The sequence below is a fragment of the Balaenoptera acutorostrata genome, chromosome 2 (assembly GCF_949987535.1).
Source record: "Balaenoptera acutorostrata chromosome 2, mBalAcu1.1, whole genome shotgun sequence".
In the NCBI taxonomy this organism is placed as follows: domain Eukaryota; kingdom Metazoa; phylum Chordata; class Mammalia; order Artiodactyla; family Balaenopteridae; genus Balaenoptera; species Balaenoptera acutorostrata.
The window spans coordinates 108,809,628-108,953,806 of record NC_080065.1 but is presented as its reverse complement, the minus strand read 5'-3'; the positions used below and the strand labels follow the sequence as shown (position 1 = coordinate 108,953,806).

Here is a 144,179-nt window from a genome sequence, read left to right as displayed (position 1 = left end):
TCAGTTTTGCAAGATGAATGGGTGCTGGAGCTATAATATAGAGCATGGTAACAAGAATGAACAATACTGTATTGTATTACTGAAATTTGCTAAGAGGATGGATCTTAAAACTTCTCAACACAGGAACACACACACAAACCCACACTGGTAATTATGTAAAAGTGAAGGATATGTTATTTAGCTTGATTATGGTGATCTTTTTACTATGTATACATATATCAAAACATCACATTTTAGCCTTTAAACATACACGATTTTTATATGTCAAAGATATCTCAATAAACTTGTTTCACATTTTAATTTATGGCTTTAAAATATTTAGACATATGGTATGTGGGCTTTCATTTGCACTGTTGACAGGACCTGGGTAATATGAAGTGGGTCTCTTCTTGAAATCAAAGACATGTCTTATTCCTCCCTTGAATCATACATAAATGCCAAACACAAGACTCTGCCCATGATAGATGCCCTGTCTCCCCAAAATGTTTAATTAACAAATGTATCCTTGTTGAGTGAATTTATGGTGGGACCATCAGGTATTTTAGAGCTGGTAAGCCTTTTGACACCTCTAAATGACACTTGATATTTAGGCACCATCTACTCCAGCCCTGAGTAATGTCACTGCATTCTCCGACACCCTGACCAGAAATGTACTTCTTTCTTCTTAACCACTTCCTTCCCCAATAGCTCAGGCACTCCTTCAGAACCCATCTCTTGGGGCTATCAGATTAAACTGAACAGGAAAACTGGTAGAAAGGTTAATGTGATTCATTCCACAACTTGGAATGGTTTAAATTCAGGGTCTAGTTGCTAATTTTAGTCCCAGGGTAGGATATTCAAAAAGTAGACTGTGTCTCTGTTTAAATAATCTTCCTTAATAATGATGTAAAGTCAAATAAATTAGTTTTAAAACGTCCTGGAGACAGGCAACATTTTTTTAAACGTTTTGGTTTGTGTGTATGCCCACTCAGACTGGGTATAGACGAACATATAGCCACATAAAGTTGCCAGTTTAGGAAAAAAAGACCCATACAATTTTGGGCTTATTACAAAATATAAAAAATATGACATAGACCTCCCACTGAGTAGCTCTGAATTAACTTAACCAATTTTTACTTAGCCATTGTGGCACCTCTCTTTCTGTAACTCTTTTCCTGCATCTCCTCACCACCTCACTCCCACCATCCCTCATTCAGAAAAAAAGTTTTAAAATAAAATAATAATAACAATAAATTTGATTTAAAATATCTTAATCTGTTCTAATGCTTTAGCCTACATTCTTTATTTAGGTTCAACATACTATTGCCATCCTGGCACATGGTACAGCATTCATTTTGCAATTATAATCCTTATTCAGTGAAACTCCTTCGTACACATAGTTCTACATATGACATCTTACCTTCTGAAGTAAATAAAAATATTCTCTGCAGGACTTCAACTCTCAGAATGGCTCTACTTTGGGGTTTCAACGGCCTTTCTGATTTCCAGCCCAGCACCTTGTATTAAGCAAGATGTGCTTTATAAGCCAATAAATAAGAATAATAATTGCCTCCATGTTTATCAACTCAGACTCTTTCGGTCTTGTCTTCATCATGCATTTTGCCACTTAAGGCAAAGTCAAGGGCTTGCAGTTTGCTTATATTTATCTATTGCCTGCCAAGTGATCCTCTGCTCTCAAACTCCCCAACCCCCCACAAAAGGAGTTTAAGTTATTCTTATTTGAGGCCTTTATTTGGTTCTTTCATATTTCTGAGGCTTACTTTTCATCCATAAAGTTAAAAATAGAAGTGAAAGTCATCTTTGTTTTTATGATTAAACCCTCATTTCATTAAATTGGATTTCACTAGCAGGACTTAAAGGCATAACCTCTGCTTAGTATCACCATCCTTTACCATTCCTACAATCATTACTTCTGTGGCAGATGACTGTGGTTGGGCTTTTTTGTTGTTGTTGTTTTTAGTATATGTCCCTTATTGTTCTTTGGAAAGTGGCCATTGCTAACATGGAGGTTCTTCCATATTTCCAAGTTTATGTTTGCCAGATGCTCTAGAATAAATGATTATTCAAAACATATTTGAATCCTTTTTGTTTTCTTCCATAGCTGAAGTTTTGTACCCAAAGACTAATAAACTGAAAACATCATTTTCTTCTTATACATTTAAAAACTAGTCACATGCATATGTAAGACTTTTTTTCTGTCTATATACAGTGCTAGAGGCATTAACTCCACATCTCTTGTAAAGCCCCCTGAGACTCAGAGAAGCAACTGTGAGGGGAATGGCCAAGCCACATGAGTGCACCATGGGGTCCCTGTTCCTACCACCAGACTGGCAAGGCTAAAGGGCAAACTTGCACCAATGGTCAACCCAACATCCATTATCCAACAAGTGTCATGATTTTACAGTAAAAAGAAGTTGTTTACTATGTAGATGCCTTGAAAAGGGAGACATCTTTGGTTACTAAAGGTCTCTGTCTCTGGAAAAAAGTAAATGTAGGTTGTGGTGATATTTTTCTTCATCAACAAGCTTTATTGTTATTATAAATGCTGTTACTATTACCACTCTCTACTTAGCAAGTGCCGGTAACTTTCACAAAATCATAGCCAGAGAAGTACGAATGAGAAAAACTCCTAGCCAGTGGGCCTCAACAGGAGTCAGAGAAGATCATAGGTAGTTGTAGGCCCTGAGTACAGTCTGAAAGTCCAGATAAGCTCCCAAAAGGTAAGGTAACCTGTGTCTGCAGTCAAGATAGCAACAAGGGGCTAAGGGAGATAGAATCATGGCTCACCCATCAGGGAAGCCATATTCAAAAACAGGGCCAGGAACTCAAAGACAAGTGAGATGCTTACACAGAAGTAAAAATTACAGCAGAGTTACCATTTGGAATTGCTTATTAGAGTCCCCAAAGCAAGTATGGCTCCTGGGGCAAGCTAAAGAAAGGCACACAAACCAGTGGAGGCAATGGAGAGTGGTGTTTCTGTTTTACACGCACACACATCCCTCTTGAGTAAAGCAGACTCCCTCCCTTGATCTTGATTCCCAGATTCCATGCATCTTAGCAGAGCCAAGAGGAACTGGCAAAGGGCCTGGAGTTGGAGAGGGTATGTGAAGTTTAAAAACATATACATCGTTAAAAATCATTAAAAATGTTGATAACCCAAAGTGAATTCATACACACCCACAAAATTTGGCCTCTGACAGGTTAAACCGCTTGGGCCTTCAGTCCTTATTGGTGTTGAAACTAGGGCCGGGCTCTGTCTGCTGCCCAAGTTCACATGGACCCGCAGTGAGGAGAAGCAACCAGCATTCTGCACAAGCGGGAACCTAACTTTAAGACGATTTTTCTCCAGGAGAAGTTCTTTGCACCTTGCTCCTTCTGCCTTACAAATCACGCTAGTTGGCAGCAGTAAAGTAGAACCCCACAGCTCTTGAGTTTGCCCTTGACAGAGCACATTGTAGAATGCTCAAACAGTAATCCATAATCACAATGTAATTCAAAGTTGAATTGAGTAATCTTTGGTTTCAGAACAAGAAAAATAGCATTTAAGATGGCAAGAAAATATATTTTTCTTATGGAGTTAATGTAAAAACAGATATGGGATTTTATATTAGAAAGTGGGAGCAAGAATGAAAGTATTTACCATCTTTTAACATGAGGTAACATATTGGGTTGTCCAAAAATTCGTTTGGATTTTTCTGTAAAATCCTTTGGGAAAACCCGAACGAACTTTTTGGCCAAAACAATAAAATCAAATTCTGTTGATTTTTTTAAATGTAGCCTTAAATAGAAATATAGTAACATGTACAAATAAACCTGGAATAGATAAAAGTATATTTTAACATATTTCTAATCTTAAGAAAAAGCATGCAGAATATAGCTGGCTTAAGTTTTTACTTAATAGGTAGAAAATATTATCCAAATCTTTCCTTTTCAAAGAACGGCCCATAGGCTTGTAGCATTAACATCACCTGGGAGCTTGTGAGAAATGAAGAACTGTGGGCCCCAGCATGGTCATACTGGATTGGAATCTCTATTTTAACGGATCCCTAGGTGACTCACATGTACACAAAGTTTTTGAAGCACTGATCTGAATTAACCATTCACCAAAGGCATATCAAGTAGGCTTATAGAAAGCCACCCTTTCCTCCAGCACCACATATAAACTTCCAAGCAAAGTAAAAATCATGTTTGCTCTTCAAATACAACTTCAAAATGAGTTCCCTAATACCCTCTTCAAACATTCAGGAACTACCACCTATTTCTTTACTTTTCCACTTTTTTCTCTGAGATACTTCCTAGGATAAATACCTTCCCTTTTGGCATGGATTGTTTTACCTGTGACTTTGGAAGACTGAATAACAGCTATGAAAGATAATAGAAAGAAGTAATACTGATAGATTTATAGGAAAGAAAAATAAGTGAAAGACAAGGCAGAAATACAAAAAAGCAAAAATAGCATGAACAAGAAAAACAAATATCTGTGTATTTTATTTATATTGAAAATAGATTTATTGTTTATCTAAATATAAAAAGAATGCATGCTAATAGTTTCTCATAGTTTTGCTAACTAAAAATTGTAAATTCTCAAATAATACAAAAAATAGTAGTGTTCAGAAGCATCATCATGAAGGGAGAAACTTCTTTTGTTCTTTCAGTGGCCCAGCATCCACTTACCCATCTCCAGATAATTATCCCACCAGTTTTCTTTAACTGAGATTCCTCCTCTCTCCCCCTGCCCCATCTGACTCTTAGGCCCCATGCTATAGGTATTATCCTATATCACCTATGGATATGGTGGAGATATGGTGGAACGTGTGACAGAGCACACAGGCCTAAGCCAATCAGAATCTCACGTTCTCTAGATCACAGTGTTGGTTTGGGTATAAGCACACATCCTAAGTTAAACAGCCAGACCCAATGAACCTAGAGCTTTCAACTGAGTAATTAGAAGACTTTCTTTCATGCCAGTGCTGATATGGAGAGGAGGAGAGGCAAAAACTGTGGCAGCCTCCTTGTCACCATGAGGGGAGATATTGTTCTGAAGATAAAACCACCACAGAGGAGGAAGGGCAGAAACTTGGAAACAGAGGGAAAAACTGGCTCTTGCTGATGACCCTGTCTGAAGCCCTGAAAAAGATGTGCCTAGAAGCAAACCAGGACTCTATACTTTTCAGCTATCTGAGCCAAAGATAGATTGGATTGCTTAAATTAAATTTGACTGAGATTCTGTCACTTGTATTCAAGGGAAATATAACTAATACATGTTTGTATACTTCTATGCATACATCTGCATAGATGGATCTTATTGTTTATAATTTCATTTTCAGTTTATTCTTTACCTATTATTTTTAACCTGCTATTCTCAACCAAAAAAAATGTCATTAACATCTTTCTGAATAATTAAATTCAGATCTATATTGTTATTTTATTGGATATATGATGTTCTATAATTTGTACTATAATTTATTGAATCAGTTTCATACTGAGAGACATTTACAGATTGTTTATACACATTAAAGAAAAACCTCATATATACTAATTTAACCTACACAATGATCTCCTTGGGATAAATTTCTAGAAGTAGAGTTGTTAGGCCAAAGGTATCTAATTTAATATACTCACTCCTACACTGCTTTAGAGAAATCTGTAGAATTACATTTACACCAATAAAACCTGGACAACTCAGTGTTCCCTACAGTCACGTAAACATCTGTTAATTTCATGAGCAAAAAATAATATATGTAATTTCTTTTCCATTTCTCTACTAGTGAGAGTGACTATTTTCCACATGTTTGTCAGCCCTTGCATTTCTCCTTTTGTGAACCACCTATTACTTTTTTACCCATATTTCTGTTACAGTGTTTGACTGCCTCATTGATATGGTAGAGCTCTTTATATATTAAGTGTATTAACTCTTTCTCATATATTTCCCAGGTTGTATTTTATTTTTGATTTAACTTAAAGATATTTCATGGTGGAGAAATTTTACATAATTATGTAACCAAATTTATCAAAATTTAATTATGGATCTTTTATTACTTATATTGCTTAGAAAGATTGTTGCATTCTAAGACTATAAAATTACTCACCCATATTTTCTTCTAGTAGTTTCTGGTTTCTTTCCATTCTTTATCTTTTTTTATACACATTTAAATCTTGGATCCATCTAGAAGTTATTTTACCATAAGAGATTCAGCTTTCTTTTCCCCAAATGTCTAGCCAGTAATCCCAATGTTATATACCAGAAATTCTATTCATCATCTCACCAATATGAAATGCCATCTCTATCATATACTTAATTACCACATATCCTTGGGTCTATTTCTGGCTGCTTTATTATGTTTCATTTCAGACTGTTTCTGCCTCCTGTAGCAGTTTTGTGTTAGATATTGTAATTCATAAATTTTAAGATCTAGTAGGATAAGTATTCTTACAATTCTTTTTTTGATCCTTCCAAATTGTCTTAGCTTTTTCATTTATCTATTTTAAAAATTAATTTTAGAATAGTTCAAAAGCTTCTAAAGAAATAGTACTTCATAAGTCAGAAAGAGAAAAACAAATACCATATGCTAACACGTATATATGGAATCAAAAAAAAAAAAAAAAAAAGGTTCTGAAGAACCTAGGGGCAGGATAGGAATAAATACGCAGATGTAGATAATGGACTTGAGGACACGGGGAGGGGGAAGGGTAAGCTGGGACGAAGTGAGAGTGGCATGGACATATATACACTACCAAATGTAAAATAGATAGCTAGTGGGAAGCAGCTGCATAGCACAGGGAGATCAGCTCGGTGCTTTGTGACCACCTAGAGAGGTGGGATAGGGAGGGTGGGAGGGAATTGCAAGAGGAAGGGGATATGGGGATATATGTATACATATAGCTGATTCCCTTTGTTGTACAGCAGAAACTAACACAATAAAGATATTTTTAAAAAAAACAAAACAGAAATAGTACTTCAATATTGAATAAAAATACATGAATATTATTATTTTGAGGAAAGTGAATAAAATAATAGTAAAATATTAAGTATTGGTAACCAAAAACATGGCACCTATTTTCATTTATTAAATTATATTTAGTGTCCTTTAGAATATTTTATTTTTCTTTTATATACCTGCAAAATATTTCTTGATCAGTTTATTCAAATATATTTTTTATTTTATGTTTTTATTACTATTTTCAATACTTTACTTATCTTTTTTGTCAAATTTGGATTATTATTATGTAAAGAGTATCTTCTTATTTATAGTTTTTGGGAGACTTAAAACAATATTTTAAAGTCAGGAAAAGTCCTGAATTTAATCAAATATTTTTAGCATCTATTGTGATTTGACTGATTGAAAGAAATCAATGTATTTGCCAATACTGAATTGGATACATTCTTGGAGTTAATCTCACTCAGTTATATTGTATTACTCTTTGGATGTACTGCTAAATTCTCTCTGTTAATATATCATTCACAGTTTCTGTGAGGAAAGAGAGAGGGGAAGAGACAGAGGGAAGAGAGAGAGATACAGAAGAGAATCTGTTCAATGTTACTGTCACACATATGCTAGTGTCATAAAAGAATATGAAGAGAATTCCTTATTTTGTGTTGCTCTGGAACAAATTCAAATCACGTTGGAGTAATCTGGCTCTTGCAAGAATGAAAATAATTTCCAAAGATACCTTCTGTGTCAGAAGCATTTTGGAAAACTTTAACAACATTCACAATTTCTTGCACAATTTGTAGTCTATTTCTTCTTGAGAAAAAAATGCAGTTTTAGAAGTTATTAGTATAAAATTGTGCAAAATATTTTCTTACGATGATTTTCTCATTATTTGTAGTCATTTCTCCTTTTCTTTGCATATTTTATGAATTCATGTTTTTTCTCTCTCTTTTGGTCTCGCTCATATTTAGTATTGGTAGATTATTTATTTATTTAATTGTATTTGATACCCCCTCCCTCCAGAACCAAGTCTTGAATTAATTTATAATTTCTATCACTTTTCTCATTATGGATTTTTGCTTGTCATTTAAAAAAATTTCTTCCTTATGTTTTTCTAAAGTTTATTTTAGATTCATTTTTCTAGCTAAACTGGCACCTTATTCACTTATTTCCATTCTTTTTCTTTTTTGAGTAATATAAATGTATATGGTTTAAAAATCTTTCCCTCACTGTTATTTTTCAGATATTCTGTAACTGTGATGTTATTGTTTACTTAACCTGAGAACTATTTTACAAAAAACATTTTTGTTTTGTTTCTGATTTTCTTATTTGTTTCTAGCACTGAATGCATTTTTTGTCAGAGAATGTTGCTTATAGTATTTCTACTTTGGGGTTTATTTTTTTTGTTTCAAACGGTGAATATCTATGGGCCCTTGAAAAAATGATGCATTACATTTTTTTTAAAATTAATTATTTATTTATTTATTTATTTTTGGCTGTGTTAGGTCTTCGTTTCTGTGCGAGGGCTTTCTCTAGTTGCAGCAAGCGGGGTCCAGTCTTCATCGCGGTGCGCAGGCCTCTCACTGTCGTGGCCTCTCTTGTTGCGGAGCACAGGCTCCAGACGCGCAGGCTCAGTAGTTGTGGCTCATGGGCCTAGTTGCTCCACGGCATGTGGGATCTTCCCAGACCAGGGCTCGAACTTGTGTCCCCTGCATTAGCAGGCAGATTCTCAACCACTGCGCCACCAGGGAAGACCTTGATGCATTTCTTTGTTTCTAGGGTTTGATATTTGACATCTACGTATCTATTAAATACTATTACACATATTGCTATTCAAATCTTCTGTATTTAAATTTTGTCTTTTTTATCCATAAAGTATAGAAACCGATGCATTGCTTTTCACTATTATTGTGTTTTTGTAAATATATCATTTATCTTCAGTAATTTTATATTTTATTCATATTTTTACTTATAAGGAATAATTATAACTTCTCTGTAAATTTTAATCTACATCATTAAGTAACATAAGACTTTCAGCTTGCATTCACCTCTGCTTGATAATAGTAACATTTTCTCCCATCATTTTATTTATTTAGTAGATCATTATGCCGTTTACTTTTATCATCAAGCTAATATATTAGATTTTTTTGTCATACCAATGATCTTTTCTGCTTTTAATGTCTTGCATCTTCTTCCTTTGCCATCTTCTTCTTTGATGTTTGAAAAAAATACAGACTATTTTAAATTCAAAAAGCAATTGCAGTTACAGTTTTAAATAATACGCTTAATCCTACAGTTCTCAATATATCAACTTTCACTTCAGGTATAGTTATTTATCCTCACTTTGAGAAATTAGGAAACAAAAGTTAATTTTGACAATCATTTTCATTTCTAAGTGCTTACTCTCATCTCCCTTGTTCCAAACCTAGAAGGACTGATGCACAAATTGTTTTATTATTAATTTGTGCCATAACTGTACCCCTAAGTTGGTGTCTGAAGAAATACTATTACATTGCTAAAAACAAAGACAAGAGACTAGCAACCTGCAATAATTGTTCAAGGACACAAATTTTATAACTTAAATATCTAGTAGGCCACTTTATCTCATTACCTTGACTGACAAGAGGGACTGTTTCAAAACTGAAAATTGTTAGTATGAACAACCCACTATTATTTTGTGCCACCTCATACCCCTCAGTGGCTGCAGCCAAAATTTTTAGTTTTCAGTTCCCCTTCTCATTAACATGCAAAAAATGGAAATGTATTCAGCCTTATTCTTGTACAAACAACAAAAACAAATCCACTGGAGGATAACGCTCCACTCTTCACTCGACTTTGACAGTGGAAACCTATTCTATGTTGATTAAGCAACTATGTAGCTGGATTCCTTTCTTATTTTTTGAATTATAATATTCCTTATGGCATTATATTAAAAATTAACCCATGGCAGGGGATAAGGGAGGAGAATAGGAATGAAGTATATTTTCCCACCCACCCAAATTGTGGCCAACTGGCAGAAAATACTGAACATGTCAGCATGTCACCCTGCTTTGGCTCAGAAGGAAAGTAATAGCCTTTGGTCCCGTCTAGTTCCCAAGCACCAGAATGAATTCTGACAATCATACCTTTTTCTCTGCAGGTTTGCCTTTCTGGCTGTGTGTGTGTGTGTGTGTGTGTGTGTGTGTGTATGAATCCTCATGTGTACATAGACGCCTGCTGGAAATTGTTTCAATCCCTCTGTTCACATGTAATCAACATTCCCGCTCTCTTCTTACATTGAATTTTGGAAAGTGAGCCCTTGCAGTGCCCCATGCCTGCTTTAAATAGCCAAAGAATCAGAATCAGGAGACTCTAACTCTTCTAAGAGATGTCTTAGTGTGGTATGGCTAAGAAGTTTGCATGGCAACAGAGTGATTTAGGAGCAGTGCCCTGTTTTTTCTCTCTGCTTTGGAAACTGAAAGGGTTGTTTCCTTTTATCTTTTTTTCCTGTTACTGTTAAATTTAATTAACTATATATAAAGTATTAGAAATCCTTTGGATCTGATTATGAGTTTGGTCCAGAAAATGTGTAATCCCCAATGAAGCATGTATTAAAAGAGTCAACTCCTTTCCAAAACTGTAGTAATCAGATGTTAGTATATGAATAATTTTGGGCTTGGCTAGAAAACTTATCTCTTTACCCCATCTTTCTGTACTTAAACTATAAACTTTAAGAGTAATTTGTTTCCTATATCAGTCAGGGTCCTTGCAAGAAACAGCTGGCACATTTAAATCAGATAATTTGTGGATCATTTAAAAAAGACACCTTTACAAAGGTGTGAGTAGGGTATAGAGAAACCAGAGGGATGGTGTGGTACTTGGGGTAAGGAACACCAAGGAACCACACTCACCCTAGGCCTGAGAAGGCAAGGGGAGGACATTGCTACTGGAATAGGGGAGAAAAGAAGGGGGTGAAGAAGACCCTTTGCAAGAGCTAAGATCTTAAGTTACATGGCCAGCCCAAATCAACCTGCAGGGAGAAAATGGATATAAATGCCCAAACCTCATTCTCCTCTTCCCTCAGGTCTCCTGCCGGCTCTCCCACTGGTCAACCCTACCAGATCTCAGAGGGCAAGTGAACCCGTGATGCTAAGGCTTAAGTCAGTCCCCTGGTATGCAGAGTGTGGCAGAAAGGGTGAAGGGAAACTGGAAGACATCTGGCACATTTCTGTTAAAATCAACCGATATCTATTCAACAACTACAGGTGAGGAATTCCTCATTTCCAAAATTTCATCATCTACGTGAATTGGAATCCAAGAACTTTCCGATGGAAATTGAGTCTTTAGGTTGTAGGAGATTGCTATGATAAAGTGGAAGTAAATAAATGTGTGTTGTCCTAAGATGTGTATTCCAATACTGATGTTACCATGTGCTAGTTGTATAACTTTGGATGAGTCACTTCGGATCCTTTGTATTCAATGGTATTATCAATATGGTGATGATAGTCATGTTTTTTAAATTTTTGTCACAGGATGGTTGCTAGTATAAAGTTATCTAGTGTATAAGAGAATACTCTATGAAATATAATAAACTTTAATTTTAATTTACTTTGGAAATATTTCTCTGAAGCCATGACATTTTCAGTCTCTTTACAAGTCAGACTTTCCTCCTCTGAAATGGAGGTACTCTTGTCAAAATTAGTTGGTTGTTTAACAGTTCAGATATTTGTATCTTATGGAAGTGAATGAGTGCTCAGAGTGTATACACTGACTTTCCCCAGGGAATTCCCAATTTCCTTCATCACATCAAGGAAATCTTATAAATAATGTCATATACAGAGAGACTGCTTTGCTCATCAATTACATACAGTTACCTCCAGAGAAAGGGTCTGCCTTGCCAAGAATACTGCTGATTTGGCTCTCGCTAGGGAAGCAAAGAGCTGATGCAACAGGCATTGCATTAAGGACCTTTGCGTATTGTCTTCCTAGCTCTCTCCCTCTGGAACTCTGAGCTGGTTCCAGAGGCTATGGGAAGCTATGGAAAGTGCAGTCCACAGGTATTTTGGGATGTATGCTCTGGGACTAGTTCAGCAACAAAAAAGTATCTTAATTTGGGAGACTTTAACAAACTTCAGAAATAAAAGTAGACAAGAAATATGTATAAAGTAGACAAAAAATGCAATAAAACAAAACAAACAAAAGAAACTCCTAAAGGATAGAAAAAGGAGAGAAGCCAAGACAGGAAAATCTACCCACTTTGAAACTTAAAAACACACACAAAATGATAATAATAATAATAAACCTAGGCTGAAAAGTATTTAATAAAGTAAAAATTAAATATAAATGAACCATATATTCCACATAAACTAGAAAAAGAATGAAAAAACACACCCAAAGAAACTATAAGAGGAGTTAAAAGACAGAAATAGAAATTAATTAATTAAAAGCACAATAGAACATATATTTATAGTCAAAAGTTGCCTCTTTGAAAATACCAATAAACAGCCCTTTTGTAACCTGATCAAGAATAAAAAAAACATTAGAATGATAAAGAGATCAAAACTATAAATTCCAGACTTTTTTAAAACATAAGAGAACATTTTTATACAAAGCAATTTTCTAAATTGGAATGATTGGCTCTTCCAGAAAAAATATACATTAATAAGATTTCTTCAAGAAGTTAAAAACAGAATAGACCAGCAGCATAGACAAAACCTAAAATATAGACAAAAGCCAGGATCAGAACATTTTATGGGTGGATTCTACAAAATCAGAACCAGAATACTGAAAGAAGAGAATGCAATAGATATTCTCTAATAAAGCTAGATGCAAACCCCCTAAATTTAATATTAACATTTTTTTTGTTGAGGTATAATTCACATACAACATTATTTAGTTTCAGATATACAATATAATGATTCAATATTTGTATATATTCCAAAATGATCACCACAATAAGGCTAGTTAACATCTGTCACCATACACAGTTGTAGGAGATATTAGCACTTTTAGTGAAGAACTTCATTAAAACAATAATATACATCATGATCAAAAAGGGTTTAACACAGTATTGCTAAATATTAGAAAAGTGATAGATAAATAGGTCAATGGAACAGTATAGGGAATCTAGAATTCAGAAATGCATTTATTTGTGTGTGTATATGATGGAGTATGCAAAAAGTGGTGTTGGGACAATTGACTGTCCTTTAAAAAAGGATTAGATTCCTACTTCAGACAATTTTTGAAAATTCAACTTGAATTACAAGTTAAGTATAAAACAAGAATAATATACATTATGACCAAAAAAGGATTAAAGTAATAATGCTAGATATTGGAAAATTAATAATCAAAATGATCAACAGAATAGAATGGACAATCCAGAAACAAATTCTTGTGGGAAAATGATGTACTATACAATAAATGGTGCTTGAACAATTGATCATCTATTCAAAGTGAAAAAAATTAAATTTAGATCTCTGTTTCATCCCATGCTAAAACATTAAAAAATGAATTTTAGTTGGCTTAATAAGTAAGCTTAAAACAAAACAAATGAACAAACAAAAGAACTTTGAAAGTGCTAACAGAAACAAGACAGACTAGGTAATTCCCTGGGGGTCCAGTGGTTAGGACTCCACACTTCCATTGCAGGGAGCACAGGTTCGATCTCTGGTCGGAGAACTAAGATCCCACATGCTACATGGCACAGCCAAAAAAAAAAAAAAAAAAAAAAATCAGAAACAAGATAGAATATATATATTTATTTATATTCTTGGGATAAAGAAGACCTTATTGAAAAAAACACAAAAATTCAGAATTCCTGGTGAAAAGGCTAAAGTTTTTCTACATAAAACTTCTGAAACTTTTTGGATGTTTTGATATTGGCATACCACAAGAGCTCCATCCACCTACGTCCCATTTCTCTCACTGATTATGACTAAAAACTCTGGGCAAAATCCAAAAAAACGTGAAGACTCTGAAAAGTAGACAAAATTAAGTTTCTCATTTTGTTCTCTTTTCTTTTGTGGCTTTGCCCCCATGGCAGGCTCTGGTCTTGGAGTGCTACAGCAGCAGCAATACTGTAAGTGGCTAAAACTCCAAGAAATATCCCATATTTCTGGCCAGAGGAAAATGAGTGTCCAGAGGCTGGAGAGTGAGAGGAGAATCCTAGAGGGGAGAGCTGGAGAGGAACGTGCTCAGATACTCAGTGTGAACCTGCACAATCTCAGGTTCAACCCTGATGTATGGGAGATTTTAACACCCATTTCTCACCAAATGATAGAACAATGAGATGAAACCCTTGTACAGATACAGACGATCTGAACAACACTATCAACCATCTTGATCTAATTTATAGAACACTACATTAAAAAACTAGAGAATACTACACATTTTTTCCCTAAGTGCGCATAGAACGCTGACAAAGATAGACCATAAGTGGGACCATATAACATGGTTTAATTTTTATAAAATTAAAAGGATCAAAATTATACAAAGTGATTCTCTGACCACAAAGGAATTAAATTAGAAATCAATAACATATCTTAGGAAAATCCTATATATCTGGAAATTAAGTAACAGTCACAGGTTAAAGATGAAATCAGAGGCATAGTTAGAAAATATTTTGAATTGAATGACAATGAAAATACAAAACTGTGAAATTTGTGGGATGCTGCTAAAACAGTGGTGAGAGGGAAAAGTCGCTTTATATAAGAAAGAAGAAAGATCTAAAAGCAAAGACCTAAGTTTCACTTCAAGAAACAAGAAAAAGAAGAGCAAAGTAAACCCCAAGTAAGTAGAAGGAAAGAAATAATAAAGATAAAAACAGAAATCAATGAGATGGAAATTGGACAATAGAGAAACTGCTTAGCAAACCCAAAAACTGTCTCTTTGAAAAGATCAACAAAATTGACAAAACTCTAGCTAGATTGATCAAGAAAAAAAGAGAGATAATATAAATCACCAATATTAGTAATGAAAAAGGGGTTATCAACACTACAGATATTAAAGAACAATAAGACCATGCTATGAATAACTTTATGCTAAAAAATAGGAATATTGAAATGAATAAATACATTTCCAAAAAATATGACATGTCAAAACTGACTTAAGAAAAAAATAAATGATATAAATAACTCTATATGTATTAAAGCAATTTACTTTGTTATCAAAACCTTCCCAAGAAGAAAAAGTCCAGGCCTAGATAAATTCACTGGTGAATTCTATAAAATATTGAAGAAAGAAAAAGCACACCAATCTTATTCAAATATAGTAAAAAAGAGAGGACTAGTGATCACTGCCCAAAAATTTAGTAAAGCAAGTTTGTATGTTCAATTGAGTTTTGGCAATGTTGCCAATGCAATTCAATGGGAAAAAAAAATTTTTTTTAACTAACATTGCTGAATCAAATGGCTATCCACAGGGAAAAAATGAATATCAACCCTCACATCACATGATGCCCAACATGTAACTAAAAAAGGGTAACAGACACAAATATAATACACAAAATGAGAAAACTTCTAGAAGAAAGCATAAGAGAAAATCTTTGCAATATTGGGGTAGGGAGATATTTCCTAGATAGAATATTGAAAGCATGAAGCATGAGGGAAAAATAGATAAGTTGGAACTCTTCAAAAATTGAAAACTTTTTCTCACTGAAAGACACTAATGAGAACACACAAAGGCAAGTCATGGAGCATGAAAGAAACTATTGGCAAGCCAGATACCAGACAAAGACTTGTATCCAGAATACATAAAGCACTCTTACTACTCAATTATAAAGACTAAAAACCCAACAAGAAAATGGAAAATTGGAAGAGCTACTTTACAAAAGAAGCTATACAAACGTCTAATAAGCACATGAAATGATGATCAATAATATCATCAGTCATCAGGGAAGTACCACAATGAGATATAACTATATACTCATTAGAATGGCTAAAATTAACAAAAGCTGGCCATACCAAGTGTTGGTAAAAATGTGGAAAAACTGGAACTCTTAAAGTACTGCTGGCAAACATGTAAAATGGTACAATTACAGTGGAAAAAAATAACTACGAAGCAGTGAACCCTAGCCAACTGTTCCCACTCACAGTAAAACCTCTTAAGAGTCTGTAATTGCTCTCCAAATTCTCAGCCTCCATTATTGCTCAAGTCAAGTTTTTAATCCTTATATCACGTCACTTAAACCTCTTTTGCCAAAATGACTAATGACCTTGCTATAGACTGACTGAATGTTTGTGTCCCTCCAAAATTCATATGTTGAAATCCTAAACCCCATTGTGATGGAATTAGGAGGTAGGGCCTTTGGGAGATAAATAGGTCATGCATTGGATTATTGCCCTTATAAAAGAGACCTCAGAGAGTTTCCTCACCCCTTCTAGCCTGTGAGGATACAGCAAGAAGTCAGCTGCCTGTGAACCAGGAAGTGGGCCCTCATCAGAAAATCTGTCTGTGCCTTGATCTTGAACTTTCTAGTCTCCAGAATTGTGAAAAATAAATTTCTTATTTATGTTGCTTATAAACCACTCAGTGTATGGTATTCTTTCTTAGCTTGAATGGCCTAAGAGAGAAATTGGTGCTGAGAGTGAGGTGTTGCTATTACAAACACCTAAAAGTGTGGAAGCAGTTTGGGAACTGGGTAAGGAGTGAAGGCTGGAAGAGTTTTGACGTGCATGCTAGAAAAATCTTACATTGTTATGAACAGACAATTGAGGGTGATTCTGGTAAGAGCTCAGGAGAGGAAAGCTCTAGAGAGAGCCTCACATCTTCTCGAGAATACCTGAGTAATCCTGACCAGAATGTTGGTAGAAATATGGCCTATACAGGCCATTCTGATGAGGTCTCAGACAGAAATGAAGAACATGTTATTGAAAACTGGAAAAAAGGTGATCCTTGTAATAAAGTGTCTAATAACTTGACTGAATTGTGCTCCTGTTCTGGTGTTTTGTGGAAGGTAGAACTTGCAGGCAATGAAATGGAATATTTAGCTAAATCAATTTCTAAGCAAAGTGTTGGTGAGGTCTGGCTCCTTCTGAATGCTTATAGGAAAATGTGAGAAGAGAGAAATGACTTAAAGATGGAATTGTTACGCAAAAAGGAAGCAGAACTTAGAGATTTGACAAATTCTCATCCTACCCATATTGCAAAATTGAGAAAGTGTGTTCGGGAGAGAACACTAAGGATGTGGCCAAGCATCTCTCTGATAAAGAGATTGGTTTGTGTGTGCACCGTAGATTTCATCAGCAACCCCAGCAGGAAAACTGCCAGTCTGAATTGAGGAGGAAGGAGATGGGAAGGATGAAGGGAGACCAGACTGTTGGACTTCTGGAATTTCTCAAGATGGAACCCTAGAACTATTTGATTATGAATGTGCACCGTTCTTCGAGACAAGGAAAGAATAACCCTGAAGGCAATTCAGAGATCATCAGGGCCACCCCCTTGGTTTCAAAAGGGGAGCCTACCACTTCACTTTCAACAGGCCAGACGGCCTCTGCTCAAAGCCATGGGGGGTGGGGTTGCCCAGCGTCTTGGGGTTCCCACCCAGCCCTGCCAAAGCTTCAGGGGAAAGACTGCTTTCCTAGTGGGCCTACAAGATGGAACTTCTGCCCCAGTGTCTGGAAGGTGGGACCTTTGCCCCCCCTGGATCTGGAGGGCAGAGCATCAAGTCAAAGAGGACTGTACTTAAGCCTTAAATCTCATGGAACTTGCCTTGTAGTTTGGACTTATTTGGGACCTCTTACCCCTTTTTTCTTTCCTATTTCTCCCTTTTGAAATGGAAGCATCTATTCACTCTGACCTTCTCGTAGTGCCTGTCAGGCCACACATGTTCCTGCTGTAGGCCCTTTGCAATTGCTGCTCTCATTGTCTCAAAGTCTCCTCCCCCAGGTCTTGGAATGGAGTCCATTCTCTTCTCTCAATTTTATGCTCAAATATCTCACAAGACACTCCCCTGATGACTTTGTCTAAATAGAATTCCCAACACTCTCATTGCTCTTAGTCTCCTATTCTGCTTTGTTTTTCTTCAAAGAAAAATATTTGTTTTATTCCTCCTCCCACCCCTTCAATGAAAGCCCCAAGAGTTCAGGGATTTTGTGTTTCCCATTTACTGTTATATCCCAGTATCTGGAACATGGTAGGTACTCAATAAATACTTATTTTCTGTTGGTTTAAGATCAGCACTGTTCATTTTCTAAAGAGAATTATGTTGTGCACTCTGATTCTCAAATGTTTGCTATCCCCTCCTACAGGGGGATTGATTCTACACTCTTCCCCATGGAATTCAGGCATGGCTGTGGGACCTTCCCTGGGCAGAAGCTTTAAGAGCCTGCATGTGGCTCACCATGCCTTCTTTGCTACTCCTCCACAATCACCAGCCATGTCCTAGACAGAGGCTGCTCTGTCAGCCTGAGCCCCAGAGAAAATGCTGTGGAGCAAAGCTGCCATTGATCATATGGATCTGTGCCATGTGTAGTAAATAAACTGCTATATTAAGCCACTGAGATTTGGGGTCTGTTCATTTCTACAGTATAACCTAATTTATCCTGACTGATACAGACACCTATGCAACCATAGGGCCCAAGAGTACCTAAAACACATTTGACAAATTACATAAGTTTGCCTGAGTTGTTTCTTCCTAAACAACCTACTGTTTTCCTACCACAACATTTTCTTTGAAAAGATAAAATCAAACAGACAGAAGCACTGGGACATTTATTTTGGCATCATCACAAGTTATTATTTTATTTCTTCATGTCTTCATGAAAGAGCATTATAGGAAAAAGTAAAGTAGCTTATGGATTTAAAAACTGTTTCCCAAACATGGCATAACTTAAAATTGAGTAAGATGCTTATAAATAACACTAATTCTAAAGCTTTGCTTCAGGCCAATTGAAAAGAATCCCTGGGACTTGTGTCTTCAAATCTGTATTATTTTTAAATTTACCCAACTGATTACGATGTAGCTAGTCCAAAACCCAGTACTTAAGGTAAATATCTCTGTACTTATAACCCTAGGACACATAGGGAGATATACAGACCAGCAAGAGTCCCTATTCTACCCCACTTAAAAACACATCTCAAGGTATGGCTTCTATAATCCCTCATTGAATTGCTATGCTTCAAATTGTCAGTGGAATTTTTGAAAGATAATGTCCTAAAGAAGAAAATATTTGCCTTAGTTTCGATGGTCATTAAATGCAAATGGCTTACACTATACAAAATTCTCCAGGCAGCATCACTGAGATCGACTCTCATAGAAGTAGATTGAACTAAGAATTCCATTATAAACCCAATACAATTGTCTTCTGTTTAGACTTGTAATACTGACTTGGATCTAGCAGGAGAATTTCCTTTATTAATATGAGTTAGTTGCTTACATTATTTTATAAGCTATAATTCAGTTAAAATAGAACCAGTTACCAAGAATCTTTTAGGAAACACTGGAATTTTACTATTATGTGCCAGAAACTGTCAGTGTCAGATGTGAAGAAATAAATTGAGCTCCACATGGATATTTCCAAACACAGGCAATATAATGAAGTCTTGCTTCTTACACAAAAAGTCATTTTACCCCCATCCGTACCTCATCCCAAGAGTCCCTCCCTCAAAGGGATGAAGAAATGAAAGAAAAGTTTTCAGGCTTTGAACTTTTATTTGACTTTGATGGCAGGGTTGAAGGTCTCATAAAATTGAAACGTTGAATGAGAGGGCATTTGTGCTACCAATAGAATTGGAGCAAACACACTCACCTACCAATTCTCTGAAAGGAAACCAGAAATCTTACACCAGTTTGTAATGTAATTGCTTTTAGGTGCAAGGGACAATCATATTGAACAATCCCTTCTAAAATGAGCCGGGTAGTGTAATGAGGGTTACCAAGCCAGAAGCAATAGCTGGAGCAATGTGGTTTGCTAGATGCAAGGATCAGCTCTGCCTGCTTAGGCAGAAACTCAGCCTCATCCAGATATTCATGCAGCATTCAGGGAAAAACAGAGATAAACATCTGCCATTGCTGACAGATGAAGAGAACTGGTCTACCACATCTTGGCTTCTTTGCCTTCATGTTTAGTAATGCAAACACAAATGAGTTTTTTCTTTCCCATGAAGTAACTAATTAGTAGATAAGTTATTTCAAGTCCTAGTATTACTACAAAGAAAAATAAATTCCTTTCTGGCACCACCTTAAAAGAAGAATTTCAATGGGATTACCTTCCTTTAATCTATATGAACATAATAATACCTTCTTTTTTTAACCATTCCTCAGTCAAATCCCTATCACATGCTTTCTTCATTCCCATTTAAAAATAGCTTTTATATCTTGGATTTTATGATTAAACCTTGCCAACGTTAGTCAAAAGTACAGATTTTAATCAATTATCTGCATTATTTGGAATAATTCACAAATTAAAACACAATGTTTGAATTATTCAGAAAACTGGGGAGATAAATATAAATTACATGCATGCAGAAAGAAAGAGAGAGACAGATATGAATACAGCTCCAGAATACTGGGTGATCCTGCCATTTTGCAGTTTTTCTGCTCAAATCAGCCTGTGAATTGAATGAAGGTGAGAGCTGCCTAGAAAATTTTACAAGTTTCTGCTTTTCTGAAATTTTAATTGGAAACGTTTATAAATAACAACTGTTTTATGTGTGTCTCCCTTCTCATAATTTCAAAAGACTTATTTTAAAATAGAATAGATTAGGTGCTTATCATCAGAGGCTATAGTCACCTAACATAGTTATAAAACGTTGCTGGGAAAGGTGAAAAATTTTTTTCGGGTCTTAGGTCTACCTCATTCGTTTGAGAAGTGAAATGTTCCTCTTTTTGTCTCATGCTCCCTTCAGCTTCTAACTTCTACATAATGGCCAGCAAATTTCAACTTATTCTTAAAGATTGTCAATAGAGCAACATCTTCTTTCTTAAAAGAAATCATGGAACCTCCCGCAAATCTGCTTTATCCAGGGGGAAATGTTACTTTATTTGGGTAAAATTTTAAAGAACATACAAATTTTAGTTCTTACTTCTTGTTTATCTGCAAGATCCAATGCAAAAAAAAAAGGAAGGAAAAAAGATCTCAACGGTTCAAAAAGTTTTGTACTTTTGTAGCAGAGTTATTTGCTAATCTATGCTACATTTGAAATTTGAGAGAATAAAAAAATTCCCTATTAAATCCTTTATCATGCTTCATAGTACTTCACAGTAGTTATTTCATTTCTAGTATTTATGATTTATTAAATAATTTTATGTAAATATTTTTAATATTTTATTTCACATTAACCTACAAGTTCCAAGAAGGCAGGAATGTGCCTGTCTTACTTGACTCTGTGAAATATATTTTTAAGTTAATGCATAAATTTATTTGAATAAATGAATGGGTCTGAATGACTGAGCCAATCTATACAGTGGGAACAGAGACAGCCTTTGTGTTTTTGCCAGTCACAACTTGTCCAAGCCATTTACAGGAACTCAATCCTCAGTGCATAGATCAAAGATCTGATAATATTTAGAAAGTGGTCTGAGAGTTAAATGCTTTTTTTGCCAATTTTTAAGAAGTTTCCAAAATAATGATCCAAGAGGAACGGTGATTGAGTGAAGCTATTGTTACACACACAAAGCATGAGTTTCTGAGAATTTGAGGAAGCAGTGGGACATGCTGAACAGTTTGGTGTAGTGTCACAGTGGTCAACGCGCTAAGAATCCTTGTCAGAATACTGTATGACATCACTTGCATGTGGAATCTAAAAAATACAACAAACTAGCAAATATAACAAAAAGAAGCAGACTCACAGATATAGAGAACAAACCAGTCGTTACCAGTGGGGAGGGGGAAAGGGGCACCATGGGGATTCGGAAGTGGGAGGTACAAACTATTGGGTGTAAGATAAGCCCAAGGATGTATTATACAACACAGGGAGTATAGCCAATATTTTGTAATAACTGTAAATGGAAAGTAACCTTTAAAACTGTATAAAAAATAGAAATTAATTAAATAATTAATTTTTAAAAAAAGAATCCTCATCAGGGGTTTTGTACATCAATAAATCTCTCAGTATCGTTTTAAATTTGGAACTATGTGTCAAGAACTGAGATGGGTCTGAGATTTTAACGTACATACCAACAAGTTAGCTTGCCACAGTTTCATGGAGGCCGGCAGATGACACAGGACCCCTGGATCAGAGACACAGAACAGTTCATTATACACAGCAAGAGCAGTAACATTTCTACGCTAGTCACTGAACCCCAGGGCCCTGGGAGGAAAGCCATACTAAACCCGTACATGCAGTGGGTTATGCCACAGGAGGGGAACCTTGAGCTCAGGGAACCTGAATCTTTTATAATGGGGAGGGAACATGCCTGTACTTTGCTCTAGAGAGAGATGCTCTATTTCCCAAGGCTGTCCACTCTATACACATCCTTAGAAAGATAGCCCAGAAGAAAGGACAGTTGGTATCTCTGTTGCAAGATGTGCAGAAACGTGAGAGCCTCATGGAGAACAGTCACCTGACACCATGTCTCTGAAAAGTTTTTCCCTAGGGCCTTTAATAAATTAATTGATACACAGGGATGGGCACAAAGATATCCTCCAGCCCTCTACATGGCTTACACACGCTAACGTCAGAAGATGGAATAAGATGGGTGAAGAGCTAGAAAGCAAAGTGTCCAGCTAAGAAGAGAGAGCAGGAGGCAAGCACCCCTTCTATCAACTGGCTTTGGTGTGTCAGATGGGAGTTAAGACAGGGATGAGGAAAAACTCCAAATAAGCTATTCTGCTCTCCTGTCAGAATATATTGTCATTTGGGGCACGTTAAATCACTTCTCTTTATCTTATTCTTATGTGGAACCTATGAAAACCAGAATAACCCTTTAAAGGCTGTTTTACCTTCGCTTAACACACAGCTGCATTGTTATCCTCAAAGGCCAGAAAAGACACAAGAACAAGAGTTCAGATATGCCAGAGGTTTCAAGGGTGAAAGAAAAAGAAGAAAAGCCATTTGCCACCGGTCATGCAAGGATCCGGCACTGCTGACATGGAAATCCTCTGAATCTGGCTTATTCCTATCCTTGCTAGAGCACTTATATTAAAAACGAACAGGATTTTCAAGGTTTGGAGTCAGAGGGAGCCTTAGGCAAGCAGGACAATATGCCTGTTTTTTAAGAAAACATCTCCTGCCTTTGTTCTTTAGAGTGAGAGATCTTTCCATACAACAGGCCCTCAGGGTACACAGTAAGTGTAAAGGTTTTTTCAAGGATAATAAAAAAAACTCTTGAGGATTTATAAACTGTTTCATCTGTCAGAAACTATTTATGCAGACTTAGCACATAGAGTGAATTATTCTTATTAAGCAAAAATTGAGAAAATTGCTTAAGTCTCACCAGAAGGTACCTGCAGTCCATCAGAAGCTAAGACACTCCATAAGCTATAAACTTAAGAGAAAAGAAATTGCATGTCTCTATGGATGTCTGTGGTCAGATGAATGACTCCAAAGAGAATGTATCCCGTCTTTGTTCCCCATGCTGCTATGCTGGGTGATTTTTCTATTTTTATCCCCTAGGGAACTCAGGGAGGGAAGACATTTGAAAGGACTACATCCCAGGGACTGGTGCCCTTTCCATTTCTCCAGTGATCTCTCTGCCCATACACAGTGTGTCCACTGTCATACAGCGCATGCAAACCTATTTGAGCACCGTGACAGAGTGTAAGGCACTCTGCAGAGCACTCCAGATGAATTACTTTATTAACTTCTGGCAACAATCCCCTGAGGGCCTGTTATTAATTTCATTGTACAGATGAGGAACCGGGGGATGGAGAGATTAAGGAACTAGCCAAAGTCCCATGTGCCACAGACGCCTCTGCTCCCAGAAGTTGCAGGATCGTCCGATCCAGCTGGTGACTCCACGGACTCACAGGGGAATCTGACAGAGCAATTGCTTCTCACAGTGACCACTCCGTCCAGACTCAGCTCTCCTCATTTGCCTAATTCCAACTTTCCATCCTTTCTCAAACCCTTTGTCTCTTCTACCTTTTCCCTCATCTTTCTGACTTCAGAAGGCCTTACTAGTTCTGATTTTTCATCAGTTTGCCAAATACACTCCCACGAAGTGCTTGGCACAGGTAAAGGATTAAGAAATGTTTGTTGAATAAGGTTAGAAAGCAGGTAATGCCCATTTTACTGGGCTCATTAGTGTCAAAACCACTCATTGCACACGTCCTGCCTCAGGATGTCCCATCTTTGTTCTTTTGTTTGAATCCATAAATCCCCACATTTACACCCTTACAACATCTGCTCCATCCACCTACGGTCAGTAGGACAGCACGCCAAGCTCACTTGAGCTAATGGCCCCATTATAAAAACATTAGGATGGCTAAATTTTCCCCCAAGTTCTTATTTAAATATTCAATCAACACTTCTAAAACTGCCCCAATCAAAATAATAGTTTTCCAAGACTCCATTGATACCACTTATTAGATCTGCACATAGTTTCTGTGAAATGAGCATCATTCTAGTAACGATCACTCTCGAAGGCCTGATACTCTGGTACTCCCACTGCCATTACAAACATCTTTAAAACAACAGGTAAGAGATGAAAATAAAGTTGGGAAGAGAGAAAATGTCTTTTAATTAATGTAGAGAAAGGATCCTAAATGTTACGTAAATCGTACCTGAAAACGTTATCACATCAAACAATCAACAATATTCATTGATCTCTATTTTCCACAGCTTCTTAGGTTGACTTAGCTCATCTTGGCTGTCTGCCCCTGGCTTCTCTCTCTCTCCTGGCAGAATATTCCTATCAGCTGGTTTTTTATTCTATGACCAGTGCTACTGTGGAACACTAAGATCTGAGTGGTAAGAATGAGCAGCTGTAGTCAGCTCTCCATATAAGGATGCTGTCTTCCCTTCAATTGCTCACTTCCTCACAATCCCAATTCTATGTTGAGAAAGGTCACAAAATGCTGACATTTTCTTCAAGAAATGGAGCATTCACCTTTAACTCTGGCTACTCCTCACACTTATCTCTAGTCAGGTGATCCTACTTGAAGTGGAGCCAAGGAAGGAATTTCACTCCCTTTTTTTCATCAGACATGTAGCTCAGAGTTCTGAGTGAACTTTGAAATTCTAGACACGTTCTGGGAAAATATTCTGGGGTCTAGACAACGGAATTTCACTGAAGGGCTTCATAGACTGTGGAGCAGACTTTGTCAAAGTGATTTTTGCCCTTGCAAACGAAGGATCTTCGCCTCCACCTACCCTCCATCCCATCACCAGCCGAATCCTTCCTAGACTCTCATTCCCCTCCTCAGAAGCCATTAGTGAGTGTTTTCTCAACTCCAACAAGTCTAAGCTCTTCCTGGCTTGTGTGATGCTCCATAACTTACGGCCTGTCCCTGAGAAGATTTTTGAGGTGGAGATCTGCACGCAGGAAGTATGGAGCCTACTTTCGTAAGTGATACCTGTAGGGAAGTAAGGAAAGCAGGACTAGGCAAGAGACAAACGTCAGGCTGTGATAAGGTCACAACAGAGGTCTCTATAACCCCACAGGATGCTTGGAGCTGGAACCCTTCATTGAGGCAAGAGGCCCAGCCTTTGTATCTTAACATCAATTAATCACTGGATATGGGTTGTCCCTGGAAAGAGGGTGAGACCTTGACCCAGACGGCTGTCTTCAGCTGAGGGCTGTTTCTGGAGGGGTCTTCAGCAGTCAACCATCCCAGGGGCTGGAGGAAGGAGTGAGTGCTTAAGTCCCGAAGTGGGGGGTGTCTGGGTGGCCTATCATGACATCCACCATCCAATTTTTTTCTTTCTCCTCTCCACTCATATTTTTCTTCTAGCCTGGCTCTGTCTCATCAACATTTGTAGTCTCATATCCAGAATCCTGGGTCTTTCCTCTAGCTATGCCACTAACCTCTCACTTTCACTCACGGGGTCTCTCTTTCTCTATTGAGATACTATCTCTTCTTTAGGTCCCTGTTGTTTGCTGCTCTTGCTGAGCATTCTGTTATCTGAACACCTTCCATCTATGGCATAAAGTAGCATTTAAATATAGCGTCTTTAGTTGAAGCAGCAATGTCATTGGTTTGTGTACCTGGGGGTGAGGGGGGAAGGAGGCAAGGGAAGAAAAGGTATATTTGTCTCCTCATTTGGATTATATACTCCTTGAGGGTAAAGACCATGGTTTTAATTTCTTGAGCCCTATACAACGTATGAAGAGTGCTATGCATATTGAAAAGGCACAGTACCTGCACAAAAAAGACATATTTAGCACTTAATTATGTGCCAAGCAAGCACTACTCTATGCACTGGGGTTTCAATGGTAAATAAGATAGATAAAGGCCCTACCCTCAAGGGGATTAAATTCTGCTTATGAAGAACTAGAAGTCAGTTACTCATTTTAACACTTTATTAGTCATTATCTAGAATTAATACTTGCAAAGAAACTCTAATAGTAAAATCCTATGTCTTCCTTACCTAGTGAAGACATCTTAAGGTAATGAATTAACCTTGAAATCTCAGTAATGTAACACAACAATTTGTCACCCTCATTGCACCCTGATGTGGAAATGGAAATGGCTTACACCCCTGATGTGGCAGGGGTGGTGCTCTACTAATGAGAACTCATGGTCTCCAAGTTCTCTTCATCAGGGAAGGAGAGATCTCAAAGGCACATTGGCTCTTACCTGCCTCAGTCCTTCTGCTACAGTTCATTGACTATAATTAGGCACCTGGCCTTAAACTAACTGCAAGGGAGTCTGGGAAATGCAATGGAAAAAACAAATAAGCTCTGAGCACTAATTATCTCTGCCATAATAGCCAGGGTCTGTTGAGAACTTCTTTGTGACAATACTGTTCTAAGTGCTTAAAGATTCTTATCCAATTCCACTGTGGTGGAGGTTCCATGTCAAGAATAATTCTCAGACACCAGCTGGATGTCCTACAATTCAACACAATTCTGACACTATCTGCCTGGAGATAGCATCAGATTCCACACGCTTAGTCCTACAAAACTGCCCCTCCCCCCTCAACTGCAGATGCCAATTGCAAATCCAGATTATCACCTGTGCTCCTGACCAACTAGCTATAGATTAGAGCTTCCAACAACCCCTTCCTTGGGTCAGTTATTTTGCTAGAGCAGCTTACAGAACTCAGAGAAACATTTTACTTACTAGATTACTGGTTTTTTATGAAAGAATGTATACAAAACTTAGAAACAGCCAGATGGGAGAGATGAATAGGGCAAGGTATGGGGAAAGAGCATGGAGCTGTTGCCAGAGTTGCTCCAGGTCTTTCCTCAAACCTGCCAACACCTCCCCACCCCCAGGCCCCTTAGTAGGAGTTAACATAAATCTTTAAGTTAAAGGGTCCAGAGATAAGAAAAGAAGCTACAAACAAACAAACAAAAAAAAACAGATGGAACCAGCTGGGACCAAGGTGGCCACAAACCTGACCTCCAACTGACCTTGAGTCTCATTGTATGCTGCTTTTACCACATTAGTGTATTATATGACACACCTACCAGTGGCCACGACCAGACATTCAGGAACAAAAAAAGGATAAAAAGGGGGTGGCACCCCACTCCCTAGGAAAAAGCCCTGCCCCTTCCTTGGTCGACTAATACATATGCCTCCCCATCAATGGCCTCACTCCTCCTCCCTTTGTCTTTACTCTTTAAAATTAAATCCCTTTCGCCACATGGGTGAGAAGTAGATCTGTGAACTTAGTTCCTGCTTCTCCATTCTTTGGCCACTGAATAAAGCTTGTGCTCTGTCAATGTCAGATTCAGTTTCATTATTAGGCTGCCCGAACCCCACCAAGACAGAGGGGCTAGGGCCCAAGCAGGGTCCATATGACTTAATGACTTAATTCAGAAACAGAGCTACCATGCTCTCACCGGGCAAACTATTCCTTCCGTTCCTCCATGCATTCACCAACCTGGAAGCTCTCCTTTGGGTTTTTCTGGAGGCTTTATTATACAGGCATGATTGATTAAATCACTGACCACTGCCAATTGATTCAGTTTCCAGGGCCCTCTCCCCTCCTCTGAGGTAAGGGGGTGGAGTTGAAACTTCCAACCCTATAATCACCTGTTTGGTTCTTCTGGCTACCATCCAGCATCCTGGGGCACTTTCCAAAGGTCACCTCATTAACATAACAAAAGGCACCTTTAGTCTTCCAGCTCCTTCTTGTAACATCTCAGCTCTCTATGTGCTCTGCTCGAAAACACTTTTTAAATTTTTGCTGTTTATGACAGTCATCAGTAGTTTAAGCCTTTCAATAAGCTCCCTTTGAACTAATTAGCCGTACCAAAATCTGCCAAGAACCTTACTATTAAGCTGAAACTATTGATAATTAAAATTTTAGGGGCTTCCCTGGTGGCGCAGTGGTTAAGAATCCGCCTGCCAATGCAGGGGACACGGGTTTGATCCCTGGTCGGGGAAGATCCCATATGCCGTGGAGCAGCTAAGCCCGTGTGCCACAATTGCTGAGTCTGCACTCTAGAGCCTGTGAGCCACAACTACTGAAGCCCAGTGCCTAGAGCTCGTGCTCCGCAACAAGAGAAGCCACCGCAATGGGAAGCCCACGCACCATAACAAAGAATAGCCCCTACTCGCCGCAACTAGAGAAAGCCCGTGCACAGCAACGAAGACCTAATGCAGCCAAAAATAAAAATAAAATTAATTAATTAAAAAAATATTTTATCGTCCACCACCCCAAAAAAATCCTAACAATCCTTACAGAGGCTATAGAAACATACATGTTCTTTATGAATAGGAGTCTTCAGTGACTTGGGAAAGCAAAGTCCTTCCCAAGGGCTCAGATTTATATACAAGTTTTCATTCCTCCTATGCTACCCTGTCTCCTCCTATTCTTGTTTCCATGAGAACAAGGAGACCATAGATAATTGAAATTAGGTTTACCCTAACGTTGGGTTAAGAAACTGGACAACTTGAGATGCCCGCACGAGGGGAGAGAAGAGCCTCTATCGCCACCTTCTGGGCTCCACCGTCTTCATCAGACTATCAGGTCCCACCACCTCTGATTCCAAATCTCTAGCTTCTGGCTCCTTTTGCAGGCTAAATGCCCTCTGACATTTGTCAATCTCTCTGTTTCAGTTTGGGTGGAATATTGTTATGAAAAAGAAATAAAAACTTTAGCCTTCAGCATCAACTACTCTTTAAAATCATGCTAATTCTTAAACAAGGATAATAACTAACCACGTCTCCACAGCATTCAATTGCTTCCAAGTGTTTTTCATTAAACCTAAGTGAAAACACTTCCCAGGATGCAATTTTAAGTGAATATTATTAATCACATGACTTGATTAGCCTTGGTCGGTGGAATAAATAATTTGGCTGAATAAAAATTATTTTCTTTATGAACATCCTCGTTTTACGAGATGGATATTGCTGAAGATTTTGGTTTCCTGAAAAATATATTGAGCTATGTAGAGTCCTTTTCCAGCTGTATGTTGGTTTGCAATGATGTTTGGCATTTAATTTCATATGGCTTTGTATTTTAACTATTTGATTATAGAGAAACTATTGATGTGGACATCTTCAGGGTCTAAAGCAAAACTTTCCAAATATTTTCTAGAGCACTTAAGAGAATAAACATTTCAATTTAACAAGATAGATTTAAGAAAAGAACAAAAACTCCCAGTAGTTAGAAAATTTCTGAGTGTGACGTTTTACTATCCTCAAACTCTCCATTCCCTGTGTATTCACTGCCCCTTAGAGTTATCTGAAAACACATGGCTGTGAAAAGGGAGATGCCAAGGGGTCCACAAAAAAGTAGAAAAGATGCAAAACTATTGTTACTGGTAAAACAAATTAGTATGGGTGGGTGAATGGAATTCAGGATTGAAGATTTATGATTTTGAACACAAATTGTATAGTGTTCCTGAATGGAAAGAGTACATATTGTAAAAATGCTAATTCTTCCTTAGAAAAATTTATCAATTTGATTCAATACAGATCAATATCCTAGCAGAATTATTTATGTTATTTGACATGTTTGATTCTAGAATTCATCTAGAAGAAGAGATAAGTAAGAAGAGCCAATTATTTTTTTGTGAAAAAGAAGCAGGCCTTTGCCATAAAATATCAAAATGTCCTCTAAAGATACAGCATGTAAACCATGCGATAATGTTGCAGAGATAGGAAAACAGGTCGACATCCATTCATATATAGGATAAAGTAACTAATAAATGATATGGAAAAACTGCAATGAAGAAAAATAGTTAGATCCCTACTATGCAACATATAGCAATAAAATTTCAGAGGAATTAAAGGCTAAATATAAAAACTGAAAAGTGTTAGAAGAAATGTAAGAATCTATAGAGTCTTGGGGAGGGAGAAGGCTCTTTAAGCTAGACATCATACTCAGAAAGTGTAAACACCGAGCAGGACCCTATGGGGCCTTCCCAGAACAAAACTCCACCACCTGCCATGTCCTCTGCCTGTCTTTTGTCTATAGAAAAATTTTAGTCAAAGAATAAATTTAATCATAGAAGTGAGAAAATGCAGCCGCACAGCACAGCCAAAAAAATAAAATAGAATAAAATTTTAAAAAATATTTTAAAAAAGAAGGGAGAAAATGCAGAAAGAAAGGAAAACAGTCAAACAAGACCAAATAATAATAGTTTAGGCATTAAAAAAAGTCAAGGACCTTTAGTTCCCCCTTAAGGGCTATAGATAATATTCTGAGCCATGTCCTTTGAGCTGTTTTGCAGATACTGAAACCCCTGCCAGGTGAAGAAGTTAACTGCATGCTGCCCACAAACACGTAGATCCTCAGACCGTCTGGAACCAGAATGTTCATGATGCTGAATGCCAATTACCTCACCACCAGCCAATCAGAAGAAAGTCCACGAGCTGAACACACATCCCATAACCCCCTTCCTCACCCTGTCTTTAAAAACCTTTCCCTGAAAGCCTTTGGGGAGTGCAGGTCTTTTAAGCACTAGTTGCCCTGGACCCTTGCTTGGTGCCCTGCAATAAATGCTGTACTTTCCTTTACCACAACCCAGTGTCAGTAGATTGGCTTTACTGTGCTTGGGCAAGCGGACCCAAGTTTGGTTCAGTAACATAAGCACACAGGGAAAGTCTAACATACTTTACCACATGGAGATGTTTTACTGGCTCTCTGGCTCTTGATAAGATGCCTTTCTTCCAGATACAGCGTTGCCTACTATGGGATTTAAGGGAGGCCCACAAACCTCCCTTAACTACCCTATCACAGCTGACACTACAGCCTAGAAAGGAAACAACTCTGCACCAAATACCCCTAAATCTGAATGAGGCCCCACGTGCTCTAGGGTAGACCCACTTTCCAGATCCAAAGAACAAGAAGTGTTCACAGGACCCCGACTCTCTCCAGACATCCCTACTTCATTAGAACTGGGAACCATCGGTCCCTAAAAGACCATCACAGGAGACGTTCAAGATGGCAGAGGAGTAAGACTTGGAGATCACCTTCCTCCCCACAAATACATCAGAAATACATCTACATGTGGAACAACTCCTACAGAACACCTACTGAACCCTGGCAGAATATCTCAGACTTCCCAAAAGGCAAGAAACTCCCCATGTACCTGGGTGGGGCAAAAGAAAAAAAGAAAAAACAGAGACAAAAGAATACAGATGGGACCTGCACCTCTGGGAGGGAGCTGTGAAGGAGGAAAGGTTTCCACACACTAGGAAGGCCCTTCGCGGGCAAAGACTGCAGGTGGCGGAGGGGGGAAGCTTCGGAACCATGGAGGAGAACGCAGCAACAAGGGTGCAGAGGGCAAAGTGGAGAGATTCCTGCAGAGAGGCTCACTGCAGATCAGCACTCACCAGCCGAGAGGCTTGTCTGCTCACCCGCCAGGGCGGGCGGGGGCTGGGAGCTGAGGCTCAGACTTCGGAGGTCAGATCCCAGGGAGAGGACTGGGGTTGGCTGTGTGAACACAGCCTGAAGGGGGCTAATGCGCCACAGCTAGCCGGGAGGGAGTCCAGGAAAAAGTCAGGACCTGCCTAAGAGGCAAGAGACCATTATTTCGGGGTGCACGAGGAGACGGGACTCAGAGCACCACCTAAACGAGCTCCAGAGATGGGTGCGAGCCGCGGCTAACAGCACGGACACCAGAGACGGGCGTGAATCGCTAAGCTACTGCTGCAGCCACCAAGGAGCCTGTGTGCAAGCACAGGTCATTATCCACACCTCCCCGCCCAGGAGGCTGTGCAGCCCGCCACGGCCAGGGTCTCGTGATCCAGGGACAACTTCCCCGGGAGAACACATGGTACGCCTCAGGCTGTTGCAACGTCACGCCGGCCTCTGCCACCGCAGGCTCGCCCCGCATCCATATCCCTCTCTCCCCCCGGCCTGAGTGAGCCAAAGCCCCCTAATCAGCTGCTACTTTAACCCCATCCTGTCTGAGCAAAGAACAGACACCCTCAGGCGACCTACATGCAAAGGCAGGGCCAACTCCAAAGCTGAACCCCAGGAGCTGTGTGAACAAGAAGAGAAAGGGAAATTTCTCCCAGCAGCCTCAGGAGCAGAGGATTAAATCTCCACAATCAACTTGATGTACCCTGCATCTCTGGAATACATGAATAGACAAGAAATCATCCCAAAATTGAGGTGGTGGGTATTGGGAGCAAATGTAGACTTAGGGCTTGCTTCCTGAATCTAACTTGTTTCTGGTTTTATGCTTATCTTAGTTTAGTATTTAGAGTTTATTATCATTGGCAGATTTGTTTATTGAGTAGGTTGCTCTCTTTTTTTAAAAATATAAATATATATATATATATATTTCCTTTTTCTCTTTTTGTGAGTGTGTATGTGTATGCTTCTTTGTGAGAGTTTGTCTGTATAGCTTTGCTTTTACCATTTGTCCTAGGGTTCTGTCTGTCCGTTTTAGCACTTGTTATCATTGGTGGATTTGTTTTTTGGTTTGGTTGCTCTCTTCTTTCTTTCTTTTTTTAAATTACTTTTAAATTTTTTTTATTTTTAATAATTTTTTGATTTTTTTATATTAATAACTTTATATATTTTTTTCTTTCTTTCTTCTTCTTTCTTCTTTCTTGCCTTTCTTTCTTTCTTTCTTTTTTTCTCCCTTTTCTTCTGAGCTGTTTGGCTGACAGGGTCTTGGTGCTCCACCTGGGTGTCAGGCCTGTGCCTCTGAGGTGGGAGAGCAGAGTTCAGGACATTGGTCCACCAGAGACCTCCTGGCTCCATGTAATATCAAACAGCGAAAGCTCTCCCAGAGGTCTCCATCTCAACGCTAAAACCCAGTTCCACTCAATGACCAGCAAGCTACAGTGCTGGACACCCTATGAGAAACAACTAACAAGACAGGAACAAACCCCACCCATTAGCAGAGAGGCTGCATAAAATCATAATAAGGTCACAGACACCCCAAAACACACCACTGGACATGGTCCTGCCCACCAGAAAGACAAGATCTATCCTCATCCAGCAGAACACAGGCACCAGTCCCCTCCACTAGGAATTCTACACAACCCACTGAACCAACCTTAGCCACTGGAGGCAGACACCAAAAGCAACGGGAACTACAAACCTGCAGCCTGTGAAATGGAGACCCCAAACACAGTAATTTAAGCAAAATGAGAAGACAGAGAAACACAGAGCAGATGAAGGAGCAAGGTAAAAACCCACCAGAACAAACAAATGAAGAGGAAATAGGCAGTCTACCTGAAAAAGAATTGAGAGTAATGATAGTAAAGATGATCCAGAATCTTGGAAGTAGAATGGAGAAAATAGAAAAAAACTTTTATCAAGGACCGAGAAAAACTAAAGAGCAAACAAACAATGATGAACAACACAATAAATGAAATTAAAAATTCTCTAGAAGGAATCAATAGCAGAATAACTGAGGCAGAAGAATGGATAAGTGACCTGGAAGATAAAATAGTGGAAATAACTACCACAGAGAAGAATAAAGAAAAAAGAATGAAAAGAATTGAGGACAGTCTCAGAGACCTCTGGGACAACATTAAACACACAAACATTCGAATTATAGGGGGTCCCAGAAGAAGAAAAGAAAAAGAAAGGGACTGAGAAAATATTTGAAGAGACTATAGTTGAAAACTTCCCTAATATGGGAAAGGAAAGAGTCAATCCAGTCCAGGAAGTGCAGAGAGTCCCATCCAGGATAAATCCAAGGAGAAACACGCCAAGACACATATTAATCAAGCTATCAAAAATTAAATACAAAGAAAAAATATTAAAAGCAGCAAGGGAAAAACAACAAATAACATACGAGGGTATTCCCCATAAGGTAAACACCTGATCTTTCAGCAGAAACTCTGGAAGCCAGAAGGCAGTGGCAGGGCATATTTAAAGTGATGAAAGAGAAAAAGCTACAAACAAGGTGACTCTACCCAGCAAAGATCTCATTCAGATTTGATGGAGAAATTAAAACCTTTACAGACAAGCAGAACCTAAGAGAATTCAGCACCAGGAAACCAGCTTTACAACAAATGCTAAAGGATCTTCTCTAGGCAGGAAACACAAGAGAAGGAAAAGACCTACAAAAACAAACCCAAAACAATTAAGAATATGGTAATAAGAACATACATATCGATAATTACCTTAAATGCAAATGGATTAAATGCTCCAGCCAAAAGACATAGACTGGCTGAATGTATACAGAAACAAGACCAGTATATATGCTGTCTACAAGAGACCCACTTCAGACCTAGGGACACATACAGACTGAAAGTGAAGGGATGGAAAAAGATATTCCATGCAAATGGAAATCCAAAGAAAGCTGGAGTAGCAATGCTCATATCAGACAAAAGAGACTTTAAAATAAAGACTATTACAAGAGACAAAGAAGGACACAACATAATGATCAAGGGATAAATCCAAGAAGGAGATATAACAATTGTAAATATTTATGCACCCAACAAAGGAGCACCTCCATACATAAGGCAAATGTTAACAGCCATAAAAGGGGAAATCGACAGTAGCACAATCATAGTAGGGGATGTTAACACCCCACTTTCACCAATGGACAGATCATCCAAAATGAAAATAAATAAGGAAACACAAGCTTTAAATGATACATTAAACAAGATGGACTTAATTGATATTTATAGGACATTCCATCTAAAAACAACAGAATACACTTTCTTCTCAAGTGCTCATGGAATATTCTGCAGGATAGATCATCTTGGGTCACAAATCAAGCCTTGGTAAATTTAAGAAAATTGAAATCGTATCAAGTATCTTTTCTGACCACAATGTTATGAGGTTAGATATCAATCACATGAAAAAAAATCTGTAAAAAATACAAACACATGGAGGATAAACTATACACTGCTTAATACCCAGAGATCACTGAAGAAATCAAAGAGGAAATCAAAAAATACCAAGAAACAAATGACATTAAAAACATGATGACCCAATACTATGGGATGCAGCAAAAGCAGTTCTAAGAGGGAAGTTTATAGCAATAAAATCCTACCTCAAGAAACAAGAAACATCTCAAATAAACAACCTAACCTTACACCTAAAGCAATTAGAGAAAGAAGAACAAAAAAACCACAAAGTTAGCAGAAGGAAAGAAATCATAAAGATCAGGTCAGAAATAAATGAAAAAGAAATAAAGGAAAAAATAGCAAAGATCATTCAAACTAAAAGCTGGTTCTTTGAGAAGATAAACAAAATTTATAAACCATTAGCCAGACTCATCAAGAGAAAAAGGGAGAAGCCTCAAATCAATAGAATTAGAAATGAAAAAGGAGAAGTAACAACTGACAGTGCAGAAATACAAAGGATCACGAGAGATTACTACAAGCAACTCTATACCAATAAAATGGGCAACCTGGAAGAAATGGACATATTCTTACAAAAGCACAACCTTCCGAGACTGAACCAGGAAGAAAGAGAAAATATAAACAGACCAATCACAAGCACTGAAATTGAGACTGTGATTAAAACTCTTCCAACAAACAAAAGCCCAGAACCAGATGGCTTCACAGGCGAATTCTATCAAACATTTAGTGAAGAGCTAACACCTATCCTTCTCAAACTCTTCCAAAATATGGCAGAGGGAGGAACACTCCCAAACTAAGCCTACAAGGCCACCATCACCCTGATACCAAAACCAGACAAAGATGTCACAAAGAAAGAAAACTACAGGCCAATATCATTGATGAACATAGATGCAAAAATCCTCTACAAAATACTAGCAAAAAGAATCCAACCACACATTAAAAGGATCATACACCATGATCAAGTGGGGTTTGTCCCAAGAATGCAAGAATTCTTCAATATACACAAATCAATCAATGTGATAAACCATGTTAACAAATTGAAGGAGAAAAACCATATGATCATCTCAATAGATGTAGAAAAAGCTTTCGACGAAATGCAGCGTCCATTTATGATGAAAACCCTCCAGAAAGTAGGCATAGAGGGAACTTACCTCAGCATAATAAAGGCCATATATGACAAACCCACAGCCAACATCATTGTCAATGGTTTAAAACTGAAACCATTTCCTCTAAGATCAGGAACAAGACAAGGTTGTCCACTCTTACCACTATTATTTAACATAGTTTTGGAACTTTTAGCCAGAGCAATCAGAGAAGAAAAAGAAATAAAAGGAATCCAAATTGGAAAAGAAGAAGTAAAGCTGTCACTGTTTGCAGATGACATGATACTATACATAGAGAATCCTAAAGATACTACCAGAAAACTACTAGAGCTAATCAATGAATTTGGTAAAGTAGCAGGATACAAAATTAATGCCCAGAAATCTCTTGCATTCCTATACACTAAGGATGAAAAATCTGAAAGAGAAATCAAGGAACCACTCCAATTTACCATTTTACCATTGCATCAAAAGAATAAAATACCTAGGAATAAACCTACCTAAGGAGACAAAAGACCTGTATGCAGAAAACTATAAGACACTGATGAAAGAAATTAAAGATGATACAAAGAGATGGAGAGATATATCATGCTCTTGGATTGGAAGAATCAACATTGTGAAAATGACTATACTACCCAAAGCAATCTACAGATTCAGTGCAATCCCTATCAAACTACCAATGGCATTTTTCACAGAAGTAGAATAAAAAAATTCACAATTTGTATGGAAACACAAAAGACCCCAAATAACCCAAGCAATCTTGAGAAAGAAAAACGAGCTGGAGGAATCAGGCTCCTGATCTTCAGACTATACTACAAAGCTACAGTAATCAAGACAGTATGGTACTGGCACAAAAACAGAAATATAGATCAATGGAACAGCATAGAAAGCCCAGAGATAAACCCACAGACATATGGTCACCTTGTCTTTGATAAAGGAGGCAAGTATATACATTGGAGAAAAGACAGCCTCTTCAATAAGTGGTACTGGGAAAACTGGACAGCTACATGTAAAAGAATGAAATTAGAAAACTCCCTAACACCATATACAAAAATAAACTTGAAATGGATTAAAGACCTAAATGTAAGGCCAGACACTATCAAACTCTTAGAGGAAAACATAGGCAGAAAACTCTATGACATAAATCACAGCAAGATCCTTTTTGTCCCACCTCCTAGAGAAATGGAAATAAGAACAAAAATAAACAAATGGGACCTAATGAAACTTAAAAGCTTTTGCACAGCAAAGGAAACCATAAACAAGGCAAAAAGATAACCTTCAGAAAGGGAGGAAATATTTGCAAATGAAGCAAGTGACAAAGGATTAATCTCCATAATTTACAAGCAGCTCAAGCAGCTCAATATCAAAAAAAAAAACCCAATCCAAAAATGTGCAGAAGACATAACAGATATTTCTCCAGAGAAGATATACAGATTGCCAACAAACACATGAAAGGATGCTCAACATCATTAATCATTAGAGAAATGCAAATCAAAACTACAATGAGATATCATCTCACACCGGTCAGAATGGCCATCATCAAAAAATCTAGAAACAATAAATGCTGGAGAGGGTGTGGAGAAAATGGAACCCTCTTGCACTGGTGGTGGGAATGTAAACTAATATAGCTGCTATGGAGAACAGTATGGAGGTTCCTTAAAAAACTAAAACTAGAACTACCATACAACACAGCAATCCCACTACTGTGCACATACACTGAGAAAACCATAATTCAAAAAGCGTCATGTACCACAATGTTCTTTGCAGCTCTATTTACAATAGCCAGGACACAGAAGCAACCTACATGTCCACCGACAGACGAATGGATAAAGAAGATGTGGCACATATATACAATGGAATATTACTCAGCCATAAAAGGAAATGAAATTGAGTTATTTGTAGTGAGGTGGATGGACCTAGAGTCTGTCATACAGAGTGAAGTAAGTCAGAAAGAGAAAAACAAATACCGTATGCTAACACATATGTATGGAATCTGAAAAAAAAAATGGTTCTGAAGAACCTAGGGGCAGTACTGGATCAAAGATGCAGACGTAGAGAATGGACTTGAGGACATGGGGAGGGGGAAGTGTAAGCTGGGATTAAGTTAGAGAGTGGCATGAACATATATACACTACCTAATGTAAAATCGATAGCCAGTGGGAAGCGGACAAATAGTAGAGGGAGATCAGCTCAGTGCTTTGTGACCACCTAGAGGGATGGGATAGGGAGGTGGGAGGGAGACACAAGAAGGAGGAGATATGGGGATATATGAATATGTGTGGCTGATTCACTTTGTTATAAAGCAGAAACTAACACACCATTGTAGAGCAATTATACTCCAATAAATATGTTAAAAATAAAGACCATCAGTATTTATATCATTGGGAATTACACCCTTGTGTGCTTTCAACACCAACAGAAATTCCAGCTTCCCAGAGCATCAGGGAAACTCTTATCCACAGACAGATCTGGAAATTCCCTAGTCTTGTTTTACGCAAACTTCCACATATCCCCCACCTTCAGGTACACAAATTACAGAGCCTAATGTAAAATGAAAACGGGGATCTCCTGTTCAAAAGTTAGTAAGAATTTTCTGCTGGTAAAAACAAGACATTAAATCAAGCATGGGAGCCTTCTAAGTGTAGTACTCCATGTGATACAGCGATTATACACTTATGAGGCCGCCTATGTTTCCTACCTCAAACCCTTTCTTTATTCCTTAATACTCTGTTATCAGCAGTTTATCTGTAATTTACCTGTTTTTACCTGTATCCCCAATTTCTTCTCTAAATATTCAAAAAAATTCTTCTTACTCTAACTAAATCTATTCTGTCCCCCCAAGGACACCGTCAGATCCCCATATCCCATATAACATAATGCCTGGGGATGGGGCAGGTGTCATCTGTACTCACCATTGCTTTCCCTTTTTAGAACTTTCTCTTCCTTCTTCAAAAATCCAGTTTCTTTCAATCCCACACCATCCATCTATACCACCTGGTTGTTTACGTACCTCTGCCTTGTCCAGGCAACCCATGACACCTCACAGGTGCTCAAGAAATATGTGTTGAGAAAGTTAATAAGTGAGTTGTGCAATCATTAAAACAAAAAACAAACAAAAAAAAAACGGGTAGAATACAAATTCAACCTGCCAACTGCATAATAAGAGCCAGCATACTTTAAGCAAAGTGCCTCTTTGGCCTGAATTACTCACAATATCTAGAAATTTGCATTCAATATTCTATGTAAGTTTTGTCAGAAAACTGGCTGAAACATCGCCTGTTATGAAGCCAAGTTGGTATCTATACCCTGAATATTTATGATTATTCCTTTAAGAAGCTGGGAGCGGGGGAGATGAAGGAGTCACTTGATATGACTTCAGGGATAAATTCATGTTTATTTCAGAGTTTGCTGCTAGAATAAACAGAAAACCAGACCCTGTCTCTGCCTGGCCGGACTTGTGCCTGCGCAGTGAGGGTGCCTTTTCTCATTGCTTCCCAATGCTGTCCTCTTCTGGCAGAGCGTGCTCATTGCTGGATCTGTGCGAAATGAGCCTGCTTGGAAGGAGAAAGGGAACTGGGGGCCAGAGACAGTGATACTGTGACAGGACGAAAAGGAGGAAAAGGCAAATGTGGGAACAAAATGGGAAAAGCAGATGTATACCCCTCCTACCCTTTGTGTTCACTCACCCTCATTTTTCCTTTAGATGTCATCTTGTCCAGTGCCCTCCTGAACAAAAACAGAAAATTGTACACCTCTTCTGATTTGCTTTGCACCTACCTCAAGTTGCAGGCTTGGAAGAATAAATCCATGACCACCCTGGTCTCTGCCTTGTCATTGCCCATCACCTTCCTTGCACACAAATCCTGCACATGCCCTTCGTCCTTGCTCAGCTGTTCCTCTCCCTTGCTGTCCACTGTTGCTCTCCTAGATCATCTCCCCGCACAACAGGGCTGCTCTTGAGCCCCTCCCAAGGCTGCCCTGTTTGCCCAGCTATATATGGGGACTGCTTCTAACCCTCTGTGCTAATGCTTCACCACCTTCTGGTTCTGGGTTCTTCATCTCTGGAAGATACCACATTGGTGACAGAAGTTGGGCAGGAAGCATGTTTAAAAAGAGGAAGAGAAATACCTTTATCCAGAACAAGTAACTCAGCCGTTAACTTTGATAACTTCTTGTATGAATTGATCTCGTAGTCTAAAGGCTCTGTACTTGTCTTTCCTGTGGTCAAGTCACCCATCAACATAAAGGATATAACAACATTGTAAATCAACTATACTCTAATATAAAATAAAAATTAAATTTAGAAAAACCCATAAAGGATATAGAACTTCCCGCTGTGTTTCACCTGGAAAATGCTGATACTGGTATTATACAGAGTGTTCATCCCTGAGGCTGCTTACAGGGATGTGGAGTAGACCACAGTTTCTGTGAGTTTCTTGCCTCGTGTGTCCTTTAGCACCCCTGCTGCCTCTACCTGTTCATCGTTTCAGGGCCAGCTCCGAACTCCTTCTGCCTTGAGGTCTTCATAAAGATGTCATTTCCCTCATCTGCTTTGGCTGCAGGAATCAGAACCTGTGTACCACCACTTGTCACAGTTACATGCAGTGCTGTGTTGTTCACTGATGCTTTACTGAAGCACGTTTAACCATATACCTACGGTTTCTGGCATTCTAGGGTTGCTTACCCCTTTGCTAGCTGAAAAACCAGGATCTAAGCCGCTCATAGATGATGTCAGGAATCCCAGTCCTCTCCTCAGGTGATTCTGAGGATTCCTGGAGACTATGCACCTGCCTTGGCTGTTGCTTGCCATCTGTTGCTCCTGACTGCTGCTTGGGGGCTCCTTGTAGCTTCAAGGGCTTCCTTGGTCTGGTTGTCCATGTGTAGACATTGGCTCCTCTCTTATTTCACAGCTCCACCCCACACCCCAGCACAGCTACCAATAAGGCAAAGTGAAGGCTCGAAGATAACATACAGAATTAGAGCGCAGGAAAGGGACATTTAAAATTCGGCAGCAGTGACTGCTGCTCCTAAGTCCACCAGCCTTGTCCCAATGTAGGGTGCCCCCTACCTGCTGTCTTGCTGACGTGTTGCCATGGTTTCAGTCCCTCGTCACATAGGTGGGAGTTCCCATTGACCTAGTTCTGAGCCCAAAACTCCAATTTCTTTTTTGTCAGTCTCTAACAAGAGGATGAAAAACCAGTGTGCTCAATAATACTTCTTCAGTGTTGGAGTTTTGTCCACTGTAAAGGTGGCCATTCACATTCTTTTGCAAAATTGTTCTTTGCCCCAACTACCCTTATGAGACTAAACTCAGGACTAAACTTTGCATACTGAAAATGCCTTTTAAAGTGTTTCCTCAAATAATTAAAAAAAGGACAATCTTTCCTTCAAATATTGAATGCTGCTATTTCTGATATGTGAAAATGGCTATCATTTTTTAAAGTTTTATCTTTTGGAGGGCCTAATTTACCAACCTTGCCTGCCTTGATGGCAAGACTAATTTCTTGTCCTCTGAGGTTTATGCCCAAATATTGTCAATTTCCCACAAAAGGGAAAGTGGTCCCCTAACAAGAAGCCAGGAAGAGATTTGAGCTCATGCCAGAAAATCCTAATTATTCCCCCAAATCCCTGGTCACCTCTTCCTCCTGCTGTGGCAGTGAGAACACAATGTCCAGACCTCCTTGCACTCAGGTACAGTCACGTGGCTGAGATTTAGCCCATGAATGTGAGTGGAATGATGAGCATTTCTTCTAGGCCGAATAGGTAACTCCATGCTCTTTTCTCCTCGTGGATGAGCTGAAAGGAGAGGACCTACCAGGGCAACTTGTGTGGCACATGTTGCAAGTGGCAGAGATTTCATCAGCCTGGGGCCCTGAATGATGTCACGAAGGAGGGACGCCTCACTATACTGCTCACTTGCCCAGGGCTCTTTTTAAAGCAAGAAATAAAATTCTGTCTTATTCAAGCCCTTAGAATATTTTGGTCTATTTGTTACAGCACTTAGCCTACTTTAATACAACCTGTCAGTAGAAACCCTATCAGAGGTGTCTCTACTCAGGTGTGGAGTTAACAGAGGTCTATGTGGTGTGATGAGGGTCACTAAAGGTCAAGGAGAGGCCTGCTTCCCATGCCCTATTGACTTCCATCCCAACATTTTGTCTAAGATTCCACCACATGGACTTCATTACTTTGGATAAAGACATAATACTTCTAAGAAACTTTTTTTAAAATAACCATACCATCTGAGAGAGATAGAACATCAAACCATCAACTTCCATGAACCCCTTAGCGTGGATGACTTTCTCAAGTTTCTTTCTAATGAAATAGCTAGTGAAAAGTCCAGAAAGGGACACAGGAAGAGAAATGTGGATGGGCAGACTAGGAGAGATGGACGGATATCTGGAAGGTGGAGCACCTGAGTTTCTTCTCCAACAGAAACAGAAGTCTGGGCAGTCGTAGATAGAAGACAGGACAGCAGGATCCTGGAGAAACCTTCATGGGGGTTGGGAGGAAAGAGTTCAGAAGATTCAAAGACGGGAGATGAAGGCATTGAAGGCAAACTTCTTGCTTGATAATTCGGCTGAATGATGGTGCTCAAATCAGGTGCTTTTTCTACCCTTCCCCTACACTTTGAGCACGTTTTTTGATGGTCCAGCCTACTTTTTAGGTCTGCACATGGCCCCTCAGAAAAGCCCTGGTAAAGATCACAAGAGAACGATGAGATTTGTTTAAGCCATATCTGCATTTTCAGTGCTCGGATATTTTGACTGTTTTCAGCTAGTACCTTATTTAGAGATTCCCATAACAATAACCTTCTACCATTTCAGATTATGCAGTTATTTCCTTTCTGCAGCTCGTGGAAAAGACAGACAGGTGGGTAGGACAAGGTCATGGGGTCATTGGCAGGAAAAGTCAACTGCTGAGTAATTCAACTGCATTTGTCCATTTATTATTTTTTAAACAAGTGTGTACATGTAACAGAATCCATTTTATGATTAAAAATATTAACAGGGGCTTCCCTGGTGGCGCAGTGGTTGAGAATCTGCCTGCCAATGCAGAGAACGCGGGTTCGGGCCCTGGTCTGGGAGGATCCCACATGCCGCGGAGCAACTCGGCCCGTGAGCCACAATTGCTGAGCCTGCGCGTCTGGAGCCTGTGCGCGGCAACGAGAGGCCGCGATAGTGAGAGGCCCACGCACCGCGATGAAGAGTGGTCCCCGCTTGCCACAACTAGAGAAAGCCCTCGCACAGAAACGAAGACCCAACACAGCCATACATACATACATACATACATACATACATACATACATACATAAAAAGAATGTAAGCAGACAAGAATATCATTAAAAAAAATATATATATTAACAGAACATTAAAAATTTGCATCCATATTTTGTGCATATTGTAAAATAGCTGGGTATTTTGCGGGTAGCGAATCTTGGAGCCAGTTTTTGTTGGGTTATCTGGCCCTACTGAATTTGATTATGGTGCCTTCTCACTAATGCAAGCAGTGGAGGTGGCCAGTGTCCCACGTGGAGTTGAGGACTCTATCTCTCTGATCAGTAGAAGGTTTGGGGGTCTTACCCTATGCCACATACAGGTACACCTTGTTTCATTGTTCTTTGCTTTACTGTACTTTGCAGATGAGTTTTCATTTTGTTTTGTTTGACAAATTAAAAATTTGTGGCAACACTGCATCAAGTAAATCTATCAGCACCATTTTTCCAACAACACTTGCTCATTTCATATCTCTGTGTCACATTTTGATAATTCTTTCAATATTTCAAACTTTTGTATTATTATTATGTTTGTTATAGTGATCTGCATTCAATGATCTTTGATGTTACTATTGTAATTGTTTTGGCATTTTTTAGCAATAAAGCATTTTTTAAATTAAGGTACGTGTGTTGCTCTTTTAGATATAATGCTACTGTCCACTTATAGACTACAGTGTAAACAAAACTTTTCTATGCATGAGGAAACCAAAATTTTCTGTGATTTGCTTTATTGTGATATTCACTTTATTGAGGTGATCTGGAAAGGAACTCACAATATCTCTGAGGTCTGCCTGTGGATGCTTCTTCTATTCGTTGTCTGCTGCTGCCATAATAAATTATTATAAACAATGGGTTAAACAACACACATTTATTTTCTTACAGTTCTGTAGGTCAGAAGTTCAACCCTGGACTCACCAGATAAAAACAAGTTGTTGGCAGGCTGTGTTCCTTTCTGGAAGTTCCAGGGGAGAATCTGTTTCCTTGCTCATTCAGGTTGTTGGCAGAATCCAGTTCCTGTGGTTATAGGACTGAGGTTCCAGTTTCTTTGCTGGCTGTCTGCTGGGGATGCCCTTAACTCGGAGAGGTTTTTCTCTGGTCATTGCACATAGTTCCCTACACCTCAGAGCAAGCAACAGACTATTGAATCCTTCTTATGCTGCCATCTCTCTCAAGCACCCTTTTTTCTTCTTATTCCACTGTTAAGGACTCATGATTATACTGGGCCCACCCAGATAATCCGAGATACTCTCCCCATTACGAGGCCCAAAACCTTAACCACATCTGCAAAGGTAGCATAACATGCAAGGTAACATATTCGTAAGTTTGGAGAACTAGGGTATCAACATCTTTGGGACATTATTTTGCCAAACACACTCTCAATTAAGTATTACCTGAAAACATTGGTCTATAGGTGATCAGTATGAATCAATGATAGGACTTAGCTCCCATGATGCCTAGGCCAGGTTTCACCTTCTTACTTGCAGTTAGTTGGTTTATATCCATGCTGGTTTAATCTCATGTTTCCAGAAGTAGAAATAAAAGGCATTATCAGAGATACTCTGCAATCTTGTGCTCCCAGCACCTCTCCCCACCTCCTTCATCCTCTTATACCCAAAAGAATAGTAGTTGAAATTTAGACCATTCAGATTCAACCTTAGTGGGGTTTCAACTAAGTTTGTCTGGATGTGGAGGACATAAGATTTCATTATCCTTTACCCTACAGGTGTTATCTATTGAATATTTTTATAACAAAAATTTAAAAGAACTAAGCATAAAAGTGTACCATCCTGGGCTTCCCTGGTGGTACGGTGGTTGGGAATCTGCCTGCCAATGCAGGGGACACGGGTTCGAGCCCTGGTCTGGGAAGATCCCACATGCCGCGGGGCAACTAGGCCCGTGAGCCACAATTACTGAACCTGCGCGTCTGGAGCCTGTGCTCCGCAACAAGAGAGGCCGCGATAGTGAGAGGACCGCACGCCGCGATGAAGAGTGGCCCCCACTTGCCACAACTAGGGAAAGCCCTCGCACAGAAACGAAGACCCAACACAGCCATAAATAAATTAAAAAAAAATAAAAATTAAAAAAACCTAAAGCAATAGTCTTTAAAAAAAAAAAAAAAGTGTACCATCCTATGCTAAATTAACAGTGTTTTTTCCTGGTGTAATTCTCTCTACACCATCCAATTTGGCCCCCGCCAGAAACTCAACTGCCTCTCATGTGTGCTGTTTCTTCCAAGTGCAGGAAAACCTCATTTCCATCTCTGGCCACAGTGCTCACAGAGAGTGGGCAGGGCCAGCTGAAACAGGCATGGCCATTCATGTGGGCCAGACAGAGAGTCAGGAGGGAAGTAATAAATGATAAAGGAAAGTTGTCCATTGCCAGAGCAGGGAAAGGTCCCCACAGGGTTGGGGAAGGAAAGGGCTGAACTTCCTGACCTGACCTGGTATGGGATTAAAGCCATATGAGTTGGTTTAGATGAGGGTGTAAAGAAGAGATGCTGCTAATGTCAGAAGTACAGAGAGACCAAGGGCTGTTTTCAGGTTTTCAGGAGATGGAAGACTTTGGATATCTGCCCTCTTTCTCTTCCCTGCTCACAAATGGGTCTGCTTGTCAGTAGAAGCTTCTTTTTTTGTGAAGAGACTCAGGCCAATATTCCCCAAGCTGAAGCAGTGTCATCTGGGAGCCATCCTTGGAAATACTGGGACCCTACTTGGAAATACATCCAAGGCTGCCTGATGAGGGGGAGCTCCCACAACCTGAGGAGCTCCCACAATGGAGCTCGAACAGATCTCCATGCTTACTCACTGGAGGAGAGTCTCCCCGTCTACATCCCTTAGTAGGACAGGCTTGTTCTGTCTCCAGTGTTCCCTTCTGGTAAGACATGCCCCGCAACGTTGATGTGAATTTAATGTGCAAATGAGCATCAAGAAATTCTGGAATTCTTCCCATAACCTCAACTAAAGGGGAATTCAATAAAAGATTGTGCAGCACCAGTTGCCAGAGCAGAGAGGGAATTGTATTGTTGCCGATGCCTCTAATAACATTGCATCCCAAGCCGATACCTACCTGAGCCAGTGTAAGAGCTCCAAGTACCTTCATCTAGTATCTGCTCTTCATCACCTAGGAGACTATCTATGGGAACCATTACAAGATTCAGATTCAAAGCTCATGGATGTGCCAACCACTATTAAATAAATCATTTTCCTTTTTAGAGTACAAAAATCTGCACAGATGTGAACAAATTGGGGGAAGGGCAGTTGGCAGAGAGCAGGTGAGCTCTGTCCTATTAATGGTGAGACTTCAGTGACTTGTCTTGATGAAAGATATGAGCCCTTGGATTGATGTCATTGTGACTGAACTTGCTTCAGATTTGATCCCCTGTAACGTTTGCAGGCCGGCTCAGATGGAGCTGGAGCTGGGGCCAGAAGTGGAAGTCCCACGGTCGGCACCTTGACGTTCCTCAAGCTGTTCCCTGTGGAAGCACAGTTCTTACAAGAGCTCATCTTTTTCAACCGCTTCAAGAACTCAGATTTAATAATTCCTACAGATAAAGTAGTTTTGTTTTGTTTTTCTCATGCTTTGAAAGCGAAGGCCCACGAATCTCTCTTTATGACCCCAAATGGCCACTCATTTCAAAGTTGAGGCCAGAACTCTTGCTTTATTTCCCTTGCTGTCTGACTTCCGAACATCAGCAGAATACAGAAGTAGCTTTTAAAACACAATGCAGTTCAAACTTTTGTTTTCACCTCGGTTTAAGATAAACCCAGACCAGCAGCCAAACCGCAAGCAAGCTAAAATTCCCATTTGCCTTAGTTACTAAACATTGTACAAAATTGACATTTGTCAGATCATTTGTGTTGGAGTTAATCTGATTAATGGTGGTATCTAGCACGCAAATGGCAATGGATAAGATTATGGGCTTGGAAGTCCAACAGTCCTGAGTTTGCTTCCTGACTCCAACCCTTAACTCAAGTCCAGTGTGACCTTGAGTTTGCTATTTTAGTCTAAGTATTAGTTTCCTCACGTGTAAAATAAGGATACTATCTACTTGTAGGGTTGATGTGAGATTTATATAAACTGATATATAGGAAGCACTAGGCACCATGCCTGACCCACAGTACACTCACTACACATTAGATGTTGTTGTCATTTTTGTTAACAAACTAAAAGAACAAACCATCAGGTAGGAGTCATTAAAGGCTATCCTTTACAAGATGCTAATCTTATTTGGGGATATCTAAAAGACTTTTTTAAAAGTTCATCTCTTGCTGCCTTTGCAACAGGCAGGAAAACCCGAATAATTAGCACAGTTATGCTAACCTAACCTTTTATAATCTGTAGATTATGACCAAATTATTAGGTCAGATAAATTTGCTTGTATAATTTGGAGTTAACTGTGCTGTGTAAGGTCATGAATGCAAGGTTTGCAGGAACCTGGTGGGTCCAAAATGGCCCTGAATGTCAGCCATAAAATGAACAAAGATCTTAAGCAAAGCTGCTGGGAGTCCAGGCAAAGCAGCACTGCTCCAGGGGAGCAGAATTTCCTGGGCAGAGCACCTCCCTGGCCCTGGCCTCCTCCCAGGAGGCCTGCCTCTCTGAATACACATTCAAGGACTCAAATCCAGGGCATCTGCACAACCCACGTACTGTGCGTGGCCCTTGGGTGGGGAGGCACAGGACTTCCAGGCAGGCTTTTAGATCTCCACAATAAAACACCTATAAGTCCCTAGGAGGGCAGAGAGAACTCTTGCTGGACCTCTTCTATAGGAGGAGGGAGCTCGCTTCCACCCATGTGATGAATCACATCACAGCAATCTCCCAACATATGAGGCTGGCACTGATGCTGAATTTTCCTTGTAGCATTTTTCAGTATTAGTAAGGGAGTATGAGTTCCGTGTGTTTCTAGTACTTTAAGTCCTTAGCTCTTTTTTTGTATGTGTCTCCTGTTGAACAATTTTATAGAGAAAAGAAGATTCCTGGTCACTAACTCAATTAAAAACATTTCCCTGGATCAGAAATAACAGGGAGTGGCACATTATTTCAGAAAGCACAGGGATGGGAGGGAATCCAGTTTTTCTCGGGAACTAAAGAGTTGCCTGCAGTCACCACCCAAAGCCTCTGTTCACTGAATAATAGTCCTAAGTGTGAGGTTCACAATCTTGTTCAGGAAATCAGACCAGAAGAAAAACAGCAACAACTGGCTCTGAAATTTCCTGGAGATAAAAATGCCAGCTGTGATGAGGCGCGGCCACGTGTAATTCTGCCTGACAACCGTGTGACATGCGAGGCCCCGGCGTGCCAAGGCACACGCACGCAGCTGCGTGCTAAAAGCAGTGACACAGTGGTCACACCAGGCCACCAAAGCACTGAGCTGGGCGTCTCGTGCCTTTGGTCAATTCCACTTTTCCTTGTTTCCTCTCCTCCCCTCCTTTTCCTCCTCCCCATCATATCCCAGCTCTTTCCAAAGGATTTAATTCCTGTAACTATTTCGTAGGGAGAAAGGGCTTTACTTGGCGACTTTTGGTTTACAGGATCGTTGGTGAACAATCAGTCTGTCTGGCAGGAAGGTACGCCCACAAATATTACAGGGAACCAACTGGCTCTGGGCACTTGTCCAAGCAGCTTCGTTTAAGGCATCAAGATCATAGAAACCCTTGGCTGAAAAGTTAAGGAAAAACAGAGGAAAAAAAAAAAAGAAGAACAAAAAATAAAAGAAAAAGAAAATGGGAAAATGGATCAGTTTTCATTCTGGAGAACCATGCTCTACTTTTTATGGAAAGTATTTTCAGGAAATACCTGTTGACTGAGGCTTTTAAACAAATCGTATTACTTTTGCCAAAAAAAAAAAAAATGCTGCTCAGTCTTTTAAGGGTTGAGAACCGTTAGCTCTGAACTAGAGGTTTTTCAGTCCTCAGATTTTAAAAAGGGGAAGACATTGTTTTATGTGTTGTGATATGCATTCTTCACTAATTATTAACATCTTTGCTTACACATTATTATCTTGCAAATATAACTTTTGGCTTTCTTTCAGTTGACTCTAAATATAAGCTTACAAAAGGAAAAGAACATTTATTTGTATTTTCTTCTTCTGTAATCCTTCAGTGGAATGTTTTTAGAGGACATCTGACAGCTGAGAGTGAATTTAAGATGAACTATATCCTAAAAATGTATCATCTCTTTGTGGCCGTAAACTCAGAGATTCTTTAAGTAATTAAAGTGAAGAATGCAAACAGAATAGTTCATCTGACGAAAAAAAGTGTCCTTAAGAAAACAACAAAGGCAGCTGAGAGATATATAATCTCCATTGGCAGAGCATAGGAAAAAAGGCATATGGGTTTATTTTAGAGAAACAGTGTGGGATTTAACTTTAATAAACCTTATTTAAATAGAATGGCTTTAGTACATTAAATTGACTATGTCTTAGAATTGCCCAAAATAGGCCCCCCAAAATGTATCCAGACATGCAAAAATATATCACATAATTTTTAAAAAATTATTTTCACAGCATATATTTCTTCATTAAAGTCCAGGCAATTCTCATATGACTTCTATCTAGTGGTTCACACAAACATAGCAAACCTTAGATTCTTTAACAAGCTTACTCATGTTCTTTTTCTTTTTTTTTTTCTCCGTGGGAAATTAAACTCCAGCACAACGGGACAACCTAGTATTTCTCCCTTGGATAAAGGAAGTGTCACTTTCTATGAAGGATATGAATGTATATTTTGAGTGCTTTAAAAACAGTTAAAAAAAGAATGGCACTGACTTTCTCCTTATGAGTTTTAATATGGACTCAAAAAATCCAGAGTATTCACTGATTCTCAGCTGAAGATGATTCATCACATTTCTAAAAGTTTTAAGGCTTGTACTTTGGACCTGGAGAAGAGCTATTTGAATCCTATGACTACAGTAAGTCCATGGGATGGAAACATTCACGGGAATTCTCTTTGCCTAGAGAGGAAGGGCACCTTCGGAAATAACAAAAGCATGGAGCCAAGAGAAAAATTGCAGAAAGTGCAATTAGAGGACCTGCCTTTTCCATCTGCAGCCAATAACAGAATGGCGAACACTCCAGGGCTTCCAAACCAGTCGTTTCTCTCACCTCTTCTAGAATTGTGATAAGCATACTCAAACAGAGAAAGTGATAAAGATCAGAAGTGAAGGAAATAGATTTTTGACACCAAATGAGAAATGATGGGAAGACAGTCTCAAAGAGGTAAACAATTTCTTTGTGAGCAAATGCTCTAATTTCAGTAGATGGATATTTTCATCTTGAGCTCTTTTCCCACCTTCATGTAGAGTCTTCCTGTAGGCAAGGACTGTAAATAGTTGGGTTCTGGCAGCCTTTAGAACTTTATCATGACAATCTAGATTCCACTCTGTGGGTTGTTAAAAAAAAGTCTCTTTGGGTCACATCTCTAACAAGAGTGCTTTGGGCTAACTGATACTAAATGACCTCCAAGGTACCTTCCGGACATGTAAATCTATGGTTACATAAAGAAAATCAATTAATTGAATGATTCTCTTAAAACCAAGAATAGTTTTCCTTTGAGGGGAATCAGGAGATCAGCTGAGAAAATGACAATGGCAGATGATGAGCAAGCCTGAGCTTGTATGGCAAACACACTTTCTGAACTACTTCTTTCTCACCCCAAATGAGTAAGCATAAGGCTCTGTAATGCGACCACACATGGCAGTTTATGAAGTTCCAGTGTCATGTAGCCTGTGCCGTGTTTTACAAAGTATTCATTGCAAAATTTTTAAAATCTGGACATTTCATATAGAAGTCTAGATTTCCAGTTTCTTTTGTATGATTGAAAGATACATCACAGTACATTTAAGGCTAAATTTCTTAAGTGTAACACCAGCTGGAACTGGGTAGCAGCTTTCTCATTTAGAAAGGCAGTGCTCTCCCACTCCTAGTCCCCACCTTCCCTTTTTCCACACATGGACAAATTTATTCAATTGTGTATCCTGACTAGCAGACCCTATAAGCATTTCACTTTGGTCCCCCCGCTCTTTGAACACTAAAACACATTCATATTCGAAAACATGTTTCCAGATGTCCCCAAAGGTTTTTTAAGCTACAAAATTTTAAAGATTTGTGTTTGATAATATATCAAAGTAACTTTTGGGAAATATAGCAAATACCAGTGAGTCCCCCTCCTTGTACGGTTTGCCAGGATATAGTATCTTTATGTCTCAGCATCTGAAGACAACACTTTGGTCGGGTTTCTGGAACTGTTTTTTCTATTTGGCTGTAGCCTAGACAGTAAATGTTGCTGATTTCAGTTACTTGAACAAGTAATAAAAGAATATCTCTACTCTTTTAAGTTTAGAGAGAAAAGTCTTCCCTTATACACTCAAGTCTTTTTTTTCCAAAAACTTACCAGTAATGGTCCTGACTTCTGGCTTTTTCGGTTCTGGTCTCCTTAGCTCTTTAGGCAACAAGTTGTTTTCATTATGCCATTTTTTCAGACATTGTGGCTCATGGATGAAAATTGATTTTGTTCCATATTCACGACCACAAATGTAGCAAACAACTGTTGGTGGATGCCTTATCATTGTTGGCTGCAAGTAATACAAAATATCTGTTAGATAAAGTTCAGGTTTGGAAACTATACTTTTAAATTATAATACATTTAAATTAGCTAGAAAAATCAATAAATTTTTAAAAAAGTCTAACCATTCTGGTGAGTTTAACCTTTTTGGCAGTTAAGAGAATAAACTATACTACCTGAGTGATTGAGGTGGGGGGTAAGGATGTTGGCTGGGAGGAGGACAGGAAATGAAGAAGAGCTAACCAGAATTTTACATATTGGTACTTTATAAAAGGTATTTTCTCATTGAATAAATAGTGATTGATTGTCTTATGACTCTTCTCCATGCTGGGAGAATACAAAGATAAATCAGGTATGAATCATCCTCTCAGTACATCAAGATGCCTGAGAAATAAAGTAATAAATGCCCTAACTGGCACAGAGAGAGTTTTTAACAGACACTGTTGTGCCCTCTCACATTCCTTCACATATAAAATTTCTGCTGCACCTGCGAGTCTCTGCCTTTTTTGATCTGCCGTAGACTCCACTTATAGGCAGGACAACTAATCAATTACACATGGGAGTTGGTGGATAAAGACCCAGCTTGCTCACTTAGGCTGTTTCCATACAGTCCTCCAGAAGTCCCCAGTGAGACTGTATCACAGTTACTCATTAACACACTATGTAGACTTCCTTCTTTTCCCTGTCTCTCTTCCCACTACTTTTACTGGGGTTCCTGGGATCACCTCCCCTCAGACTACTTGAACTAAAATCCTTTTCTTAACGTTTGTTTCTGGGAGAACCAAATCTAAGGAAGAGTTAAGGATATAACCCTTCTGTCTAGGATATAGAACATTACAAGAAACACTTCTCCTACCTAAACAATGAGAACAAATCAGATAGCCTGCAGAAACATAATTTTTGAGCCTATTGGATACTCAAAGTTGCAAGGTAAACTAATGAACTAAAAGGATTGCCTCAGTTTGAGGGTAGATCAGCAGAAACAAGAGAACAACTCCCACACTCCAACTTTACATGAATTAGAAACAACATTTGTCAGCCACAGAGATAAGGGCAGGACAGCTGAGTGTGAACCCTTCAGAGGTACAGCATACAGGTCCTGTCTATAGAAACTTTCCCACCCACTGGGTCTTGCACCTAGTAACAGAGGGTGACAGTCCAACACTGGAGAGAGTCAGGAGCATTGAAAGAAATGCTCACCAATTCAGGAACATAGGGCCTGCATAAATGTGACGGTAAAGCTGGAGAATTAGGCCATGTGCTAGTCCCAGATAAGAGCAGTATACTGCTGGGGAGGCCTGGGAGCACTAAGAGGGAACCCCCCTCTGTTGCAGGCATGTAGAGTCCACAGGAGTCTAAAGGTGTAGTAGAAGAACTAGGAGGAGACCTTTGGCTCCAGGCCTTACACTAAGTACAAAGCAGGGGCAGTTTACCACGGAGGAATTTAAAGCCTATAATGCATTGAACATAACTAAAAATGACATATCGCAGAAGCTCAGAGAAATCCGAGCAAGATAAACAAAAAAACAGAACTAGATCTATACTACTGAAACTGCTAAAAACCAAAGATAGGCTTGAAAGCTCTCAAACAGAAACAATACATACAAGGGAATAAGGAAACTATAAGAATTTCAGGTGACTTCTCATCAGAAAAAAAAAAGAAATGAAGAACAGGAAACAAGAGAATGACACTTTAAAAATGCTTAAAGGAAAAAGTTATCAAGTCATTTCAAAATTCCATAGTCAGTAAGAATATCTTTCAAAAATGAAGGTGAAATAAAGACATCTATTTTTTTTTTTGGCTGCACCATGTAGCATGCAGAACTTCCCCAACCAGGGATCCAACCCATGCCCCCTGCAGTGGAAGCACAGAGTCTTAACCACTGGACCACCAGAGAAGTCCTAAAGATGTCTTTATCTAGACAAAAGGTGAAAGAATTTCCTCAGCAGAGTTGATTTACAAGAAATGTTAAAAGACATTATAAATGCTGAAGGAAAATACCAGCTAGAAATCTGGTTCTGCAAGAAGGAATGGAAAAACACTATAAAATGCAAATAGGTCAATAAATTAAAACACTATTTTAAAAAATGTTTCTAATTTTTGTACATATATATGACAAAATCACTTTAGACCATGGGCTCTTTAAAGAAAAATAATAACAAAAGAAAATGGAGTTTATGTTCTCTAATGTGTAAAGTTATAGTAAACAAGAGCACAAATTGTAGGGACTAAAAACTGGAAATAGATTGTCATAGAATTCTTAGATTTTTCTTGAAGTAATTTTTTAAACATAGAATGTGATGTGCTAAAGATGCATGTTTTAGCCTCTATAATAACCACTAAAGTAGAAAGTCATGCCAAGAGGAATAACTAAAAAGTCAATGAGAAGAGAGAATATTTTTTAAAAGATTGATGAGTTAACCATCCCCCAAAGAAAGATAGGAGAAGAGGAACAGAGGATTAAAAGAAAAGGCAGGGAGAGGACCTTCAAGATGGTGAGGAATATGACGTGGAGATGACCTTCCTCCCCACAAATACATCAAAAATACATCTGCATGTGGAACAACTCCTACAGAACACTTACTGAATGCTGGCAGAAGAAATCAGACTTCCCAAAAGGCAAGAAGCTCCCCACATACCTGGCTGTGTGGCTGACAGGGTCTTGGTACTCCAGCCAGGTGTCAGGCCTGAGCCTCTGAGGTGGGGAAGCCGAGTTCAGGACATTGGTCCACCAGAGACCTCCCAGTCCCTCGTAATGTCAATTGGCGAGAGCTCTCCCACAGATCTCCATCTCAACGCTAAGACCCAGCTCCACTCAATGACCAACAAGCTCCAGTGCTGGACACCCCATGCCAAACAACTAGCAAGACAGGAACACAACACAACCCGTTAGCAGAGAGGCTGCCTAAAATCATAATAAGGTCACAGACAGCCTAAAACACACCACCGGACGTGGTCTTGCCCACCAGAAAGACAAGATCCAGCATCATCCACCAGAACACATGCACCAGTCCCCTCCACCAGGAAGCCTACAAAACCCACTGAACCAACCTTACACCCTGGGAGCAGACACCAAAAACAATGGGAACTATGAACCTCAGCATGTGAAAAGGAGACCCCGAACACAGTAAGCTAAGCAAAAAGAGAAGACAGAGAAACACAGAGCAGATGAAGGAGCAAGATAAAAACCCACCAGACCTAACGAATGAAAAATTCATTTGTAACAAATGAAGAATTCAGAGTAATGATAGTAAGGAGGAGCCAAAATCTTGGAAATAGAATGGAGAAAATACAAGAAACGTTTAACAAGGACCTAGAAGAACTAAAGAGCAAACAAACAATGATGAACAACACAATAAATGAAATTAAAAATTCTCTAGAAGGAATCAATAGCAGAATAACTGAGGCAGAAGAACGGATAAGTGACCTGGAAGATAAAATAGTGGAAATAACTACCACAGAGCAGAATAAAGAAAAAAGAATGAAAAGAATTGAGGACAGTCTCAGAGACCTCTGGGACAACATTAAACACACCAACATTCGAATTATAGGGGTCCCAGAAGAAGGAGAGAAAAAGAAAGGGACTGAGAAAATATTTGAAGAGACTATAGTTGAAAACTTCCCTAATATGGGAAAGGAAATAGTCAACCAAGTCCATGAAGCACAGAGAGTCCCAACCAGGATAAATCCAAGGAGAAACACGCCAAGACACATATTAATCAAGCTATCAAAAATAAATACGAAGAAAAAATATTAAAATCAGCAAGGGAAAAACAACAAATAACACACAAGGGAATCCTAATAAGGTTAACAGCTGATCTTTCAGCAGAAAGTCTGCAAGCCAGAAGGGAGTGGCAGGACATATTTAAAGTGATGAAACGGAAAAAGCTACAACCAAGGTTACTCTACCAAGCAAGGATCTCATTCAGACTCGACAGAGAAATTAAAACCTTTACAGAGAAGCAAAAGCTAAGAGAATTCAGCACCACCAAACCAGCTTTACACCAAATGCTAAAGGATCTTCTTTAGGCAGGAAACACAAGAGACAGAAAAGACCTACAAAAACAAACCCAAAACCATTAAGAAAATGCTAATAGGAACATACATTTTGATAATTACCTTAAGTGCAAATGGATTAAATGCTCCAAGCAAAAGACATAGACTGGCTGAATGGATACAAAAACAAGGCCAGTATATATGCTGTCTACAAGAGACCCACTTCACACCTAGGGACACATACAGACTGAAAGTGAGGGGATGGAAAAAGATATTCCATGCAAATGGAAATCAAAAGAAAGCTGAAGTAGCAATTCTCATATCAGACAAAATAGACTTTAAAATAAAGACTATTACAAGAGACAAAGAAGGACACTACATGATGATCCAGGGATCAATCCAAGAAGAAGATATAACAATTGTAAATATTTATGCACCCAACATAGGAGCACCTCCATACATAAGGCAAATGCTAACAGCCATAAAAGGGGAAATCAACAGTAACACAATCAAGGTAGGGGACTTTAACACCCCACTTTCACCAATGGACAGATCATCCAAAATGAAAATAAAAAAGGAAACACAAGCTTTAAATGACACATTAAACAAGATGGGATTAATTGATATTTATAGGACATTCCATCCAAAAACAACAGAATACACTTTCTTCTCAAGTGCTCATGGAACATTCTCCAGGATAGATCATATCTTGGGTCACAAATTAAGGCTTGGTAAATTTAAGAACACTGAAATCGTATCAAGTATCTTTTCCGAACACAGTGCTATGAGACTAGATATCAATTACAGGAAAAAAACTGTAAAAAATTCAAACACACGGAGGCTAACCAATACACTACTAAACAACAAGAGATCACTGAAGAAATCAAAGAGGAAATAAAAAAATACCTACAAACAAATGACAATGAAATCACAATGGCCCAAACCTGGGATGGGATGCAGCAAAAGCAGTTCTAAGAGGAAAGTTTATAGCAATACAATCCCACCTCAAGAAACAAGAAACATCTCAAATAAACAACCTAACCTTACACCTAAAGCAATTAGAGAAAGAAGAACAAAAAAACCCCAAAGTTAGCAGAAGGAAAGAAATCATAAAGATCAGATCAGAAATAAATGAAAAAGAAATGAAGGAAATGACAACAAAGATCAATAAAATTAAAGGCGGTTCTTTGAGAACATAAACAAAATTTATAAACCATTAGCCAGGCTCACCAAGAAAAAAAGAGAAAAGACTCAAATCAATAGAATTAGAAATGAAAAAGGAGAAGCAACAACTGACAGTGCAGAAATACAAAGGTTCATGAGAGATTACTACAAGCAACTGTATGCCAATAAAATGGAAAACCTGGGAGAAATGGACAAATTCTTAGAAAAGCACAACCTTCCGAAACTGAACCTGAAAGAAATAGAAAATATGAACAGACCAATCACAAGCACTGAAATTGAAACTGTGGTTAAAAATCTTCCAGCAAACAAAAGCCCAGGACCAGATGGCTTCACAGGCAACTTCTATCAAACATTTAGAGAAGAGCTAACACCAATCTTTCTCAAACTCTTCCAAAAGTTTGGAGGAACACTCTCAAACTCATTCTCCGAGGCCACCATCACCCTGATACCAAACCAGACAAAGATATCACAAAAAAAGAAAACTATAGGCCAATATCTCTGATGAGCATAGACGCAAAAGTCCTCAAAAAAATACTAGCAAACAGAATCCAACAGACATTAAAAGGATCACACACTATGATCAAGTGGGGTTTATTCCAGGAATGCAAGGATTCTTCAATATATGCAAATCAATCAGTGTGATACACCATATTAACAAACAGAAGAATAAAAACTGTAAGATCATCGCAATAGATGCAGAAAAAGCGTTCAACAAAATTCAACACCCATTTATTAAAAACTCTTCAGAAAGTAGGCATAGAGGGAACTTACCTAAACATAATAAAGGCCATATATGAAAAGCCCACAGCCAACATCGTTCTCAATGCTGAAAAACTGAAACCATTTTCTTTAAGACCAGGAACAAGACAAGGTTACCTACCCTCACCAGTATTATTCAACATAGTTTTGGAAGTTTTAGCCACAGCAATCAGAGAAGAAAAAGAAATAAAAGGAATCCAAATCAGAAAAGAAGTAAAGCTGTCACTGTTTGCAGATGACATGATACTATACAGAGAGAATCCTGAAGATGCTACCAGAAAACTACTAGAGCTAATCAGTGAATTTGGTAAAGTAGCAGGATACAGAATTAATGCACAGAAATCTCTTTCCGTAAGAGATTCCTATACACTATTTGAAAGAGAAATTAAGGAAACACTCCCATTTACCATTGCATCAAAAAGAATAAAATACCTAGGAATAAACCTACCTAAGGAGACAAAAGACCTGTATGCAGAAAACTGTAAGACACTGATGAAAGAAATTACAGATGATACGAACAGATAGAGAGATATACCATGTTCTTGGATTGGAAGAATCAACATTGTGAAAATGACTATACTACCCAAAGCAATCTACAGATTCAAGGCAATCCCTATCAAACTACCAATGACATTTTTCACAGAACTAGAACAAAAAATTGCACAATTTGTATGGAAACACAAAAGACTCCGAATAGCCATGCAATCTTGAGAAAGAAAAACTGAGCTGGAGGAACCAGGCACCCTGACCTCAGACTATACTTCAAAGCTACAGTAATCACGACAGTATAGTACTGGCACCAAAACAGAAATATCGATCAATGGAACAGAATATAAAGCCTAGAGATCTACCATGCACATATGTCACCTTATCTTTGATAAAGGCAAGAATATACAATGGAGAAAAGAGAGTCTCTTCAATAAGTGGTGCTGGGAAAACTGGACAGCTACATGTAAGAGAATGAAATTAGAACACTCCCTAACACCATACACAAAAATAAACTTACAATGGATTAAAGACCTAAATGTAAGGCCAGATACTATAAAACTCTCAGAGGAAAGCATAGGCAGAACACTCTATAGCATAAATCACAGCAAGATCCGTTTTGACCCACCTCCTAGAGAAATGGAAATAAAAATAAAAGTAAATAAATGGGACCTAATGAAACTTAAAAGCTTTGGAACAACAAAGGAAACCATAAGCAAGACAAAAAGACAACCCTTAGAATGGGAGAAAATATTTGCTAATGAAGCAACTGACAAAGGACTAATCTCCAAAATATACAAGCAGCACATGCAGCTCAATACCAAAAAAACAAACAATCCAATCCAAAAATGGGCAGAAGACCTAAACAGATATTTCTCCAAAGAAGATATACAGATTGCCAACAAACACATGAAAGGATGCTCAACATCACTAATCATTAGAGAAATGCAAATCAAAAGTACAATGCGGTATCACTTCACACCGGTCAGAATGGCCATCATCAAAAAATCTACAAACAATAAATGCTGGAGAGGGTGTGGAGAAAAGGGAACCCTCCTACAGTGTTGGTGGGAATGTAAATTGGTGCAGCCACTATGGAGAACAGTATGGAGGTTCCTTAAAAAACTAAAAATAGAACTACCATATGACCCAGCAATCCCACTAGTGGGCATATTCCCTGAAAAAACCATAATTCAAAAAGCGTCATGTACAATAATGTTCATTGCAGCTCTATTTACAATAGCCAGGACATAGAAGCAACCTAGGTGTCCATCGACAGATGAATGGATAAAAAAGATGTGGCACATATATACAATGGACTATTACTCAACCATAAAAAGAAACCAAATTGAGTTATTTGTAGTGAAGTGGATGGACCTAGAGTCTGTCATACAGAGTGAAGTAAGTCAGAAAGAGAAAAACAAATACCATATGCTAACACACATATATGGAATCTAAAAAAAGAAAAAGAAAAAAAAAGGTTCTGAAGAACCTAGGCGGCAGGACAGGAATAAAGACGCAGATGTAGAGAATGGACTTGAGGACACGGGGAAGGGGAAGGGTAATCTGGAACGAAGTGAGAGAGTGGCATGGACACATATACACTACCAAATGTAAAATAGATAGCTAGTGGGAAGTAGCCACATAGCATAGGGAGATCAGCTCAGTGCTTTGTGCCACCTAGAGGGTTGGGATAGGGAGGGTGGTAGGTAGATGCAAGAGGGAGTGTATATGGGGATATATGTATATGTATAGCTGACTCACTTTGTTATACAGCAGAAACTAACACACCGTTGTAAAGCAATTATGCTCCAATAAAGATGTTAAAAAAAAAAACCCCACAATGAGGTACCACACCTTACACCAGTCAAAATGGCCATCATTAAAAAGTCTACAAATAACAAATGTTGAAGAGGGTGTGGCAAATAGGAACCCTCCTACCCTGTTGGTGGGAATGTACATTGGTGCAGTCACTATGGAGAACAGTATGGAGGTTCCTCAGAAAAATAAAAATAGAGTTGCCATATGATCCAGCAATCCCACTCCTGGTCATATATCCAGGAAAAAAACTCTATAATTTGAAAAGATACATGCACCCCTATGTTCATAACAGCACTATTCTCAATAGCCAAGACACAGAAACAACCTTAATGTCCATCGACAGAAGAATGGATAAAGAAGATGTGGCATATATATATATATATATATATATATATATATATATATATATACACACACACACACACACACACACATACACGCATGTGCACGTGCGTGCACACACACACACACAATGGAATATTACTCAGCCATAAAAAAGAATGAAATAATACCATTTACAGCAACATGGATGGACCTAGAGATTATTGTAGTAGCGAAGTAAGTCAGAAAGAGAAAGACAAATACCATATGATATCACTTATATGTGGAATCTAAAATACAACACAAATGACCTTATCTACAAAACAGACTCACAGACATACAGAACAGACTTGTGTTTGCCAAGGGGAGAGGGGGTAGAGGAGGGGAGGGTTGGGAGTTTGGGGTTAGCAGATGCAAATTATTATATATAAGATGGATAAACAACAAGATCCTGCTGTATAACACACTATATTCAGTATCCTTTGATAAACCATAGTGGAAAAGGACATGAAAAATAATATATATATGTATAACTAAATCACTTTGCTATACAGCAGACATTAACACACTATAAATCAACTATACTTCAATACAATTTTAAAAAATAAAATGAAAATAAAACTGAAAAAAATTTAAAAATTTAAAAAAGAAAAATAAAGGCAGGAGGAACAAGTATGATTAAAACACCAAGGTGGTAGACTTTATTCTATGTATATTTATAATTGGGGTAAATATAAATGGACCAAAGAACACAATTAAAAGGCATGGATTGACAGACTAGATAAAAAAGAAGGCAAGACCCAATTACATGTTGCTTTTAAGAAGCACACTTTATTGGGGCTTCCCTGGTGGCGCAGTGGTTGAGAATCTGCCTGACAATGCAGGGGACACGGGTTTGAGCACTGGTCTGGGAAGATCCCACATGCCGCAGAGCAACTAGGCCCGTGAGCCACAACTACTGAGCCTGCGCGCCTGGAGCCTGTGCTCCCCAAAAAGAGAGGCCGCGATAGTGAGAGGTCCGCGCACCGCGATGAAGAGTGGCCCCCACTTGCCGCAACTAGAGAAAGCCCTCACACAGAAACGAAGACCCAACACAGCCAAAAATAAATAAATAAATTTATATTAAAAAAAAAAGAAACACACTTTATGAACATAAAGACACAAACAGATTACAAGTAAAAGGAAGGGAAAAAATTCATATAAACATGAAGCCAAAGAAAATAGTATGGCTATATTATTAAAATGTAATTAAATTCAGAGGTTGGAAATGTTTCTTCCAGTTGTGAAGATCAGGGAAAGCTTTAAGGAGGTAGCATTTGAAGAATGGGTAAAATTTAGACCACAAGGGCTGGGAAGGATGGAGAAAGATTTTGGAGGCTGAGCAAAGACAGCATGAGCAAAGCCCCATGGACAGGAATCTGAAGGTTAGTACAGAGAATAGCAAATAATTCAGCTTGCCTGATGCTCAGTGCAGCACTGAGAACTAGAATCAAACAGGTAGGCGGCGGTCATGCTGTGAACAACTATGAATGCCAGGCTAAGATCTGGCTTTTGTTTTGTAAGTGATAGGAAGCTGTTAGACAGGGAAATAACCCATAATTTCACTGCAGGAAAGTCTGTTTGGCTGTATATAAAAGGAGTAGCAGGGCAGCGTATCTATGAGAGCTTGAGCATTCATGACTCTGGGGGGTAAGTAAATCATGGGTCCAAGAGAACACCAATGTTTTATTCTAAATAACAGGGAAGATGGTGATGTCACTTACAGAAAGGGAGAAATCTGGAAAGACAGGTTGGTGGAGGAGAATAAAGGGATTCTGTTCTGGACCTGTTGAGTTTGATGTATTAGTAGAATTTAAACACAAATTAGTCCAGGCAAAATAAGAAACAGAGGCCTGTAATTCAGGATTAGTGGGATTCAGAACTGTTTGCACAGAAAAGAGGTTTAAAACCATAAAAATTCTAGAAGAGGCATATATAGAGAGTGTATGGAGAAAAATTCCCAGGAGACTATCTACAATAAGGAGATCGAGCAAGGGAAATTGCATCCTAAAAAGATAAAGGTTCAAGTTTGAAGTTAAAGAAACTTGGGCATGGAGAAAAAAAGACTCCCTTCAGAATTCTGGAAACACTTCTGGTTCCAGAAAGTTGGTGTCATCAACTCTGTCAAATGCTACAGAGAGTAATGGGTGGCTGAGGAAGGCAGGTAGATCTGGTTACCAGTAGGTTGTAAGCCAGTGACTTTGGATAGTTTAGTTTCAAAGGAGTGATAAGAATAAAAACTAAATTGTTAGGAGTTAAAGATTAGGTCAAGAAGAAGAGGAATACACTTTCCAAAAGTTTACAGAAAGAAAATTTGAGAGATAAGTAGAGTTAAGAAAGATTTGGTTTTTTGCTCTTTTGGGGATACGAGTGTTTGGGATGGAGAATAAGAAACTGTAGGTCTGGGAATTCCCGGGCAGTCCAGTGGTTAGGACTCCGAGCCTCCACTGCCGAGGGCCTGGGTTCAATCCCTGGCTGGGGAACTAAGATAAGAGAAAAGGGATAATCAATAGAAAAAGGTCTCTGAGGAGGCAAGAAAAGATGGGGTCAAGGGTGTAACTGGAAATGGGAAGGGGAAAAGGAAGAAAAATAAAATAGGTGGAGTTAGAGAAAGATTATTGTAGAGAAGCGAGACACTAGTGAAGCTAATATAAAATGAATTTAGTCTTGTAAGTATGAGGTAAAGTGATCTTTAGAGAATGACGCGTTTCTGATTCTGGGAAATAGAATAGTGAAAAATACTGGGATTAAGCACTGTGGAAAATAGTGATTCAATTAGGGAAGAATACTCACAGAATAATGGAAAAGGCCCAGTTAAGTTGAGCTGCAAGAAATTGCAGTGGAATTAAATGAACTTTTTCAATATTTCTGAAGTAACACTGGGGTGGCATGAAAGCAGAACCAAATTAAGTTGGTCGTGTGGTCTCCACTGGGGAAATAAAACATGGTGAAATGTGTGCATGTTTTAGAATCAGCTTGCTTTTAACGAAGACACTTGGGGGTTACATCTGCAGTGGAAAAAGCACAGGGCAAGATCAAAATCAGAAGGAAACAGTTTTGTGATTTCTGCATGCCCGAGCAGAAATAACAGATTCTCGATGAGTAAATCCACAATTAATGCAGACCAAGCAAAATGGAAAGTGGAGTTACTTCCGGGATGAGGCAAGTCTTTCAAAAAGCACATTGTTTGAGGAAAAATATTTTTATTCTATTTTTCTATACTGACCTATGTCAATATACTACCTTAATCAAAATAATGAAATAGTTCTTTATCCTTCCTTCTTATTAGCAATGTCTAACACTTGAAAAGTGACTTTATAAATATTTAGGGAATTCAAGACCTAAGAGAAAGAGTAAAGCAGAAGTAATAATCTTCAAAGTATCCAAAAATTCCTTCTTATTTTTATATGTTTATTTACTTGAAAGATTAATTAGATGCAGGTTTTTGAAGTTTGAAAATAAGAAGTTATTCTTTTTACTTTGAGAATAATGAATTTCTTAAAACTCCATATGGAAAGTATGAGCCAAATGTAGTATTTAACCAAGCATGTAAGCAAAATAATTGGCATGGGTCATAAATGAAGACATTCATGTCACATTGTCATAAGGCTTCTTCTGGAAGGAAAAATTAGAAGAAAATAGGCAGACACAGAGGCTAGAAGACAGGCACAAAATAACTTACAGGGATGTGGGAGAAAATTAATACCATAAAAAGGCTAAGATATTCTATATTATATTTTCCAAAGCCTGCCGCATGCTCTATATTTGTGGGTGAACTGCAGTTGAACTTTCAACATACTCCATATTCTTAGGTTTTGAGCATCTCGCTCCTAAGCCACGCTCTAGGGAAGTGCAAGCAGCCCAGACACACAGCTGAAGAGAAAAATGCATCCCCATGGGTCTGAACAGAGATAAGAGAACCTCTTTTATTGTTCATTAATTTCACAACTGTCAGTCTGAAACTTCCAGAGAAAGCTGAACCATCTCCAACTTGTGGTTACGGCCACTGCCAAGGTTTTACTCTTTAGCCTTTTCAGTGTTTTCAGATGGAAGTGGATGAGTGGGGGATGGAGAGGAGGAACAGGAAGAAGAGACCATATTCCAGGTGGAAAGGGTAGACGACCGCTTCTTGGCTAGTGTGCTACTGGGACTCGAATAACTGAGCAAGGTGGGGTGGCGGAAGGTGTGCCCAGGGGGCTTGTCTACACAGGGCCTGCCAGGGCAAGCCAACTCCAGGAAGCGTAATCAAAGGAAGGCAAAGAGGAAGCCAGTCAGTCTAAAGTTTCTGCAAAGCAAAGGGTTAGATCAACAGTTTTCCTGTCAACATCTCAGATAATATTTTGGGGGTGAGGCTTTACTTTTTTAACATCAGGGTAAAAGACTTTTAAAAAGTTCATCTCTGAATCTACACAAGCACTATTTCTGATGTGAACTGTTTTAGGGGGGCAGCTAAATGCCCCTACACAGCAAGTTTATTAGGGCTCATCACATTTTGCCCTTGTTCTTTCAGTTTCCTGGGAAAGTCTGTTTAGGTTGGATGTAGCCAGAGGCACTTGAACACTTCAGGGGAAGTTTTCATATGTGTATATTTCTTTCAAGTTGAATCCACTAACTTTCATATGTTTTCAATCATTTTTCTGGCCACCATTGGAATTATTATTCTATTTTCCACGCAGCATTTTTTTTTTCTTTCTGTTAATGTCTCTTCTCTGTCAGGAATGCCTCATGTTCAATCTTTTAGGCCAGGACTGTGCAATGCAAAGGGAAGTGGACATTTAACAACTTTTCTCCTAATCAGTGTAGATGACCTGTCATCCATCCATTCTTTTTTTACAATTTGTAATATCACCATTGAATCAAAGGGGAAAGAATAAGGACCAAGGAAAGAGGGTGGTTCAGTGGAGAACCTTAAGAGAGGTGTTGATTGAAGAGGAATGGACATAGTTCCAGAAAACCTAGACTAGGATACCTATTTCAAATAGCTTCAGATAGCTTTTGATGACCTCCCTGAGTGCTCAGGCAGAAAGAAAACCACAGTGAACCACACAACTCAATAGGCAACAGAGCTTATAGAAGGAAGTATAGTAATTGGTCAGAAGGAAAAGATATTCCTAACATTAAATGCTGTTGCATGAATCCTAATGAAAGAGACATTAAAAACTAAAGTGGAAGTTATGACTAGTACATTTGGTCATTTCTTATATTAATCCCACAATAAACACTAAGTAAGAATAGTGTGAAATTACAGTTGTGTGATACTATTTATAGGAGACTTAGGAGAACATGCTCCAGTGATGCAGCTTTTGGGAGCTATGTAGTGAAATACCAATTAGTAATGTATGTGGAGCCATAAGCCCCTTTGAAAATCTAATGGTTGCAATGGCCATCTCCCCAGAAAAATGCACATGTACAGAGAACAGTGGATATGATTTGGAATGATTGGGGGACTCACTAAAACCCATCCATTAACCCCAGGAAGTGAGGTGTTGGGCCTTTAGTCAGAGCCAAACCTTTTCTTTCAAATAGATGTTCCTTTGTGTAAGGAGCCATTTGGCACCATTTAAATGCCTCTAAAAGTACTGAACTGAAGCCTGCAAGAACTTATGAAATATACCACCTCTGGCTTTAGGAAGATCTTAAGTTCTGCTTTGTGTAAAACAGTCTCTAACGTACCTGTTACTAAGTATTAATAGTTCCTTCTTTTACTCGCTAAAATGTCCCGGTTTAGTCAATAAATTACACACTTTTGAAAAACATCAATCCATAAAATATAAGCAATCAAGAGATGAAGATGAAACAAAAACAGCAAACAAAAAAAAAGCTCAGAAATATTGAAGCTGTAATCCATATGGAGAAATATAGATTTATAAGAATGGCAATGAATCCATTTAAACACAGAACTAAGGTAAAATGACTATAGAAATTATGGTTAGGGAAGAGAATAGAAAAGCAACACACCTTGACAAATAAAAATACCTTACTTACAAAAATTGGCCACAGAAGGAGAGGTAGGTACAAGGATGTTAATGGTACTAAATTCTCCACCTTTCATGGCAAACAGTCAATTAAAGCAGTATAAAATTGAAACGTGGAGTTAAAATTTTTTTCATATTCTTTAATAACATATCTTTGTTTTTTAGCATTAGTGGGTCCTTTAAAAACTAACGTTCTTTTAGTGAAGAAATATTTTTCTGAAGTTCAGCAATATCATCAGTTTCACTTTGGTTTCTTTTTGTTGAATTCAAGTAAAATTAAATATATTACCTCTATCAATAGTAACTTGAATGTGATGATCTCATTTCTATGAAAACCTGCATGTCTATTTATTTATATGTTATTTACATAGATGTCTGGAATGATACTCACTAAGGTCAAACTAAGCTGGAGTAACTGTTATGCTAATTTTATACTTTTATAACAGCTCTAACTTTTATAATGAACTTGTGTCATTTTTATAAGAATAATAAAGTAATAAAAAAGAATGTCAACTCCCGAGTCAAAACTTAAGCAGAGATTAGGTAATAAAATCAGTCCTAAAAGGAAAAATCAAGTGGAGCCCCAATTACTTTCTGAAAATTCCTTAAATAACTGATAAAAGATGATATTCAAGGTACTGTATATAATACAGTTTAGTAATGCAACCAGTTAGTAACTGGAATTAAAATAACATTAAGAATGAATACATCTTTGCATAGCATAAAAGTACAATGCAAAATGAAAATATTGGCAATATCTTAAATTACATTATTCCAATACTATTTTATTTTGTCAATGGTTTATAGTTGAAAATACATTAGTTACATGCTTGCATGATGTAACACAACTGAAGTCTTAGAATTCAGCTCTATTACTTTAAAAAGCAGTAACAAAGGCCTGGAAAAATCATCTGAGGACAGGATCAACATTATTCCCCAAGGTAGAGGCCACAGTCCTCTATTTTATTGCCTCCCTGGATTTATTCATCTGCTCCTTCCAACAAGCATTTAAATTGAGTGTATACCTTCACCCTGCTGGAGGTTATGGGGAGCCCCAATCCTTAGCTTTCCTTAGTAATGGAGACAAACATGTAAACTAAATTAGAAGGCAAAATTTATGTGTCATGATACAGAGACAGAGTGCTATAGGAGCCTGAAGTAGGAAGAAAGGGAAGAGTCTTGACCAGAAACCAGTGAAGAGGGTGATAATAGAAATGGGTTTGTTGAATGGGTGGAATTGTACTGATGTGGGCAGAACTCCCTCAAACAAATTGCCCAACAACATGACCTATTCAAAAATGGCTTAATAGTACTGTAGTGTGTTAACATGAAAGCTTTAAAGTCCATAGTGGAATAACTGACCAGAGGAAGTGTGAAAGCAGGAATCGGGCTATTCAGTACAGGACTAAAACATGAGTATCAGACCTCAAGAATGCAGTCAAAGATTGGCACCTTTTCTAAGGGTCTCCCTGGCTTCCCACCTTGGTCCTGACCCCAGACTCCATCCTCCTGTCATTAGAAGGTGGCCATGCTTCAGTAGCTGGGGAGGGATTTGACAGACAGCACTAGAAGCAAGTACTTCCTACACCAAGAGAGCTGCCTTGGCCATGTGAAGGCATTGTATTATTTGGGAGTCAGGCAGAGACTGGGCAATGAAAAACAGTAATGGAAACTGTCTTGGCTGTGTTGAGACCTGAGTTCAAAGATGAGGACCTTTGAGACAGAATCAGATCAAGGAATGGGCCAGATGAGGCAATTTATACTTTTCACATATTAAAACACCTTGATTCTTCCATATTGAAGAAACGTAAAGTGGTTGTGTCTGCACTGAAGTAGACAGCACTGTTAAGTGATAATAAAAACTCGAATGCAACTGGAAACATCCATGAATAGATAAACAAAGTGTAATTCCACCATTCAATGGACTATTATTCAGCAATAAAAAATAACTACTGCTACCCACACCAACATGGATGAAACTCAGAATCATTGTGCTGAAAGAAGTCAGACATAAAAGACTGCATTTCTGCCTGATTTCATTTATATAACATCCAAACTAAGCTGTAATGGCTAAAAATCAAATCAGGGGTTATGGTGGTGATAGGTATATAAAACTTTCAAAACTCATTGTATTGCGTGTGTTTAATGGATGGAGTTCATTGTTTGTATGTCATTCCTCAGTGAAGCTGATTAAACATCACTCATGCAGACCTAGTTTAGTGGAGTATTTTTGCATCACCCTGCTCACGCAATGCAGTCAGTTCAAAGTCAGCAATACACATTGTCAGATGAAATTCCAAAATCAAATAATGTGTTTTAGGGTTACTTTTACTAGAAACTGGAGAATATTTTTTAGTGATCTAAATTCTAAACCCTTTAATTTGTCACCCAAGAAATTCTCCAGTTGAAAAAAGAAAAAAAAAAAAGAACTAGAGAAAATTATAAAGTGTTTTATTGAGTTTCTTTTCCAGGACATTAACATTTTTGCCAGAGTAAGTGCACTGGGTAACAACTCCATTCACACACAATTTCATCCAGAAAATCCAATTTTAGAATGTCAGGGCCTGAGCCCCTGCACCAGGGATGGATAGATTAAAAGCAGGGCTAGCCCTCTGTGCCCATGTGTATGGCATCTGGCATTTGAAACATAACTGACACCAGTTTCTCATCTTCTAGTAAGGGAAAGTTCAAGGTCCTTTAGTATATGAGTGTGTGTGTGTGTGCGTGCACGCACGTGCGCGCATGCGTGAACATGAGTACGTGTGCACAAAAGACAAGTAAGTTAAGTTAGTCGTTTTCCTCAGTTAATCTCAGGGGTATCGTAAGGCTCCCTTTGTATCACACTAGTCATTCCACTACATTTTCCCCGGCTTTGCCTTCGCCCTCCTTTCAGCCTCCAATGATCATTTCCAGACTCAATCCCCTCAGGAAGAAAGAGAGCTGAGAGCTTTGCCTCTAAAAGGTCACACGTACAATTACCTCCCTGCTACCAGGGAACAAAGGAAGCCTCGCACATTTGCACATTGTAAGGCCATAGTTACCTGGATTTGTTTGCTGTCATTGAAGCAGTTGGCCTGTTCTTTTCGAAGAGGCTAGTTTAGTGGGGCTGGGCCAAAGCAGCTATATCAAAATGTAAAAGATGTCTCTTTTATTACCAAATTATGTATGTAAATAAAATGCCTCGCTCTTTCCCCCAGGTAATATGCTTCACACATTACTTAGAAACAAACAAACACTGCTGAAAGTTTAATGGTCCTTTTTCTTCCTTTTAGGTTGCATCATAACATCCCTGTAACAAAACAGCCACATGCCCTGTGTTCATTTGGGGATGTTCATTAACCTAAGAGTCAAAGAGAAATCAAAGAACCCAGAGGTGTGAGAACGTCCTGAAAGGGAAACTGTCCCCGTGGCCTGCACCACCACTTTGAGTAAATTAGAAAAAGATGCCCCACCTTAAGACACTTTCAAAACATCTGGTTGTGATCAATCATCTGTAATGACACAAGTCACAAGATACAAAATTTAAATATGGTGGCCGTGGGAAAGAATACACAGGACAATCCTTGCCCTGTCTCAGGACACGGCCTAGAATTGGCCTTATAGGTGGACGTGTACTTTGTTTCTCAGATAGAGCATGACTGGTAACGAGCCAGTCTGTAAATATCTGGGTTGAATCAGAGATTTTTCAACTTCGTGAATGCCAATAAAGCACTTGGATTCTAAATATTGATACTGAAGTTGCACTGTGAGCGGAAAGAAACCAGAGACATCTGCTGAAAACACAGCTGAGACTGATTCGGCGCTAAATGGAAATGCGTTTGGAGGAAAGGGCTGTCTCCCAGGAGGTGGTTCAAGTGTAGCCCAGATGCCGTTGCTCAGAAGAATGTTCTGATTACAGGCAATGTGCAAGGCACTATGCTAGGGACAGAACCGGGAATTGGCCCTGACTGTGGGAATGATCGTATTTAAATTCACCACCTTTATTTGGGAATATTTTTTATTTTTTCCTAAGCTCTTTGTCTGAGGCAATAAGTCTAGTTGACAGATCCCTATTTGGTGTGCACAGAGCCCATTCCCCCTGAAGTCAGTCAAGGAACAGGGGCAGGGGGAGAAAGGGGCTTGCTGAGTGGAGTTAAGCATTCTTGGCTTCTTTGCCCATTGATATGTTTGAACTCAGTCAGACTGATTAGTTCTGAAGACTACTCTCCAGATGGGAAACCTCTCTAGGGTCCTGGACTTTTTGTGGCCTTGTAAAAGTCTTAGAAACTTTGGATCCCAGATATCTGACCCACAAGAATCGCCTCATTGTTCTGGAGTCACCCACACGTGATCCAAATGGTGTTTGGCAGCTAGGGTGAGCTACCCTTTTCCCCGGCACGAAGCGTGTGTGCCAGTGGACACTGTACTCAACTACTACACAACCGTGTGGGTCCCCTCATGGGTCCTTCATGACCCAAGCTGTCCTCTTTACAGCATCTCACCCAGGCTACCCCGTGGAACTATGTCCCCTCTGCTCTACACTCTGGATCTCAGATTGTAAACTGATGGACTTGCCACCATTTCAGCCAATGGACTTCCATGTTTTATTTGACTGGCACAACGTTCTTAAAAGTTTCCAGTGTGAATATCCTTAGGTGGGACTTACTCTCCAGGATACCATAGGCTCCACCACTCCCTATGGTCCTATATGCAGCTGCCCAAACCCTGAAAGCATATGAGCTTGTGACTCAGAGCAGCCTGTTCTTTCCCTCCCTCTCCCCACTTAGCCCCCCAATAAAAAGTATTTGCCTTATATCTCATTTCTAAGAAATGAGCTAAACTTATGGTTAATCTGTATTAATATGCCAATAGCTAGACATGGTTTGCTACCTAGCTAGGGGATCTTTGCATTTTAGCTGGGATTTCCTATGGAGTCAGTGTTTTGAGTCAAAGGACTGAATCTCTGGCTCTGGAATTTAAAAAGTAGGGGAGGTATTTTAGAAAACAAATGTGCAGTGGTACATTAGCTATTGTCACACTGAAAATTACCTGCTCCCTTTGAGTATAAGCACTTAGGCACTTTGAACTTGACAGGAGGCTGGAAACCTATCCTTAGGCAAAAGAAAACCCTCCATGAAGGGAGGAGGGTCCAACAGCACCCCCACACAGTAACTATGCATAATCCTTAAGTCATTTACTTGCTAGAGGATTTTTTGCTTCCCTCACTTCTAGCTGGATCCCAGGTTGTCAAAAACAGGGCCAATCCTGCCAGGGTCTGAGGGAATTGTTATGTGACTGTGCAGCTTTTGAATGGGTATCATTCCATCAATAGTGTTCTTCTTTCTGCATGACAAAATTAAACATAAAGAATCTGGGCCATAGCTGCTGTTTTAGATTTTCCACATTCTTGATCTCTTCTATTAGGCCAAATAATTGAAATGTCTGTGGTAAGCACACAAGGCATGTCATAGAATGCAGTAAGGTTAGATGGGGAAATATGAGGGAAAGTTTTTCTTCCCTGTACTTGCGGAAAAAAGAGTAAAACCTCTTTTAGAAATCCATGTGCGTATTCCAATATTGAAAATGTCTGACCACGTAGCAGCTAACAATTACGAGGCACTTTCTATGTGCCAGGCCCTGTACTAAGCATTTAACATGCTTTATCTCAATACTTCTCATAATAATCCTCTGGATAAAATGTAATACCCCCATTTTACAAACCAGGAAACTGAGGTACAGAGCTGTTAGTAAATGGTGAAGTTGCTTTTCACCCAGACAGTGGATCTTCAGACTGCCTGTCACTGCACTGCCTCTGTGAAGGGAGCACGGAGATGACATGTGGTGGTTTGTCAGACACGATCCCAGGTCTTTCGCGGATATTCTCACATTTAAGCTCTTGCCTGCAGAACTGAGGTTGAGGGAAATAATTTTGTTCAGAGATATGTGATTTTGTCGTGCATCTGTCAACTGATTCCAGGTCTGTTTGATTTCAGAGACTTCTAGAAACATGGGGCATAAAGTCGTCTGTCGTTGGCAGAGTATCATGCTCTGCCTTATGTGTCCACAATCAGCCTTTGCATGGGACTTGAGAGAAACCTGCAAAATTCCTACTTCTGCTCTCTCAACTACCTCCAAAGTTCATTCCTTTGGATTAAAATCCTTTCTCCCCAGATCCTCTTTCAAAATGCAAATAGTCCTATGAAAGAGATTTTTCTATGAAGAATTTTATCAGATTTTCCCAACCTCCTTCCAACAATATCAAAAGATGGGGGTTGGTAGGAGCAGGGGAGATACAGAAGGTGCTGTAAGGGAAAGGAGATCCAGGTCACCCAAAGCCATTCCCGAAGTCAGAATTTTGCCTGTAGCCATTTAAAACACAATTTCAACAAACTTGACTGAGATTGAAAGTGTATAATTAAGTTTCCATTCCCCCAGGCATGTCCTACACATGCAGACAAAGTATTAATAGCATTTTAATATATAGGAGTAACTGTGTAGTTCAGTCTCAAACCTCAACAATCGCAGAGTTTGATTGTCTCAAAACCACTGGTATTTCACATTTCTGGTGTTTTCAAACAATCCTACCCAAATGTCACATCTGGAAGGATCGTTGTTTGAAATTAAATTGTTTTTGGAAATCACTGCATGCCACGTAAAGGAATTTTCCAATCCAGCCTGTCTATTGGCCAACTATTAGAGAGTCTGCTATTTGTGATTTGGAGTTTTGTTTTGCTCCTTTTAACAATAAGAAAGACTTGGTCATTCATTTGGAAATGCTGTTAACATTAAAGTATTTTCATGTACCTGATTTTTTAAAACAAACTATTGGTATTTTGAATATATGTTTGGCATTTTAGCTATTTACTTCCTTGTCCTGACATACAAAGGCTGAAAAATCTAAGTCAAAGAACAAATTCCAAATTAGTTTCTGTTTATGAAAGGAATACAGTTTCTTAGCTGAAGGTTTTTCTTTTTCTCTTTTCTTTTCACATTTGAGATAGAAGTGTTCTTTTCTGATCCCTTGGAAGGATATTGGTTAGAAAGTGAGATGTTTGAGATATTGATTCAACCTCTTGGCAAATGCTTGTAAGAATGACTTTCCTTGAAGAAAACGGATGTGTCTCTGGTGTCTGGTTCCTGTGATCCTCAGTTTGGCACCAGGCCTGACCTTCATGGTCAGATGGCTCCGGGTCACAGGGTAAAATGAAGCAATGGGGACAAGAAAGGAAAAACCTAAAAACTGTGGCAGACACAGTTTTTCCAGCTTCTATAGTTAGAGAGAAAAAGAATAAAGCATAGGCACTATCTGACCTGGAACTTGGAAGATGGGTTATTTCCCATGAATGGTTTGTCTACAACTTGTATGCTAAAGGGCCCCCAGCTCTGGGGGGAGGCCCAGGAAAGAAGTTTTCCAATGAAAAGAAGAAAGATATCATCTTGGATATAGGACAGAAAGGATTCTAATCTTAGGAGATAGTTTTGTTCTTTGGTTGTTGTCTTTTCCTTTTCTTTTCTTATCAGCGTTTTTGGTCCCAATCGCTCCCTTTCCTCTCTGTCTCTCTACCCTCTGCCTCTGATTTCCTGAAGCTTTAGGTTGGGACCAGTGATATCTTTATGTTTTTACCTTTTCTGCTTAAACAAAGGTAGCCTGGATGTGAGAGCTGCTTGGGGACTTTTAATGACAGCATTATGGCATCAGAGTTGGTGCTTGGAGCAGGATTATTGGAAATTTATTGAGTTCCTCCATTTATTAGACCCTTCTTTAATTTGTAGGACATCTCTCTCCCTATAAGACAGCCTCACAGAGGTAAATATGTGAAAGAGACAATGGATGTAAGAAGGAGATGAATTACATAATATAAAGGGAAAGCAAGAGGTGAGTCCTAAGTCAAATTCTCTCAATTTCCACCTATTCATAAAGCTGAACTTGTCCTCACATCTAGCAGTGAGAGTCTGTTCATAGGACAATCACCTCCGTTTCAAGAGGAACTTTTTCAAGGTTGTGTTGCACTGCCTTTGGTGGAGTTCTAAGAATTTTGGGAGAGATTTTAATTGTTGACCTTGGAATTTAGGTTTCTAAGAACTATGTATATCCATTCAGTCATTACATAAAGATTTCCTAAGCATCTATCACTAGAAAATGTGGATGTCTGTGTGTTTGGGGCTGGAAGGAGCGAGATGGGGGTGACATGGAGAAGCAGGCTTAGGAAGACACATGAAATCATTTAAGCTAGAAAGATTATTTGAGGGTACAGCATGTTGTAGTTCTGTTCATTTTAGGCTTGAATAATACCTGAATTTATAATATGTGATCCTCTCTTCTCACAGAGGTTACCATCAGTATTTTTCTTTTCAGAGAAGCAGAAATCCACATATTGGGGTACCAATGCAAGGACCACCTATTTTTGCTTTCATCTTTGGGCTCTGAGAGAGGTAGCTATATCTACTATGGTCTCTCTCATTATGGATATGTAGGACATATGGATAATTATCATTTGAGGCTGATTTTTAAAAATGAATATGTTAGAGTGTAATTTGTACAGATGAGTATTATTCTTCACATTTTTATCTTAGGAAGTAATATATATCAATTTCATTGGGGTTGCTGTTGCTCTCACATCAGAAGTGGAACCCTCTCTCACCCTCAGCACGTATTTCACACACGCTATATACACACAGATTCCTTTGGGTTGGTTTCTGGAGCCAACAGGGCAGAAGGGAATGCTCTCGTTACCTTAAAGTTGCGCTTGGTACAACTGAGAGCCGTGGGATCCTAGAACGCTGCCCTGATATTCAGGCATGGTTGGCACCAAGGAAAGATGAAGAAATGGCACATGGAGCTGGATATTAGCGGCCCAGCTGACAGCATCATCAGGGGGTGGTTTGTGAGGTCGAGCCTGGTTCTCATGACATCGGCACTGACGACCATGAGGAGGTGAGCTCGGGCCACTGAAGATGGTTATAAGGATGAGACCCCGCAGGCGGATCACACTGGTCTTTTTATCTACCGCCTCCAGAGAGTTCCAAGTCATTCTTGTGTTTGGGGATTAAAGAGGCAAACGGTTCTAGGAGCCTGTCTTTATTTCAGAAACTCAGTTTAACTGAAGGCATGAAGAGACAAAGGACTAAGTAGACCCTCAAGATTCACTTTTCCCTCTCTCTTTATATGTCTCTCTTTCTCATCTGATAGGCCTGATCAGCTTGCCTGGTATTTCACTGAGAAAATATAAAATATAAGCTAACAGACTGTAGCTCCTTCATCTTCCCACTAACAACCTACAATCTTACCTTCACCTGCATTCAACCTGAAAAGGGTTGAAAAGGGTATGGCTATGCTGCCAGGCTTATAATTGTTCATTAAGCAGGACAAAGAGGACAGAAGTTTGTTCATTCAATAAATATTTATTGTTAGGCATTGGAATAAGTGCTAAACATAGAGTCATAAAAAAGGTAGACACAGTTCTTGATCTCCTGGAGTTTTTAGTCTTACGGAGGAAATGATAGGAAATACATAAAAATAAATATAAAAATTCAAATTGTAATGTGACAGTGTCTAATGGTGGGAGATGGACATTTAGGTTCTTGGTTAGAGACAACCTCGTGACATTTCAGCTGAGACATGAAAGGTATGAAAGCATTAGCCAATAGTCAGGATGTGAGGGGATGGGAACGACAGAGGGAGGAGACATGCTGGCTAAAGGTAGCATGTATGAAGGCCTTGAGGTAAGAAAGATCTTAAAATGGAACTAAAAAGTCTACGTGTGGCCAGAGTGTGATGAAGGGAGGGGACAGGCACACAAGATAAAGCTGTGGAAACAGCACAGTTTCCGCCTGAAATGGAGACATGTCCCCTCTTGTTAATCCTCTCCCTTTGCACAGGCTGGGATCCCACCTTGGTGACCATTTCTCCTCCAGGTTTTACATTTGCTCTTATCACCTCTCCTGCTCTCTACTGGATCACTATCCAGAATATTCAAATGTAGTCTACAAGCTCCCATCTTCTAAGGGAACCTCTCTTAACCTAAAATCTCTATTTCTAGCCTACCCATTATTTCTCTTCTAGTCTCTAAGCCAAACTTCTCAAAACACCTCCTATCTTTATCATCCATACAGTCTGCAACCCCCGTCACGACCCTGAATGTATTCTCTCCAAGTCTGTCAAACTAAATTCACGTTGCCAAATCAAATAGATTTTTTGGCCTTCATCCTACTCCATCCTTCATCCTACCTCTGTGCACTGCGTACCGTTTTCCACACCCTTATTCTTCACATTTTCTCCTGTCACAACTTTCAGGGCACCACACTCTCAAGTCGTTCCTCCAGCATTTCCAGTCACTCATTCTCCAGCTCCTTCTCCTCTAACCCCTAAATACTGTAATGCTTCAGAGCTCGGCCCTGGGTTGATTTTTCTAGCCCTATACTCATTCTGATGACTTTAAATATATATTAACAATGCACAAATGTATATCCCAGCCCAATTCCTCTTTTGAGATCCAGACTTATATATTCAGCCTGACTTGCCTACTTAGATATCTCACAAGCATTTTGAATTTGGTATGTCTAGAATGAAACAATTGGTCTTTATCTCCAAAAGCCTACCCATTTCTCAAGTTTTTCTCATTTTAGAAAGTGACACAACCAGTGCAGTTGCTCAAGCTAGAAATCTTAGAGTCATCCTTGACCCCCTTCCTTACTCCTCCACATCCCAACTATTACCAGGTTCTGCCCATTATACCTTATCTCCATCTCTGCTACCAACACCCTAGGCCAAGCTTTCATCTGCTTTCACCTGGATTCCTGCAATAGCCAAATAACTGATGTCCCCATGCCCACTGGGCAGCTGGCGGAAACTGTGCTGTTTCCACAGCTTTATCTTGTGTGCCTGTCCCCTCCCTTCATCACACTCTGGCCACATGTAGACTTTTTAGTTCCATTTTAAGATCTTTCTTACCTCAAGGCCTTCATACATGCTACCTTTAGCCAGCATGTCTCCTCCCTCTGTCGTTCCCATCCCCTCACATCCTGACTATTGGCTAATGCTTTCATACCTTTCATGTCTCAGCTGAAATGTCACGAGGTTTTTTCTAACCAAGAACTTAAATGTCCACTTCCCAACATTAGACACTGTCACATTACAATTTGAATTTTTATGTTTATTTTTATTTATTTCCTATCATTTCCTCCATAAGACTAAAAACTCCAGGAGATCAAGAACTGTGTCTACTTTTTTTTTTTTTTAATTTTATTTATTTATTTATGGCTGTGTTAGGTCTTCGTTTCTGTGCGAGGGCTTTCTCTAGTTGCGGCACGCGGGGGCCACTCTTCATCGCGGTGCGCAGGCCTCTCACCATCACGGCCTCTCTTGTTGTGCAGCACAGGCTCCAGACACGCAGGCTCAGTAGTTGTGGCTCACGGGCCTAGTTGCTCCGCGGCATGTGGGATCTTCCCAGAACAGGGCTCGAACCCGTGTCCCCTGCATTGGCAGGCAGATTCTCAACCACTGCGCCACCAAGGAAGCCCTGTGTCTACCTTTTTTATGACTCTATATTTAGTACTTAGTCCAGTGCCTAACAATAAATATTTATTGAATGAACAAACTTCTGTCCTCTTTGTCCTGCTTAATTAGCACTTATAAGCCTGGCAGCATAGCCATACCCTTTTTGTACCACACATATGCCTCTCTCTTTAGTGACATAAAAAGGTATTGTTCTTTGGAATTAGACAGATCTGGCTCTGACACCACTACCAAGCCCACTGTGTGACTTTGGGCTAGTTGCTTAATCTCAGTTTCCCCACCTGGATAGTAGGGAAGTAATATCTGTCATATAGTAATATTACGAGGATTAAAATGAGAACATGTATATGAAGTACTGATCATAAAGATAGTTAATAAAAGTTACTTCCCTTTATTCCATGCCTCCTAATAAACTCCAAATACTTTTTACCTAATAGATACACACACACACACGCACACACAACATTTAACAATGTGAGAACATCCATCCTGCCCTTCTGAGTCTTTCAGATTGTGACCTTCCCACTGAGAGGTTTGCCTTTAGAGAATGAGATATTTAGCTATGGAACAGCATTGATGATATTAAACCAAATATATAACTGTAGCCCTAAATAATTTGAGTTTGTATTATAAGGGCACGTTCTCAAATATGAAGGTAACACAAAGAGAAAGGCAATAATATTTTTGAGTGTAGAAGACATTACATTAAAAGAAAACACCAGATGGCAGCACCCGATGCTAGAGATGTGTCTGATGGGATTTTAGCTCAAACCTGAGCATCAAGGATGCCAAAGGTAGCTTAAAACTACATTCAGAGAGACAATCTTTTATTAAAAAAAAAAAAAAAGACATTCCCTAAAGAAAAATAATGCCTGTTTTGTAATATAGTATAGGGTTTTTAGAAACAGTGTTTCACATGTTACCAGAAAAATACTAAGAAAATAACCCTAAGCATTATGTAACTAATAAAAGGTAATTAAACAAACGCTTCGTTTTAGGTTGTAGTTATATTTAATTAACTCTGCCAATCTGTGTTCAAATTAGCCAGAAAGACCTTAAGTCAAATAATGAAATACTATCAGCTTATAGAAAAGGGAAATTTTTTCCCAAATATTAAATGCAAATATTAAAATGTATTCACTCATATTAAAATAAGAGGTAATAGTGGCCTCTATTCTTGTATACTTCTAGCATTAGGTAAACCATTGCTTGCTAAAACAGACATCAAAGTGTTGCATTAAATAAATGCAATATTAAAATTTAAAATGAAAATCTATAGTTTTCCATATTATGCATCAAATTTCACCTGGAATTAACACTACTTATAAAATCTTGCTAAATTGGATATTGCTTGTTCAGGCTTTCCTTCTTTTAGAGGCAAAAAGGGGAGTTTGATGTTGCTCTGACACCATATAATGGGAGAGCAACACCCCAGGCAGTCACACTTTTTATTTATTTTTTATTTTTTTATTTTTAAAAATCTTTGAGTATAATTGCTTTACAATGGTGTGTTAGTTGCTGCTGTATAACAAAGTGAATCAGCTATACGTATACATATATCCCTATATCTCCTCCCTCTTGGGTCTCCCTCCCACCGTCCCTATCCCACACCTCTAGGTGGTCACAAAGCACCGAGCTGATCTCCCTGTGTTATGCGGCTGCTTCCCACTAGCTATCTATTTCACATTTGGTAGTGTATATATATCCATGCCACTCTCTCACTTCGTCCCAGCTTACCCTTCCCCCTCCCCCTGTCCTCAAGTCCATTCTCTACATCTGCATCTTCATTCCTGTCCTGCCCCTAGGTTCTTCAGAACCATTTTTTTTTTTTTTTTTTTTTTTAGATTCCATATATATGTGTTAGCATACAGTATTTGTTTTTCTCTTTCTGACTTACTTCACTCTGTATGACCGACTCTAGGTCCTTTTAAATAAAAATCCGCATCAAGGGTTTTATTCCTCTTACATGCTACTTGGGATCCTTCACAACTTCACTGTGAGATCAGAGAGAGTGAATTCAGCCCTGCATTTTGGATGAGAAGCAACGGAACAATTCAAGCCCATTCAGTGGTGAGAGGGCAAAGCAGAGCTGGCACAGAATGCCCATCGACGACTTGGAGGAGGATCGTCTTAGCAGCGTTTGTTTGTTTAGATTTGATTGAAGGGTAACAGGAGCATCTGTGTCATCAGAGAACTGAGCCAATCTATGTAGGAGGAACATTCCGAGCGGAGGGTAATCCACTCTGCCAGCGAAACAGTCATTGTTGCCCAACTGCAATGAGTTGTTTCCAAGTTCTGTGATCATGATTCTGAAAATATTTTTCTCACCTGAGTTCACTACAAGATTGAGCCCCCTGAGAACATTGGGCAAGATCGCTGATTCTAATCTGAAGTCAGATCAAGGATTCTAGAGGGAAATTGTTCTGATTGACATGAGAAGAGAGGAAGCGAACATCTGAATTGAAAAAACAATGCATGTGTCTCACAGTCAGCCAAAAGCTGGCCGCCACAGGCAGATGAAATTCTGAAATCTAATAATGCACAAGGCAGTGATCTTTATGGAAATGAATGATTCACTGCACTATCTAAATCTTAAATGATACAAAGATAGAAAAACAGCAATAGACAGGGTCAAAATGCAACCAAAAGAGAAAACTACTCTACCCAGGAGAGGCTTTCTGCTGAAAGCACAATGCAGTGGCAAATGTCTTTTCAAGGCAAGGGATAAAGTCTGTTGGTTCAAGAGATCTTATGCCTCTCAGAAGACTAGGAGTTTTCTCCATTTTAATGAACCCAAGCTTGTTCCAAATCTGGCAGCTAAAGGGACCCTATGTTGGATGACATTTCTATGCCCTCCACTAAAGCCTGTGTGGTCCCCAAAAGGGCCAGCACATATCTGACGGCAGTGGGTGCCAGTTTCTCACTGACACGCACCTTTTCAGGTCGGGAGCAGAGCTGGTCAAACTCTGACAGAGCTGTGTCCTCTAGATGCCCCTGTTCCAAAGGACTCCCTCTACTCTGATCTAAAAGCGCAAGTCACCGACAGCCCTCACTGGCCTCTCGTCCTGACATTCTCCCCTCCAGATGACTCAGTGAGTCAGGGGTGTCCTCTTGTGAAGCCGGGGGCCCAGGCCAGCCTCTCTCAGCAGTCGTGACTGAGTGAGAACATGCTATGCTCAGCCTGCTGGCTCCACTCTTGGGAGCACAAAGTACGTGTTACAGCAACAAGCACAAGAATTCTGACCCCACTCTTTCCTATCTTGAGATCTGCAATGAGAACATTTAAAGCAAATGCATACAATCAGGAAACAGGGCTGAAAGTCAGAATACTAACAGAGTTTCAGATTTGTGGCTCTAAGACATGGATTCTTTTGCTCACTGAATCCAGACCCCACACGTTTTGGAAGAAAAATAACAGCCAGAAGATGAGAAAAACAGTTCATGTTTATGAGACCAGCCTGAAGCCCATGCCACACTTACGAGTTTGGGTTTTCATTCGGCAAAGAAACTAGCTGTTCTTTTTCAAGTTCATTGGAAAATATGCCCATTAGTCTGACTCTTCAGCTTTAGGATCACTGTCTTGGAAACTTCTAAACCAGTAAGTGAAAGATCTCATTCAAAGATTTCATTTTAAACATAGAAGTTAGGAAAAAGTACCCGACATTTGCCAAAGTAATGCAATAAAAGAAGTAACAAAGAAAAATTGGGTAAAAAAATGAAGTATGGCTACCCATCCCCCAATCCCTCTGGTTTAATTTTTGCAATAGCTTGGGTAACCTTAGTTTCCTGAGAACAGTTCTCTTAAAGAACCCTGCAGGTGGGACATTTCAAGTAGCAAGTCACTGAGAAAAGACTTTGACCACCCCCTATTTCTCACGACATGATGTTCTGTAAGGTGTGACACATGGCAGCACAACCACTTCCCTGGCTTCATGGAAGGACAAAACACATGGACCACACCCTATCTTGCATCCTTCCCCAGTCCTGGTTGATGATGAAATTTCAGGTGAAGGCCCAACAACATTTCACCATACAGGTTGGGGATCCCTGGGGTCATGCTTATTTACAACTGCCCAAGTCATGGCCTGGTGTCTGACCCAAACACAGGGTACAGAGAAGCAGAGGAAACTGAGCACTTCCTAGATCCATGAACACACCTAGTTGGCTTTGGGTCTGCACTGGAGTTAATTCCCCAGATACTACAACCATATAAGTGTTAAAAGAAAACATGCTGCATTTTAGAGCATGTTTATTTCTGCAAGTGCTCCAGTGTTTAATTACTGCTAAAGTCATTTGGGGTTTTTGACACAGATTTTATTTTAGTACGATAAACTCAGTATAACCAGCATTGCCAAAAATGAATTCCTAAGGTAGATGACTAAAATAAACCAGTAATAAATATTGGCTGTTGGAATGGGAATTATATCTCTGTAATGTGGACACAGCATTACTGACTCATTTTCAAATAACAGTCTCTCCCAAGGATTATTGGTATGAGGGATCAAGGAAGAAAGAAGTCCATCTCTCTTTTAGGCAGCAGAATGGAAGAGGACTATGAATCCACCAGGCAAGGGTGTTTTTATATCTACTTTGCCAACAGAGATATAGCCCTGGAGTCTGACAGGGGGTCAACTTAGGCTGCACTGAGGCAGAAATAAGGCATTGAAAGAAACCATCCTAGGAGCTGAGGGAGCTGATTCTGGGGACATTTTTCTCTCATTCCCCTGGAGGCAGAATGTATCCCCTAGACCCACCCAGTGTGTATCATGTGGCACGAATTACCTTATCAGTCACAGTGGGTACTGCCATGTTCCTTTGCTGCTTGGAATTAGTGGACTGTTTGAGGCCACCTTTACTCCATAATGTCAAATCCTGAACTTTTGGCCCACTAGGTTGAGCTGTACAACTTCTCTGGTGTACCAGAAGGCTGTCAGGGGCAAAGGTACGGCTACAATTTGGGCAGGGTACGAGCTGAGCTTGACTCGGCCCCTCTTGGTTGGACTGTCCAGTTGGAAGGGGCTGAGGCTTCCGCGGTAGTGGCTGGCAGAACTCCCTGGGGAGCCGGTCATTTTCTATTTTCCACTTTTCCAGGCATTTGGGCTGATGTATAGGAAGGGACAGAGTGCCAAATTCCCTACCACAAACGCAGCAGATGAGAGCCCTTGGTCGGGTTGGGATGCCACCAGAAGCTTTCTTGAGAGCAGCAAGATTATCAGAACTGTTGGGATTTGGTGCCCTGGGCCCCTCACCCTTCGGCTTGCAGCTTCTCTGATGAACAAGAAGCCGATCTGGCAAGAACTTGCGGCCACAGGATTCACAGGGCAGCAGCTGAGCCTGGGAACTCTGGAATGCTGCCTGAAGATTGTAGGATCCACTTCCACTGAGAGGCAGTGGTTTGGAAGGTTCTGGCCTCCTCAGGTGCTTGGGCAACTTGCTGTTTTCAGTACGCCACTTCTCCAAGCACTGGGGCTCGTGAATGCCAAGCGATTGGGACCCAAATTCTCGGCCACAAATATAGCACACCTGGAACCCGGGCCTGCGGGATGGGATCACAGGGGGGCTGGGCTGACTTTCCGACATAATCCTCCTACTGGACCGTTTTAGGAGTATTACAGTTCCAGGTCTATTTTTCTGAGGGTTCGTCTTTATTTTTTCACCAGGATTGACATGCTCTATTTCTGGCAAAAAGCTAGAATGGGATGCACTAGATAGAACAGCTTGGTTTATAAGGGAGGTGGGCTCTTTAGAAGGGTGGAAAGACTGTTGCAACGTGTTGGAAACCCTTTTCTCCTTTCCTCTTTCCATTAACAAAGAAGTCTTTCTCGAGTGCTTGCTCTGATTTCAGGCCAGACATATTTTGGGCTTCTGCTTAGAGTGAAGGTTAGTCAGGTTGGCTGTTCTGGGGTTCCACGTTGTAGCCAGTACCTTAGACCCAAAGACAGTGACTCAGAGCTTCATTGCAGGGCAGCAGTCTGGAATGCTGGAAAGTCCCCATGAAACCTCAGATGCCTCCAAGATCTGCAGGGGAAGCATAAATCAAGAAGTTATTACATACAAACACACACACACACACACACACACACACACTTAGATTTTAAGTTGATAAAGAACCGTGATTTTTTTTTTTTTTTGACCTAGTATCCTCTTTGGCTAGCATAATAACTAGCACTTAGGATTTGTTCAGTAAATGTTGAAATAAATACGAAAGAAATTTCCATTATGAATTGCACTGTTATTGTGTTGAAAGTAGTGTTCTGCCCAAAGGAGGATGGACATTAATAGCACATCACAGACATATATGGCCCAATCCAAGAGGCATGGTGGTGAGATCATGGAGGAGAGAACCAAGGCCTCTGAAAATTAGATTAATGAAACTGCAGATCATGTAGAAAGACCTCCTTCCACTACTTTAGGGATTCTTTTTAGTGCCATGGAATCCTTTGTCAGTTCTTTGAAGCCTAGGGACCTCTTCCCAGAATAATAATTTTAAAAGCAAAAAAATAAAATTCTTACTAGTACAAGTGAAACTAATTTTATTGAAATAATTTATCAAATATTTTTAGTTGTGAGTTATCTTTTACTTGAGCTATAGTAATATGCTAAAATGTTTGAGTGTCCATGGGCCTAGGGTTAAGAACCGGCAGAAGAAGTAATACAATAGTGAATAGGAGGATTATCAGGGAAACCATCAGAGAGAGGTAAACTTCTTGTAACCTACCAGGTATCCACTCTTCTTCATCATGGCACTGGAGTATTATTAAATTGTGGTCATAACTGTCAAGCCAAGGATGCAACCCAGGGCTATACTCTTCCTGGTAGTATATCTGTACCTCTTTCCTGGGATGAAAATGCTCAGACTTCACTTGATGCTCTTTTTATAGCTATTGTGTTCACGTTCTTGTTTTATATAGATATATTTCTGTATAGATATTATCTATCTATCATCTTCAAAATACCTTTTGTAAAAAACATGGCCAACAATTTTATTAAACCAGAAGAAAGGGCTGATAAGATCTCATTATGGTCAGAAGCCAAAGGAGTTTTTACCTTGGGTAAAGGCATGAGTCAGTTTTATCCCAGGTCTACAATCTAGCTCAAGAAAGATAATTTTCAAAAGTCTTAGGACCTTCTTCATTTCCTGAAGGATGACCTCACTCTGGATTAGAGGCTCCTATTCACAGAGGGAGCAACACCTGCTCTGAGGCTGGACCCTGCAGACCACAGCAGACACGGCTTCAGGCACAGCAAGGACAGCCGTGCTGGTAATATCAAAACACTGTTTGGGCATTGCGGTTGATAAGGGACAGAAAGAGCTGTGAGATATGCACCCAGTTCCCATATTTTGGTGCCAAGAAAGGTCTAAATCTTTGCAATTAAGGCTATCAAATCGGGTCTGGCACAGAAAAGGAAGTTATTCTTCATTTTGACAGATCCTAAGACAGTGATGTTAACACATGTGACAAAAGAATGTGTTGGCCCCAAACAGAATGACCAACACAGAAAACAAAGCTTGAGGAAACAAAATTTATCACTTGATCATCACCATCCAAAGAGAAAATGGCTCTAGAGAACACAAAGAATCCAGTAAAATTATTTCATCAGGTTTTAAACAGCACATGACTGAAATAATCCTCCAAGCCACTCTGCTTTTTTGGTTCTGATTTCTTGTTCACCAAGGATCTCCTGGTTCAGTTTCCCATTTTCCTTGATACCAGGAAGTTGCAGACAGTAAAAGTGCTTAAGGAGACAGATTGGAAAAATCAATGCGATCAAATGAGCTTATTTCCCTAAACTTGCTTGCAGTCTTCCCCCCTCCCCACACTGCTCCCTGGAGATGAGAATTCTGAGAAAGCCACATGACTTGCCCCAACACCTCCTCCATCTCCCTAATCATAAAGTAAGAGAACTAATATTTATTGAGTGCCAACTATGCATCAGATATTGTACTAATTTTTATTTACATAATTTCATTTAATTCTCAAAAGATTATGAGGCAGGTATTATTATTTTCTTTTTACAAATGAAGGAACTGTGACTCAGAAAAGACAAGTAACTTGCCCAAGACAGTCAGTTTCTAAATGACAGAACTGGGAATCAATTCCAGCTCTCTTTGGCTCCAATGCTCGACTCTTTCCATTATTCATTCTGCCTAAAATTCCACCCGCAGAGCTTCTTCTCCTAAGTTTTTTATCCCTGTTTTAATGTACGATTCATATGCCCCATGGGAAGGTAACTAAGCTCTCACCTGCTTTTATGCTCCCTTTTAGAAGAAGGAAGAGGTGAAAGGGAGGAGGGGAATAGGGCACAGAAGAAGAGAAATCTCCAAGATGGAAAAAGCAGGTGAGAAACTGAGGTTACTGAAGACAGCGTTTTTCCTTAAGTGATAGGGTTCATTTTATTTTGCTGTGAATGGTTTTCTAGATGAAGTTTTTCTCTGTGTGGTGTGCAATACATAATCCTTTCCTGATCTCACCAATATCCTCAATAAAAATCTATACTACTAGCTGCAGGTGGTGGGTGAGGGGAATTGGCTTCAGGGTGAAAGTGAAGGCTTCCCAAAGAGGTCAGATGGCATTCAGTTTTCAGCCCTGTCACTATTTTGATTAGGGATGGATCTTTATGCATGCAGGTGCTTGCGCACTACAAATATTTTCTCTGCAGCAAAAATGACAAAGCATCATAAAATTCCTATTGAATCTTCATCTTTTCTTTTTTAATCATCCTCTTTCTTCCTCCAGTGTCCTCCTGAAAATTGTCTTATTGTGATTAAATGTATCAATGTGTGGAAGATGAGGTAGCTAGAAGCGAGCGAAATTTTGGGGAACGGGAGAAATTTATGATGTTTCTGCCAGTGATTCTGCCAAGGCAGTGTGACAAGGCACAGCATAGTCAGCTGCTCTATCCTATAAGTTAGTTCTAAATGTGAGAGTGCTGGAAAATACTAAATACATATACTTAAATCACTCAAGAATTTGGCCTGTCACCCAGATACATCGTAAAGCAATGTTGCTAGTTTATAAAGAGAACCACTTCGCAAAGCCAGCCAGTTTCACCCCAAGCATCCATGGAGAAATGTTCACTCCAACTGGCCTGAATTATTCATTTTGACCATATTTGCAAATAGACTGTTTAAAGAATGTCTTGGAAGGCATCACATTTTATCAATATGATGCCATTTTTCCATGCCCTTTGGTGTTCATGGGAAGGGAGAGACAAACTCACAAAGATGAATATAATAACCATGAAAATCCAAAACCCATGTTAGCATTAGGAGGTGTTTCTCTAAAAGAGAGGGGAAAGAACACAAGCAGAAGTGTGATGAAGTCTTTTGAAAAATAATTTAGCTCTTTGAAACAAAATAAGCATGTGCTACATGACCTTTTCTCTGTTAGTATAGAATCCAAATTCTTTAAATGGACAAATGAATAAATAAGAAAGGTGGAGTTGGGACTTATGCTGGCTCTGAGTAAAATTATAAAATAGAGGAGGTTTGTCTCCATCCACCCCATTCAGTAGCCTCCCCTGCCTGGTACCCTCATATACACTCCAGTCTTCCTTACCAATGAAATCTTTGCTTTCAGAAAAGAGCTAATAGACTCTTTTACACCAAGAATTATGATCGATGAGGTAATATCCCTCCCAGAGTCTGGCAGAGACAGCTAGTTCCCTACCAATAGTTATTGTGTGCAAATTCTCTCAAGTTAACAGAGCCCCACTTTCTAGCTGGGCACATGATTTCCCAGCCAAAAGTCTACAGGTTTCTTTGTAGCTAGTGGAAATATTATGTGGCACTTGTAAAAACTCTTATTGAAAAGTAGGGGACACAACCTGCTCTTCTGCCCTTCCTTCATGCTGATAACTGATGGCTGGAGCTCTAGCAGCCATCTTGGGCCAGATTACATTCGTGTAACCCTTGACATGACAGAGTAGAGATGTTGATGAACTTCGGTCCCTGATAATATTAGAGCCATCATAGAAGCTCTGGAGTACCTTCCTTGGGCCTTATTTACATAAGAGAAATAAACGTTTATTTGTATTTTAGCCAATTTTTAAGAGTCTTTTACTCATGCGAAAACCTAACACTGAGTTATAGTTTAATAGTTGTCCTTATCTAGGCACAAAATGAATTCTAATAGTGACATTTCAAATTTCAGGACCTTTTTTTGATGAGGAAAAAAACTGAGAGGTTTTATGAGGCAAAATTGACATTAAATATACACTTTTTCCTAAAAATCAGAAATGAAAAAGCTTGAAACTTTAAATACTGAGTCAATGGTTCTTAAGGAACTGATTCACAATACTTCCTTTTCTGGAATTTTTTTTTTAAGAAAAAAATTAATTGACATTTTGCTTCAGAAGGATAGAATCCTATTTTTTTTCCATGAGAGTTTGAAAGAGCTAGGAGGCATCATTGTTGTGCTACTTATTAACGCATTGTCTCTGTATTCCATACTCTCTTTCCTATATCCATCTTTGTGATGCTGGCACTGAGACTCTGCACACCCCATTTCTGCTTTGCCAGCCAGCCTTGCATTACGATTTACCAATACTGGTAATGGGGGGAAAATGTGAGGTTAGAGGAGAGAGAAGACTTGTGCCTTTTTAAAGGGTTTTCTGCTTGCTTTTGGTTCTTGTGAGTACCACCCCAGCAATACTTCTTTATCTCAGCAAAAGCAGTTCTTTCCTGTAGCAGTAGCTGAAACCAGTTTACAGTTTTTGCAACATTTGCAAATCAGATTGATTTCCCCTCCCCCAGCAGACGGCACCATCAGCCAGTCTGTTCTTCCTCTTTGGAAATCGGATTTTCAGCTCCATAGGGTGCTTCTTCTAAGTTGCTAAGTCGTAATAATTCAAACCTCTTCCCTCTGATCCTTCAGCCCTAGGAATGGTAGCTGCCACCTCCCTTATACAATAGTTCTCTCTTTTTACTCTGCTAGTTACCTAGGTAACAACTTCATTCCTGGTTAACAACTCTTTATATTCTCTCTGTTTAAGTAACTGGTATGGTTTCTGTCTCTTGACTGATACAGCCACTCTCAGAATATAAGCAATAAAAATCTGTGATATTCAAGCTGCATATTACCTTACTATTGTAATAAACTCAAATGAATTATTTCATAGCATCTTAGAAAATAATATGATGCTTAATATTCAACCCTCAACTCATTCAGACCACTGAAAACATATCTTTATAATGTTTACACCATCACTAGCGTTCAAGAGCTAGAAAATGTTGCTCTTCCATTGTGATCAACTGAATTATATCATAAGGAGAAACCTGCCATTTTAGGCATATTCATATTCTTCTTAATTTTATATGATACTCTTCCTGTACTGACTACCCAGCCATAAGGCCACCACAGCCACAGAGGAAGTCAGAGTAAGGCAATCCCGTTCATAGATCAGATGACCAGGAAGTGTTGAGGGGAGCTGGTCCAGTCACCCTGGTTGGTTCTCTGTACTCCCTTCTGGGTAGCTCCTGGGCCAGTGGCATTTGCAGTCCTCAGTAATTCTGATATGCGTGGACAAAAGAGCAACTGGGAACTGGAGGTGGTAGGGCTTGGGAAAAACAGGAGCAGTATTTGAAAGGTAAAAAATGGAAACACTTTCAGAAAAGCCATTTAGCCTGAGGCATGACTTCTAGGGAATCTGGGTGCCCATACTGACATTCCCAGGCTGATTTTGAATAGCTAATGAAAAATTTCCCCTTCCTTGTCTCTCCTTCACTGTGAAGAATTTTAAACCAAGATATAAGTTCTTTCACTTTTATTCCATCTAATTGTCAGGTGTAGACATAATAGTCTATGGTGTTAGGAAAGCTATGAAAACCAAAAATGGGAGAAATGCACTCTTTATGCTTCTAAGTAGAGCCTTCTGCAAGGTCATTTTATGTTAAGGCTCATAATATCACCCTATGAAAGCTATTATTAGACCGAGCCTGTAATTTTCACTCTATATTGAGTATCCAAATCACAGAGTACTCAAGAGTCATAAATGCCACACAGGTATGACTGTGTAATTGTAATATTGACATTTGGAGTGATGGAGAACTGGTTATGGAAACCACCAGGATAGTCGCATTAGAGGCCTATACTGTATAGAAATTCAAAGGATAGACAAAAAACTGGGAGAGTCAGGCCATTGAATAACAAACAAATCTACATGCCATATTTTCTGACATCTGGGATAGTTCGATTCCAATAAAATAACTCTATTCCAATAGCTCTTTTTCAAGACGTTAAAGAAATGTTTCATAAGCCAGACCTGGCTCATAGATATGCCCCATTTGGCCTGCATAGAGTTAAAAATGTTTGAATTAGTTGCCATCATTTTAAAATTGAGAGATGTCACACAAAATTGAGATTTTTGGTTTCTTTTGAAAAATTGGAAGATCAGGCCTAGAGCCCATCTTCCAACGTGGCAACATCGAACATAAACTGGGATATTGAGTAAGGGCTGAACCTTTAGATCGGACAGCCAATCTTCACTCTTGCAAAGTTTCTCATCAGTCCCTTGTTCAATTCACAATTCATGCTTGATTCTCAAACTCATTTGAATTTGTGACCTTTTGTGATTCTAGCTTTAAAATGCCCTTTTCCTCCATTTTTCTCCTCAGTTAAATATTTGAAAATCACTATAAGGAGCACTTGCCCTCGGAAAACTGAGAACCCAGTTGAAGTCTTTTCTATGGGAGATAACTACTAAAAACATGATGTACTTATTGGTAAAAATTCAGAAGGGAAACTTCCTAATGAAAGTTGAGTCAGGATGAAATACTTGGTTCAATGAAGGAGGGAAATATCCAAGGCAAAAAAGAAAAGAACCAGTGACCTGAGAAGGAATTTTCGTACATTATTAAAGGGTCATAGGAAATGATGAATCTAATTTCAGAAAGAAAAAAAAATCAAGCAGCCTGTGTTTAGATCAGCCACAAGAGAGATGATAGAAGGAAGAAAAAAAAAAAAAGACGAAAGAAAGAAAGGAAAAAGAAAAACACAAACAGGCAAGAAATGTGTTTTGGAAACCATCTGAACTTTTTGGAAGCATTCCCATAATTATTTAGTTATCCATTGATATAATAAGAGCTACTCTTCTGCTTTAGTCAGTGGCCTTTGATTTACCATTAAATGATTTCCCAGATGAAGGATGTTGGATATCTTAAGTTATTAGATTAAGAAAGAACCAGTCAATAAAAAGAACCATAAATAGGCTATTAATACTATAGACTATTGTTACATTTCCAAGATTTGGGCTGGAAATACTTCCTAAGAGACTTATTCTTCTTTGCAGGGATTATAGAATTCAGTGAACTTTTTCTTTCTGCCAAGCTGACCATTTTCTCAAGTATCATCTGTGTTAGTTTAAACTGAAAATCTATAAGAACAGCACAGTACAGTAATTCCTTCTCATAAAGAATGAGATATCCAATATCCATTAAGTGTCTAAATTTGATGTATTATGATCAAAAATAATGGGGGAAAAAACTACAGATACCCTTGTTTCAGTATTAAATTTTAAAAAGAATTACAAATAGATTCATTGTTTACCAGTTCCCATCATGTGATATGCTTGCACAGAGTTCCCACCATCTTCACACTCTTGATTTACTGTCTCAGAGAGCTAACTCAGAGCAATATCTTTGGCAAAGACTTCCAAGCCACAGAGTATTAGTGTCAGAAGTGCAGTTACTAGACTAGTGCCTCCAGGCTGAAACAAACACAATGAAGAATATAGCTGCCCTTGATGAGATCTTCTTGGCCAAGATAGATTGGCATAAGACAGATGGGCCTCACTGTATTCTGAAGGAACCTTTTTTAACCACATCACCCACTTGTCCTACAAGAGCCTCAAAGTTGTGCCTTAGCTCTACCCATCTCCAGGAGGTCGGTGCCTCCCAAAGCCTGGTTAACACTTAAACTGATCAACATTACCATTCGTTACAGACATCAACACCCTTTGTTAATAATGCTCTCTCTACGCAAAGCTGTTTCTGAGGAAAGTCCCTGGGAAGAAAGTCAAAACCAGGGTGGAGCCCATAAGGCAAGGCTGGGTTTCTGCTTTGTGTAAATGAATGTGCCTCTTATTTCCTGATACGTTTAGCATGTCTTCTCTGGTGGTGACCCTGGAGTCTCGGTCGTTTGGGTACGCCCACCAGCTGAAGGCTGTTTCTGAACAGGGGCTTTCTGTTGCTCTTCTCCCCACATCTCTCATCCTCCTATGTAAATAAGTCATTAAAAAGCTATTGTCATTCATTCAACATCTCTGAACTTTGTGAACAAGGAATTCTTTCACAGGCCAGATGGTTTGAACTTGTCGATGGTTAGAATCCCCGACTACAACCTCTCATTGCTCAGGAAATCTTACAAAGGCTATCCCCTGCTGGAGAAAACCACTAAAAGGAGTCTCTTGGTGTCTAGGAGAAACTTGTTCATTCTCCACATCCCCAGAGCCCAGACCAAACATAAAATGTGGTGACAGCTTTTTATTTGCAAACGTTCTTAGTTTGTAGTTTAAATTTTTTGTGGTTTAAAGTTTACTGAAAACCTCCTTCCACCCCATGCCCAATAAGTATCAAATAGCAAGGAAGTCAGTGAGACTATCAACTGCTTTGTTCTCTTTTCCTTTAATAAACAAAAGGAAGATCTCTGTGTGTTTTAAGTCACACCTAGGATCAGAAAGATTGGAACATTTGATTGGAAGAATTCAATTTAAAATCAATTCTGTGAATGCTGTTTTTTACTGTTTCTTGTGTTTTCAGCAGGCTTCTTTTCTCCCACTGCCTGTGCTCTCTTTCTCTTTGTTTCATTGTTCCCATTGTCTGTCTGTCTCCACTTTAAGTCTAGAAGGACAACCCAGCACATTAAGGACAAGGTGCCATCTGCAAGGGAGTGAAGAATGCAGCATCCTGTGGTTGACCCCACTGCTAATTTGCTCTGAAGACACAGACCAGCTCACCACTAGAAAAGTGTGTCTTATATTTCAACTCCATTATATTCTGGAGAAAGCAGGATGAGAAGTGACGGAACCAATCTAATCACATGAGTTCTCAAAAGTAGAAAAACTTTCCCCCATCTAGTGAAAGAGATGGGACAACTGAAGGAAAAAGGGATTCAAGTAGTCATTGCTGACTTTAAAAGAAGTGGAGGGAAGAGGCTGTGTGCAAGCAATGTGGGTGGCTCTAGAAACTGGGAAGGACAAGGAAACACAGGGTCTTCGAAAAGGGACACAGTCTGCTGACACCTTGATTTTACCCCAGGACACCCATGTTGGACTACTGACTTACAGAATGATAAGATAATGGATTGGGGTTCTTTTAAGCTGCTTATTTTATGGTATTTTGCTAAGGCAGTAATAGAAGACCCCAAAAGAAAGAGATCAGCATTGTGAATGGAGCCTTCTGCAAAGATGTTGCTCAACTAGTTTTGGCCCCCCTGTGACCTAGAATCTTAATAGTCAGCTCAGGGCCACCCAGCTCTAATCTCCATTGGAAACCCCACCACAGTGACTCCATCCCAGGGGCCTTGCTGAGAAGCCCCAGTCAGCTCTCTACAATGAGAATTATAATTCAATTTACTCTATAGTAACGAAAACTTAAATATTCACATAACATTATAGAATGGGTTCCAGTATCTCTCTCTAGCTCTTGTGAGAATCCTCAACCAGTGTGACTGAAGAAATAATCCTTCAGATTTTGCATTCTGTTCTGTGTGGTCTATGTGTCTTTCCTGTACACACTTCAAGCTTGCTCTCCCCTGTCCTCTTTGACTGTATTCTTTGTTTCTGTATCTGCATATTTACAACTGGTAGAGTCTTTATTAACTATTATCTTCAGAAACTTGACTTTAATACACTCCGCTCTTGGTTAACTGACTCTATTTCTTGTCAAAGTGCTGCATGCATAATATTTTCCTTCTCTCCTTTTGACTCTGTCCTCAGGACCTCAGTCAGCCTTCTCTAACAATTGGAGGTGGATGTTTAAACCCTTCCTGGATGGAAAGGGTTACTTCCAGTTTCGAGTCTGAGCCGAAAACACATTTCCATTTTGTAGAGTCATTTCCTATTTAGAATTGTAGGAATCAGAATATGCCACTTTGACATAAGGATTACTTTGAGCAAATGGGAAGGCAGATGGGTGAGATTATAGGTATATATATGAATGTATGTGTATGAGTGTGAGCATATGTATATGTGAGTGTGTAGATGGTGAGTGGATAGGTGTGGGTATGTACATGACTGTGAGTGGATGGGTGTGATATGAGCGTATGGATAGATGTGTGAATTGTTAGATGTGGTATGTGTATGGATGTAAGTGAATGTGTATATGTACATGGGTGTCAGTGATTGGGGGGTGTGAATAGGTGTGAGTGGAAGAGTGTGAGTGTGTATGTATATGGGTGTGTGGGTGTGAGTGTGTAGATGGATATGAGTATGTAAATGGATGTGTATATATGAGTTTGTAGATGGATGTGAGTGGTTTTGTGTGTGTGTGCGTGTGTGTAGATGGGCAGTAAGGTGGGTAGTAGGTAAAGTGAGAAACGGAAAAGAATGGTGAATAACTTATATAAGTAATTGGGAAGGTATACTGGGAACAAATTATGAAAAGCCTTATAACTAATCTCAAGAATTTTGATTTCCCTATAGGAAATGGGGAACTTTTATAGAGTTTCTTATATATAACATACAACTGAAAAAAGATCATGAGTGAGGAAATCTGGAGAACATCAACATTTAACATTTAAAGACTAGGCAAAGGAAGTTCTTTGGTTTCCTAAAAGGATCCATTGCAGAGTTTACTCTGCAAGTAAACATTTAGTAGGAAAATAGATCCCTCTGATTTATTAAATGCAATTTGTACCTAACTTCTTGAGACTATGTATACTACACAGAGCCAGACTTGTATGCTCCTTCCAATTCTGAAATCCTGTTTAATGTTGCTTCAGGCAGTTAGCTCCATGTCCCATCTTATGTTACTAGTAGCTGACATATGTCTAAACATTTTTGCTAAAAATCTTGACAAATACTTCTGGACTAGAAAGTGAACTTCTGCTGTAGAATTTTGCTGCATTTAGACAGAGCTTCAAGAATGAAAGAGTTTATTTACAACAGCATCTTCCCTTTGGATGCTAAATCAATTCCCATGCCTCTTTCTGTGTGTCATGGGCTCAGGTCATTAAAATCTTAATCAAGATTTCACTAACACATCTGGGAAATAGAGTCCAAGTTCAAGCAAGCTCTCAAATACATTGGTTCAGTCTAATTTGCTAAGTAAAAGCAGAAAAAGTAGCTTACACCAAGAACCCAGTAATACTCTGTTAATCTCCACTTTAAAGTACTTCTGCAATAAACTCAGGTCTATTTTAAACACTTGCTCCAAAATGTCTATCAGCTATGGAATCGTGGGATATGTAACCTCTCTGTGCCTCAATTTCACCTTATGTTTGGTAGGATGGTAACACCTTGCAGAGTTACTGTGAGGATTAAAAGTAAGATAAAATGCTTAGCACACTGTCTGGTAGGTGGTAAGTATGATATCATAATTGTTATTATATGGTTCTAATAGGTCTTCTGCCCCATATTTTCATAAATAATCCTGCAGGCTGAAAAATGTAATTATAAGACTAACTATAGATTTTTAAAATTATTCTTCCTGGGCTTCCCTGGTGGCGCAGTGGTTGAGAATCTGCCTGCTAATGCAGGGGACACGGGTTCGAGCCCTGGCCTGGGAAGATCCCACATGCCGCGGAGCGGCTGGGCCCGTGAGCCACAACTGCTGAGCCTGCGCGTCTGGAGCCTGTGCTCTGCAACGAGAGAGGCCGCGACGGTGAGAGGCCCGCGCATCGCGATGAAGAGTGGCCCCCGCTTGCCACAACTGGAGAAAGCCCTCGCACAGAAACGAAGACCCAACACAGCCAAAATCAATCAATCAATCAATCAATCAAAACATACGCATCTGATTCAAGATCCTCATTAAAAAAAAAAAAAAATTATTCTTCCTTTTTAAAAATATTCTGATGAATTCCAAAGTTTTCATTCTGCAGCTAATTCAAATAACATTTTATTCATATTTCATTAAAAGACAATCCGACCTGTAGTCCTGAAAAGGAAAAAAAATACTGAAAAGTTATGGGAAATATGAGTACATTTTCTAAAATTATCAGATCAAAGCAGTATGAAATATTATAATTATGGTGCTTGTCATACTCAGCCTCTGCTAAGGAAACCTGCCCCACCCCCTCACCGGATAGGTGGCCCTGGGTGGTCATGTACTGTAGCATATTATTCAACTCCTGATCCCCAACCCAAGCTGACTGTGTCAGAACTCGGGCATTGGACAAGGGCTATCCATCATAGGCTCACCAGTAGTCTATGACATGGCTGGACATGAACAGATGAACTGGTTCAATCACAATTCCTCTCTTGGAAAAGATAACAGCAATGGTTGCTAAAGCAGAAAGGACACTGAGAAAGAGTTGTGAAGCTGAAGAACAGCAGCATGAAACATCACAACAAATAATTTATGACTAAGAAGAAGACAGACTATGTAGAAGAGCTAAATATTTCTCCAAAGAAGACCTACACAGATGGCCAAAAGGCACATGAAAAGATGTTCAACATCACAAATTATTAGAGGAATGCAAATCAAAACTACAATGAGGTATCACCTCACACAAATAAGAATGGCCATCATCAAAAAGAGCACAAATAATAAATGCTAAAGAGGGTGTGGAGAAAAGGGAACCCTCCTACACCATTGGTGGGAATGTATATTGATGCAGCCACTGTGGAGAACAGTATGGAGGTTCTCTAAAAAAATTAAAATAGAGTTACCATATGATCCTGCAATACCACTCCTGATCATATACCCAGAGAAAACTCTAATTTGAAAAGATATGTGTACCCCAGTGATCATAACAGCATTATTTACAATAGCCAGACATGGAAGCAACCTAAATGTCCACAGACAGATGAATGGATAAGGATAAAGAAGATGTGGTACATATATACAATGGAATATTACTCAGCCATAAAAAGGAACAAAATTGGGTCATTTGTAGACCCAATGGATCTACATTGGGTAGATGTAGATGTGGATGGACCTAGAGAGTGTCATACAGAGTGAAGTACACCAGAAAGAGAAAAGCTAATAGTGTATAATAATGCATATATGTGGAATCTAGAAAAATGGTACAGATGATTTTATTTGCAAAGCAGAAACAGAGACAAAGACGTAGAGAACAATTGCATGGATACCAAGAGGGAAAGAGGTGGGGTGGGAGGAATTGGGAGACTGGGATTGACACATATACATTATTGATACTATGTATAAAACAGACAACTGAAGGGAACATACTGTATAGCACAGGGAACTCTACCTAATGCACTGTGGTAACCTAAATGGGAGGGAAGTCCAAAAGGGAGGGGATATCTGTATGTGTATGGCTGATTCATTTTGTTGTGCAGTGGAGGCTAACACAACATTGTAAAGCAACCATACTCCAATAAAAATTAATAAAAAATAAAGTAAAATAAAAAAGGAGATGTGAAATATATATACAATGGAATATTACTCAGCCATAAAAAGAATGAAATAATGGCATTTGCAGCAACATGGATGGACCTAGAGATTATCATACTAAGTGAAGTAAGTCAGACAAAGACAAATATCATATGATATCACTTGCATGTGGAATCTACAAAAAAATGATACAAATGAACTTATTTACAAAACAGAAATAGACCCACAGACATAGAAAACAAACTTATGGTTACCAAAGAGGAAAGGTGGGGAGGGAGATGGTGGATAAATTAGGAATTTGGGATTAACAGATATAAACTACTCTATATAAAATAGATAAACAATAAGGACCTACCGCATATCACGGAGAACTATATTCAATATCTTGTAATAACCTAATGGAAAAGTATCTGAAAAAGAATATATATACTTGTGTATATATATATATATATATATATATATGTGTATACATACACACACACACACACACACACACACAAATCACCTTGCTGTACACCTGAAACTAACACAACATTGTAAATCAACTACACTTCAATTTTTAAAAATTAAAAAAAAAAGAAGATAGAAAAGAAGGAGATGGAGTGACTGTGGGTGAAACAAGGTAGAGCATGGGAACAGGCCAATGTTGGAACACTCAGGTGAGCAACCATGCGGGGCTGTCACTGCTGCCTGGGTGCAGAAGACATACAATGTTCTTTAGTCTTTATATCTTGCACTATTTCTAGAGAATATCTGCACTCCTGGAAATTTGTGATAATTCTATTAGAGAATGGAAGAAGCTTGTCACAATGTTCCAAATAAGAAATGAGAAATTATATTCAGATGTTACTAATGTCTGTAATGTCAGATATAAAAGAGGAAGAAGGCCACCTCACAGGTGGAAAAGCAGTGACTGGGTCAGGCTTGCAGAGCTTGATTGTGGATAGGGCTCTTTCTTCACCTCCCCCAAAAGGAAAGCAGGTTGGGGTCTCTAGTTCTACTCAGGCTTTTGAAACAATTCAAGAAAGCAAGCCAATGAGTATAGAGCTGAAAAGCCAATGGGGATAATACCTGATTATTAACACTGAATAATCAGCAGAAATGAAAAGAACTTGGTTGAAAATTCCTTTGATTTCCCTCTAGAATTCTGAAGCTTTTATAAAAATTACCTATTAATTATTTTGGTGTTTGGCCTGGAGAACAAGAGTCCGCTCAACTTTTTGGCTAGGAATTCCCCTGGAACAGGTAGTTCTTGAGCTTCCTGAGGCCTGGCTGTTTGATTCCCCTGTGTTTCCATGCACATGTATACTTATAATAAATGCCCTAAGTACACTTGAGTCCACTAAGACGGCCTGGCTGGAGCTGGAATTATTTAATAATTCATTCAGCCCAGAATGCTGCCTCTGGCAGTGGAGCCTGGAACAGATATTTTGGACATAATTTTTGAGTTCCCATTATCACGACCACCATTAGAGATATTTCCAAATAATCCAATCCTTCCATCTATGAGTTAATAGGCTATTACAGTATGTTTACTTCACATATGTATCTGTTAGGATTGTGTGTCGCTACAAATAAAAAGAATCCTACTCTAGTCACTTAAGGAAACAGAGGCATATCTTTTTATCAAAATAAGAAGTCTTTTTTGAAAAAAAGCAATCAGATTCTCAATAATAGTAATGCTTCAATGATGGTCTTGGCCTTTCCTTCATGGATGCAACTACTGTACTATTACTGTGGCATTATTTGAATTATGTGATCCTACTATCTTCATATAGGACAGATGGACCAATCCTAGGGTCTAGCAGAGCTCTTTTCCTTTGTAGTTTTTCTGTGAAGGTTTGTGGTTATCCTAGCCTCCAGGTGAACGTTTCAGAGAATGCCATCAGCCAAGGTCCATGGGACACCAACAAGAGTCATCGTGAGCATCCTCTTCCTTTCATTCTCCTCCTTTACCTTTCCTGTCCTTTTGGCCCAGAAGTCCCATCTGCAAAGGCTACTCCACTAAAAGACATATATGGCAATTAACTGCTAAGGTTGACTAAAAAGGCTTTTCCTTCCTCTCTGTCTTGAGAATTATTTCATTACCCTGGATCCCAGGGTGGGAAGGTGCAGATGAGACGCATTTAGTAAGTCCCCATTTACTTTCTGTGGGCTTTATAAATTTCTTGTTTTCACTTTTTCTGTTCACTGTTCTTTTCTCACAGTTGTCTTCTGAAGCTTCCATTTAAGTGTTGTAACTATTTTTTCATAGTGTTTCTAGTTTTCTGATTTTTTGAATACCAGAATCTTATAATACCACAATTATATGGGAGAAATAGAATAAGCTGAAATATCTTAAGACATTACAAAATCACTGTTTGAAAATGTATAGATTTTAAATCTGTCTTGTATGGAAGACATATGGAAGGATGACACAATTTTAGGCTACAAATTTTTATCTCTCTTGATTAATTATAAAATTCCAGTTACAAAATTAAGATTGAAATAGATTCAGTTACACTATATGTTATTACACTGTTGGTGAATCACAACATAACCTATTTTATTTAGTCACACATTGGATAGTGTCCATTTCAGTAATTACAGCTAGAACAGTGTTCCTGTGCTACTTATCAGTAAGCATTTCCTGAGAGTCTCTGTGTAAAAGTTTATTTGGAAATTTCTTGTTACCCATAACCACCCCAATAGTTAAAATTATTAAACTCCACTTGACATGGCATTTGACATAGGAAATAGGCTAACTGAAGAGGAAAATGTGGTTTTAATTTTTGTTGATTGAAATGTTATGTGTTTCATATATAATATTGTTCACTTGGAACTGAACAGATAAAGAAATCCAAGATTTATCTTATTTTAATATTGCACAATCATTTGGTATTTTTGAGAGAAAATGCCTTGAAGCGATTCAAATAATATAAAAACTAATTACTTACTACACATTTCTGATTCTAAAATGAGCCACAATATAAATAATTTTTCACAAACTATATGTATTTCCATCCTTTCAATGAATATATACACTTGGCGAGAGGCTGGAATCTTATTAGCTATATTTATTATCACTTTGGTGAGCACTCTGCTTCTAACTGCACACACACACACACATCTCTACACATTTCTCTCCATATTCCTTCTAGGTCAAGAGAACAGACTGACAATCATTGTCAAAATCTTCATTTGGCAGTGAATCCATGCCAGGATTCCAGTCCGTCTAGCATGTATTTGGTAACGATATGCTGGAATGTAACTAGGTCAGATGGTACTAATAAGGACAACTGTTGGCTAAACATTGAATTCTGAGTCTTTCTCCAACCGTGTATTTCTTCTATCTCCAATCCTCACTACTTTTCACTTTGTTCTTTGTTCATTTCACAGTAATTTTACTAAAATAAACTTTGACCGCATCTTTTGACTTGGGAGAAGTCATACTGATAGTGAAGGCAGGTGAGATGATCATGAGGGTGCCTTCCTTTGCCCCAGCTCTCCAACTAAGTTCTTGATCTTCTTGTGGGCTTGCATGGGAGACGTGGGGTTGGGAGAGGAGAGCAAGAGAAAAGGTAAAAGGGACTAGTAGACACTCTAAAAAAAAGATTTAGTATTTTTTATCCCTGTATAAGTGCATTTTAATGATTCCACAGAAAAGTAAACATTTTATTTTACACTAGTCATCGTCTTATATTTTCTTTCTGCTCACTTTCTCCTCTCCTGTCTTTTTGTTTTTTGCATCTTAATGCCTCTCCTTTCCCGTATTCTTTCACACCTGTCTCCATTCTTCCAGTGATGTTGGAAAACTTCTTGTGATGTTTTGCCTACCCTCCTAAGTTTACTGCCACGCAGGTGAATGGGTGTGCCTCGCCATCCACATGCTGTTTCAGGCATAGTGGGTGAATAACCACTCCCACTGCCTAATCTTTCTTTTTTCAGAGCAGTCATATTCACCTACTTAAGTTACGAAACAAATCCTATACCTCCCCTGACTAAATGTTCCGTGGTTGTTGCACTATTCTCAAAATGAAATCCAAACTCTTGAACCTCTGAAACCTGGTGTGTCCCTAAGCCTCTGCTTTGGTCTCCCTTTACTCTCTCCCACCTGTACTGTGCTTCATCTGTGTTCACCTTTTGGTTCCTCAAATAAACCAAACTCGTTCTCACTCTGGGGTAGGTTAGGGGAGAGACTGAAAAGAAGCTTTGCACATGCTCTTGCCACTGCCTAGAATCTTCCCCATCTTTGCCTAGCTTTCTCATTTCACTTTCCAGATCTCTGTTAAAATATCATTGACTCAAACAGACAGACCCTTCCTGACTACTCTTTCTCAAGTAATTTCTTTGTTTCTTCCTAAAACACACACACAGAAACACACACACACGTAGACACACATGCAACATACAGAAACACGTGTGCACACATGCACACACATGAACATACACATGCACACATGTACCACTGCCGCCACCACCACTATCACAGTTATGCGCACAGTTATGACAAGGCTGTTTATTTTCTTCACAGCTCTTACAGAATGTTTTTACATTGTTTGTTTGTTTACTTGTGTAGTATTCGTTTCCTTCACTTGGATGTAACCTCCATGAACATTAGGGGCTCATTTGCTCTCTACATAGTTAGATGCCCAGCACCTAGTCCAGTGCCAGGCACGTTGTAGGCACTGACAAAATATGTTGAATGTTGAATGAGCTGAGTAAGATTAGCTTAATTTTAAACTAAATTTTTAAACAAGAATCAAGCTCATTAATTAAATAGATGAATAAAAACAGAAAAGGACTTTTGGAAAGAAAGGATTAAAAGCTAGTTTTGTGGTATTTTCTCAAGTCTTAGGAATATCTGACCATCTAACCCTTGTTTAATATTCCTAACAATACTAACTCAACGGATTAGTAATCTGCAGCAATATCTTTTTGGATCCTCCTTCTAGAGTAATGAAAATAAAAACAAAAATAAACAAATGGGACCTAATGAAATTAAAAGCTTTTGCACAGCAAAGGAAATAATAAACAAAATGAAAAGACAACCAACAGAATGAGAGAAAATATTTGCAAACAAAGTGACTGAAAGGGTTTAATCTCCAAAATATACAAACAGTTCATGCAGCTCAATATCAAAAAAACAAACAACCTAATCAAAAAATGGGCAGAAGATCTAAATAGACATATCTCCAAAGAAGACATATGATGGCCAAAAAACACATGAAAAGATGCTCAACATCACTAATTATCAGAGAAATGCAAATCAAAACTACAATGAGGTACCACCTCACCCTGGTCAGAATGGCCATCATCAAAAATCTACAAACAATAAATGCTGGAGGGGGTGGAGAAAAGGGACCCCACCTACACCATTGGTGGGAATGTAAACTGGTACAACCACTATAGAGAACAGTATGCAGGTTCCTTAAAAAACTAAAAATAGAGTTACCATATGATACAGCAATCCCAACCCTGGGCACACATCTGGAGAAAACCATGCTTTGAAAAGATACGTGCATGCCAGTGTTCATAGCAGCATTATTTACAATAGTCAAGACATGCAAGCAACCTAAATGACTATTGAGAGATGAATGGATAAAGCGAATGTGGTACATATATACAATGGAATATTACTCAGACATAAAAAAGAATGAAACAATGCCATTTGCAGCAACATGGATGGACCTAGAGATTATCATACTAAGTGAAGTATGTCAGACAGAGAAAGACATATATATCACTCATATGTGGAATCTAATTTTAAAAAATTATACAAATGCACGTATTTATAAAACAGAAACAGATTAAGAGATTTCAAAAACAAACTCATGGTTACCAAAGGGGAAACGCTGGGGTGGGGTGAGGAATAAACTAGGAGCTTGGGATTAACATATACACCTACTATATATAAAATAGATAACCAACAAGGACCTACTGTATAGCACAGGGAACTCTACTCAATATTCTGTAATAACCCATATGGGTAAAGAAGCTGAAAAAGAATGAATATATGTATATGAATAACTGAATCACTTTGCTGTACACTTGAAACTAACACAACATTGTAAATAAACTATATTCCAATAATTTTTAAAAAAGGGATTATCATTCTAGATTTAGAAGCATAACTATAATCAGTCACTCATATCTGCAGGGTTTGCATCTGCAGAATCAACCAACATCAGATTGAAAATATTTTTTAAACGTCCAGAAAGTTAAAAAAAAAAAAAAAAAAACTTGAATTTGCCATACACTGGGAACTATTTACATATTATTTACATTGTATTTACAACTATTTACATAGAATTTACTTTGTATTAGGTATTATAAGTAATCTAGAGAGGATTTAAAAGTATACTGGAGGATGTGCATAGGTCATATGCAAATATTACACCATTTTGTATATGGGACTTTAGCATCCATGAATTTTGGTTCCCACCGGAGGTCCTGGATCCAAACACCCAAGGATACTGAAGGAAGACTGTCTGTATACCAAATCTAAGAGAAATGAGAACCCAGTTATTGGCTTGGACCAAGCCCTGTACCTGATGGTAAAGACTGCTTATCAAGTAACTTCTCCTTGGAAGTCATATTTCTTCTGAAGAGAGCCCCCCAATGTACCAGGCACTCCGAGGAAGAACAGTTTCGAGGTCACAGTTCTTTAAATGTCAATGTATAATTTTGGAAGATATTTTATCAGAATTTCTTGAAGATTAGAACAAGTGTCGACAAACTAGGGCTCACGGGTCAAACCTGGCCAGCCATCCAACTCTTTTTGCAAATCAGGTTTTACTGGAACAGAGCCATGCTTATTCATTTATGTATTTGTCTTGACTGTTTTTGCCTACGAGGGCTAAATTATTTACTATGTGGTCATTTATAGGAAAAGTTTCCTAACCCCTGAATTAGAGCATACAAATGAGACTCCATTTTATTTTAACAGTGAAACATCCAATTATTAATCAATGTGAATCTACAAAATAGCACACAGCGCAACCAGAATCCTACTAAATTTTGTTTGCAGAGAACTCCATTAGCCTCCTCGTAGAGGCTTCTCTGAAATAAATGTTTGGTTGCACTGCACTGTGAAAATTCTATTTGCAGTTTGTCATCACTTTTGAACTGTTAACAACTTGCCTCTTTTACATTTTCCTTTCCTGTTGCCCCCAACACTGTGTGTGCCTCCTGCTGTATTTGTATACTGTAATATTTAGAAAAGCTTTCTCTATGTTTTTAAGACTCCATGGGAATCTCCACTGCTGCCTCAGGAAGGATGCTCTGGAATCATTTACATTCTTCACCACTCACAACTTATTTCTTGAATTGCATGTACTCCTGAAAATGTTTCATTCACCAGAGAGTTTGGGGAAATTACTTAAAATAATAATATTGATCAGGAAACCAACACAAGCCTCTTAGATAGCCTCATCCACCAGAGGGCAGACAGCAGAAGCAAGAAGAACAACAGTCCTGCAGCCTGTGGATGAAAAACCACATTCACAGAAAAATAGACAAGATGAAAAGGCAGAGAGCTATGTACCAGATGAAGGAACAAGATAAAATGCCAGAAAAACAACTAATGAATTGGAGACAGGCAACCTCTAGAAAAAGACTTCAGAATAATGATAGTGAAGATGATCCAGGACCTCGGAAAAAGAATGGAGGCAAAGATCGACAAGATGCAAGAAATGTTTAACAAAGACCTAGAATAATTAAAGAACAAACAAACAGAGATGAACAATACAATAACTGAAATGAAAACTACACTAGAAGGAATCAATAGCAGAATAACTGAGGCAGAAGAACGGATAAGTGACCTGGAAGACAGAATGGTAGAATTCACTGCTGCAGAACAGAATAAAGAAAAAAGAATGAAAAGAAATGAAGACAGCCTAAGAGACCTCTGGGACAACATTAAACGCAGCAACATTCGCCATTATAGGGGTCCTAGTAGGAGAAGAGAGAGAGAAAGGACCTGAGAAAATATTTGGAGAGATAATAGTTGAAAACTTCCCTAACATGCGAAAGGAAATAGCCACCCAAGTCCAGGAAGCACAGAGAGTCCCATACAGGATAAACCCAAGGAGAAACACGTCAAGACACATAGTAATCAAATTGGCAAAAATTAAAGACAAAGAAAAATTATTGAAAGCAGCAAGGGAAAAAAGACAAATAACATACAAGGGAACTCCCATAAGGTTAACAGCTGATTTCTCAGCAGAAACTCTACAACCCAGAAGGGAGCGGCATGATATATTTAAAGTGATGAAAGGGAAGAACCTACAACCAAGATTACTCTACCCGGCAAGGATCTCATTCAGATTTGATGGAGAAATCAAAAGCTTTACAGACAAGCAAAAGCTAAGAGAATTCAGCACCACCAAACCAGCTCTACAACAAATACTAAAGGAACTTCCCTAACTGGGAAACACAAGAGAAGAAAAGGACCTACAAAAACAAAAACAAAACAATTAAGAAAATGGTCATAGGAACATACCTTAAACATGAATGGATTAAATGTTCCAACCAAAAGACACAGGCTTGCTGAATGGATACAAAAACAAGACCCATTTATATGCTGTGTACAAGAGACCCACTTCAGACCTAGGGACACATACAGACTGAAAGTGAGGGGATGGAAAAAGATATTCCATGCAAATGGAAATCAAAAGAAAGCTGGAGTAGCAATACTCATATCAGATAAAATAGACTTTAAAATAAAAAATGTTACAAGAGACAAGGAAGGACACTACATAATGATCAAGGGATCAATCCAAGAAAAGATATAACAATTATAAATATATATGCACCCAACATAGCAGCACCTCGATACATAAGGCAACTACTAACAGCCATAAAAGAGCAAATCGACAGTAACACAATAATAGTGGGGGCCTTTAACACCTCACTTACACCAATGGACAGATCATCCAAAATGAAAATAAATAAGGAAACAGAAACTTTCAATGACACAATAGACCAGATAGATTTAATTGATATTTATAGGACATTCCATCCAAAAACAGATTACATTTTCTTCTCAAGTGTGCATGGAAGATTCTCCAGGATAGATCACATCTTGGGTCACAAATCAAGCCACAGTAAATTTAAGAAAATTGAAATCATATCAAACATTTTTTCTGACCACAACGCTATGAGATTAGAAATCAATTACAGGGAAAAAAACGTAAAAAACACAAACACATGGAGGCTAAACAATACGTTACTTAATAACCAAGAGATCACTGAAGAAATCAAAGAGGAATTCAAAAAATACCTAGAGACAGATGACAATGAAAACACGATGATCCAAAATCTATGGGATGCAGCAAAAGCAGTTCTAAGAAGGAAGTTTATAGCTATACAAGCCTACCTCAAGAAACAAGAAAGATCTCAAATAAACAGCCTAACCTTACACCTAAAGGAACTAGAGAAAGAAGAACAAACAAAACCCAAAGTTAGCAGAAGGAAAGAAATCATAAAGATCAGAGCAGAAATAAATGAAATAGAAACAAAGAAAACAATAGCAAAGAACAATAAAATTAAAAGCTGGTTCTTTGAAAATATAAACAAAATTGATAAACCATTAGCCAGACTCATCAGGAAAAAAAAGGGAGGGGACTCAAGTCAATAAAATTAGAAATGAAAAAGGACAGGTTACAACAGACACTGCAGAAATACAAAGCATCTTAAGAGACTACTACAAGCAACTCTATGCCAATAAAATGGATAACCCAGAAGAAATGGACAAATTTTTAGAAAGGTATAACCTTCCAAGACTGAACCAGGAAGAAATAGAAAATATGAACAGACCAATCACAAGCAATGAAATTGAAACTGTGATTAAAAAATCTTCCAACAAATAAAAGCCCAGGACCAGATGGCTTCACAGGTGAATTCTATCAAACATTTAGAGAAGAGCTAACACCCATTCTTCTCAAACTCTTCCAAAACATTGCAGAGGAAGGAACATTCCCAAACTCATTCTATGAGGCCACCATCACCCTGATACCAAAACGAGACAAAGATACTACAAAAAAAGAAAATTACAGACCAATATCACTGATGAATATAAATGCAAAAATCCTCAACAAAATACTAGCAAACAGAATCCAAAAGCACATTAAAAGGATCATACAGCATGATCAAGTGGGATTTATCCCAGGGATGTAAGGATTCTTCAATATACGCAAATCAAACAAAGTGATACACCATATTAACAAATTGAAGAATAAAAACTATATGATCATCTCAATAGATGCAGAAAAAGCTTTCAACAAAATTTAACACCGATTTATGATAAAAACTCTCCGGAAAGTGGGCATAGAGGGAACCAACCTCAACATAATAAAGGTCATATATGACAAACCCACAGCAAACATAATTCTCAATGGTGAAAAACTGAAAGCATTTCCTCTAAGATCAGGAACAAGACAAGAATGTCCAATCTTGCCACTGTTATTCAACATAATTTTGGAAGCCCTAGCCATGACAATCAGAGAAGAAAAAGAAATAAAAGGAATTTAAATCAGAAAAGAAGAAGTAAAACTGTCACTGTTTGCAGATGACATGATACTATACATAGATAATCCTAAAAATGCCACCAGAAAACTACTAGAGCTAATCAATGAATTTGGTAAAGTTGCAGGATACAAAATTAATGCACAGAAATCTCTTGTATTCCTATACACTAATGATGAAAAATCTGAAAGAGAAATTAAGGAAACACTTCCATTTACCATGCCAACAAAAAGCATAAAATACCTAGGAATAAACCTACCTAGGGAGACAAAAGACCTGTATGCAGAAAACTATAAGACACTGATGAAAGATATTAAAGATGATAAAAACAGATGGAGAGACATACCATGTTCTTGGATTGGAAGAATCAATATTGTGAAAATGACTATACTACCCAAAGCAATCTACAGATTCAATGCAATCCCTATCAAATTATAAATGGCATTTTTTACAGATCTAGAACAAAAAATCTTAAAATTTGTATGGAGACACAAAAGACCCCGAATAGCCAAAGCAGTCTTGAGGGAAAAATACGGAGCGGGAGGAATCAGACTCCCTGACTTCAGACTATACAACAAGGCCACAGTAATCAAGACAATATGGTACTGGCACAAAAACAGAAACATAGATCAATGGAACAAGATAGAAAGCCCAGAGATAAACCCACGCACCTATGGTCAACTAATCTATGACAAAGGAGGCAAGAGTATACAATGGAGAAAAGACAGCCTCTTCAATAAGTGGTGCTGGGAAAACTGGACAGCTACATGTAAAAGAATGAAATTAGAACACTCCCTAATACCATACACAACAATAAACTCAAAATGGATTAAAGACCTAAATGTAAAACCGGACACTATAAAACTCTTAGAGGAAAACATAGGAAGAACACTCTATGACGTAAATCACAGCAAGATCCTTTTTGACCCAGCTCCTAGAGTAATGGAAATAAAATCAAAAATAAACAAATGGAACCTGATGAAACTTAAAAGCTTTGCCACAGCAAAGGAAACCATAAACAAGATGAAAAGACAACCCTCAGAATGGGAGAAAATATTTGCAAATGAAGCAACTGACAAAGGATTAATCTCCAAAATTTACAAGCAGCTCATGCAGCTCAATATCAAAAAACAAGCAACCCAATCCACAAATGGGCAGAAGACCTAAATAGACATTTCTCCAAAGAAGACCTACAGATGGCCAAGAAGAACATGAAAGAAAAGCTGCTCAACATCACTAATTATTAGAGAAATGCAAATGAAAACTACAATGAGGTATCACCTCACACCAGTTAGAATGGGCATCATCAGAAAATCTACAAACAACAAATGCTGGAGAGGGTGTGGAGAAAAGGGAACCCTCTTGCACTGTTGGTGGGAATGTAAATTGATACAGCCACTATGGAGAACAATATGTAGGTTCCTTAAAAAACTAAAAATAGAATTACCATATGATTCAGCAATCCCACTACTGGGCAAATACCCAGAGAAAACCATAATTCAAAAAGACACATGCACCCCAATGTTCATTGCAGCACTATTTACAATAGCCAGGTCATGGAAGCAACCAAAATGCCCATCTACAGACTAATGGATAAAGAAGAAGTGATACATATATACAATGGAATATTACTCAGCCATAAAAAGGAACAAAATTGGGTCATTTGTTGAGACGTGGATGTATCTAGAGACTGTCATACAGAGTGAAGTAGGTCAGAAAGAGAAAAACAAATATCGTATATTAACGCATGTGTGTGGAACCTAGAAAAAAGGTACAGATGAACCGGTTTGCAGGGCAGAAGTTGAGATACAGATGTAGAGAACAAACGTATGGACACCAAGGGGGGAAAGCCATGGGGTGTGGGGATGGTGGTGTGATGAATTGGGTGATTGGAATTGACATGTATACACTGATGTGTATAAAATTGATGACTAATAAGAACCTGATGTATAAAAAAATAAATAAAGTAAAATTCAAAAATTAAAAAAAAATATTAGAAGAAAATAATATTCATTTAAATTATATAGATCCAGAGAAGAAACAGCCATATTAAGGTCCAGTTTGTGAACAAAGTTCTCTTAGAAATAATATATAAGATTCAATTTCTAAAACAAGTTGGAAAATGCAACTGACAGAAATGATAACTTACATTCTCAGGCACGAAAGAAATGGATATTTATGACAGTGATAGCAAACCTGGAAAGACTGAGGAAATGTTTTTCCTTATTAAGCATTTGAGTGCTGATAATTTTCTGTCAATTCATAGGAATGCATAAAAACTTTTAATCTGATGCTTATTTTATCAGGCATAGGGGTGTTTTTCTCTGTAATTGTGAGACATACACTGTTAAACAGGCAATAGAGTAGAGATCATAAATATTGTTTCCTTACAGAAATTATGAACAAAGAAATATTTTCCTCCCACTTTCCTTGTCTAGAACAGTGTTTGGAATACAGTAGACACTCAATAAATTATTGAACGAATGAAAATTAAGTTCAAGCTACATTCTGTATAAATGGGCTTGAAAAATGCATCCCTTTTACTGGTATTATCATTCTTGATTAAATTTATAACTGTATATTTTTGGCTTTTGCTTATTATAGAATCGCTTAAAATCAGATTACTGCCTAGGTAAAGATTTGGACAACATACAAGACAGAATGCCCAACCTGATTCAAACACTTGCGCACGGCTCCATTGGCAAGCAGTCATGGAAGGACTCAGCTTGTGTATCTGTTTTGAATATTTGTTTCATTACATACAAGCCAAGATGAGCTGGCTTATTAAAAATTAATGATGCCAATAAAGACAAATAAATAGATTAATGTAGCGGAATAGAGTCCAGAAATATGGCTGATTCACATATGTGATCAATTCTTTTTTGACAAAGATGCCAAGACACTTCAATAGAGTGAGGAAAATCTTTTAAACAAATGATGGTGGAACCACTGGATTCATGTAGCGGAAAAATGAATATCAACCATCTACTGTCACCAAACACAAAAATTAACTCGAGGTGGACCATAGAACTACATATAATAATTAAAACTATAAAGCTTCTAGAAGAAAGTATAGGAAAATACTTTATGACCTCAATATTTTCAAAGATTTCTTAGACAAAACACAAAAAGCACTAAACATAAAAGAAAAAGAATTTAAAATTTTACTTCATATAAATTAGAAACTTCTACTCTTTAAAAAATACCATTAAGAAAATTAAAAGATAAGCCACAGATTGGGAAGAAATGTTTTCAATACATATATATGACACATATATGGCAAACAACCCAATATGGGTTGTCTAATTCGGGCAAAAGCTTTGAATAGATTATTCACAACAGAAAATGTATAAAATATAAATAAGCTCATGAAACAATAGTAAATATCATTAGTTGTTCGTCAGGAAAATGCAAATTAAAACCACAGAGATACCACTGTACACACACTAGGATGGATAAATTTTTTAAAATTGCCAGTACCAAGTGTTAGGATGTGAAAAGACCAAAACTCCCATATATGCCTGGTGGGCATGTGAAACATTACAACCACTCTGGAGAACCATTTGGCAATTTCTCATAAAGTTAAATATATACCTACCTAATGACATGGACATTCTGTCTCTAAATAATTATCCTAGATAAATGAAAATATATGTCCACAAATGGAATATAAAACAAATGTTCATAACAGCTCTTAACAGTGAAAAACTGGAAACAACATAAATACACATTAACAGGTAAATGGATAAACCAATTATGGCACATTCATACAACAGAATATTACTCCACAATAAAAATGAACAAATTACACACAATGACATAGATCTCTTTCAAAAATATTATACTGAATAAAAGAAATAATATGCAAAAGAGAATATACTGAATTATTTCATTTATATGAAATTCTAAACAGGCAAAGCTAATCTGTGACAGAAAGTAGATCAGTGATTACTTGGTGGGTAGGTGGGTGGAGAATGAAATACAAAATTAATAGACATGTTCTTATATTTTACCATTGGTGGTAAAATGGATGTAATCACTTGTCAAAACTCATCAGACTGTGTACTTAAAATGGGTGCATTTTATTGTATGTGAATTATGTATCAATAAAGATGATATAAAAAGAAAAACACATTTAAAACGGGCAAGAAATATGAATAGGTACTTAACAAAAAAGAAATGCAAATCTCCAACAAGCTCGTGTAAAAATGCTTAACTTCATTAGTCATGAAGGAAATGCAAATTATAACAACAGTGACATATCATTTCATGCTCCTTATAAAGTTAAACATATGTCTACCCTATCATCCAACAGTTTTAGTCCTAGGTCTGAACCCAAGATAAATGAAAACATATGTCCACCAAAAGACTTGTGCAAGAATGTTTAGATCAGCTTTAGTTATAGGAGACCCAAACTGGAAACAAACCAAATATCAATCAATAGGAAAATAGATAAACAGATGTGGAATAATTCTATACTGCATTAATACTCACCTATAAAAGGAATTGAACTACTTATATACACAGCAACAGGAACAATCTCAAAAACATTCTGCTGAGCCAATGAAGTCAGATACAAGAATACATACTGTATGATTCTACTCATATAGAATTCATGAACAGCCAAATTATTCTCTAGTAATAGAAATCACAACAGTGGTTGCCTATGGAGGAGAGACTGACTGGAAGGGATGTGAGGAAACTTTCTGAGTGATAGAAATGTCCTATGTCTTGATTAAGGTGATGGTTTACATGGTTGTATATATATGTATCAAATTCATTGTTTTTTAGGAACTTGAATTTAAACTTAAGATCAGTTACATTTCACTGCATGTGAATTTTATCCCAGTTGAAAAAAAACTACCAAGTCAACTGAGTAACTATAGCCTTTATCACCCCTTTTCTTTCATGGGTAATCTGGCTTATAAACATATAATTCTGAATTTATGTTAAAAATATATTTTATCAACTTTTCTTAAGAAAATTTTAAAAATCATCCCTTTAAATGGAATTTGATTCTTTCAGCCATTAAAACATTTAATCCATAGTTCAATTATTGTCAGAATCATCCAATGAAGTAAAACGATATTTGTTCATTTGTTTAGTAGTATTTGAGGTTTTTTTTTAACTTAAGAACTGGTTACTTTTCTTTGGATTCCTTTTCTATAGCAAGGAAATATTACTACATAGTGGTAAGAAGGAAGTGGAAGAGATCAAGATTATTATTGCTAGTTGCAAGGTAAGATTTGAGACAGACAACCAAGAAAGAACACCTTCTGGGAGACTCACCTTGTAATATTTGTTCTTTATCTTTCTATTTTGGCTTTTGTCATGGCCTGCTGAAACCCTCAGTGAGGGAGCTGGTGGAAACAGGAGCAGAATAGCTGGGAGCTCCACGATTCACATCCCCTCTTGCAAGAGTTCATGTAGTATGTGAGGCTGGCTGCCTGGAACAGGAACCCCAGCCTTTGTTGCCAGGATGTATCCTGGCAACCTGTCAACAAAAGGGACAGGACTGAGTTCTATAGTAACAGATTGGAAAACTCCAAAACAAGGGGTGAAGAAACTCAGAAACAGACAGCAAAATAGGTATGGATCTCAACTTTCTTTGAAGTTGACTCTGGGAGTTTTACCAGTGGACTAAACATCACAGAAAGGGAGGCAGATTAATTTAAGTCACAAGGCTCTTCTTGGCAATGGAATGGGGTGGAAACACTTTTTTTTTTTCCTAAGGAAGAAAAAAAATTACTGATTGTCCTATTGATTTTTTCTAGGGTCTTTAAAAAGTATCATCTATATAGGAGAGCTTGGCCTCTTCTAAAAGAGGGAGATGGATATTCTCCATGGTTCTCAAAGTGTGCGTTGGTCCAAAATATAATGAAATGCAAGATGCAGAAGATAATTAGTTTATTTTCTAATGTGTCTTAAAATATAGAAAACATTTTTAAAAACTAAGGTCAACATTTAAAACTGTATCTAAAATAAAGATTTTTTTAAAACCCTACATTTAAAAAGACTCTGAGATATTAAGCTAATCATAGTACAATCCTAAAAAAATTATTTTTTAAATTCTGTAAGTACTAAACCTGATGAGGTAAAAAAGTTTACTAACATAGGAAAAAGTCCATAATATATTTCTAAATGAAAAAGAGAAGCTACAAAGCAGAATAAATAATATGATCTCATTAAGATGTGCGTGTGTGTGTACATGCCCACATGCATGAGCTGAAAGAACATATACTAAAATGTTAACAGCAGTTAGCACTGGATGATGAAATTAAGAAACATTTTATTAAATGTTCTTTAGGTCTAGGAATTAAGGGAAACAACTCTAACTTTCAAGATTCCAAAATCCTGGACTTCCCTGGTGGCACAGTGGTTAAGAATTGGCCTGCCAGAATAAAGAAAAAATAATGAAAAGAATTGAGGACAGTCTCAGAGACCTCTGTGACAACATTAAATGCACCAACATTCGAATTATAGGGGTCCCAGAGGAAGAGAAAAAGAAAGGGTCTGAGAAAATATTTGGAGAGATTATAGTCAAAAACTTCCCTAAAGGAAATAGTCAATCAAGTCCAGGAAGGGCTGAGAGTACCATGCAGGATAAACCCAAAGAGAAACATGCTGAGACACATATTAATCAAACTATCAAAAATTAAATACAAGGAAAAATATTAAAAGCAGCAAGGGAAAAGCAACATACAAGGGAATCCCCATAAGGTTAACAGCTGATCTATCAGCAGAAGCTCTGTAAGCCAGAAGGGAGTGGCAGGACATATTTAAAGTGATGAGAGGGAAAAACCTACAACCAAGATTACTCTACCCAGCAAGGATCTCATTCAGATTTGATGGAGAAATTAAAACCTTTCCAGACAAGCAAAAGTTAAGAGAATTCAGCACCACCAAACCAGTTCTACAACAAATGCTAAAGGAACTTCACTAGGTGGGAAACACAAAAGAAGGAAAAGACCTACAAAAACAAACACAAAACAATTAAGAAAATGGTAATAAGAACATACATATCAATAATTACCTTAAATGCAAATGGATTAAATGCTCCAGCCAGAAGACATAGACTGGCTGAATGGTTAAAAAAACAAGACCTGTATATAGGCTGTCTCCAAGAGACCCACTTCAGACCTAGGGACACATACAGACTGAAAGTGAGGGGATGGAAAAAGATATTCCATGCAAATGGAAATCGAAAGAAAGCTGGAGTAGCAACTCTCATATCAGACAAAATAGACTTTAAAATAAAGACTACTACAAGAGACAAAGAAGGACACTACATAATGATCAAGGGATCAATCCAAGAAGAAGATGTAACAATTGTAAATATTTATGCACCCAACATCGGAGCACTTCAATACATAAGGCAGGTGTTAACAGCCATAAAAGAGGAAATCGACAATAACACAATCATAATAGGGGACTTTAACACCCCACTTTCACCAATGGACAGATCATCCAAAATGAAAATAAATAAGGAAACACAAGCTTTAAATGACACATTAAACAAGATGGACTTAATTGATATTTAAAGGACATTCTATCCAAAAACAACAGAATACACTTTCTTCTCAAGTGCTCATGGAATATTCTCCAGGATAGACCATATCTTGGGTCACAAAACAAACCTTGGTCAATTTAAGAAAATTGAAATCATATCAAATACCTTTTCTGACCACAACACTGTGAGATTAGAAATCAATTACAGGAAAAAAACTGTAAAAAATACAAACACATGGAGACTAAACAATACACTACTAAATAACCAAGAGATCACTGAAGAAATCAAAGAGGAAATCAAAAAATACCTAGAAACAAATGACAATAAAAACATGATGACCCAAAACCTATGGGATGCAGCAAAAGCTGTTCTAAGAGGGAAGTTTATAGCAATATGATCCTACCACAAGAAACAAGAAAAATCTCAAATAAACAACCTAACTTTACACCTAAAGCAATTAGAGAAAGAAGAAAAAAAGAAAACCTTAAAGTTAGCAGAAGGAAAGAAATAATAAAGATCAGATCACAAATAAATGAAGAAGAAATGAGGGAAACAATAGCAAAAATCCACAAAACTAAAAGCTGGTTCTTTGAGAAGATAAATAAAATTGATAAACCATTAGCCAGACTCATCAAGAAAAAAAAGGGGAAGACTCAATTCAACAGAATTAGAAATGAAAAAGGAAAAGTAACAACTGACACTGCAGAAATACAAAGGATCATGAGAGATTACTACAAGCAACTGTATGGCAATAAAATGGACAACCTGGAAGTAATGGACAAATTCTGAGAAAAGCACAACCTTCTGAGACTGAAAGCAGGAAGAAATAGAAAATATGAAGAGATCAATCAAAAGCACTGAAATTGAAACTGTGATTAAAAATCTTCCAACAACAAAAGCCCAGGACCAGACAGTTTCACAGGTGAATTCTAACAAACATTTAGAGAAGAGCTAACACCCATCCTTCTCAAACTCTTCCAAAAAAATTGAAGAAAAAGGAACACTACCAAACTCATTCTCTGAGGCCACCATCACCCTGATACCAAACCAGACAAAGATGTCACAAAAAAAGAAAACTATAGGCCAATATCTCTGATGAACATAGATGCAAAAATCCTCAAAAAATACTAGCAAACAGAATCCAACAGACATTAAAAGGATCATACACCATGATCAAGTGGGGTTTATCCCAGGAAGCAAGGATCCTTCAATATATGCAAATCAATCAGTGTGATTCACCATATTAGCAAACAGAAGAATAAAAACCATAAGATCATCTCAGTAGATGCAGAAAAAGCGTTCAACAAAATTCAACACCCATTTATGATAAAAACTCTCCAGAAAGTAGGCATAGAGGGAACCTAACTCAATATAATAAAGGCCATATATGACAAACCCACAGCCAACATCGTTCTCAATGGTGAAAAACTGAAACCATTTCCTCTAAGATCAGGAACAGGACAATGTTGCCCATTCTCACCACTATTATTCAACATAGTTTTGGAAGTTTTAGCCACAGCAATCAGAGAAGAAAAAGAAAAAAAGGAATCCAAATCAGAAAAGAAGAAGTAAAACTGTCACTATTTGCAGATGACATGATACTATACATAGAGAATCCTAAAGATGCTACCAGAAAACTACTAAAGCTAATCAATTTATTTGGTATACTAGCAGGATATAAATTAATGCACAGAAATCCCTTGCATGCCTATACAGTAACAATGAATAATCTGAAAGAGAAATTAAGGAAACACTCCAATTTACCATTGCAACAAAAAGAATAAAATACCTAGGAATAAGCCTACCTAAGGAGACAAAAAACCTGTATGCAGAAAACTATAAGACACTGATGAAAGAAATTAAAGATGATACAAACAGATGGAGAGATATATCATGTTCTTGGATTGGAAGAATCACATTGTGAAAATGACTATACTACCCAAAGCAATCTACAGATTCAGTGCAATCCCTATCAAACTACCAATGGCTTTTTCACAGAACTAGAACAAAAAATTGCACAATTTTTATGGAAACACAAAAGACCCTGAATAGCCAAAGCAATCTTGAGAAAGAAAAGCGGAGCTGGAGGAATCAGGCTCCCTGACTTGAGAATACGCTGCAAAGCTACAGTAATCAAGACAGCATGGTACTGGCACAAAAACAGAAATATAGATCAATGGAACAGGATAGAAAGCCCAGAGATAAACCCATGCACATATGGTCACCTTATCTTTGATAAAGGAGGCAAGAGTATACAATGGAGAAAAGACAGCCTCTTCAATAAGTGGTACTGGGAAAACTGGACAGCTACATGTAAAAGAATGAAATGATAAAACTTCCTAACACTGTACATGAAAATAAACTCAAAATGGATTAAAGACCTAAATGTAAGGCCAGACACTATAAAACTCTTAGACAAAAACATAGGCAGAACACCTATGACATAAATCACAGCAATATCCTTTTTGACCCAGCTCCTAGAGTAATGGAAATAAAAACAAAAATAAACAAATGGGACCTAATGAAACTTAAAAGCTTTTGCACAGCAAAGGAAACCATAAACAAGATGAAAAGACAACCCTCAGAATGGGAGAAAGTATTTGCAAACAAAGAAGGATTAATATGCAATATATACAAGCAGCTCATGCAGCTCAATATCAAAAAAACAAACAATGCAATCCACAAATGGGCAGAAGACCTAAATAGACATTTCTCCAAAGAAGATATACAGATTGCCAACAAACATATGAAAGGATGCTCAAAATCACTAATCATTAGAGAAATGCAAATCAAAACTACAATGAGGTATCACCTCACACCAGTCAGAATGGCCATCATCAAAAAATCTAGAAACAGTAAATGCTGGAGAGGGTGTGGAGAAAAGGGAACCCTCTTGCACTGGTGGTGGGACTGTAAACTGATATAGCCGCTATAGAGAACAGCATGGAGGTTCCTTAAAAAACTAAAAATAGCACTATCATATGACCCAGCAATCCCACTACTGGGCATATACCCTGGGAAAATCATAATTCAAAAAGAGACATGTACCGCAATGTTCTTTGCAGCTCTAGTTACAATAGCCAGGACATGGAAGCAACCTAAGTGTCCATTGACAGATGAATGGATAAAGAAGATGTGGCACATATATACAATGGAATATTACTCAGCCATAAAAAGAAACAAAATTGAATTATTTTTAGTGAAGTTGATCGACCTAGGGACTGTCACATAGAGTGAAGTAAGTCAGAAAGAGAAGAACAAATACCATATGCTAACACATATATATGAAATCTAAAAAAAAATAAATGGTTCTGATGAACCTAGGAGCAGGACAGGAATAAAGACACAGATGTAGAGAATGGACTTGAGGACACGGGGAGGGGGAAGTGTAAGCTGGGATGAAGTGAGAGAATAACACTGACATATATATACTACCAAATGTAAAATAGATAGCTTGGGGGAAGCAGCTGCACAGCACAGGGAGATCAGCTCGGTACTTTGCGACCACCTAGAGGGGTGGGATATGGAGGGTGGGCGGGGACACAGGATGGTGGGGATATGGGCATATATATATGCATATAACTGATTCACTTTGTTATACAGCAGACACTAACACAACATTGTAAAGCAATTATACTTCAATAAAGATGTTAAGGAAAAAAAAAAAGAATCCGCCTGCCAATGCAGGGGACATGGGTTCGATCCCTGTTCTGGGAAGATCCCAAATGTGGAGCAGAGCAACTAAAGCCATGCACCACAATTACTGAGCCTGCAGTCTAGAGCCCATGCGCCACAACTACTGAAGCCTGCATGCCACTACTACTGAAGCCCACGTGCCTAGAGCCAGTGCCACAAGAAAGAGAAACCTGTGCAACGCAACAAAGAGTAGCCCCTGCTTGCTGCAAGTAGAGAAAGCCCACATGCAGCAACAAAGACCCAACGCAGCCAATAAATAAATAAATAAAAATAAACTGTACATAAAAAAAAAAAATTCCAAAATCCTGCCCCTCACCCCCAGATAACTGAATTGGTATATATAAGTAATTCACAGGACTGTTAATTCTGTTGAAATGACTTCAGACCACACAATCTAAAAGACCTCACTGGATAATGAAGTTTCACATCGAACACTATATATTGTTCTAGAGATGAGCAGATAAGTCCTCTATAGAGATTTACAGTTATCTCAATTATACTATCACATTAAATAGTTCTAATTTGGGTGCTTTTCTCCTGAAAACTTTCATAAGATGCCATATATAGATGATAAAGCATGTCTAAAATGATTAAAGAGCTGCTATGAGAGTGACTAAATATTGAGATGGCAAAAGAAAACTTAGTTTTACATTTGGCTTCTTACAAACTTGTGGGTCCCTACTTCACATATTTCTTACTTTATACAAACTGCATGCTTCTTTGGCCCTATTGTGAGCTAAACAAGATATTTCTCTAAAGAAATTGTCCAATAAATAAACACCATCCCAAATGCACACACAGTATTCAGTCTAGTGGCCAGCTATTTGGGCCAGATGGCAGAAGAACAAATAGGAAATGCTGGCCTAGGACAGGACAACCCCAGGAAAACACCAGGAGAGCAGATATTTCCCTACTAAAATAGGGCAAGAAGTTCTTTATCTGGACTAGAGTGACTGCTCTCAGGAGGCCTGAGAATAACAGCTCTTCCAGCAGTGGGCACATGTGTTAGCTGGGTCACTAATGGTGCATTCACAGCCCTCTCTTCCTTTAGTGGGGTTGCTGAGTTGCCAGCTGCTTTTCTGCATTCATCCGAGATGCTTCGGAAAGTGACTGGAGAGCAACCTTTGTTTTCTTCCAAATTCTGGACCCATTTGAAATTCTTTGGTTTGTAGCTTCAGCTTAAATTGAACTTCCTGGTGTTCAAATTTATTTCATCTTGGCAAAACAGGCCTTCCTAGGTATCTTTCTCTTCTCTCTCTCTCACTCTCTCTCTCTCTAACTTTTAAAGGAACAAAAACTTTTAAGCAGCTTATTTTAAAAAAAAACACCAAGCTCAAAAAGCCATCTTGGACATCATATAGCTTTACAACACAGTCTTTTGATGAGTTAAGTGTAAATGAAGCAGAAACATATGGATTCCATTTCCTATAAATCACACATGATCCTCCAAAAGCAAGGGAGAATGTACTCAGCACAGTGTATTCTGTTTTGTTGAACTCAAAACATCTGAAGAATACTTGGAGGCTGATGGATCCAAAATATTTATGCATCTCTGTTTATAACCTTGGGGGAAAAAAAGCCTTTATTCATGGTGACAGTTAAACTGCTCACATGTGCTAAGTGGGCAACCAGCAACCAGGGCAAGCTTAAAGATAACGGTATTTCTCCTTCCGTTCCCACTCCAGACACTCAGCTCAACCTCAGATCAAAAACACTGAAGCCCTTACTTAAACAGAGCTAGTCAGGTTTGGTATTGCTTGAGCTATTCTCCCCTAAAACAATTGCAAGTTATTTCAAGCTATTTGACTTCCAATCATGTTTGTGTCACTGTAGGATATGCCAGCCTCCACCAATAATCCAGATCTGACCCCTTGTGGCAACAGCCCCACCACAAGGAATTCTGGCTTATTTTCCCCTCATAAAACCACAGCTGTTGTGCCTGCACAAGCCCCTTTTTTCATTAAAGGACTAAATCATGGTGATTTTATGGAGCAGGCGAAATGCTGCTCCTTGATGGTATCTCTGATTGTCCTGATGTCTCTTCATTGACGAAAAGCCCAAATCTTGCTCTGAAAGTTACTGATAGTCCTTTTGAATTTATTTAAACTGTGCAGGGGCTACATTCTGGGTGGAAGATTTTTTTTTTTTTTTTTTTTTTTAACAGCAGCAGCAGGAACTCAAATAGGATGTTTGTGGAATTTGGCAAAATAGGTCCACTGGGCATCTTGGCCTCTTCTACCCAGTTATTGGCCTCTTCTACCCCTTGCCTTACCACCTAACTCAGAAACAGCCAGCGCCAGCCACCTAACATCAGTTGTCTCAAATCCTTTAGAACCCTGCCACAGGAAGCATTAGCAGCCTTGTTTTACAAATGAGGAAACAGGGGCTCCGCGGCTTTACTCGGCTTGCCCCTAATTGTAAGGCTCATCCAAAACAAATCTGGGATTGAAACGTATGTCTTTCGCGTGCTCAACGACTCTCCTTCCACTGCGTCCTGCAAGACCTCTCTTCCAGACTGCCACACAGAACAGTCTGACCTCAAAAGAGACAGTCGTTTTTCAAGATATGCCTTTTGTCACAAGGAAAGTCTTTACATAAAGTAAATTTGAAAATGTCTAAATTTAAAACATTGCAAAATGTGTCCTGTAGTAGATTAGAAAGAAAGGGGGAAGATATACTTTAAATATAGGCTTCTAAAACTTAAAGAAAAAAAAAAACTGTTGTATTTGATGGGTTAAAGTCCTACCCAAAAGATCTTACACCCCTACCCTCCCTCAGGACTCTTTGCCCAGGGCAGTGTTTCTCCATTTATTTTATTATTGCTCCCCTTCCAAGTATTTTTACATTTTTTTTTCTAATTCTCCCCCACACCATCACCATGAAATTTAATTACCACAGATATACCTTATATCTGTTTATGTATCGTGGCCCTTTGGTGGCCTACAAACCAATGTATTATCTAAGATTACATCACCCCCCAAACCAATTTTTACTGCCCCCAGGGGGAATGCATGCCCAGCAGACATATATCCAAAGAGCTGACAATGTTGGCCTCAGATAATCTTATGATCAAGCTGATGCACAGAAAAACTGAGCAAGAGGCCACAGAAACCATGGAAACCCTTCCTAAATTGCCAAAACAAAAAAGCACGGTAAATTGTCCCTAACGGTGTTCAAGAGAAAAATGGATTTGTTTGAAAAGGAACAATAAATGCATTATATTTTCTATGCATCAGAGTGGTTTTGTCATAGAAATAGAACTCTTGGAGCTCAAGTGGACTTTAAAAATAGCATCCAGCCCAGCCAACTGTCTTCAGGCAAGAAGATATTATTGGTCTATTTTAAACTGAGGAGGCGTCTAAGCTGAGGAGATTGTTATTTGTTTATGTGCCACAGATTTAAACTCAGACTCCAATAAAAAGTTCGTCAAAGGACTCCCTTGCTTTATCTTTGGCACGATGAAAACATTGCCAAGGCAAAGAGAAGGATTTCTTTCTTCTGATCTTCCTTCCTATGGACAGAGGATGTTTCTTCAGTATTATATCCACTACTCCACTGATAATAAAATATTTTGTATATACTGTGCTATAAAACCTCCTGTTTCAAGGGCCTGAGATTCTAGGCTTTAAATATTTGCTGTGCATCTGGACCACTCATCACAGTTCTGGCTCTCCAGGCCATCCTGGCACAGCTCTCCACCCTGTTCCTCCACCTTTTTTCTGACAGCCACTAAACCAGGACTGAACACAGTACTTGTAAATCGTAGGTGCTTAGTCAATATTCAACCACTTAATTGGGCACACACCTTTTTCGTTATAAGAGATAATAGTGACCAGCTTGGTTGAAGATGACTAAAAGTTACAAGATGCTAAGTCCAGATTAATACTCAAAGTTTTCTATTTAATATAATGTAAACATTTTGAAATAATTTTGTCTTTCTTTTCAGAGAATTGGCAGAAGTCCAAACGCTTAGGGCATGTGAACAATAAAAGTTTAATAAATACTTAATCACTAGTTTATTACCCACAGATTTCTAAAGCTGGTTTAAATTAGAGTGTTCCTGGCTGATAACAGTCTCATATTTTACTTTTTCATGCACATTTTATGAAGGACATTTCAACTTTTTAATTGAAAACAGTAAATTTTAGGGGAATTTCCTCTTATTCTACTTCTTTCCACAAGTCTCAAGGGGAGGGATGTTTCTTTTCTGGTGTTTTGCTTCCTTGGTTGGTCCCTCCTCTCTAGCACCTCTTCTATTCTACTGGCTTCTTCCCCTCAACTATCAGAGTCTCAGGTGTCCTCTGTCTTAAAAACAATCTGTATACGCTGTGTGCACCCACCCTCTTCTTCATAAAGAGGCATCTAAGCCACTGCCCCCATTCTCCTCATATCTCCCTTCATTTTAAACATTCTCTTTGCCTATCTTCTGGTTCCTATCCTCTTCTCTCACTGAAGCATCATCTTACAACATCATGAGTGCCATCCTGATCAACTCACCCTGGAGTATTTCTCAGTTCCCATCACCCAAAATGACTCTGGTGCATCTAACACTGTCACCCTCCCACCTATTAGAAATGTTCTTCTCTCTTAACCATCCCATTGAGAGTACAAATTCCTCGGCTTGACTTCAAGACCTGATAAATATAAATATCCATCCAAGAAGAGTTCAAAACCTAAGTCACAGCCTGCAGTTCCTGACGTGGATGCTGTTGGTCACCAGCCTGACTGAGAGGGGGAGATGGCAGGTGGTTGGAAGGGAGCGCTGTATTCTGAGACTTAGAAAGAAAGAAAGGAGAGAGATTACTCTTGTAGTTTGCCAGTTCTTGAGGCAGGCAGTTTGCTACTGAGTTCTCCCTTTTTATGGAATTTTCTGTCTTTCCTCACTCCCTGATTTCCTACAGAGCTTTGCTGAGATAGAAACTTGATTACAGTAATAACATGTGAAAGCTTTACCTAAGAGTTGGTCAATATCAGCAAGACCAAGTTTGTTTGCCTTGTAGGAGCTCTCCCTAAACTCTGAAAGCCTTAACTCTTGGGGCAACATGTTCCTGTCACCCTAGAGAGTTGCCTAATGAAGCTGGATTGAAGGCACAAGGTAAGGAACATCAGAAAAAAGAAAATATTGTCCAGATACCCCCCCTAGTCTGACTCTGTACGAACCAAAATGAAACTTGATAGGAAGATCATCCTCTGAATCAGTAGTTTTCAACTGGTGGCGATTTCCCCCTCCACCTTCAGAGACATTACATTTGGCAATCTGAAGTTATTTTTGGTTGTCACATATGGGTTTGGGGAAGTGCTACTGGCACCTAGTGGGTACAGGCTAGGGATGTTGCTAAACATTCTACAACGCACAACAGCCCTCCACAGCAAAGAATTATCTGGTTCAAAATGTCGATAGTGCTATGGTTGAGGCTTGTGCTCTAGATTCTCCGAGTGTTCAAATGAGAATGTTGCCTTTCCAGAATAGCTTGTGTTAACAGTTCTTTCCAGATTCATGGTGCATAACTAAGGGACTACATTACAAATAAAGCAGCAGGCATGGAGATTTTAAGCAGCTTAGTCATATTTCTACAGTCAAGTGAGGAAACCTTTGAAATGTGAACGTAGGCCCTGCCCGATGGGCTTTGGAGCTTAGTCTCTTTTCCGCATTATCTGCCCCAAACGAGGCGGCAGACATTCAGTCTTACGTGACTAAGGGTGAAATCACTTCTGCAACTCAAAAGCCAGCTAGAGAAAGTGCAAGGACAGAGAACTGAGCTGTCTTCCCCAGTGGAAGCTCTAATGGAACTAGAGTGGGTGAGAATAAAGTTAGGAGATGTCTGAATTGTGGGCAAGTGCGTACACTGAGGTATGAGGACAGAGCCTGGTTACAGGAAACTGCTAAGACAAGGTCAACTGGGCTGGTCAAAGGCAGCCACACCGAAGTTTGTTTCCAGATAAAGCAAAGACGGGCAGAGGCTCTTGTGAAGCGATGACCCCAGTTAGACGAACATGGTCTTAAGCCATTCTGCCCATGAATGTGCCCTGTTTCGTATTGTCCTTTGGGCCGCTAGCCACCCTGCTCCCCTGTCCACCACAGCTTCCACCCAATAAGAAGCAACTTCTCTCTTCCCCTCTCACTTCCCGAATGTTCCTTCTCAGAGCAGCTGCTCAATATACAAACAATGAATTTTGAACTTTATGGCTAGTAAGATATGGCTTTTGGTTCATATTGTTATTATTAACTATATATGTTGTATCTCTCCAACATCAGACTCAGATGAAAATTTTTATTTTCTATAATTGTGGAGTCCCTGATTTAACAAATATTAGCAATTTCTCTAGTCTAAACTCTAGGCCACTTCATTTTAGAAAAGAGGTTTCTAAGGTCTAGAGGGAGAAAATGATCCATCCAGTTTAATGTGGAGTCAAATACAAACACACACACACACACACACACACATATATATATACTCATATCTATTCTTTCTCACTCTGTCTTTTGATATCATTATTCATTTTCTTGAATGGGATATATATATATACATATATACATATATATATGTATATATATATATATATATGTATATATGTATATATATAAACATGCAGAAAAGTTTAAAAATGAAAAAAGGGTATACACAAAGAATAACTTTTTTTCCCATCCTAGACTCACCAGGTTCCCACTTCAGGACCTGCTGCAGCAGCAACCTCTGTTACCAGTTTCTTGTGCATTCTTCCAGGAAGTCTATGCATTTACAGAAGTATACTTATGTGTGAATATCCCCTTCTGACCTGCAGGTTGATGCCCTTTCCATTCCTCTCTATGGCCACCACAGCTTCTATTGCTCAAGACCAGCCATGACAAAACAGATGACACATTTGTCCTGTTGAAGGAAAACTTGGTGATTCAGACACAAATTGTTCCGTACACCTTTCATCCTCATTACCAGGTAACTTTGCCAAGGTCAAGTGGTGACATTCTGATTTACTACTAAGCAGACTGAATACAACTCGCATTTGATGAGAATCTGAAATTCAAAGAAGAAAAAGAAAAAAAAATACTTCCTTGAGTTTCGTAATCGAACTTGCTTTTTTGCTTTGTTGAAAATATTATTTTCCTTTTGATTCAATGAATATGGTCTATCTGAAGGAATGAAAACAAGACCTCCCCCAAACCTGCAATTAATCACTAAATCTTTAAATTTAAGATCTAGTTTGACCACATTCCTGAAATCTCCATTTAGCAGCTCAGAGATCAAGGACCAAGGAGACTCACTGTTTTCACTGGCCAGATTAGGTTGAGCCAAATCCAGACTCCAGGTATGAAATGCAAATTTGGCTGACTGTGGATTTGTCATTTACTAGAACCTGTATTCGAATAAATCAAAGGTACATTTCTCTTGGCTTTTATAGGGAGCCTTTTAAATGGTGACTTCAGCCCTCCTAAGGATTTTGTCCAGGTTGCCTGAAAGTGAACAATTTTCACAAGTTTGTTTTGGCATCCATGGCATAAATTTTTACTGAAAGTCACAGTTGTTTTAGTGGGCACCACAGTCTCCCAAGAGATCTCTGTAGAGGCCTCTCAGCCAACTTGATGAGAACTATGTGCACCTAAAACATGCCAAGTGTTGTAAGGACTGACCTGCCCTCCAGCTCTTTGCTCGTATGTACACGACCACTGACTCATTTGTACTTTGGATTTAAGGACACGCTCTTGAGTGTGTCTGCAGCATTTCCAAAATCAAACAGCCATCTCTATACTGAAGATTCTTCTGTTTTTGTTTTTGTTTTTTTTCTGCAAAGATTTCTGTTTCTCTGGAGTTACACTCAATTTATTCTATCATATCAAACAGGTAAGGCAATAGCAAGATGGGCTTTGGAGCTTAGTCTCTTTTCCACATTATCTGCCCCAAACTAGGCGGCAGACATTCAGTACATTTTCCCTAGAATTAAACAAAATAAAGATTTGGTTGGGAAGGATAGGAATGTAGCCCCAAACCCACTCTCAAAATGTCCTTTAAACAACCAGTGGGAAAGATCACTGATTTAGGAGGCTTCAAACAGATATGTAGAGGTATTTTGAGACAAAAAAGGACATCTGTTATTTCTATACTACCACAGGTAAATCATCACATAATCACCAGGAAGTCAAGCCGAAGTTGGCTTAAATTGGAGTTTACAAGGTCCTTGTCCCATGATTGAGAGGTCCCCCACATTTTTCCTTTATTATTTTTTTCTATATGCCATTTTATCCTTGTGCTATTACTTTGTATGATTGGAAAACTTGTTAGAATTTTACTTTATGAAATACTTAAGAAGGCTTAGCTTATTAATGGCTCAACATTGAAACAACATAATTCTCATTTAAAAAATTAAACTAAAAACCTCTAAACCAGTTATTTCATATTTATAAACAACTTTCTTAACAAATTTTCTATAAGGCCAGAAAACTAATGCATAGCAAGGAAAAAAAATGTACATGAAAATAAATTTTATTAGCAGCTTTCAGTGAAAAAATGTTGCATACCAACCAGAGCAGAAAAGAAACCTGCTATTTTACAATTTTCACCTTCCCTTCAATTATACTAGCTTTAATATTTTTCCTTTGAATTCTCCTGGGTTAGACAGTGCTCTTAAACCTCAAGATTATAAAAACAAGAAACCATTCCAAAATCACACAGGTAAAGTCTCAACCTGCTGTTAAAAATACTACTGATGAGGTCAGTGCTTCCTTCTCTGGGCGGGTTTCATAGATTACATGAACCCAGAGAGCCACAGTGGGTAACACTGAACAGCAGGGAGCATGGCATTCTGCACCATCTTTTCTCCAGAGAAATACTATGACAGATCCTGGGAGTTGTTCCGCCAACAGTCATTCGCTACCTCATTTTCCCTTTCCTCTTTCCCACTAAAGAGGCTAAGAAAAGGAAGATTACTTTCCCATCCTCCCTTCCACCTGGGGATAGCTATGTCACCAAGTTCTGGCTAAAAAGACATTAGAAAAAGTTTATAAGGGCAGTGCTTCTCAAGCTTTACTGTGTATGAGAATTACCTGGGGATCTTGCTAAAATGCAGAATCTGAGTCAGTAATCAGGATAGGGCCTCGAATGCTGCATTTTATATTCCTAGGTGATGGACCATGCTGTTGTCTGAGGACCACAATTTGAGTAGCAAGATGTCAGAGGGCTTCTGGCAAGGATTTTCCCCCTTGATTTGGACAGAGGTGTGCAAAGAGAAAGCTGCTTCCTGTCCTTTCCTTCGGCTTCCTGCTTTGAATAGGATTGAAGAAGGAGGTAGGTATGGGGCTGTGTCAGCTATCTTGCATCAAGAGGGATGGAAACCAACAAACTGAGAACAGCAAAGTAGGAGAATGGAAAGTGTCCAGGTACTGTAATTATTTTCTTTTTCTCCATTTCACTCTAATTCAATTCTAGTTCAGTATCTTCTTATATCCGCAACATTCTTGTTAATATGATCAAAGAAACTCAGCAAGCTTGTAAAGTATCTGTAGGTGAGTACACAACTTGGGGCTAACCAATGATCACCCTAAGACAAGTGTGGAGGATGGATAGACTGCATCTATTAAATCATTACATGCAAAAGGGTCTATGGAGATTCCCAGAAGAGAAATTATCTGAAGAGAAGGAATCTTTTTTTTTTTTTAAGTATTTATTTATTTATTTATTTATGGCTGTGTTGGGTGGGTCTTCGTTTCTTTTCGAGGGCTTTCTCTAGTTGTGGCAAGCGGGGGCCACTCTTCATTGCGGTGCGTGGGCCTCTCACTATCGTGGCCTCTCTTGTTGCGGAGCACAGGCTCCAGAAGCACAGGCTCAGTAATTGTGGCTCACGGGCCCAGTTGCTCCGCGGCATGTGGGATCTTCCCAGACCAGGGCTCGAACCCGTGTCCCCTGCATTGGCAGGCAGATTCTCAACCACTGCACCACCAGGGAAGCCCGAGAAGGAACCTTTTAGATGCATTGGTTTATTTGGGGTACTCATTGCCAGGACAGAGGGTAAGGATGATTCTGAGCATAGCCCCATTTATGTCTGTAACTGTGGTCTAGCCACCAAGATCTCATATTTGAGCTCAGAGACAAAGAGGATTGTAATTTAAAAAATGAATAAAAACTAATACAAATGAGATTTTTGAGTGTATATGGAATTGCTATATTGATGCTAGAAGCTTACATGACAATGTAAGGGGGCATTTGTATTAAATGCAACAGTCAGAGCTTTGGTTTATGTGCCACTGTCATTGGCTTAGGGCACTGCCATCTTGGCTCAGCAATTGCTGTATTGTGGTAGAAACACCTTGGCTGTGCATTGTTAAAAGAGCAACTACTTTGTTCATTGCCATTGCCATAGTGATTTGGAGCAAAAGAGAAGATCACAGATGTCACATTGCAGCCAAAAGATTTGGCTGCAGAGCAATGGAAGAGTTTCCTCGAACTTTCAGGACTACTTTGGAAGAATTTGAGGGTTACTAGCTTTTCCACAAAACAGGTGACACGTGGCTAGAAAAAGACTGATTTGTAATCGTCCATTTTCTTCTTGTTATGATTATAGAAGTTCATTCTTCATTCAATAGTTCTCACAATTCCACATTTCCCAATGGCTATTGTATGGATATGGTTCAAATCAAGCCTGTTTGATTCCATCTTCCACCAGCTATTGCTCCCATCTGAAAAAGGCACACATCACTTTTGTTCCCATTCCATTGGCCAAAGCAAGTACAGCCTTAAGGAGGGCAGGGAATGAAGATAACTACCATATGCTCAGAAGGAAGAAAATCAGAATTTAACAGTAAAATGACTGCCACAGTACTTAAACAGTGAACTACTGTTTAATTACTTAAACAGTGACTATCAAATGTCATATGCTAGGACTGGAAATATTAGTTATGATGATTTTTATAACCAAATCAAAATTAAATTACTCCACCTAATTTTGGGGGTAACAACTGCATTAATTACCATCCTCCTCACCTAGCTCAGCTCTTCCTGACTCCCTAAGATACAGGTTGTGCCTACTAATGTATGACCTAATAGCCAAAGAGTATGAAGGAAACCATGATTATTCTGGTCTATATTACATTGAAAAATTGGCCATGTAACAAAAAAGTTCTCACATCTGATGTTTATAAGAAGTTACATTTCAAAAGTACTTTCCAGTTTCCCCTAGAGTGGCTATTGTGGACAGGGCTCAGACGAGGAAAATTTGTGAATAGGGTATGATTTGGAGCCATTTCATTATTGTTTGGGGGTAATACCTTCTTTCCACTCTCTACTCCTGCTTTCCAAGTCTTCTACAAGTCTATGATCCACACTTAAGTTTTCATTTTTCTAAAGAGAAACCCTTTTTAGGAACTAATTTATTGAAATATTCACAATCAAAATTTAACTCTACTGTGACACATTCTTTAAGGACACAGCTCTTTGTTAATCAATATGAAAAGAGAATCTATTATAAAGTGTTCATGGCCAAAAGGAATAGAATACATGATCCTTTCCACTAACAAATTTACAGATTAACATAGGCTTTCAATACTTGAAGCCAAAGGAGAGAGAAACAATAGGAATTTCAGTGTTCAGGAAAAGAATTATGGGATACCTTGCTGAATACAGCTTCCCTTGAGGGTTTCCCTCAACTCACTCCATAGATCTTGAAATGATACTTAAAACATAAATAATATCTTTTTCATTCCCCTGCTATTAAAATAACCTAAATGATACCATCTGATGCTGGTAAGTGTGCAGTTTAACTGGCCCTCTAATACTTTGCTTGGTATTAGGATAGGATGACTTTTGTTGGAAAGGAAGCTTGGATTATCTGATCAACAGATATGTCAAGGTTTAAATCTGATTGTTGATGAATGTTAAGCAAAATGCAAAAGAAACCTTCAAATGTTCCTACACACGATCCCCTCTGCAGGCACACTGCTTTCTTTTTGTTTTTTTTTTCACCACACACATTCCCTTGCTTTGTGGTCTTTCACATGCCATTAGTAGTGCCTGAAGTGCATTACCCTCTTTCCCTATCCCACCCGACATTTTTGCTGACTAGTTCTTTATTCTTTACGCTTTATTTAAAAGTTACTTCTTCTAGGAGGCCCTAGAAGTTTCTGTAATTAGAAGGTTGAGCCCCATCTATGCGTTTTTATAGGATATCTATGTACCCCATCAAGGTACTGTCTCTTCTGTAGACTAGTCTGTACCACCCATAATAAGGAAAGCTTTATCTGGACAGGGATGGTGTCTCCCTTGGTCATTGTTGCCTTCCTAATATGTCAGGAATAGTACTTGACATACTGCTCAAAAAGGATATTTTGAGTAAATTAATTAATATATTTAAATTGTAAAATATTATCTCTTCCTAATATACTAATTGGCTGTACCCTTGCCTGATGTTAGGGTTTCAAATTTTAACTATTGTAGTAAATCAATAATAAATAGATATACACAGATATACTCTATTAGATTTAGATCTAGACATATTAATAGATAGTCTATAAATAGATAAATAATCCCCCATTAAGTTAAACAAAATACGTAAAAAGCTATAAGCACAAAGACGCTCTTAAGAGTCTCGTTTATCAAACTTAAATACCAGATGTATTTCATATGGTCACCAATAGGGAATTATTTAAATAAATTATAGTGTGCCTCTGAATAGAATAATATATAGTCACTGAAATGATGATTATAAAAAAGAGGGTTGAAGAGACTATGTCATAACTTGGAAAAGCCTTATGATAAAATGTTAAATAATTACAAAATAAGACACTAAATTGTATGGACATCATTATTATAGCTATGTGAAAACATGCATGGGAAAATAAATAAATTAGTGATTGCATTAAAGTGGTGGATTGTGGGAAAATACATTATATTTTCCTTCGGTTCATATTTTAATTCATGTGACTATGTTACTTTTATAACTAAAGTATGTAATAAAGATGTTCATGACTTTAAAAGCAAATTAATATACATTATGGGTGACAAAATAAGAGTTTGACTAACCATTATGATTCAAAGTTTGAAAGACACAATGCTAATAATGGAAACTAATGTTGACTGGATAAAAGTAGAGATTTTACTTAGTGTGACAAATTAAAAGGAAATAAATTACTAGTTTGATAACAACTGTTTCTTTGGCAGAGCTCTTTTTGCCCAATAGAATGAAGGCAGCTGCCTTGCTTACCAAGCAGGGAGGAAATGCAGAAGAAATGGAAAGGTAGAACAAGCAAATAGCTAAACAAGGGAGTGTTTCAGCGAGGAAATAATCATGTCAGGACTTGGCCCAAAAGTAAATGGACTTGCGAAGAGAAGTGTTCACAGCATCTATTAAATGCACACTCGATCCTCTCCATCACAAAACAAAACCCATCTGTTTAAAATTAACATTTGCAATAAACATTTTAAAGGAAGAAATGTAGAAGGCAAATATATATTGTAAAACAAAATCTACACTCTTGGGATAAGTAATATTTCCTTCAAAAGAATTGCAGTGCTCCAGAGCTTATTCTTTATACCAGAAGAAATAACAATTAGATGCACAGTGTTAACAGAGGCATATTTAGTTCTTTGAGAGGAAAGACTATTAAGCTGAGACTCAAGCACATGATTCCATTGTTTAGCATGCCAAACTTCCTTAGATGTAACTGACAAAAGAAAAAAATATGTAACTGGAGTGTATCCTAAAAATTAGAAACACAAATTGCACATCTTAAAACCATGACTTAGATATATTAAATTGTTTGGCTACCCTAAGAAGATATTTGTCAGGAGCTTCAACACAGAATCATGATTTACTAATTTACATTTGGACACTAGCATTAAATGAATGTATAAGCATGTTTAAAAGGATGTATTTGAGAGAGCAAGGCTGGGGCAATAGAATACTAAAGGTTTAAATTGAGGGTTTTTTCCCTTTTTCAGTATTTTTATGGCTAGGTTTCATGCACATGGACACAGACCATATTAGATACTTAGCAAGTGGAAAGAAAAAAAAAAACTCCTGTTTTTTATACTCCTGTTTTTTAACTGTTCCTGTTTTTAAATATCTGTGTTGAGAAACACACTTTAATAAGCCTGTCCAGTTCGGAAAGAGTGGCCTCTTGGTCAATGTTGGATGGTTGGGAGCTGTGGTATCCAATATAACAACGATGATAATCGCCACATGTAGCTATTGAATGTAAATGTAAATAAATTAAAATTAAATGTGACATTTAACTCATTTCTAGTGCTCAGTAGGCACATGTGGCTACCATGTTGTATAGAGCAGATTATCGAACATTTCCATCACCACAGTTGGAGAGTGCTGATCTAGGGAAAGCCTGAGAGAGGAACTACTCTATAGGAATCTTAGATTCGAGGGACCAGTAAAACTCTAAAGAAGTGGCAAGGAGATGTGAAGGGTGGGGATGAAAGCTGCAGTGTGGGAGAGGCAAGGTTCTTATTAGAAAAGGGGGCCTGTTGGTTATAGAAATGTCTGGAGTATTTTTACAAACACAGGGCTTTCCTGGTGGCGCAGTGGTTGAGAATCTGCCTGCCAATGCAGGGGACGTGGGTTCGAGCCCTGGTCTGGGAAGATCCCACATGCCACGGAGCAACTGGGCCCGTGAGCCACAACTACTGAGCCTGCGCGTCTGGAGCCTGTGTTCCCCAACAAGAGAGGCTGCGATACTGAGAGGCCCGCACACCGCGACGAAGAGTGGCCCCTGCTCGCCGCAACTAGAGAAAGCCCTCGCACAGAAACGAAGACCCAACACAACCAAAAATAAATAAATAAATTTATTTATTAAAAAAAAAAACAAAAACAAACACAGCTAATACGCAGTGTGAAGTGTTCCACCTCATCCTATCCATACCCTTTGTTCCAAATCTTCAGGAAATTCTCCCACACACACAGCAGTATTATTTAGGGGAGTATGAGTCAGTGTCATAGACTGTAGGTGAAATGAAAAGTGGAGATTAGGAATTCAATAGAAACAGGAGCTTAAGATGAAAGATGAAAGCCAGGAAAAAATGAAGACATTCCCCCTCCTCCCCTTACTTCGACCACCCCCAAGTGAGAACCTTCAGAGAGGGGCTTACATCAAGTTTTGTTTTTTTTTTTTTTTTTTAAAGTATAGTGTCTGGACTGGGTCCTATCTGTAGACATACAGATTTACTTGCTGCGGGGTGCGGCTCAGTCATCAGTACGTTGTGGGGTTTTTTGTTTTTTTTAAAATTTATTTATTTATTTATTTATTTTTGGCTGTGTTAGGTCTTCGTTTCTGTGCCAGGGCTTTCTCTAGTTGCGGCGAGCGGGGGCCACTCTTCATTGCGGTGCGCGGACCTCTCACTGTTGCGGCCTCTCTTGTTGCGGAGCACAGGCTCCAGACGCGCAGGCTCAGTAATTGTGGCTCACGGGCCCAGTTGCTCTGCGGCATGTGGGATCTTCCCAGACCAGGGCTCGAACCCGTGTCTCCTGTATTGGCAGGCAGATTCTCAACCACTGCGCCACCAGGGAAGCCCTTACATCAAGTTTTATTTAAACTAATCAAAGGATAGGCAATCCCAACTGATCCTAGAATTACTTCAGTTTGCCAAATGACACAGGTTATTACACATGAGGGGAAAAAAATTATAAATTACCGTTCCTTTGTCTTTATTTCCTGAGAGACAATAAACATTTTCTTAGGCAATAAGAAGGATAAAATAAAGAACCCAAGTGCACTTTTCTCCATTTATTCAGCTGAGAAAAGGCTTAAGTTAAAAAGATATAAAGATAATTCTTTTTTGAGGTGGGAATTCCTTGTTTGTTGGTGAGAGATCAATTTTGGAAACTTTCCTCTTAGCTTTATTTTATCTCTGTCTGCTCTTTGCTACCAGTTTCAGAAACGTTAAGAATAGAAAGGGCCTTCCTGCAGAGCCTACTTTTTGAGGTAGATGTTCCAACTCAGAAATAAAATAAGGTTTATGTCATGAGGTTTCTGGGTTATCAATACCAGAAAGTCCGCTAGCTTTTGGGGTTGGGTGCAAGCGTGACTGACTGTTTTTTTGTTTTTCAAAAACCAGTAACATCCACCATATTAAACAGGAATTTGATGTTTATTTGTGGCTTTTTTTAAAAGTCTTTTGGTCAGCCCTGCAAATAATGCAGACTTCCAAAATTAAAGGAATACCAAAATAACTGTGGCATTTCCTCAGTTGAGCAGAATGGTTTCTTCAGAACAGATTTGCTGCGTAAACACTGAACATTTTCTTTCCCTCCAGTAACATCTGTGAACAAGTTTACCACTTGGGAAAATGAAGGACTAATAACTACATCCAGACATGGGTGGGTACAGGTGCTTCAACACACAGTTCCACAAACACATCCCAGTTCTGACAAGTGGGCTATTTCCAACCGACCTCTTAAGACTTCAGTCACACTGTGCATTTGGCCTGGGAGAAGGGTGACCTGCTGGCATGGTTGTCAGCATTATCATCTAAAGGGACTGACTTTTTACTGGCAGAGTGCATTCCTGAACATATTGACTCTCTGAACAGAGAACATCAGCCCAACGATTTATTAAAAGCAATTGTGTGTTTCTTAGGTCTAGCCAAACATTTGGTGCATGTTATACAACCCTCCAAGACCAAACTTCAGTCGTACCTCTTTGAAGAAAATCTTCCCCAAGTAGCCCAGATTTTGATGAGCCTCTGATTTCCCATGGCAACCATTGTCTGGAAGGTTCATTGGACACTTAACCATGTACTGCCTTGTGAGAGGCACCGCTTCCACTTGTAATAAAAGTTATTTAAAAATTTTATTCTATTTAATTTCTCTCATTTAAAACTTTCTTCTAGCTACCCTTCATACTTTTTAATGGCAAAGATAGCTTTTTATATTTATTTGTTTGCTAAATAATTCTTAGTATGATAGGTTGTACCTAATAGGCCTTAATACATTTTTGTTGATTTTTTAAATCATAATGGTGCATCAAACATATATATACACATGAAAATCAATACCATAATCAAAATAGTGAACATGTTATCACTTTTAAAAGTTTCCTTGTCCCCTTTGTATCCCTCTTTCCTGCCCCCCATTCAACCTGAATCTACCATCCCCAGACAACCAGTGCTAACCTTCTGACACTATAGATTAGTCTTCATTTTCTGGAATTTTATATAAATGGAATCATATAGAACATATGTTCTTGCATTTAGCCTCTTTCACTCAATATAATGATTTTGAGATTCACCCATGTTGTGTGTTCATAAATAGCTCAGTTCTTTTTATTGCTGAGTAGTATTCCATTGTATGGATACACCAAATTTTGTTAATCTATTCACATTTCATAGATATTTGGGTCTTTAATCCATTTTGAATTTATTTTCCTGTATGGTGTTAGGGAGTGTTCTAATTTCATTCTTTTACATGTAGCTGTCCAGTTTTCCCAGTACCACTTATTGAAGAGGGTGTCTTTTCTCCATTGTATATTTTTGCCTCCTTTACCAAAAATAAGGTGACCAAATGTGCATGGGTTTATCTCTGGGCTTTCTATCCTGTTTCATTGATCTATATTTCTTTTTTTGTGTCAGTATCATACTGTCATGATTACTGTAGCTTTGTAATATAGTATAGGAATCAGTAGTGGGATTCATTCCTTCAGTTCCGTTTTTCTTTCTCACTATTGCTTTGGCTATTCGGGGTCTTCTGTGTTTCCATACAAATTGTGAAATTTTTTGTTCTAGTTCTGTAAAAAATGCCATTGGTAGTTTGATAGGGATTGCACTGAATCTGTAGATTGCTTTGGGTAGTAGAGTCATTTTCACAATGTTGATTCTTCCAATCCAAGAACATGGTATATCTCTCCATCTGTTTGTATCATCTTTAATTTCTTTCATCAGTGTCTTATAGTTTTCTGCATACAGATCTTTTGTCTCCTTAGGTAGGTTTATTCCTAGGTATTTTTTTGTTGTTGTTGCAATGGTAAATGGGAGTGTTTCCTTAATTTCTCTTTCAGATTTTTCATCTTTAGTGTATAGGAATGCAAGAGATTTCTGGGCATTAATTTTGTATCCTGCTACTTTACCAAATTCATTGATTAGCTCTAGTAGTTTTCTGGTAGTATCTTTAGGATTCTCTATGTATAGTATCATGTCATCTGCAAACAGTGACAGCTTTACTTCTTCTTTTCCGATTTGGATATCTTTTATTTCTTTTTCTTCTCTGATTGCTGTGGCTAAAACGTCCAAAACTATGTTGAATAATACTGGTGAGAGTGGACAACCTTGTCTTGTTTGTGATCTTAGAGGAAATGGTTTCAGTTTTTCACCATTGAGAACGTTGTTGGCTGTGGGTTTGTCATATATGGCCTTTATTATGTTGAGGTAAGTTCCCTCTATGCCTGTTTTCTGGAGGGTTTTTATCATAAATGGGTGTTGAATTTTGTCAAAAGCTTTTTCTGCATCTATTGAGATGATCATATGGTTTTTCTCCTTCAATTTGTTAATATGGTGTATCACATTGATTGATTTGCGTATATTGAAGAATCCTTGCATTCCTGGGATAAACTCCACTTGATCATGGTGTATGATCCTTTTAATGTGCTGCTGGATTCTGTTTGCTAGTATTTTGTTGAGGATTTTTGCATCTATGTTCATCCGTGATATTGGCCTGTAGTTTTCTTTCTTTGTGACATCTTTGTCTGGTTTTAGTATCAGGGTGATGGTGGCCTCGTAGAATGAGTTTGGGAGTGTTCCTCCCTCTGCTATATTTTGGAAGAGTTTGAGGTGTTAGCTCTTCTCTGAATGTTTGATAGAATTCGCCTGTGAAGCCATCTGGTCCTGGGCTTTTGTCTGTTGGAAGATTTTTAATCACAGTCTCAATTTCAGTACTTGTGATTGGTCTGTTTATATTTTCTCTTTCTTCCTGGTTCAGTCTCGGAAAGTTGTGCTTTCCTAAGAATTTGTCCATTTCTTCCAGGTTGTCCATTTTATTGGCATAGAGTTGCTTGTAGTAATGTCTCATGAACCTTTGTATTTCTGCACTGTCAGCAACTGACTCTTATATGGGTAAACATACCTCAACTGGTAGGAGCTCGCCCGACTGGAGAAAAGCCTGATGATTGTCCACCTTTGGCTAACTGTGGGCACCAATCTGTGCTTTATGGAGAGGAGTGGAAAAGATTGGCTAGTATGGCAAGTTTGATCAAATAGTCATAAGTTAATAGAGCTTCTTACAAAATCATTCACAGCAAATTCATTGTATCATAGGAGCATTTTTGTTTTTACAGTGCCCACCAGCAGCATCCTTTATCAACAAAGTCAACTCTGTTTTCATTTACTTGCTTTGTAGTGTTCAGTTCAGGCACAGTATATACAATCCTATTGTGATTTTTTATTGCTGTCTTTATTTTTTATTTAGCCTTAGTCTAGCTTTGAAATACTAAGTTCTCTTTCTTTTATGTACATAGGGAACTTTTAGCCAAGTTTTTTAGTTATCTCCAGCTTGCTTTTCTGGGACTATTCCTTATTTTCCTGTCATTGTTTATCCCACCTTTCATCTACTCCCTGGATCAGTACTATACCATTTTCTAAACTTGATCAGTTTTTCAAAATGTTTAACAATCAGTAAGGCAGGGGCGCCTATCTATCAGATTGAGGGCTGCTTATTGCTAGGACAGTGTCATCCAGGTTCTCAGCTGGGCTAAATTTTAACCTTTTAGATGCTGGATCATGGGGAGATCCAGGTGGCCTATGCAGCAGAAACACAGTCAGGAGGTTTAGAACAGCAGCTATTTACCTAGAAGTATTGTTATTTTATTATTTTAGCAAGTACAGCTAAACCTGTGTGTGTTTACTGACTATAAGCCAACAAACTACAGAATTTTCTCACAACCCTAAGGCATTTTCACTGTGTGTTTATGCAAACACAAAAATATTGATACATAGGCACACTAATATAACTCTCAAAAAATGTTTCTACTGCCAACTGGACAGCTTCATGTAAAAGAATGAAATTAGAACACTCCCTAACACCATGCACACAAATAAATTCAAAATGGATTAAAGACCTAAATGTAAGGCCAGACACTATAAAACTCTTAGAGGAAAACATAGGCAGAACACTCTATGACATAAATCACAGCAAGATCCTTTTTGACCCACCCCCAAAGAAATGGAAATAAAAACAGAAAATAAACAAATGAGACCTAATGAAACTTAAAAGCATTTGCACAGCAAAGGAAACCATAAACAAGACGAAAAGACAACCCTCAGAATGGGAGAAAATATTTGCAAATGAAGCAACTGACAAAGGATTAATCTCCAAAATTTACAAGCAGCTCATGCAGCTCAATATCAAAAAAACAAACAACCCAATCCACAAATGGGCAGAAGACCTAAATAGACATTTCTCCAAAGAAGATATACAGATTGCCAAAAAACACATGAAAGGATGCTCAACATCACTAATGATTAGAGAAATGCAAATCAAAACTACAATGAGGTATTACCTCACACCAGTCAGAATGGCCATCATCAAAAATCTAGAAACAATAAATGCTGGAGAGGGTGTGGAGAAAAGGGAACCCTCTTGCACTGTTGGTGGGAATGCAAATTGATACAGCCACTATGGAGAACAGTATGGAGGTTCCTTAAAAAACTAAAAATAGAACTACCATACGACCCAGCAATCCCACTACTGGGCATATACCCTGAGAAAACCATAATTCAAAAAGAGTCATGTACCACAATGTTCATTGCAGCTCTATTGCAATAGCCAGGACATGGAAGCAACCTAAGTGTCCATTGACAGATGTATCGATAAAGAAGATGTGGCACATATATACAATGGGATATTAGTCAGCCATAAAAAGAAATGAAATTGAGTTTTTTGTAGTGAGGTGGATGGACCTAGAGACTGTCATACAGAGTGAAGTAAGTCAGAAAGAGAAAAACATATACAGTATGCTAACACATATATATGGAATCTAAAGAAAAAAAAAATAATGGTTCTGAAGAACCTAGGGGCAGGACAGGAATAAAGATGCAGACGTAGAGAATGGACTTGAGGACATGGGGAGGGGGAAGGGTAAGTTGGGACGAAGTGAGAGAGTGGCATGGACATATATACACTACCAAATGTAAAATAGATAGCTAGCAGGAGGCAGCCACATAGCACAGGGAGATCAGCTCGGTGCTTTGTGACCACCTAGAGGGGTGGGATAGGGAGGGTGGGAGGGAGACGCAAGAGGGAGGAGATATGGGGATATATGTATACATATAGCTGATTCACTTTGTTATGGAGCAGCAACTAACACATTGTAAAGCAATTACACTCCAATAAAGATGTTTTTAAAAATGTTTCTATTGCCAAATTATAATATGAGGAGTTTTGAAAAAAATCAATATGGCCATTTTAATAGAGAAAAATAATTATTTTTCGACCTCCTATCATAGAAGTCAAGTATTAACAATTCTACCCTGAAAATGGTGGTAACTGGAAAATATTCTTTTTTCTGATGGAAAACTTTATTTAGGATTGAAATGGTTTTATTTTGTTTCCATTAATATTGATCTAGTTAAATCAATACATTCTAAATTCAGTGATAATAATTAGGGAATTCCCTGGTTGTCCCGTAGTTGGGACTCAGGCACTTTCACTGCTAGGGTCTGGGTTCAATCTCTGGTTGGGGAACTAAGATCTCTCAAGCCATGCGGTGTGGCCAAAAAACAAAAAACAAAAAAACAAGGAGAGCTTTAATATATCTCTCTGCTTGAGCAGATATTAGAGCTGACCATACCAAAGAAATAAAAGTACTAAAAAGTACTAAAAAGTGTGAAACACCACTTCTGGTCATGTTTCACTTGACTAGAAATATTAAGTTCATGACAGTCTTCTCTCATTTCTGGAAATTTTTATTCTTTTCACTTAAAAATGTGTTTGTTTTCAAGTATTTATAGATAAACTCTCATGCTCTCATGATTTGTTTCAAAAGAATTCAGTGGAGGAGTGGAGGAATAGGGGTTATAGATGAAATGAGATTGACCATGTTTGATAATTGTTGAAACTGGTTGGTGGGTACCTGGAGGCTCATTATACTATTCTCTCTACTTTTATATATGTTTGAAATTTTCCATAACAGAAAGCTTTTTTCTCTTCCATTTTCTGTTTATTACTTTAAGCGTTATTATACTTATGTTTCTAATTCACTTTTTAAAATGGAAAAGAAAGATCATTGGAAGAGTATATATCCAATTAATATAAAATCAATCTTAAAGGAATGAGTCCTTTATCATAACCATTCCAGCCATCGTTTGTAACTTACTCATGATGGTCATTTTTATGGTAATTAGAGACATTATCTTGGGCTCATCATTACAGAGTTAACAAAATTTAGAGTATTGCTATTTATTCATTTAAAAATGTTAATTGAACACCTATGTACCAGGAACAGTGTGGTAGGCTCTACGGTTATCTGTGGTGACTGAATGTGTGTATTCCCTCTTTAAAATTTTGGTGAGGGAAACAGAGAATTATCAAATCTGTGCTGGATTTTAGCTATTTTCCTGTTTAGGGGAGCCAGGTGTACAGTATGCCTCATTAAAATTTTGCTAAAGTTTTGCTTTCTAAGAAGAAATATACTATTTATAAGAGTAACATATTTTTACATTCTGATTATTTTAATTTTATTTATTTTATCTTTCATATTGAAGTATAGTTGATTTACAATATTATATTAGTTTCAAGTATACAACATAGTGATACAGTATATTTATAGATTATACTCTATTTAAAATTATTACAAAATAATGGCTATATTTCCCTGTGCTGTACAATACATCCTTGTTGCTTATTTATTTTATACATAGTAGTTTGTATCTCTTAATTCCCTACCCCTATTTTGCCCCTTTACCCTCTCCTCTCCCCACTGGTACCCACTGGTTTGTTTGTTTTGTAAACATTGTTAACAAAACAATGTTTCTGTTTTGTTATATTAATTTTTTTCAGATTCCACATATAAGTGATAACATACAGTATTTGTCTTTCTTTGTCTGATTTATTTCACTAAGTATAACACTCTCTAGGTCCATCTATGTTGTTGCAAATGGCAGAATTTCATTCCATTTATGGCTGAGTAATATTCCATTGTGTATGTATATGTGTGTGTGTGTCTGTGTGTGTGTGTGTATATATATTATATATATAATATATATTTTATATATATATATATCATATATATATATATATATATCTCACCTCTTTATCCATTCATCTGTTGATATACACTTAGGTTGCTTCCATATCTTGGCAATTGTAAATAAGGCTGCTATGAACATTGGGGTACATGTATCTTTTTGAATTAGTGTTTTCACTTTCTTTGGATATATACCAAGAAATGAAATTACCGAATCATATGGTAGCTCTATTTTTAGTTTCTTGAGGAACCTCTATATTGTTGTCCATAGTGGCTGCACCAATTTACATTCCCAACAATAGTGCATCAGGGTTCCCTTTCCTCCAATCCTTGCCAACACTAAAGTCATTTGTAGCCTTTTTGATGATGACCATTCTGACAGGTGTGAGGTGATATCTCTCTGTGGTTTTGATCTGCATTTCTCTGATGATTAGTGATGTTGAGCATCTTTTCATGTGCCTGTTAGCCATCTTATATTTTCTTTGGAAAAATGTCTATTCAGGTTTTCTGCCCATTTTTAATCAAGTTATTCATTTTTTGATATCGAGTTGTATAAATTGTTTATATATTTTGGATATTAACCTGTTATCAGTCATATCATTGGCAAATATTTTCTCCCGTTCAGTAGGTTGTGTGTTTATTTTGTCAATGATTTCCTTTGCTGTGGGAAAGATTTTAAGTTTAATTAGGTCCCATTTATTTATTTTTGCTTTTGTTTCTTTTTCCTTAGGAGACCGATTCAAAAAAATATTGCTATGATTTATGTCGAAGAGTGTTCTGCCTGTTTTCTCTTCTAGGAGTTTTATGGTTTCTGGTCTTACATTTATATCTTTAATCCATTTTGAATTTATTTTCGTATATGGTGTGAGAAAATGTTCTAATTTCATTCTTTTACATGTAGCTGTCCAGTTTTCCCAGCAGCACGTATTGAAAAGACTGTCTTTTCGCCATTGTATATTCTTACCTCCTTTGTTGTAGATAAATTCATCTTAAGTTTGTAGGTTTATTTCTGGGCTCTCTGTTCTGTTCCATTGATTTATGTGTCTGCTTTTCTGCCAATAACATATTCTGAGTGTTTTAAAATTTGATTTCTATAAATAGTTTATTATCACAGTGGGATAGATGAATAAGATAAATGAATTAGCTTTTGGAACTGCTCTCATTTCTAACATATAAAGAAGGTAAGAATATTAATTATAGAATGCTACAGCGAAAAAATATTTTCAGCTGGGTGGGAGGCTACTGTCAGGTCTGGGATTTGATTTTGCTCTACTTACAGAGTAAGATATTAGCCTGTTACTGTTTCATGGGTGCTGGCTGAAGACACCAGACTTTGATTAGGAACACAGAACTCCATTACTCATGGCACGGCAAAGAGTATGAGTATCTGCATATTTACATGGGTTCTCCTGTCCCCAAGTCCCATCAACATGAACCAATATGCTCAGATCGATTTGGATTTGATGCACACAGTGGGTTTGCATCACAGCTAAAGTACACTGACCTTGAGGAATCTACTGCTTTTTAAACAAACAGTAAGCAAGCCTATTCTTTGTCTGGGGAAATATACTTACTGCTTCTA

The 144,179-nt window shown here is 38.4% G+C and overlaps 1 protein-coding gene across 1 annotated transcript; it reads right to left on the bottom strand.

Moving 5' to 3' along the window:
• Positions 1-49,076: 49,076 nt before the first annotated feature.
• LOC103012830 (zinc finger protein 474-like) lies at positions 49,077-113,604 on the bottom strand. The gene is made up of 4 exons (XM_007188474.2): positions 113,520-113,604; positions 82,991-84,226; positions 51,961-52,141; positions 49,077-49,228 (listed from the first exon to the last, which is right to left on the bottom strand). The coding sequence occupies exons 2-4, from the start codon at positions 84,011-84,013 to the stop codon at positions 49,077-49,079; spliced, it is 1,356 nt and encodes a 451-aa protein (XP_007188536.2). The 5' UTR covers positions 84,014-84,226; positions 113,520-113,604.
• Between the last annotated feature and the right edge of the window lie 30,575 nt (positions 113,605-144,179).

Coding starts and splice junctions, on each gene's coding strand:
- LOC103012830 (XM_007188474.2), bottom strand. CDS start 84,013: ATGGAAAGAGGAAAGGAGAAAAGGGTTTCCAACACGTTGCAACAGTCT. Junction 52,142..82,990: donor TACCCACTGTGACTGATAAG/GTAATTCGTGCC, acceptor TATTACTTGCAG/CCAACAATGATAAGGCATCC. Junction 49,229..51,960: donor AGAAGTCAGGACCATTACTG/GTAAGTTTTTGG, acceptor TTAACTTTTCAG/CCAAGGGTTTCTATGATCTT.